General features: G+C 40.8%; 2 protein-coding genes across 3 annotated transcripts; both read left to right on the forward strand.

Annotated features, from left to right (window-relative positions):
* The first annotated feature begins 7650 nt into the window (after positions 1-7650).
* GUCY1A1 (guanylate cyclase 1 soluble subunit alpha 1) lies at positions 7651-25011 on the forward strand. Of its 2 annotated transcripts, none has more exons than XM_065405233.1 (8): positions 7651-7905; positions 12777-12838; positions 14735-14793; positions 16125-16834; positions 18532-19017; positions 19589-19732; positions 22077-22231; positions 24810-25011. In XM_065405233.1, exons 1-8 carry the CDS (start codon positions 7651-7653, stop codon positions 25009-25011), a joined length of 2073 nt encoding a protein of 690 aa, XP_065261305.1. The 2 variants fall into 2 exon arrangements, with proteins under 2 accessions (XP_065261305.1, XP_065261306.1); XM_065405234.1 differs by having other exon boundaries at positions 14735-14791; positions 16630-16834.
* A 17451-nt stretch (positions 25012-42462) lies between these two features.
* On the forward strand, positions 42463-99632 carry GUCY1B1 (guanylate cyclase 1 soluble subunit beta 1). The gene is made up of 13 exons (XM_065405302.1): positions 42463-42530; positions 64623-64723; positions 65989-66107; positions 71464-71661; positions 80780-81010; positions 82308-82424; positions 84003-84136; positions 85061-85258; positions 88725-88962; positions 89411-89551; positions 94029-94183; positions 95012-95138; positions 99609-99632. Exons 3-13 carry the CDS (start codon positions 66015-66017, stop codon positions 99630-99632), a joined length of 1656 nt encoding a protein of 551 aa, XP_065261374.1. The 5' UTR covers positions 42463-42530; positions 64623-64723; positions 65989-66014.
* Positions 99633-120453: the final 20821 nt, after the last annotated feature.

Below are 120453 nucleotides of genomic sequence, written 5' to 3' on the forward strand. Positions count from 1 at the left end.
TTACCATGTCATCAGTGATGTTAGCACAGCCCAAGAAGCAAGACTTCTCAGTAAAAAGTGAGCTGAAATGCCTGGTCAAATATATGAATCTGTTTAAGGTCCAAAATCGTTAAGGGGCTATCCTGTCCCTGCAGCTGCAGAGGCTCAGTGAACAGGCAAATGGTGAGATTTCACAGTGTACGAGGGCTCAGGGTTCCATTCTACACATAGCTCGGCTCTGTGGTAGCTGACTGCACTGAGGAATGGGGATTGGACAAGGGTAGGCAAGAGGATTTGCCACCATGAGGTGCTGTAGAGCCTGCTCCAGACATTGGATTGCAGTAACTTCACTGGAGTGGTTCCACAGCCATTTTGCCCTGGGAGAGAGAGGATTCTTCCCATGCCATCTTTCCAGTATGCAGTCCAACTACTTGGGCCAAGCTCTAGGCAGAGAATTTGCCCCTAAGAAAATACATGTGTAAACCTAAAATGACACGTCTATTTTATACCAAACATTTGACGATCAGTCCTTCCTTTTAGCTACATGCTAAGAGCTGGGTGTGGAATTTTGGGCTTATTCTGTGCTTTTAATTACATCTAGGGATGGGTGTGTGTTTGTAATGTTTAGAGCTAGAGTTTGGACCACCTCCACCCTCCCTAAAAGTTTAGCAGTGTTGGGATCCAGGGGTTTGTTTCAGCCCATTTTAGAGAGATGTGCCACTTATAAAATCAGAACTGACACCAATCACCCCCAAAGTTCTGTGGTGTTTTGAAACTTGGATTTGGGTTGGGTCCATCTCTGAGAACACTGACTGTTAAATCATGATATGCATCTTTCTCTTATATTAATAGTTAATCAACTATTCATGCAGCAGAAATGTAAGTCACATGTTAGGTACAAAGCCTTTCACTTTATCTTGAAAATGTACACATTTGTGATTTTTAAAGTCTACTCATGTATTTTATGGAGCCCTCATTTCCCATTGATTAGCTGTAGGGGGAGGGATAGCTCAGTGGTTTGAGCTTTGGCTTCCTAAACCCAGGGTTATGAGTTCAATCCTTGAGGGAGGTAATTAGGGATCTGGGGCTAAATCAGTACTTGGCCTTCATGAAGGCAGGGGGCTGGACTCAATGACCAAGGTCCCTTCCAGTTCTAGGAGATAGGATATCTCCATTAATTTACTTATTTTATTATTATTATTTTTTATTTTGATTGCAATGGAACCATTGAGGACTAAGGTGCTACTCAGCATGCGTAGCGTGGAAGAATCTGATTTAGGAAACTCCCTATCCCCAAACCCTCCCTCCGCCTCCAATGATTTTCTTCCCCTTATGGTCTATCTCTTGGCTGGACAGCTGGCTAATTTTGCAGTAGCAGAATTATTATTATTGGTCCTGTTTTCTCTGACAACACATTTTTAAAAAGAATAAAATATTAAGAATTAGGAGGAACTATCACACTAGACTGAGAGAAGGTCTTTCTTGTGGCTCAGGGTGAGATATCAAGCAGGGGAGTAACTGGGGTGATGTTTAGTATTTAATTTGGATTTCATAATATGGTTTCATTATTTCAGGAAGTCATTAAGACTTTTAAAGTAATGGTGATCCCGTGAATGTTAAATTTCACTAATGATGTTTTGAAATATTAGTTTGTAATCACTGCAATATTTCAGTAATTATTATGACTGCTTAGTACTGTGCCACACCAACCTCTTAAGGTATTCAGTAGCACCAGGTGTACCATGCCTTGGAGGACAGCCTTGAAAGTGCTCCAGCTGTTAGGTCCTATAGTCGCCAGACCTGGTGGATCTCAATAACTACTCAGACGTAACTAAAATGAAGGGATATTTTATTAGGCAAGAAATGCCAAGGGATATTTTACTAGGACTTGCAAGGTTACAAATACCTTGCAGACCAATAGAAGGTTTGGGAGGCTTGGGCTTAGTGCCTGGGATGCCATCTCCAGTCCAGTGCCCTGCTAACAGCAGGTAGCAAACTTGCAGGTTTCCTGGATAAAATCAGTCCATCAGTCTCATTGGGGGCCCCTTTACATTGTTCACAGCTACTATGGCAGCATTTTCTGCACAGCTTCTGATAAGGGAATGCTCCAACAACAATGGCAGCTACCCTATATACCTCCCATCCCCTCCCCCCACATACTCCGTGGCTGAATGTAATTGTACGGTCAGTAAGCCCTTCTTACGTATCCAACACCTGGTCACAAAACACTGTCCACTTCACAGACTAATCCCCAGTGTCTAAGGCATTTTGTCTGCAATAGTCTTTTTCGGGAGCCTGTCCATTTAAGAGCCTGAGCTAGCCACCAGGCCCCCTCCTTGCTCAGTCATCTGGCTGCAGGTCCCATACCTAGTCTCTGCTGTTACGCTGCAAATTCTGCAGAACCCTGAATCTGGTAGTAGAGTCTGCCCATCACAGTCTGCTCTGCACTTGGTTCTGCAGCTTCTGCTGCGGCCTGTTCCCTGCTTGCCATGTGGTTCCTCAGCAACTTCTTCCCTGTAGTCAGCGTCTTTATTTTGCTCTTGGCTCATCATGCAGCAAGTTCCTTCCTTGAGAGAGAGGTTATTTCTTGGGTCAGAGTCTTTTATAGAGTTTCTGTCCCTCCCCATATTGGTCAAGACAGGGGGCCTGCATCCATGTGTCCATCCTGGAGGGTCACAGGGCAGCAAGGAGGGAGATAGCAGTTTTCTGCTTAGCGGATTCATCACATTTCTTTACATTTAATAAAACAATACAGTCCCAGTTCTTGTGCAGTACAGTCAGGAGCGCCGCCAGCTTTTCTGCCGCCCTAGGCGGTGGAAGGTCCCGCCCCGAAATGCCGCCCCCCACAGAGGCGGCGGAAGGTCCTGCTGCCGAAATACTGCCGCGGTCGCCACTCTCCAAATTGTAGCGCCCTAGGCGGTTGCCTAATGGGTTGCGCCGGCCCTGAGTACAGTGCCAGTGTGGACGCTGGACAGAATCTAGCCCTCTGTGTATTCACTTGTATTGAGTACTACACATGGTATAGAATAGATGTTATGCTTTTTTAAAGGCTATATTCTGCCCTTCATCTATGAATCATGATTATGTTATATATACACATCAAATGCCTGTATGCCAAACTCTTCTTGATGCTAATGAGAGTTCTGTGCAAGGAATGAGGACACTCAAGGATAGATTCTCAACTCTGTCCAAGTTCTGCACAAACAAACTTAATTGTGGCATTTCCTAGCTTGTGAGTGCTTAACTGTGCAATCTTTTAATATTGTTTTCTTTTGTATCCTATAGACATATAAAATAGGGTTATATAGTGTTGCCAGTGTTAAATTAGATATCCATTTTATAGTGTGAGTATGAAGATGTATCTGGGCCAGATTCTTAGCTGATATAAACTTGTGTAGCTCCTTTGGGATCAATGGTTAATACCAGATTAGGATCTGATGTTTATGAAGTGTATTTTATTGGCCTATTTTTAAATTTTTTTATTGTTTTTCATGATTTCTAGGTACTAATGCAATTGCCTCCAGGCAGGTTGGCTGATGTGTTTGCTCTGCTAAAATTAGGACCAGATTATCAGCAGGAGGCAAGGTGTGGTGTCATCGAACACCTCAGTGGGAGAGTTAATCTCCGTACTGAAAAGATGCAAAAAGGTTTCACAAACATCTCATTGGGAGATGGGCAGGTTTGAGATCACATGGGTCACACTCTTCTCCAAGATCTGCAGTACCTAACACAGCAACTGGCAGCTGTCCACCTGAAACCACTCTTACTAACACTGAGAATCCTATATGCAGATGTGAATATATCCTCCAATTGTTGAGCTGCTGTGCACTCCAAAGCAGCCACCACACCAAAACGAATGAATGTTTTCCTGGCATGTGAAGTCTGCATCTGTTTCATAAGGTAACTTACCAATAAAGCAGATGAAGAAAGACAATTAACTTTTTTATACATATGTGATTTAATGAGATTAAATGAGACTAAACAAATACTTTAAAGTTCTTAAAAGATGAACATGTTTTTTGTTGTGAGTTTGGGGGATCTTCTCTCTGTGTATTTTAACAGAAGCCTTGTTAAGATGTTTGGGACTAGACAAAGTACTCTCACTTAATTTCAAATCACTGAGGATAAGAGATGATATAAATCCCCATACTTCACTATATGTCTGTACTCCATATAAGTATAAAATAAATCTTTTAGGTTTATAGACTAATTTGCTTATGATTTTTGTCCTATTTGCATGAAATAAAATTATTAAACAGTGCTTGTTAAATGCTAGTTAACAAGTAGTCATGCATCTGCTGTTCTTGGAAATTTTAATATTAGCCTGTTTTTGAAAGGTATGATCCATTGCACTGTACTTAAAATTATTGTCATGGACATTTATTACTAGAGTAAAGAATTCACAGGTAAATAATACAGGTGAGCATAGAGGAGGCACTTCACCTGGTATACAGGGAAGTATAGATGGAAGTATACTGAAAAGTATTAAAAACAAAAGATTTTGAGCAATGCAGTAAATATCCTGTATAATTCATCAGTGTTTTCCTCTGCATGGCATGGTATAATTTTGGACAGAGTCAAATGATCAACACATTTACTGTTCGTTGTTTGATCCTGGGAGCTGTGATTTTTTTTTAAACTTCCTTTCAAAGGTAAATATGATGAGAATTAATATGAGACAGAGGGAGAACATGAATTAAAAACTAGAAGTTGTCCTGGGGTGGACTTTGTAAGAGCATGATTTGGGCAGCAAGGACAGGGCTAGAAACTTTCCAAGTTTCCTCATATTTTTTTAAATTATAATTTGTTGTCAGTGGGTGTGTTCAAGTGTTGTGAGCAACCATCAATCTTCAAACAAGTACACCTCTACCTCGATATAACGCTGTCCTCGGGAGCCAAAAAATCTTACCGCGTTATAGGTTAAACCGCATTATATCGAACTTGCTTTGATCCACCCCCCTGGAGCACTGCTTTACTGCGTTATATCAGAATTCGTGTTATATCGGGCCATGTTATATCAGGGTAGAGGTGTATTGGGACTGTCTGATTCAGGCTGTGATGTACTCCATGTCCCATATTTCTCATACTTTTTTAAGGCCCGGTATAACTGATGGTATTTCCCCAGTAAACAGTAGCATGATAATGCATTGTCTTGCTACTGTCGATATGTTTCTGTACATGAGTCTGCCAAGACATTGTAGAATTATGTTTCCTACTTAGTTTTCATTAAAGGTTTGATTCTGTGTAAGGCCATGTAGAGGTTCATGGTTTGGCCCTACTTTGTTAGGCTAATTCAGTGCATTGTGGTTTTGAATGGAGATATCGTGTACCAAAGGGCCATCCAGTTTCTTTTTGTAAAAAAAAAATGTATTTAGCGATAGTAATAACAAATCAGTTCTTAGGAAAACCTTTGTTAGGAGTAAGCTTCAGCCTTTTCTTAAACTGTGTTGAAATTTAAATATTAGTACAGTAATAATATTTTTATTAATATTATTGGAATCATCAAGGCCCTAATTCTTCTCACTTGAAAATCTATGAAGGTTTTGACATATACTTCAATTGTAAGAAGATCAAGCTCATGTTTGGAATAACTAGACTTACTGGAGCCATAGGTTCAAATGCTACCAGGGTTAACGCAACCCTTCATTCTTCAAAAGCTGAGAATTTGAAATTTTCATACAGTTCATTTCTAATCAGAGGCAGTGTGTGTAAATGAAGAATTTCATTCATCGGGAGCCATTTTCCAATGGTCACTATATTTCAATGCTACATTGTTTTCCAAAAGTTCTTTTCAAAAAGAAACTTTTTTCTTAAATCCTAGTGTATTTGGTACAGTGTTTATACAAAGTGCTTCAGTAATTATATTAAACTGATTCAGCGTTGTTCTTAAAAAGTAAGGTCCCGATTCAGCAAAGCACTGAAGCATGTGCTTAAGCATAATCAAAGACCTAAAGAACATATTTAACAACATAGCATATACATTATTATCATGCTTGGAAGGATTAGATTTTTGTGGATCATAGAATATCAGTGTTAAAAGGGACCTCAGGAGATCATCTAGTCCAACCCCCTGCTCAGAGCAGGACCAATCCCCAGACAGATTTTTGCCCCAGATCCCTAAATGGCCCCCTCAAGGATTGAACTGACAACGCTGGATTTAGGAGGCCAATGCTCAAACCACCGAGCTATCCCTCCCCTCCAAGGGGAGGGATAAATGTCGGTAAATGTTGATTTCACCATACATAGAGAATCGGATGAAAAAATATTTCCATTGACGATAATCAGAGTTTACAGATAGGCAAAGAAAGAAGAATGCTGCTTGAGAACTTTTTAGATTCAAAATCATGTGATTTAGACTTTTGAATTAGGCTTATTATAAATAGACTAAAACAAATAGTAAAAACTGGCATGATTTGTTGATTTCTGGATATTTACTTTCTATATTTTGACACGTGATGTTGAAAATTTGTGTTTTAATGGTTTATAAAGCTTTTAACTTTTTGAATTTTGTCTATCCCATTCCATAATTGTCCCTGCCCCCAGTCTGGAGGTTAAGTCAAGATATCGCAATTTAGGAGGTAACAGGTGTGGCATATACTTGTTACAAAGAGGATATAGTTGACTGATAAACAGGAGTTGGAAGTAGTTTTAAGGAAGCTGGGAAAAGGAGGGTTGGGGCTTCTAAAATCTGGTTCCATGGGAGACAAATCCACCCTTTTCCCACCCACCTTTAATTCTCAGATGAGGGGAGGATGGTGGGGTCCCAGCAACAGGCTTGGACCAGACTGGAAATGGGGAGAACTGATGGCAGCCCTCCCAAATGATTAAGGAAAGAAAGATGACCAGCAATGTACAATTTATTGCTGCGTATTCCCAGATGTGTTAAGTGAATACAGTTGCAACCTAATTAAACCACATCTATTGCAGCTTGCCTTTCTACCTGCATGGCCAGGACAACAGCCCTGAACTGAGGGGCTGGATCTTGACATCCATGGTCTTACATTCCAGAAGTGCAAGTACATCCAACTCAGTCATACTTGCACCGACTATGAATGTGATACTGTGAGTATCAAGAGCACTGAGGCTTAAATTCCCACGTTAGTAAAAACAAATCCCATTGTTCCACTTCAGGTAGTTTTTTTTGAACAGGAATGAAATATGTTTTCTGACTGTTGTCAGTGTGTCTTTGTTTGTTTTTTTCAACAGAGACCTAATTCTTCAACATGATCACAGTTACAGTTCAGATAAAATATGTTTCTGCATTAGCTACCAGGGCCCCAATCCAACATGCACATAACTTTAAGTACATGAGTAGTTGAAGTCAATGAGATTATTCATGGGCTTAAAGTTAGGCATGTGCTTAAGTTCTTTCTTGGGTCAGAGCCTCCGGGTTATGGTAAGGCTGACCTTACCATAACTTGACATTTCCGTAGCCATAAGGCAAACTAAATTAGTGTACACTATTATTCTTTCATGTTTTGATTCTCTTTTTTTCTTTCCTCTTGTTTTGTAGGGTTATAAAGCTACATCTATTCCTGCAGTGATTTATAACGACAAATCTTCCACAGCAATTGCCTTCATCTACTGTTCTGGCTTCTACTGTTAGTCAGCAGAAGAGAATTAAACACAAAGCAAAGTACTCTTAATCTCAATAGACAGACTTTGTACAGTATGTTCTGTACCAAACTGAAAGACTTGAAGATCACTGGGGAATGTCCTTTCTCCTTACTGACCCAAAGTCATATATCTGATGAACATGAGGAGGAATGTGCAGAAGTGCCAAATAGTTCTAGAGCAGCTTTGCCCATCTGCAAAGAAGTCAGTGAAAAAGACACTCATGGGACCCTTCCAAAAAGGAAAACCAGTAGAAGCAGAGTGTATCTGCACACATTAGCTGAAAGCATCTGTAAACTGCTCTTTCCTGAGGTAAATCATTACAGTGTACTGATAATGATATTTTATTAGAGCATTAGGGATAAACATTCAAAGAATGCATTTTAAATAAGCATTAAAGTATATGTAAGTCTTTGAATCAAGTTCAAGCTCCTTGTTCTTCCTTCAGGGCCTTGCATAGCTCTGTCCTTGCCTACATCTCTGCTCTCATTTCTTCATTCTCCCACTACTGCTGGATATAATTGTGCCAAAATCCATTTTGAATCGTTGTGCCTCTTTCGCTTCATCCCTTCTTCCATGCTGCTCAATACTCTTCAAAGGCCTCCCTTCTCCGTTTACATTAATCATCCTCCATCACTTCATTTAAATCACTCCTTAAAAATACATTTCTTCAGCAAATCCTTACACATAATCCACTACAGATAGGTAAATCCTTTTAATAAAAATGCAAAATAGCTATTTCCATATTGCTTCTATACTGAAGGCCCTTCTGGCATATTGCTTGTTTAAACTGTATTGTTTGTGTTTGATTTAGGGCCCAAACCTGTAATGCTTATTCATACAAGTAGACCTTCTGAAGTCAACAGGACGCCTACGTGCAGTATTGAAGTCAATGGGCCTACTCGCCTCATTAAGGGTTACCTCACCTAGCTTCCAACTGCTTGAAGCATTTCCTACTGTATTGCACTGAACAGAATGTCTGTGCTAAATTAATAATACAAATAATAGTGACATGCAGAAATAGTAAAGACATATTTTCAGAGGTGCAACTTGAGGCCTAGTGCAAAAGGAAATAGAAGATTCACATGCCCTGCTCAAACTAGCTGAGCAGTCAGGTGCCACATTCTGCATGCACAGTATCGGTTTCAAAAAGTATTGATAGTAGTTGATTTAAATACTAAAAATAAATAATTAAACATTGCCCAAATAGTGAGGTCCATGCACAGGCAAACTCCATTGATTTCAATAGTAGTGAGAACTGAGGGTTTGACTCAGTGAAAGGAGCTATGTGAACCTGCACCAAACAGATTTTAGAAAGCATCTGCTTGACCTGCAAGGGTATATGTATACTGCAGATGGGAGGGAGACTGCCAGTCCATATAGACAGGCTTGTGCTAGCTTGCATAGGTGTTGCAGCATAAGTGTCAGCTTGGGCTAGTCACCCAAGATTGGACCCAGGGGGTTGGGTGGGCATGGACTCAAGTGGCTATCCTGAGCCACCACCCATGCCCTTGCATCCACACTTCTATTTTTAGCATGCTAGCTCGAGGAGAGCTAGAGCATGTCTGTCTACTCAGGCTGGGAGACGCACTGCCAGCTGCAGCATAAACATAGTCCAATTGTCTGGCTTAGGCTGAGTTCCATGATAGGTGTGATGTCATGTGTATAGCGCATGCTGGGACCTACTAGTGGATGGGGAGTTGGTGATCAGTGGTCAAGTTGGTTGTCATGAATTCTTAATGGGGGGAAATAAGTTTTCAACTGTTAATGTGCTGAGTGTCTATGTTAGCTTGGCTGGTGACATTCAGCACACATTTCTGCAAGCGATGGAATGTTGTTCATTCTATTTGCATGTCTGTTTTCACAACTCTTCCATTTCTTATACTCAGCCTATCAATTTTTAATAGACTCTCTCTCTCTTTTTTTTTTTTTTTTTTACTTTCTGCCTTGTGCAGTAACATGAAAGACAGCCATCACTTAAAACAGTCAGTTGTAAATTCAGAGAAAATTAAATTCTGTAGGCAAATGTATTGGCCACAGAGCCTTCTTGCAGTGGTCCCACCACACTCATTTGTTAAAATAGTGTCTGTGACCCAAGCATATTTTGTTTGGCTAATTTTATTTTTAATTTGCTGCTGCTAATTCTCTCTCTCTCTCTCTTATTTGCTATTTGGAGAATGATCTAAGTGTACACAGCTCTTCCATATAGAAAGACCATAGTCCAGATCCTCATCAGGTATAAAAGGATGCAACTCCACTGATGCTGTGACCATGTGCACCAGCAAAGGACCTAGCCCAAGGTCACTACAACAGGAGTTAACAGTCGTTGAAATCAGTGGAGCTCTGTGCAGTTACAGCAGTCTGTTTTCATCCTATCAGCTGCAGGATCAGGGCCTGTTTTCCCAATCATCCTCCCTTCAAGATGGATTTAAGGGTGACTTATGTCACCCTTTTTTCAATTTGAAAACTTCAAAGTGCCAGATTGTGTCCCTGATCAGAGCGTGTCGCTTCCATTGATATCAGTGAGACTTATGCGTAGGAATCAAGGGCACAATATGGCCCAAAATAACTTTTCATTAGGCTCAAGATACAAGAGAACACATGTGGGTTTTTTGCTTCCTTGCTTGTTTAGATTTTTTTTTTCTTTTTTTTTTGGAGTGATACAGTACAATACTTGGAGTTGAGTAAAGAGTTGGATGGCCCTCCACAATCTGTTCCTGTTGATATGTTCGTGTGAATTACATCTTGATTAAATGAGGTAGAACAGTTGTTCACTTTTGGGTTTATTTGAAAACCAAACTATTTGCCTTCCTTATGATATTTGTTTTTCTGGCAGAGTATCCTTCCTTCCTGGCCTGTCTTCTGGAAGCATACAAAGTAGAAATTACAGTGAAACTGATACATTTCCACTGGGGGTAGACAGGCCAGAACAAAGAGAGTCTGTACACAGGGACCCTGAAATGAGAGTATAGCATGCTCCCTGGCATTTTTCTGTGCTGGACTATGGAGGTGTGGGTTTTGAGTGGTGCTGGGGCATGGTCAATAGATCCAGGCACAGGGCAGATTCACTGGTCCAGAGCCATATATAAGGTGTGTGCAGAGAGCTGTGGCCTGTGTTCCAGATTGGTGGCTGGAGTAGGAACTGCAGAGTGGATGTGCAAGTGTGAGCTGGAGGGGGGGGGGTTGGATTATATCCTCCAGGCACCCTAGTTGGCCATTCTTACCAAGTCTTTTTACCTGGCTCTTTAAGTAACCAGAATTTCACCCTTAGGATGCCTTTTTTAGATGGGCAGAGTCACGTTGGGGTTATGGGAATTCCTATATTAAAAACTATTCTCTTTTCTCATGTATTTTAGCATCACAAAAATGGGTGTAGCGGTTACTTGAGGCACTGGTTGGTGCTTATTTTGGAAACTGTATTTTATGACTTTTCATCTTGACCCCTTCAACGTGACTTCCTAAAATTGCCAGGAAAAAATTGCAGCACTTAATGCCCGTAGAAATGTTATTGCTTAAGAGAAGCATTATCTGTTGTCCTTCAATGTGGGATGTATAAGAAATATAATTAGTTTTTTAGGAGAAAGTTAACTGCAATATGAAAACATTGCATTAGTAGGAGCATTGCCAGCAAATCAAGGGAAGTGATTATTCCCCCCTATTCGACACTGGTGAGGCCACATCTGGAGCATTGTGTCCAGTTTTGTCCCCCCCCCCCCCCCCCCAACTACAGAAAGGATGTGGACAAATTGGAGAGAGTCTAGCGGAGGGCAACAAAAATGATTAGGGGGCTGGGGCACATGACTTATGAGGAGAGGCTGAGGGAACAGGGCTTATGTAGTCAGCAGAAGAGAAGAGTGAGCGGGGATTTGATAGCAGCCTTCAACTACCTGAAGGGGGTTTCCAAAGAGGATGGAGCTCGGCTGTTCTCAGTGGTGGCAGATGACAGAACAAGGAGCAATGGTCTCAAGTTGCAGTGGGGGAGGTTTAGGTTGGATATTAGGAAACACTATTTCACTAGAAGGGTGATGAAGCACTGGAATGGGTTACCTAGGGAGGTGGTGGAATCTCCATCCTTAGAGGTTTTTAAGGCCCAGCTTGACAAAGCCCTGGCTGGGATGATTTAGTTGGGGTTTGGTCCTGCTTTGAGCAGAGGATTGGACTAGATGACCTCCGGAGGTCTCTTCCAACCCTAATCTTCTATGATTCTATGATTATTTTTCTTATTCTTACAGACACATTTCTTATGGCAGTTTGCTCTATGGTGTTTAGTCTTTTTCATTTTTAATTTATGGCAATAGAAAGTAGAGCTGATTATGTCAAAAGCTACATTTTAGAAACGGTGTTTTCCTTATCAGCATCTAGCAACAGGGAAGTAAAGCCACATCACCGTATTTAGAATACAGTACCATAGTGGCACATTGACACAGAGAACTTTATTAGACTGTTACTGGAACTCAAGATACCAACATAAACTAATCTCTAAAAATTGATATTTTATGCTTTTCTAATGACTTTCACTCTTTGAAAGGGGATATTAATTCTTAAAAAGCAAATAAAGCCATTTTATAATAATATAACTCTCTTTATTACATTTTTGTTGGATTCCTCTGAGACCTTTTCCACTCAGCTTACCCAGAACACTTCATCCAGTTCTCTGGGATCCAAAAAATTCAGTTCAACTCCAGATTTTGTCACTGAGGTGCCTTTATTTGGCATACAGCAACACTACGCTGAGTTGATCCAACTCAAACCTGGGGGTGGGGTGGGGGGGTGAATGCAGGGTAAATCAAAGCTCCAAAGTTATATAGAAACTCTCTCCCTTTACATACATTTACACATCTCACTGCATTTACTATACCTTACATCACACATTTTTGGATTGACTTGATTACTTTGCAGGAAAAATTCCCAGTGTAGCATGCTCTGTCCCTGAATTGTACATGCTCGACCTATTCCTTACCTCATGTCTACTTTCCTAGTGAATGGTTCTCTGAGTGTTCTCCCTCTTGTCTTAGCTGACTCAGACATTCTATGGTTTTCAATCTAATGGTCTGTTTACCTCCCATTCTGTCTTCCAAGAAATGAAACCTCCAGCCAAGTGTTAATTGCGCATGTCAGGCCAGGACTCAGCTACAATTTTAAGCAACTGACATTTTAATTAACTTATCTCTTCTCATTTCCAGTTTGAAAGGTTACATCTTGCACTTCAGAGAACATTAGCAAAGAACAAAATAAAAGAAAACAGGTACGTTTAATGTGTTTGTGAAAATAACACTTGGTAAAGGAGAACGGAAAGGAATGGTTACTGAAGGTGCCTGGGTATCAGGATTCCTGAGATCTGTTTTCAGTTCCACCACTGATTTGATGTGTGGCCTTGTTCATGTCACTTAATTTCTCTGTGCAACAGTTTATTTAAAAATACTTATAGAGGTGTTGTCTGACTTAAATAACTAATGGGCTAATGCAGGGATCGGCAACCTTTGGCACATGGCCTGTCAGAGAAATCCGCTGGTGGGCCAGGACGATTTGTTTACCTGCAGCGTCCGCAGGTTTGGCCGATCGCAGCTCCCACTGGCCGTGGTTCACCGTTCCAGGCCAATGGGGGCCGCGGCCAGTGGGAGCTGCGATCAGCCAAACCTGCAGACGCTGCAGGTAAACAAACCATCCCGGCCCGCCAGCGGATTTCTCTGACGGGCTGTGTGACAAAGGTTGCCAATCCCTGGGCTAATTCAACAACATTGGTGCAGGGACCACCCCTTGGGTAGGTAGGCAGGAGTGTTTATAGGAGCCCAACTAACAGAGGCTGCAGCAGATATGTGCAGTGTAGATGTTTGTTTGGGTTCTTGCTAGAGGCAGAGGGTACCAGAACCTGGGCTCTAGCATGAGCCTAAATGCCTACACTGCAATTAAGCAGCCCCTAGCCCAAGTCAGCTGACACGAGTCAGCTGCAGGGGTTTAACTGCAGTGTAGACATACCCTCAGTCAAAGTCAATGGAAGCTAACTGTGCTCAGCATCTCTAAAAGATGAGGCCCCTCAAGGTATCTCAAATTGGGCATTCAAAAAGCATCACCTCCTGAATTAGTGGATATTTTTGAAAATGTTGGCCTAAGTGTTTACTGTTTGTATCTGCAGGAGAAAACAATACTGAATTAGGGGGAAATGTTGCTACTAACAACAACAATATACAATTCCTATGTAGCACATAAATAATATTTTACATTTTAAAAGTACTTTACAAACACTGACTAATCCAAAATTAACTAATCGATAGTATATGTTAATTGCTGCTTCCTGAATGGTTCATCAATGGGGATTATTTTTTTTCTTGATCTTTAATTTTATATTCCTTTTAGAATGTTAGTCTGAAAGAGAAAAAAAATAAGCTATTGAAAATCCGGATGATAATGAAGAATGTAGACACTTACAGTACTATGGTGATATGTATTTTTCCAGGTATTTCAGATTCAGAATGTAGGGAACAGTATATGTACAATGTCTTCAAGATGTATTGGTTAAATCAAGGTAAGGATAATCCTTAGTTTAGCTCAGAATTTGTCAGTGAATCCTGATTACCTCAGGAGAATTCAGTGGGCCTAATTCTTGTCTTGTGCAAATCTGGAGCAACTCCACTGAACTAATTAATTTTGAGATCAATGGAGTTACCCCTGATATTTATCAGTAAAATAGAAATATTTTCTAACATGCATTTTTAATGTAAATTAATTCAGAGACATGCATAATTTCAATAAATGCCTGATTATATTATAGATTATAGAATACTAGTACAGGTAAATAGAAAATGTCACCATAAGCCAAATGCTGAAGTCAATGAGAATTTCAATCAATTAAGGTCCATAGCATTTGATCTATATTTCTTACCATTTAATTCAAGATCACAACACTTAAAACATTAATATATCACAAGTTTACAGGATAATGTAATATTGTACCAAGGCCCATTTCTGACTAAATGAAAATTTGCGTATTTATCAACAGAGCCAATCTTTACACAGCATGCATGGGGAAGATATTTTATGTTACTTTCCTAGTCTTTTTTTCATTGCAATGTGATCTTCATTAAGTTTTATTGTTGATTTTGCAGATAATTTTTTTAAACTTACATTTTTATTGTCTTGGCAGGAAATACGGGGAGAGAGAAGATTTTGAAAAAATAGTCACTGATCATGCAAATGCAGCAGGTAATATGACACCATTAAATAATATTAAGTAATCACTAATCTTGGCTGACACATCAGGGATTGAACTGGGGACTAAACGCTAAAAGAGCTAAAAGCATGAGTTGTACAACTTGAGATAAAGAGCCAAAGCTCTTTATGCAGGGCTGTAACAGACTCATATCAAAGTGGGACATGTTACACATACTCACCAGTGGGTTACAGATATGGCTGGTCAAACATTTTCAATTGAAATTGAAATCCAGATTTGTTTGAACCTGTACTACCCTCTAAATAACTAGCAGCCTACTGCAGACTGAGGAGAACAGATCAAGTTTGATCTAAAACATGAAACTCATAAGAACAGCTATATTGGGTCAGACTAATGGTCCATCTAGCCCAGTATCCTGTCTTTAGACTGTGGCCAGTGCCAGATGCTTCAGAGGGAATTAACAGAACAGGGTAATTTAATTCCTGTTATCCAGTCCCAGCCTTTAGCTGTCACAGGTTTAGGGACACTCAGAGCATTGGGTTGCTTCTCTAACCATCTTGACTAATAGCCATTGATGGACCTATCCACCATGAATTTATCTAATTCTTTTTTTAACCCAGTTATACTTTTGGCCTTCACAACATCCTTTGGCAATGAGTTCCACAGGTTGGCTATGGGTTGTGTGAAGAAGTACTTCTGTATATTTGCCAGCCTATTAATTTCATCAGGTGACCCCTGGTTCTTGTGTTATGTTAAAGGGTAAATAACACTCCCATATTCACTTTCTCCACACCATTCATGATTTTATAGACCTCTGTCATATCCCCTTCAGTCATCTCTTTTCTAACATGAACAGTCCCTGTCTTATTTTTAGCTGTGCTGTATATAGGACTAGCTTATTGACCTAGAGGTAAGTACTGTGCCAAAATATGCTTTAATTCCTGAAGCCAAGAGTGCTCCCATCAAGAGTGGCTCTTTCTGCATCTCTGGAGGCAAGGTGGAGTCTTGTGTCCTTCAATAGCAAGACCTACGAACTGATTAGGAATGACACTGGCAAAGTTTTGAGGAGTCCAATTCTGCATTCCCGGGCAGAAGATGTTTAGCTGAGACAAATCTTGTATTTGGTAAGGGAGATTATATAAGGAGAAAACAAGAGGTTAGGGTGCAAGTTCTACCCAGACTCTGTGTTTCCCAGTCACTGGATATTATGACTCAATTAAGTTACTTCTAACCCAGAGTCTCTTTTGAAGGCTGTGCTGGGATGGGGAAGTGTAGAGTGCTAGAAGGGTATGAGTTAGTGCTGGGGCGAAAAAAAGGATTGAAACTCAAAGTGATTGACTGAAATGTGGGTCTACATTTGTAGGTGTTCCAGTTGAAACTGTAAAGGAATCTCTTGGTGAAGAGCTATTCAAAATATGTTATGAAGAGGATGAACACATCTTAGGAGTTGTTGGAGGAACCCTTAAGGACTTCTTGAACAGTTTCAATACTCTTCTGAAGCAGAGTGGCCATTGCCAAGAAGCAGACAAAAAGAGCAAACTTGAGGAAGCCTCCATATTATGCCTGGAAAAAGATCAAGATTTCTTAAACGTGTACTGTTTCTTTCCTAAGAAAATAACTAGTCTCATTCTGCCTGGCATTATTAAGGCAGCAGCTCATATTTTGTATGAAACCGAAGTGGAAGTGATGCTGATGCCCCCCTGCTTTCGTAATGACTGCACAGCGTTTATTAACCAGCCATATTTGTTGTACTCTGTACTAGTCAAAAGCACAAGACCTTCCTTATCTCCATGTAAACCACAGTCCTCTCTTGTGATTTCCGCCTCTCTGTTCTGTAAAACTTTCCCATTTCATTTCATGTTTGACAAGGATATGGCTGTTCTACAAGTTGGCAATGGGATAAGGAGACTTTGGAACAGGAGAGAATTTCTAGCAAATCCTAACTTTGAGGAGTATTTTGAAATTCTTACCCCTAGAATAAACTGCACATTTAGTGGGATCATGACAATGCTCAATATGCAGTTTACCGTACGAGTGAAGAGATGGGACAATGCTGTTAAGAAGTCATCAAGGGTAAGAACCGATGCATAAGCATTATTTCTGTGAAGCATTTATTTGCTTTTCTTTTCTTTATTGGAGGTAGGGTTATAAATCAATAGCCACTATAAAGAAGGCACAGTCTGTAATCTTAGATTTTCTGCCTCCCAATAGCTAATACTACAAAATAATGATTATAATAACAATATTTTCAAAACTTGAGTATCTCCAGGAAACAGGAGACTAGACTTTCACCTCTAGTCAGATACAGAAGGTTGTGTAACAAAATGTAGGCCAAATCCTGAAGCTTTTACTCACTCAAAACTCTTTAATTTCCCTAGGAATTTAATCTGAATAAGAACTGGAAGATTTGGCCCTATATTTGTTTATGTTAAGAAAATGTAACAGTTGATTGTTGAGATGAAAAGTAAAGCCAAGGAAGCACTGTCCCTTTGGAGACAGTTGCATTCACTTAGTGACAGAGCAGCTGCAGAATAGAGGCAGAGAAAGTGGCAGTGAAAGCTTTACCACAGTGCCCTGCTAGTCTGCCTTATCCCTGATCTGGAGAGGGTGAGAGGATAGTTCACTCTTCAGGTTCATTCAGCCTTTGATACCTTTGCTGACAGTGTCATCATGGATGCCAATTAGAGATATATTTATTTATTTAGTGCTGTGGACACTGTATCACTGGCAAACAGGCTGAGACACTGTAGCTCAGACAGCAGCTTTTGGCCTGTGCTCAGTTCAAACTTATATGTGATGGGCTCCTAACCCCATTAATGAGTAGCTGAGCCATTCAGCCCCACCATCTCAAGAACCCTATGTATTAAAGGTTCTAGTAATTTTTACCTTAAAGTGGGGGGAAATGACAATGCTGCTTTAGTGAGTTTATCTAAGGTTCGTTTCTCTTACTGGTGGCTCAAATACAGTAATAGGCAGTATCTCAAAGACTCCCAAGAGATGACAGATTCCAAAAGTGTGTGTATTCGTTTGTGCCTTCAAAAGATACATTTGCCTTTGCAGGTACATACACATGCAAATGTCCATTTGCAAACAGCATAGGGAGTCTGCTCTTTGAAAATTTGCCTATAAAAGCAATGTTATTGAAAGCTATGCAATACCTTCACATACTATATGATTAGGTGTGAAAGGGAACAAAAGAAAATAGTTAATGCAAAACGTTTTGCTTTCTTTAGTGGATAATTAAAACATGATGCTTGTGTTACTTATGCCTATTTATTTTTAAATTGTGCTAGTTTGTAAAGTTCCTCTATTGAAATGGAAGTGGATTCCCTCCCCTCTTCCTTCAGACACACAGACAAACATTAATAAGTTGGTGAATGAAACAGATAATGTAATTGTTACCTCAAATCTATAGGTTTCTGATCAACAAATGCACACCAAAAATGCACAAAATTATGCTCTGGGCTATTGGTTTCTCCCCAGTATACACCGACACTTACTGATACGATATCAGAAATAGGCATTTATCAGTAAGTACTGCTTTACCCTGGCACCTAGGAGGCCAACAGTAGTTCTGATAATTGACAGGGTCCACTGGATGGCTTTAAGGGAGCTTTAGCACAGCACCATATGTTTCCCTTTAATTATTTTTTAAAAATACAAGGCCATAGGACCAAACTGTTCCTTGTGTGATACAGCCTAACTGTTTGCCCTGATTCTTCCCCTTCCTGAACTATTGTGGATGACTCTTCTTTCTTTTATTGTTTCAGGTAATGGATCTTAAAGGCCAAATGATCTATATTTTTGAATCCAGTGCCATCTTGTTCTTGGGATCTCCCTGTGTGGACAGATTAGAAGATTTTACAGGACGTGGATTATACCTTTCTGATATTCCAATTCATAATGCACTGAGGGATGTTGTTTTGATAGGAGAACAAGCCAGAGCTCAAGATGGACTAAAGAAGAGATTAGGAAAGCTTAAAGCTACTCTTGAGATGGCCCACCAAGCTCTGGAAGAGGAGAAGAAGAAGACAGTAGATCTTTTGTGCTCAATTTTTCCTGGTGAGGTTGCTCAGCAGCTGTGGCAGGGACAAGTTGTGCAAGCCAAGAAATTTAATAATGTCACAATGCTTTTCTCTGACATTGTAGGATTCACTGCCATCTGTGCCCAGTGCTCACCTATGCAGGTTATCACCATGCTTAATGAGCTCTATACTCGCTTTGATTACCAGTGCGGAGAGCTAGATGTCTACAAGGTAGAGAATTTATTGCATTTCTATGGCAATCTTGGGGGTCGGAGGAGGAGTAGGGGGAAGGAAGGAAAGGGAGACTAAGCTGGTATAGAGAATAATAGGATTTGAAAAATTATTTTGACACAGACCTTAACTATAATAGTGTGACAGGTCACAAAATGAAACAGAGATTGTCTACAAAGTCAGCTGATTGTGCAACCATGTGGGAAATTTGCTTAAAGTTAGAGGCCTTAGGTTAAAATTCTGCTCTCAGGTACACTGGTGTGTATCTGGGGTAAGCATTTGATCAAAGCAGGTGCAAGAGTCCCACAGCAGGGGGGGAAGTATTTTAGCATAATAAAAGCAATTGCCATCACCAGTGCAAAGCAGTCTTTGCAATTGCTCTTTGCAGGACTTGGTCCAATTATCTTTTAGGACTCAGTCTTTCCGCAGATAAAACTCCAATTGAATCCAGTGGCAGTTTTGTCTGAGTAAGAACTGCAGGGCATGGCCTATTGAGAGCATTTAAAACCATGCCATATGTTTTCTTCATCTCATACTGCATAGACAGTAAGAGACAAATGTATATGTTTAGGTGGAGACCATTGGAGATGCTTATTGCGTGGCTGGAGGTTTACACAAAGAAAGCGAGACACACGCTGTTCAAATAGCATTGATGGCACTGAAGATGATGGAGCTGTCAGATGAGGTGATGTCTCCCCATGGAGAGCCTATCAAGGTCAGGCAAATATATTAGAAACATATTCATGCATAGATATTTTTGCTGGGGTGGAAATGTTTATTATTTTGTCATCAATGAAATGTCACCTATGTAATGTTTAATAATTGTAACAAACAGGGAGAGTGTGGGAATGGTCTGACAAGAGGACCAGAGTTTTAATTCTTTTAGGGATTAGGGTTCTGTAAGGAAGGGAAAGATTAAACCAAAACTCTAAAAATCCACTAGGAGGACTGAAATTCTCTGAAATCATTCGCAGAACATTACTGTACTGTTGTTCAATGTTTCTGTAGCAATAAAGTTGCCTTGGATGTGCAATATTCTGCTATGGTACTTTAATTAGGAGACTAAGCCTCTCTCTCTCAAATGAAATCCTTGAGAAAATTACATTTGGAAGGGTCTGTTTTGAGGCAGTGGGTGAATATGAATCACCAAAAGGACAACAATAATCCTTATTGCAAGAGTGTATAAAACATGACAGTTTTTTCCATCCCAGTTTTGTGTTAAACCATTAATATCAACTTGGGCAAAACTTCAGTCAGCTATGGTGGGGTTACAATACAGTAAGGCCCCAGTTTAACAAAGCATGTGCTTAATTTTAGGCATGGGTTTACATCTCATTAAAAAAATGGGACTAGTATGAACGAATTTACTCCTGTGCATGTTTGAATTAAAGGGAATGGTCAACTAAACATTTTATCTGTTTCACCAGGAGGTACTAAATATGGCACTAATCCAAAATACATATGTCAAGGGAAGTCTTTCTATTGAATTCAATGGCCTTTGGATTGGGTCCTTTTTTTATTAAGTCTATAGGCCTCCGAGACCCTAGTCATTATTTTTTTTTTGTTTTTGAGTACATTTCCTTGGATCTTTATTCATGTGTTTTTAAATACATTCCCTCTTTTGGGGGTTAAAATAATTCTTGTGGCTCAGATAGAAGTCCAAGAAAATTTATTTTGAGATGGGTATGTACTCCACATTTTATCGGCAAGAACATCACCCTTCTGTTATAAACAGGTCCCATTATTTATTATAAGTCACAACAAATTTAAAAAATATAAAATGTAATTAGAAAGATGCTGGAAACATTTAACAATATTTAATGAAGAAGTTTACAATTTCCATCACAATTGCTGATATCATAGTTTTGAAAGACAGATACTATTAAACTTATAAAATTCATTTAAGGTTTGCAGAAAATAATGTGTACTGCATAAGAAGTTACAAGCATCAAATGGAAGCTTTTTATAAATGAAAGTGATGCTTCCTCCATTTTTGATCTCTTGATGGAAATATTGGCTGTTTTGTGCACTGTGTCTCAGCTTTGTTATTCTATTTTTTTAAATAAATTTTCTGAAAAAAAGATGCCTGACTGCAAATTTCTTATTTTAAGCTAGACTGCTATATTAGTGTCCATACCTCAGACATCTGTGGGCTCTGCTGTATGGTGGATGTTGTTTTGGTTTCAGGGTGCTCTGCTATTCTATTTAAAACTATACAGAACATCAGTTCAGCTCTTGTTAAAGGTGTGGAATTGAGAGTTGTAGAGATGCAAAAGAATGGGTATAGCACAGGTAGTAGCAGTGCAAGCTTCTCCAGTGTTCCACCACTGAGCCAAAACACTGTTCAGGAGAGACCCTCTCTAAGTGTGAGAGAATAGTTCACATAAGAGGTCCTTTAAAGGGAGAACAAATAAAACAGAAGGAACACAAAAAACAATATCAAATAAGCAAACTATGCAAACCCTAATACTAATTACAGAAAAAGAGACTCCTGCATACTCCAACCGACCTATGAATTCGATAGCCTGCTTGTTTGCTCAATTACTCAATTCCCATACCTTAGAACCAGGCTTTATTCTAGGTATGCCCACTTCTACCACTGGAACTATGGTGTATGTGTCATAATTTTCCTTCTTTAGAGCTCAGACTCTGACCTTAAGACAAAACCCAATGCTTCTTACATTTATTTAACCATGTCACCAGCCCATCTTTCCACTGTATAACTCCCCTTCCCTCTAAATACCCAGGAAGATAAACTGAGAGTTATTGTGTCTCCTGATGTCATTTCTAGATCAATTTATTGCTGTAGAGACCAACTTGATCACAGTTATGTAAGCAAATGAATGTCTGTTTAATATTTATGGGCAGTAAAATTAAGCAGTTTAGTCTCTCCCTGAGCAGGTTTACTTCCCGCTAATGAAAATGAAATACGTGCATCTAAAGGAGATGACCCCCACCTCATGATCATTCTAATTAAGGAGGAACCAATAAAATGAACTGATTTCAACAGATTAAACTGTTTTAGCTAACAAATATTGTTTTATATATTTTATTTAAAGATGCGTATTGGCCTCCATTCTGGGTCCGTCTTTGCTGGAGTTGTTGGGGTTAAAATGCCACGTTATTGTCTCTTTGGAAACAATGTAACCCTTGCCAACAAGTTTGAGTCTTGCAGTATACCTAGGAAAATAAATGTCAGTCCAACAACTTACAGGTACAGTAATTTACAGCGTATAGTTACCAAAAAAAAAAAAAAAAAAAAAAATTAAAACTAGCGATTGTTTCTTCAGTACTTTCACAAGTGTTTCCCTCATTTTCTTTTCAAAATATTGTTTGCTTTCCTATTTTATCCATTGACCTTACTGCTCATGATTGTATCTTGATTATTTTTAGTCAGGAGCTGGACAGCAGCAAGCAAAGTGTGGAATGAGGCTGAGTAGCTAATACATATTTTCTCCCCATCCTATTTAGAACAATAAAAAGTCTCAATAACTGAAATACATTTTGCTACTAACCTTGAAGCTTTGTATCTTTTGCTTTTTCTTCATCTCCTGGTATCTGGTCTTCATTAAGCTAAATGATTTTCAATGGGAGCTAGGAACCTAACTCACTTTGGCACCTTTGAAAATAACAACCTAACTGAACAGTTGGTAGGCTCCTCCTTAAGAAAACATCTCTAGACATTGACAAGCTTGGCAACTATGACCAGATCTTGAATTTTCCTTGTTTAAGGAAGATAACTGAGAAGATTGTAGTGAAGCAAGTCCAGTGACATCTGATTTATACAAATTTTGTTGACCCCAGTTCAATCTAGTTTTAGACAGTATGAAACCCAGACTATTCAGTTCACCCTAATTAATGATCTTCTAGTGATGGACAAATATGAGGGGCCCATACTGATTCTTTTAGATCTGTCGGTAGTCCTTGATGCTGTTGACCACAAGGCATTGTTGACAGTTCTGTGGACACTGCTGGAGAGACACAGAGTTGCAGTTAAGTTGCTCTGCTGTTTTCTCACAGGGAGGACCCAGAAGACAGGGTTAGGAGATTATTCAATCAGTCAGCTAGAGGGCTCTCCCTTGTGAGATACAGAGATACCTGTTCTGTCATGCCTCCTTTTGAATGTATATTTGAGGTCTCAAGGGGAAATAATGAGGTTTGTTTGAATTTGCTGATTATACACAGCTCTGAGTCTTTATTTCACATCCCCAGGTCGATATAATCTGTTGGGTTTTCCAGCATCTGGCCAAGATCACGGTTTGAATAAGAGTGGGCTGGTTGAAAAATGAATTCAGATAAAGTCTGAGGTGATGATGTTGGGTGGGGGAAGAAACCAGAGACAATGGGGAAGTGATATTTGTTCCTTCTATTAAGGAGGTACCCTGCCTTTTGTTCCTCTAGCTCACAGTGGAGGTCTATTAGATCCCTAGCTTCTTCAGAGTGTCAAGATAACCTTGGTGGCCAAGAATGCTTTTTTGTCTATATGCACATGGCAAAGAGGTTGGTGAGGATGTGGTCACATATCAGATGTAGTCCTCAACACCATTATTCATGTCTGTGACACTTCTAGATTGGATTATTGCAATATACTTTACATAGGGTTACACCTGAAGACCATTTGGAAACTTTGCTTGCTTTCTTAGCAGTGTTTTGCACATAGACCATATTTTACTTGTGTTTCAGAGACTGTGCTGGCTTCCACTTCATTTCTGGGTTCAATTCAAGGTGCCAGTTTTGATCTATAGAGTCCTTGTGAGTTGGACCCTAGGTATCCAAGTCCATCTCTTTTGTCATGTATTACCTGGCAGTTGAGATCAACTGGAATGTTTGAGCTGATAGTTCCTTGATTTATACTTCAAGGGGAAGTATGCAGTGTTGTTGTATCTGTGTTGGTCCCAGGATGTTAGAGAGCCAAAGTGGGTGAGGTAATATCTTTTATAGGATCAACTTCACAACTTGGTCGAATAAAAGATACTACCTCACCCACCAAGTCTCTCCAACTTCATTGGGAAGGACATTCTCAATGTGGGGCGCTTGATTATGGAATTTGCTACCTCCCTTGGTGTGAAGGAGCCCAAATCTGTTGACCTTCAATAAGACCTTCAGTCAGGCCTGTTGTGATGGCAGGGATTTGGCTGAGATGGAGAATTCCTTTCCCTATCAGTTCAGCACTATCGTAAGTTGATGATTGCATGTATTCTTGCAGCCTTTTAATAGTTTACGCACAAAGGTGTCTTAGAACTTCACATATGTAGTGTCAATAATTATCTCTAAAGTGTAGAAGTAAACTTTTTGTTTGTAATTCAGATGCCAGAGGAGATGACTGGCTTTAGTGGAAGTTTGTGTAAAATAGTATAAAGGTTATATTTAATATTAGGTCTAAATATTTTACTTGACAAATCCTTCAGCATCTCATTGGTTGAAAGATGAATTCTGGTGCCAGGTTTATATAATAATTTGATTTATTATTTAATGCTAAATAGTCTCTTGAAATGTTAACAACAAATCTATCATGTACATTTAGAGCAAGGGGAAATACAAACATGCCTTGTATGGACAAAAAAGGAGAGACTGTGTTCCTGTTTGAATATCTCATGTACCAGCATGTCAATCAATGAGCAAAGGTTATGCTAAATAAGCAAGACAATATATCCTCTTTTAAAATAACATATAGATACTAGAACAAATTCTGCTCCAATTTACAAGACATGTAAAAAGACGAATGTTGTCACTAGCAGTAGCAGTTAATGTTTGATTTCATATTTAATCAAGTCATTTTAATTGTCTCATAGGCTGCTAAAAGAATATCCAGATTTTGTGTTCACACCTCGCTCAAGAGAAGAACTTCCTCCAAACTTTCCCAGTGATATTCCTGGTATTTGTTACTTTCTGGATGCTTATCTTCAAGGAACAAATTCAAAGCCTTGGTTTCAAAAGAGAGATTTTGAAGATGGTAATGCAAATTTCTTGGGCAAGGCAACAGGGGTAGACTAAATTGTACATTCACACATTTACAAAAGAATTTTATAAATATTTTAATTTTGTATAAATTGAGAGTTTAAAAAAGTATGAAACATGAAAGCACTTTAGATTGTTAATACCTGAAAGCCAGTATTAAAATTTCAGGAAGTATGTCAGATACTACTTTTTATTTTTACTTGCCAGACATATATAGTCACTAAAATAATATTTCAACTTCACTATTTAAAACACTGTTTAAGAGTACTTTTTTTCCCTGTGGTAATCTGTGCTACATAACGACCATTTCAACTCTACCTGTACTGAAAATTCTAAACATGTTGTACATACAGTATATCAAAAAATGTTGTGTACAAGTGATGCAGTCATATGCAGTTTGGTATGCTGGTGCATACCAGTGACTATTAAAATGCAGTTTTCTTAGTTGCTCTGTAAGAAAAAGGAAACACCCATTACTGTAATAACTCCTTCCATTGCATCTTTGGGCCCTGTGAGGTGCTGCCCATCTCCTAGTGGGAGCTGAAGTCAACAGTAATTGAAGGCACTCAGCACCTTGATGGATCAGGTTGCTAATTATAACTAATACCAGTATATACAGCAGAGTATGGATGCTTACTGTTCCCTGAATTTGTTTTCTTTGTGCATAAAATAAATATTTATAGAATATTCAAATATTGTATAATCACACACGAAAGCCTCTGTAATCAAATAAGATTTTAGTTTTTGGAGTTTTTAAACCCTATTTTAAAAATTATTTCCCTCTGATACTATGTATCATAGCAATAAATGTTTTCTTTTTGTTGTCATTTCATTTGTAACTCTTCTGAAGGAAGTAATAGTACATAATGTAGAGTGTTTACATAGAAAGGAAATTCCAAGCGGACTGTATAGTGTGTAGGACACAAACATATTACTTTGAACATATGATCTTATACTTCAGCTAGAAATAATGTAGAGGTGCGATGGACTCTGAAATATGTACGGTTCACTCACTTTAACATTTGTCACTGAGAGCTAAAGGTGAAGACAAATGCTTTAAAATATATGAGTACACATCTGCAGTACACATCTAATACATACGTTTTACAAGAAAACAGAGGTTTCTTTAGCTATTGAGACTTGACTTCAGGATTCCATTTCTACTTCAAGTTAATAACCTTGCACAGTCACTGTCCTGAGACACACAACTTGGCCCCTATAGCAGATTGGGACTGGCATACCTTGCACTGATTTAGGCCTGGTCTACACTCGGGGGGGAGGGGATCGATCTAAGTTATGCAACTTCAGCTACGTGAATAACGTAGCTGAAGTCTACGTACTTAGATCTACTCACCACGGTGTCTTCACTGCGGTGAGTTGACTGCTGCCGCTCCCCCGTCGACTCTGCCTGCACCTCTCACGGCGGTGGAGTACAGGAGTCGACAGGAGAGTGTTCGGGGGTTGATTTATCGCGTCTAGACTAGACACGATAAATCGACCCCCACTGGATCGATCATTGCCCGCCAATCAGTTGGGTAGTATAGACATACCCTTAGGATATTTGTGATAACATCAGTTCCTTGCAAGAGAGACACTGATATCTGAACTCTTAAACATTCTTTTGTATTTACGTACTAATTTAAAAAGCATTTCTGTTGTCCTCTAGGGCTGATCCAACAGAAAATATCAGTGGGCTTCTAGTCTGCCCAGGTACTAGAAATCCTGCCCCAGAAAACAACTTGGTTAATCACTGCAGAGCTATCCAGGATGTTGACAGATATCATAAAGTGACTTCTTTACTGTCCAACTCCCCTCCTGATTTTTGGAAAAGAGTTGTGTGTGGGTATTTCTGGGACCATATGTGTATGCTAAGTGACACCACTAAGATTCTGCACCTGTATAGTCCTGCTGGTTTTAAAAGTGACACCAAGGACGTATCCACATGTAGGGGGGAGGGGAAGGTTAATCCACAGCTTTTCGAGTTAATCTGCTTTGAAAACACTTGCGTATACATGATGCAGTTCATTTTTAGCGCACTGACTCTACATTTATTGCAAACTCTGGAGTGCTCATTCAAAGTGAACTATTTTTGCTGCGAAGCAAGTTAGTCCACGTTATTGTTCATGTGCACGCAATGCTGCTGCAAACTACTTCCACAGTCTGCAAAGGCTATCCCACACTCTTCTGTGGGTGACCATTACTGATCTCTTTAAGACTAACAGATGTATTGGAGCATAAGCTTTCGTGGGTGAATGCCCACTTCGTCGGATGCATGTAATGGAAATTTCCAGGGGCAGGTATAAACTATATGCATGTAATGGAAATTTCCAGGGGCAGGTATAAATTATACCTGCCCCTGGAAATTTCCATTACATGCATCCGACGAAGTGGGCATTCACCCACGAAAGCTTATGCGCCAATACATCTGTTAGTCTTAAAGGTGCCACAGGACTCTCTGTTGCTTTTTACAGATCCAGACTAACACGGCTACCCCTCTGATACATTACTGATCTGTCTGTTTACCTTTGTGCCCTCCCCTGGTCTGGGGTCAAGTTGACCAGATGTCCCCGCCCTCATTTATAAACTGGCACACAGACAGATTTTGTCCATTCACCCCTGGATTCCAGTTTACTACCAAAGACCTACAACGTGCCTCGAGCAGCTTCACCAATATCCTGTCTCATCGCCATCTGGGGAGGTGTCAGTGCAGGGAGCTCTTGTGGCAGCCACTGGAATAAAGACCGTTTTGTGGCCATTGCTAGGCAGATGTCCTTGAGGGACCATGACCAGAATGCGAAACAGTGCTGGATAAAGAGCAAACCGCTCCGGAGCACCTCCATTGAAATGACGGAGAACTGAGAAACTCCAGCGGAGGACATGTAACCTGTCCATTTTTGAGGAACTGGACAGGATTTTATATAACTACAAGACCACCCAACCTAGGCAGCTTATGGAGTCTGCTGGCTGCCTTACCTCCCCCCCCCCCCCCCAGGATGACCAGCAAGACTCATCGAGGAATGAACATGAGGAGGCCAATGAAGAGATCTCCCCAGAAAGACAGGATCTGTGCAGGACTCAGGACCCTGATGATGGCCAAGTAGAATTGAGCTCAGTTTCTGCTCTGTAGCAACCATCCCTGATTGCCAGGCAGTAACCGAGATCAGGACTGAGGGGGCTGATCCCATAGAGGGAACCTCAGCATGTAAGTTTTTTATTTTAAAAAAATAATTTATTATTTACATTTGCATTTATTATTATGCTATCCTGCCATGCTATCTTCTGTTCTGGGTGTGCCATGGCCACAGCCATTGTAGGCAGACATGAGCTAGAAGCTTTTCTGAATCTGAGGTCCTGCTTCCCTCCCTGTGCCCACACTATCCATTCACTGCCCCCCACCCCTACCTCGTACATCTTTCCAAAACGGCAGCTGCTCTGGGGGCAATTAGCCTGTGTCTCATCCTAATGTCCTGGCTACCGACTGTTTTCAGAAGGCACATATACTATGCCCCCTATTTTCCTTTCCCTTTCCTTCAGCTGTCCTGCCTGGAGAATGCTGCCCCCACTTCTCAACCCTGTTAGCCACTTCCAGAAGCAGGGCAGGCAGCCTTCGTGTAAGGAAAACATTGTGTGAAATGCAAAAGTTTATTCAGACAGTGGTTACAGGAAGAGAAGTTTGGTTCATGGTCTCACTTTTCATGAGATAGACATGAGCAGTGCATGCCCATAAAGCCACAAAGAATGGCTACCCAGTAAATGCCCTGCAACACTCATTTTTACTGATGGGTAACAGTTCCTGAAGCATTCAGTCATTGCAGAAACCTATCTATTTTTCTTTATACTTTCAACTTGTCTGCAGGGGAGATAGAGCAAAAATCTCAAGCTGAGAAGTTGCTCAGTTTTTGTTCAGAGATTGAGAAATAATTACACGACCATTCCTACTAGCATAGCTTGTGACTCTCTTCCACTCCTGTAATACTTCTGGGGGGAGCATCTTGGTGAATAACTTCACTGTGTATCTCCCTGATCTACCCTTTGCCTTTTGAATAAGGCCATTATTTGCCTCTTAGTCACCTAGTATTAAAAAAAATGCTATCACAGCCTCCCTAGAACATGAACAATAATCATTTGGCATTTTTTAATACCCCCACAGCACTGGCCAGACCCAGACCCTCAAAAGACAGGCCTCTGTGAGGGGGGCCTGCTCCCCACAGATGCTGCCTAGTGACTAGGCAAGGATGTGACAGGACCTCTTCTGTCTTTGTGCCTCCTGTTGACAGCTGCTCTGGCCATGCTGCAATCTCTCCCTTTCTGGGCCATAAGTTGTGTCCAACCCTTCTGGGGTATGTAAAGAGTCCAACAAATGCTAGTTCTGCTGCCCAGCAAGGGGCTTTAGGGCTTCACCCAGTGAAAGTCCCAAAGTCGGGACTCTCAAGATATGGGCTCTTCCTAGTCCCAAGTCTCTAGTATCAGAGATAGTCTTTTTGCCTCCAGCCCCATGACGGGTTCGGTAGATGAACCCAGATGCACCCTTTCCACCAGCTTCCAATCCAGGACCCAAAGATAGGCAGTTGAGTCCTATGCCCTGGAATGCCATGTGGTTGCCACCCTGGTAACTTCCTACCAGCCTAGCCATACAAGAGGGAACAGCAGAGACATGTAAGTAAAATAAAGAAGAAGTCTCCAACCTTTCACACATCCAGCACCCTTTGCCCTCAGCAGGTCAGGCAGGCCATCCCTAGTCAGTGGGTCTGGCAGCTGAGCCTCCCACAGTGCAAGTCTGCTAACCTCTGCTGGCTGCCTGCAAGTGAGCTACTCTGTTCCCATTTAAAGCTCCTCTTCCAGCCTGTGCATGCATTGCAGGTGTGGCAGGGCAGAGCTGCCTGGGCCCAGAGTGGCTCTTAACCCTTCCTCTCCAGTGTGGCGTTTGTACACCCCATCCCAGGCCCTTATCAATGGCTGAACAGCCGGCAAACCTGAGGGGGAGCAAATGGAAAACTTGTGATGAAATGTTTGCAGCCATCACTACAGAAAGAACAAATAGAAAAATGTAGAGAGGTGGAGCCAGTATGTGAGGATTGAGAGAGGGAATCTGATAAGGAGCTTTCCACAGAGATCATTGCAGCGGCAAAGGACAGCATGGCAGTTGCTAGGGAAAATGTTGCCATGGCCAGAGACAGTATGGAAGAAGGGAGATGCAGAGGCGACTCCTGGAGGCCATATAAAGCCGAAATGCCCTGTTGCAGCACATGTTGCTGTTAGGGCGGCAGGCAATGCAGGACTGCAAACCTACACGCAGCCATGCTATGCAACCCTTGGACAATACAGGCTGCTGGAAACAACAGCATCTCCTCCTCGCTGTACCCCTGCAGCACTGCTCCTAGAGGCGATTCCCCTCACAGATCAGGGCAGCGAGAACAGTGGCACCTAGGATCCGAGCTCTTTTGAGCCCTCTGTCACCCTTGGTAAATTCAAGTCTCTGCACTCCATGCCAGAAGGCCATAAACCAGATGAGGTATACTTGCCTGTTATTTTAAGCCCTCCTGCATCTTGTGTTGTGCCTTGTACTGTACTTGTTGCACTTTACTGTTTTGTTTCCCTGCTGGTGTAATAAAAAGGTTCTTCATTGTTTTGTTTTGTTTCTTAATTAAAAGCTGTTTTTTCATTTTCATGTCAGTTGATGGTTCATTTCTGTTTGTCACATAATAGTTTAATAATAAAAACCTTTAAAATTGCATTCATAAGGAGTCGACAGTTCATTTTACATAGAACATAATTAAATTTGCACTATTTCATAAGGTTTTACAAACATGGGTAGGCAAAGAGACAAGGTACAATAGGGATCGCTGCAACATTGCTCTCCATTGCCAATAACCACTGAACTACACAAACAACTTCTACCACTCTCCAGGGTTAACAGTTGGATGTACAGCTACCAGTTTCAAGCCCGAGACTCAAAATAAGAACAATAGGAATACTGCCCCAGCTGTTTGCATTTTATATTAAACACATTGCTGGCTGCTTAAACCGCTGAGTGAGTTTCTGTACCTCAGCCTGCACCTGTCATTAAGGTTTTCTCCCTTAGTCTCACAAACGTTGTGCAAAATACAGCATGCTGCTATAATCTTTGGGAATTTTTTTTCTGCTGCTTCCAACCTATTTCACAAACAATGCCATCTCCCTTTCAAAAGGCCAAATGCACATTCTACTGTCATTCTGCAACTAGTGAGGCGGTAGTTCCTTCTGTCCAAGTGGCCCATGAATGGCTTCATTATCAAGGAAATGGAGGGTAAGCTGGGTCTCCCAGGATAACCAGGCAATGTTCACACAATTAATGTCCACAGTGATCCAGTCCTTTCTCCGTTAATTTAAAATAGAGCTGAATTCCAAAAGATCCTAGTATGAACACCACACAGTCTTTAATACATTTATTCTCAAAACACCCTGTGAGGTACACAAATGTTATTATCCCCATTTTACAGATGGGGAAATGAGGCACAGAGACTAGCCCAAGCTTACAGAGGAAGACTGTGGCAGATGAGGGACTCAAATCCAGGTCACCCAAGGCCTAGGCTAGTACACAAACCACTGGAACATCCTTTCCTTCTGAGTACAAACAGGAAGCAGATATGTTTGTGTAAAGTGCCATTTTTATATCGTCACTCTTCTGACCATAACTGTGTGTATGAACTTTTAAAGCATATTGCTTTTCATCCTTTAGTTTTGTGATGAGAACCAGTGGTTGAGGACAGCTGGACAGAGCAAGCACCTACAGAGCCTTGAAAAAAGTACTTGTAAAATGCATAAATTAAGAACTGAGTTTGAAAAAGTATATATTAATACAGATTTTCCATAAGCACCATCTTGAACAGCACTGCTCATGGTCAAAGTGTGACAGCTCCATTCAAGAGATTTAGAAATCATTCTGTTACAAAACAAGAAAGATAAGAGAATGAAAACAGCAGTGCTGCAGGAACCCAAGAATTTTGGACATCCTAGTGGCTAGTGAAGGTCACAACAGTATTGTTTTTATATACAGATTTTATCCTCTTGACCTAAAGTAATATCCAGCAAAGACTTAGGAGTCCTGTGAGGATATCTCTAAGTCTTGAGGATCAATAGTTCTGACTCTTTGGGAGGCCCACAACAGGCGACTGATCCATGAATATTGAAGTCAGTAGGAATCTGTCCATTCCTAGGATAGTGAATGGTAAAACATAATGTTGCTTTTTTTTTTTTAAGAAACTTTTTTTTTCCAAATCTGAGTTATTTTCCACAGTGTGGAAAGGACAGGAGTCAGCAGCAACTACAAATACCTTTACAGGGAATGCGTTCCTTTTTGGTCATGGAAGACAGGGCCGGCTCCAGGCACCAGCGCAGCAAGCAGGTGATTGGGACGGCCAAGGGGAAAGGCGGCACATCCGGCTCTTCGGCGGCATTTCGGAGGGAAGGACCTGCCGCCGAAGTGCCACTGAAGAAGAAAGCGGCGCGGTGGAACTGCCGCCGAAGTGCCGCCGATCGCGGCTTTTTTTTTTCTTTCCCCGCCGCTTGGGGCGGCAAAAACCCTGGAGCCGGCCCTGATGGAAGAAAAGAAATACTGTGTTTGGAGGATGGCCATTCTCAAGGCCAGATTTAGTACAAGTCTGTAACTCCATAGGATGTACAGCATGGAGTTTCCTGACTGCTCTCACCCCTTCCCAAGGGTATTATGGCAAGTGGGTATAATTTTGCCTTAAAACAAAGATGGTATATTAAATTAAATGAAAATAACTTTTTTTTTTTACTATTTCATCATTCATTTTAAACATTTTGAACCAGATCGTCAGCAGTGGTGTAAACCACTGACTTCAATGACCTTTCATCTCAAAATGCCAAAGCTTTCCTGTTCCCACTAATGCCCCAGTTCAGAGGAGTGTCCCTGTTCAGGAAAAATGCTTAAGCTTATGCTTCACTTTAAGCAGTATGTGTGAAGCTCACTGAAGTCAACTGCATTGCAACACATGCATAAAGTTATGTGCTTAAATGCTTTCCTGATTCAAAGTCATAAGCATGTGCTGAAGTCCCATTGAAATTAAGTACTTAAATTCTTCGTTGAATCAGCACCTAAGTACAAATGCAAAATTTTATATTTTAAAACTAATCTTTTTAGTTAAATTATATCTGACAGGAAAAAAACGGGAAAGCCAATAAGCACCTTCTTTGCATTTACAAAAGCAAGATACAGCTTAACTACCATAACATTTTTTGCAAGCAAATAAATGAAATGCAATTGTTTCCAGGCTGATGACTTCTGTGCCATTTATGTGCTCAGATACAATGACATGCTCAGATACACCTCTACCCCAATATAACGCTGTCCTTGGGAGCCAAAAAATCTTACTGCGTTTTAGGTGAAACTGCATTATATCGAACTTGCTTTGATCCGCAAGAGCGCACAGCTGCGCCCCCCTGGAGCGCTACTTTACCGCGTTATATCCGAATTCGTGTTATATTGGGTCGCGTTATATCGGGGTACAGGTGTACCATGTGATGACAGCAATATAAATACATAATAGATTAGAATGTTGTCAAGAACCTTTTACATTAGATAGATGAATTAACTTTTTATTAGATCCAGAAGATTTTATGGGATTGATTCTCATTTTAACTACGGCCCCTTTATATTGATCAGGTGTAATTTCACATTTATGCTCACTGTAAGGCCCTTTTGCTCTGCCAGAGCAGTATAAAGGGAAGTTAGTGTAAATGAGAATCAGACTCTAGGAATCTAACAATGCCATTTTAAATATGTAATGGAAAAGGTGAGTCAAAATAGTTCCATTAATAATTATTCATTCCATCAAGACCTGATACGATGTCAGTGAGATAGTTGGAGGAATTTTTCCTCACCATTTGTGCCAAAGGAAGTGCAATTAGTCTTTCTTTCTTTCTTTCTTTCTTTCTTTCTTTCTTTCTTTCTTTCTTTCTTTCTCAAACTATTGTGTAAAAACAAAATGAACAAAAAACGTGCGGAAACTGAGAAAACAATGAAATGCAGAGATAGTTCAACCCCTGAGCCAGATCTGCTTCCTCCTGTGTAAATCACACAGAAGGGGCATTCATACCTCTATAGAACCACCATCATTATTCACATCCCTTTCCACTGCATTATCTTAAATGGCAGCAGCAGCACAGAGGCCCTGATTCAGGACCAAGGCACAGCTTGCAAGGGCAGCATTTCCCACAGAAAGAAGAGATACATAGGAATGAAAGGGCACATTACTCTTGAATCTTGACCTGCGTGTACTTCTACTACCCCCCCCCCTCCACCCCATTGAATGGCTATTTATCATGTTGTGCTGTCATTTTTCATGCCTGCTCATTGTTGTGTAAAAGCTGTGGAAGGGGAGTTGTTAGTTCTGGGAGTAGCAGTAACTCCTGTGCGATTTGCCAGTCATAGTATGTAAGCATGCTAATCTGAAGCCCTGTTCTGTCAGGACACACCCTCTCAGCCACATAGTCAAGCTGCTTGAAATTATGTAGAGTTGGCCTTAGTATTAATAAGGTGTAATTGTCCAAATGACTGGCTAACCCTAGACCCAGCTACTTGGGCATTAGGTGTGCACTCTAGTGAATTTTCACACATTTAGCACTTTTACAGACATTAACTACCTGTCACAGTTCCCTTTTGATTAAGGTAAGTATTAGTTTTATAGCTAGGAATAATGAAGGAAGAAAGTTTAAGTGACTTGATGAGGCCATGAAGAGAGTTGGTATCAAAACCAAGTTTAGAGTCCTTGTTCTCAGCCCTACCGTGTCTGCTCATCCCTGCATCATATTATTGAGCTGCCTCTGCCTGAGGCTAAATGACTTGCTGATAGGGCAGCAAAGAAATTTGCTCAGCTGCTGAAGACACCTATTTGGGATGGAGCTCATGCTATCACTGGCACCTTGGGCAGCACTGCCTATCTCAGTCTCAGGTCCTTCCAAAAGATGGACATGTGATAGTAGAGTTCATTGGTAAGAATAAATGGTCAGTTTTCGCAGTGGAGAGAGGGAAAGAGTGAGATTCCCCCAAGGATTTGCACTGGGACCACTACTGTTCAATGTATTCATAAATGACCTGGGAAAAGAGGTGAACAGTGAGGTGACTAAATTTGCAGAGGATACAAAATTACTCAAGATAGGTAAATCCAAAGCTAACTGCAGATGAAATTCAATGTTGATAAGTGCAAAGTAATGCACAATTGGGGGAAAAGTCCCAACTATACATACACAATGATGGGGTCTCAATGAGTTGTTACCGCTCAGAAAGAGATCTTGGAGTCATTGTGGACAGTTCTCTGAAAACATCCACTCAATGTGCAGTGGCAGTAAAAAAAACAACAACAACAACAACAAAAAACTAACGGAATGTTAGAAACCAGAGCAGAAGGGAGAATATGACCCACTATTTTTAGTTACTCAGCAGTGCAGGAATGTTGAAGCTGAATATATGGGAGATAATCCGTTATTCTGAAACTCCTGCAATTCACAGACACAACAGTTTAAGATGTGTATTCTTCTGAGCACAAATTCCTGATCTGAATGTTACATATGCAGTTATGCGGGAACATGAGGCTAGACATCCACTCAAAGAAATAATAAACTATGAAGGAATCTAAACCAAAGTAAACGACCTTTTAAAGCTGTGAGTCCCATGTGCCTTAGAAGTTTTTGATGCTGACTGTAAAGCAGCTCTTCTAATTAAGACAGCAATTACCTATTCTAAGTGGAAATGACCTCATCATTTCGCTACTGTCTTCATTGTGCTGCTGTCTTTAGAAACTTCTACTGGAATTGTTTGGTCGTTTTCTGATTGTTGTGAGGTTACAAGTTTCCCAGTCAGTGTCACTACACAAGCAAACAAACATTTGTTCAGTAGCTTTTTTCAAACTTAAGTATTCCAGTTATTTTACAAACACTTAAGTCAAAATGGAGCATGGGATAGAAAATGCCCCTTAGCCCTGGGGAATATCCTCAATAAAATTCAGCCTCTGCAGGGGAGGAGGTGGCAGGTTAAATGCAGGGGACTAGCCACTGGCTACCAAATTCTCTCTGCCCAACCAAAGTGTGCAAGGGAATGCAGCGCAAGTTCATGGAGGATAGATCCATCAGTGGCTATTAGCCAAGATTGCTAAGCCTCCAATTGCCAGACAGTGGAACTGGACAATGGGGTGGATCACTCAGTAATTGTCCTGTTCTGTCCATTCCTTCTGAAGTATTTGGCAGTGGCCACTGTCGGAAGACAGGATTCTGGGCTAGATAGACCATTGGTCTGACCCAGTATGGCCATTCTTATGTTCCTAAGTTAGTGCCCACTGAGAGCTTGATCCAAAGCCCATAGAAGTCAATAGGAGTCTTTCCATTGACTTCAGTGGGCTGTGGATTGTACTCTGAGTTATCACTGCTCTTCTTTGGGCTGTCAAAATAACACTGGACAAATCCTCAAAAGTATTTAAGTGCATAACTCCCATGGATTTCACTGGGAGTTAGGCACCTAAATACAGTTGCAGATATGCGACACTCCCCCTTGAGGGAAGATTTAAAATAAAGCTCACAGTTTCCCATCTTTTGGATAACCGGGTTATTCCAGTACAAGGAAGCATGGGATCTTGAACTTTTCTTAATCATCAAATTCATCTTTGGCTGCAGCTTGTCAATAACAGTATTAAAAACAGAATTTAAATGGCATCTTGCTGCAGTTCAAATGCTGAGCCTTTCTAAGCCAATCTTAACAAAAGTAATGTATATTTGCATGCCCTTAGAAATATGGTATGACAATCCAAATGTCAAGGCTCAGACCATTGTGATTTGGAAACAGCCAAAAGCAGGTTTGCTGTTGGTAAAGTAACACAACCCTCAACAAACTAACTCCAACAGTACCATATAAGGCTGAATTTTTATTGAAGTTTTAGTAACAATATAAACCATAAGAGCAAAGTCCAGAATAAGCATGTAGCTTATTAAAATTCGCTGTATTTTATAATGCTTTTTGTAGCAACAAAAACACATTGAAATGCATGTAAATATTATGGGCCAGCTAGTGTTTTCCATTCATATCCCCTCACACCACTGCACAGAGGCCATACATTATTTCTTGCACTCCATAAATTCAAGGACTACTCCCAAAGGGGTATGCAAAGTGTGGGAAAGAGCTCACGCTGTACCGTTTCATGAGGTATAGTGGCAGCGGCTGTGCTCCCTCTGCATTCCCATGCTGTATGGCTGGTCCTTGAAAACTCAACCTAGTTTTTAGCCTGGAAGTCTGGCAATACCAAAGGTCTGGGGGAAGGGGATGACAATAATTCAGAGACACTTCCCACTTCAACTAACTCTTAGCCAGGAGTTTGAGCTCCTCCCACTGTGATGTGAAGGTGAAGGGAATAGTCCTACCTCATGTTTGTTGATATTCCAGTATATAAACATTTTGTGTCTCCTTTACATTGCCCACAGGTATATTTTATTTCTTTATTAGCCATGTGCATTATCCATTGCCTGACTGGCATGAAAAAGTTATATAAAGAAGATGATTTATTTGACCATGGATTTTTGTCTGTTTCTAGTGATGTGCATTTTACAAGTTATATATGTCTGGAATTAGACATTTGTATGGCTAGTGTGAACATCCAAAGAAGAATAAACATTTATTTTAGAAAACAGATAAACTCTCATGTTTTTGTCCATAAACCAACTTCAAACTCCCTGGGTTTAAGAAGAAGCTTCCCCTAGGGGCAGATCATTCCATAACTATCTACTACAGGGTATCTTGCACTTTTTCTGAGGCACCTGCTCCTGGGGACTGACAGCAACAAGATACTGGGCTAGACAGGCCACTGATCTGATCCTATATGCCCATCCTCATATTCCAGTGGGCCAAATTTTCAAAAAGGCCTCAACCTAGCCTTCAATAATTTTCTTGGTTTTAGCTTTTTTTATATACACTTTGCCTATATATTACAACAGCTCCCTGTGGGTCTAATCTTGCAAACACTTGCATACATAATAAACATGGGTGACTTCAGAAGGCATTCTCTCATGAATAAAGTTACTAATATATATGTCTGCAGGACTGCATCCTTTATATACTCACCTAAATCTAGTATTTAAGGACAAACACCCTAATTTGTGTGTAGAAATGTGATTTGCTCTCCTATGTCTGTTTCTGTGTACACAGCAATTTAGAGGTAAAAAAAAATCGTGCAAAAATGTTTTTGATCCAGAAAATTAAGATTTCAGTTTTAAAGATTGCTTTTCAAAAACTGACCCTGTGAGCTAAGTTCACTACTAGGAGTGGCAAAACTTCATTTACATAAGTGGAGTTGTTCCCACTTAAGGAAGCAACGAATTTGACCCTATGTGTTCAAGACAATATTATTTTCAAATAAAAATAGCATATTATAAAATACTTGAACTTTTTAAAAATCACCAAATGATTTCAGTAGTATGATAACACACAGTGTTCCAGTGATGGCAAAGACATATTATTTACAAAATAATAACCTATAATTTGTCACAACAGCACTGCTTCACCAGTCACAATAATGGAATAGAGTCGTCTAGTATCAGATCTGTTCTTCTAATGTCCAAAGAAAAATGGCAACTAAAAAGTGATGCTTTACAATTTGTGAATTCCTCTCAGAAATGGAAACCTGTCTTGAGCAATAACATTTTGTTAGCATCTTATATTGGTTTTGATGCACTGGATCCATTAAATAGAATGTAAAATTGCCTTGATAATTTAAATATTTTGTATTTCAAGCACAAATTTTGAGTACTACACCAAGTTTGGTGTTATAACAAGCAAAGATCCCATGCTGTTTTGCTCTTTCTTTAATCTTCAGATCAATAAACCAGTCATTTGTATTATTCATTATACTATACATTTGATTCCAAAACTTAAAGCACACATATGTCTCTGGGTGTAAATGTCATTGTGTTTTGCCCTTATTTAATTTTACTGACTTTGAACTTTGACCATATTACTTACATAGAAAAAGACAAGGGGTGAAATCTTGGCTCCACTGAAGTTAATGGCAAAACTCCTATAGACTTCAATGGGCCAGGATTTCACCCAAGAAGTTCAACCTGAGGGCTCTGTGTTGGAGTGGGTCAGCATGTATACAGTATAATACTGGAATAGTATAACACCTACGATAAGCCTGCTATATCTTAGATGTATTTATACTGCATTATTTAAAAAAAAAAAAAACCAGAAGCAAACTCCCCAGATTCTCTGTTTCGAGCAGAAAGGGCCAGATCTTTAGCTGATGTAGGACACTTGAAGTTAACAGAACTACAAAGAATTACATTATCTTATGATTTGTCCCCAGAGTTCTTTTATTAGCCTAGTGATGGCAGAAATGAGGAAGGAATAGATTTGTAAATTTCATCTTTGATTTTTTTCCCCTTCTCTTCCATATCAACCATCAGAGATTTTACTCCGTTAGCTTTTCAGTCTGGGTCTCTATGATTGTTTTTAGCAATCTTGCTCCCATGACTGGTTGTTTGGATCCTCTCCCAACTGGTATCCTTCTGCCAAGAGGAGAGTCTATTTAACCTTAATTTGACTGTAATCATAAAAGCCTCCAGGGCTTGTGGGTAAGTAGTATAAGAAAACAGCAATTATTCCTTTTGCTGAAGAAGCATTCCTTGATTAAGGAGCATCCTGTTTTTCATTGTCCCATTTCCATTATTTTAACTTCCTTGAGATAGATGGTTTAAAAAGTCTTTTCAAAGCATAAGTTATTTTATATTTCTATAAATCACATTTATAAGAAGTCTCATTTTGGAATTTGGTCTGGCTATTGTCCCAAAACTTCACAGGTCTTTAATTATCTTCTTTGTCAGATAGACTCTGGCATTGCATTAATGTCTCTTCTAGACCTTCCTGTACTTTTTTGTTTCATGCTGCTGTTTAATTTTGTACCTTACAGTAAAGGTTAAAGATATAAGAAGTGTTTAAATCTAAGTGAGCCTTTTAACCTAGTTTGAAATTTTCTGACTTTTCCAAGTGCTGCATTATCTTAGCTTTTTTGTTCTGTATTTGTACAGTGCCTACCCACAATGGGGTCCTAATCCATGACTGGGCTTCTGGGCTCTACAATCAGTCATCACCATCAATTCTGCCTGCATGTTGTCCTCCGTCATGTATCCAAAACTCCATTTGGAGAGGCATGCTTCACTTGGTTGTCCCTCTATGAATAACATTTATTCAGTAGGCTACATTACTGCTATTCTATAACTTTTCCTTTCCATATGGCAATTAAAGAGAAATGTCAACTTATTAAATCATGTATTGTTGAATCATGTGATTATTAAAAGAGAAAGACATGCAACCTGCTTGTCACTGATGCTATCTATTTATCTCTTGCATTTCACGTGGCTTGGAATAGGAAAATCAGTGGAGGCATAATAAGTTGTATTTATAGTCAATTTCTCCTTTAGGTTCTTAGTGCTGCAATATTTGGTTTTCAAACACAGAAGAGTTTTTTGTGTTTTCACTGGAATTTAAAACAATTGCAGAAACATTTCTATTGGTCTATAGTTTTTAAGACATCAGTTTGGCAAAATTTACACTTTTTGGTTAAATTTAAGTCAACTTTGCCCTTTCAAAATTACCTCTTGACCATTACAAAAGGCATTAAAACCAACATGCACATTTGTCTCACTTGGTATCTTTACTTATTATAATGTGTCAGCTGTTAGGACACTGAACACAAATGCAGAACTATTCTTCTGACTCACCCAGCAGTCAGGCCAGGTCAGTCCTACTGTCTCCAATCTAGAAATATAAGAGGTTAAAAGATCTTTCTGATACAATGGGAACTATGTGACAGATGGTTCCCTGCCGAGAAGAACATTGGGAAACATTTAGGATGAGGGTTCTGTTTCTTGGTGTTTATATTAACAATATACTTTTTTTTCTATAACATGTGGCATACACAGAATACATCAGTATGTGAGCTGGCATGAAAGATGTATGGGCATTAACTCATACATGGCACTCCTGCCATGGAAATTTTTAGTAAATTTCACAGCAGAAGTGTGGGGAGAAAAAACAGCTCCATGCTCAGGGTGTTTGCAACCTGGTGCAGCTGTGCCCCATGTGCCAGGCTGCAACACCACTTGGTTTGGGGGCCTAATCAAATGTGTTTGTACAGCCCTTTCCAAGACTTCACTGACCTTATTCAAATTCACGATTTCTGTTACCCCACTTCCGTGGCAAAACTGTAGCCTTACTCCTGAGTAATGCAGCCATTCATCCCAAACACATGTCCTTAACCTCTTTAAATCCAGCCAGGCCATTATGCATTCTGTTTCTCATCTTTCTCTGTCTCTCTCATGCACACATATGATGGCATTAATAATGTATTCTGTGGGGAGGACTGAAGCAAGAGAAACCACACTTGTTAAATATTTACCATTCATGAGCTGGAGAAGCCAATCAGTAGAAGGGCCTATTATTAATACAAGTCAAGCAACCAGGTAACCCGAGCTACCCAGAACAATAACCAAAAATACCAGCAGGTTACAGCCATTGCTACCCATCCACAGCCATTTAGCTGTTTACATTGCTGCAGCATTTGAAACCCATTGCAAAGGGTTTCGCTGAGGCTGCTGCCCCCCCTCCCCAACTCCGAACAACACTGCTCCCCCCGCCTCCGCCCCCCGCGCTTCGCTTCACATTGTCTCCCCCCTCGGGGGCTCGAGCCGAGCAGCATCCTCGAAGCATCTGAATTCCCTCCTCTGGCTGTGATTGGAAGCCAGCCCTGGGCCGAGCTGAGGATTGGCTGTCGGGAGGTGGCAGTCAGCGCGCCGCGGGGGTGGCGGTGGCTAGCGCTCCGGCTCTCCGTGAGCTCTGCTGGAGCGGCGGCTACGGTCGCTGAGTGCAGCCGGGGAGGGGGCGTCAGCAAGCGGAGGGAGCGAGTGGCGGCGCAATGGTGAGCGCCGCGGGGGCTGCGGCTGTGGGCACTTTCCTCTCTCCCCAGGGTTGCCCTGTCCCCCGCGCCTGCTCGGATTACGGCCCTTGCTATAGCGAAGGGGAGGGAGGCTGAACCAAGAGATGGGCTGGGCGCGGGGCAGCGGCGGTGGAGGGGAGGGGGAGGGCAGGGGGCTGACGGGCAGGGCAGGCCGGGGTGATGACGGGGGAGGGTGCAGAGGAGCGTGCAACCCCCTTGGAAGGCAGATGCCCGAGGGGTGCTGCGCTGGGGGAGGCGGCTCAGGCTGGGGCTGGCGCCCCGCTGTGAGGGCGATGCTCGGTAGGGGATTTTCTCCCACGCGGGATGATCGGCCCCATAACGCACCAGGGGATGCAGGCCGGGAGTGGGGGGTGCTGGTCTCCTTCCCCCGGCCCGCCCGCAGCAAATGACTGAGCCCCCGCACTGCTCCTGTAAGCGACCCCTGCCCCCACCTTCGCTGCTCGCACGCCCGTGACTGACCCACCCCTTCGCCCCTTGTCCGCAGTACGGATTCGTCAATCACGCCCTGGAGCTGCTGGTGATCCGGAATTACGGCCCGGAGGTTTGGGAGGACATCAAGTAAGTGCCGCCCCCGAAGCGCTGCGAGGGGCCCCGGCTCGCTCGCTCTCTCTGTCCGGGAGCCGCCTCCCCTCGGGGCAAGATGCCCTCCCCCCGCCCCCCGCTGTTCGCCCCGATCCGCCCCTGGCCTGCCCCCGTGCGGATCGTGGCTCCCTTTCCCCGTAGGGATCCCCCCGCCCGGGCACTCTCCGCGGCAGCCGCAGCTGGTTCCCACGCTCCTGTCAGGGCGGGAGGGAGCGGAGGCAGCCGCAGCAGCCCGGGGGACACGGGTCAGGGCCGCGGGGCGAGAGGCAGCTCCCGGCTCGCTGGCACTTGGTGAGCAGCATCGCTCAGGTTCGTGGGAAGGAAGGAGCAAGGTCGGTTCCACACACTCAGCAGCCTCCTGAATGGGCCGATCCGAGCTCAGTTGCTCGTGGGAATGTTGCAAACGCGCCAGCAACCTCCAGCGCTGATCCCAGGCTGAGCTCCCGGGTGAGAGTCCAGGGGCTCCAGCGCATCCCCGCTCGCAGCCCGATCCCTGCTGTCACACAGCGGCAGCTGAGCTAGGCCGAGTGCAGTGAGGGACACGATATATGTACCGTGTAAGGAAAAAGTGTTTGTTTTTACTCTTTTCAGAATTTAGCAATTTGTTTGTAAACAAAGTGTTAAGTGTTTTTAACCCCCATTGTGTACAGTAGTTAACATGGTCCCACAAGGCAGCCTTACATTTTTCAATGTCCATCCACAAAAGTGTGCAGCAGGAATTGCATAAACCAAGCACCTGATGTGTATGTTCAAGTAAGGATATACAAGGGGCAAACTTCTTCACAAGCACTGGGTGTTTTGCACACAGCCTTTTTGACTGCACACTTTTGCTTCTGGGCTTGTGGTAGATATTGCATACATAACTTGTTAATTATACAGAGTTGTATACCTCTGTCTGTAGCTGTCTTGAGTTGTCTTCAGAAAGTAACCTCTTACTCTGACATGGTTAGCACAGCATTTTCAAATTCATTCAGGCTAAGCTCAATTTTAGCTTAATTGGGGCTTGACTCATTCTCCCTCCCTTGATTTCAATGGAATTATCCCAGGATGAAATTGACCTCAGCTGCTCATGGATCCTGAATGTAGTCCCATTTTGACTCTTGGGTAAGGTAACAGACATTGGGTATGTAGGGGGTTCAGACACCACATGGGAAGACTCCACTAACATTCTGGTGTCAGATCACTCTATTTGGTAGACACAACAATTAAATCTCTTGCAAATTCCTGAAGGAGTTCAAGTGGAATTTGTAGTTTATACGTTCTTAATTCAAAACACAAAATACTATATAAAACTGACATTAACGGGTTACTTTCACCCTGAATTTGAAATAAGAAAAAATATTTATACAAAAAGAAATACTGTGTAAAATGGCTAGTATTTTCCTGTATATTCATATTATCAAAGATAATATTATAGCTTTCTTGAGCCCAACTCCTTCTGCTTGATCCTCCAAGGAAGGCTAAAGTTAGTTTGAATGACATTAGTCTGTTTCCAAGGAAATAATTATTGTGTCAAAATATTGAATGATGATTTCACTGCTGGATTGGACAGAAGTATGGTTTGGGTTGTGAGGAACAACACTCTGTTTAACACAAATACAGTTACTTTGATACTTAACCAAAATCATAAGAAAAATAGGTAAAAGACATGATATATGCTGCATTCATAAATGCATGATATAGTTTTAAGTTTGCCCTGTAAGACATTTCTTCTTTAACTCTGGGCTTAATGATAATGCTGGATCTTAGAAAAGCAGATGAAAACCAGAATGTAATACTTGGGCACAATGTGTTATTTTAAATGAGGAGTAGGATTTTTTAGGTTTACCTCAGTTACTTAGGGGAATAGTTCTCCTTTCAACTGGCACTCTAATTTCCTTAGTGTTATTTTAATTTTTGTGTGTGAAGAGTTTTAAGTAGTAAATTGAAAATATTTGTGTTCATCTCAGAGCATGCAGAAAATTGTTTTCTTTAGAGCCATCAAGATCAAATGTGCCATTGAATGAAGCTTTGCCCTATAGAAATGGAAGAGAAAATCATTGATGAGTTTTTGATGCTGCTGTAAGAGTGACATTTTGCTGACACCATTATCATCAAAACATAGACACAATTACAATTTAAGTCTCCACTCCTGGCCTTCAAACAGCTCTTCAACATTTCTTTGCAACCACCATCAGCCTCATAATTTGGGTTATTGAAAAACGAGGCGTGCAGATGACACACAGTGTAACTCTCAGGAAGATTAGGTCTGTACTTTTGCATCCACCTATAAAACAGAATACACTGAAAACATAGCATGCTTTGTACAGAACAAGGGATTCTACAAAGAGACAGATTACAAACTGATGATATTACTGTGGAAATCTGCTTGATTTTTAATACATAACTGGAATTACAAAAGAATAATATTATTAATAATAAAAAAAACAAATTCAGAGAACTCTGGAACCTTGCTTTACTGAACTAACATGACAGGTCCCAAATAAAAAGATCATAGGTTGAACCCAGAAAAAAGACGGCAAGGCTGAAATCTGGCTTATGGAATGTAATCCTGAGTTATAGAGCCTCCATTGGTTTTCCCACCTTAGTATTTACAGTAGCTAATTCTACTTCTATTTTATAAATGTTCTCTTCCTGGCACTCATAAAACTCAGAATGTGCGTTTTTTCAATAGTTTCCTGGCACGGGTCATGCCACCTGAGTACTCACTCAGCTGAGTACGTTGAGATAGAGTAATGTGCACATGGGGGAAAGTCTCCATGAGGCTAATGGACATTGCTACAGCAGATTGTCCTTAAAATACAGTAAGCATGTTCCTAGATAATATTTTCCTTTGCTTACTAAAAGTTACATGGTCTGTGTCATGCTTGCCATTTTAATCCACTTTTTCAGTTCATTTCTTCTGAAGAAGTTGACTCTGGATATGGGACAAATTATTAACTGTATGCAGACCAATGTTGTATTATTCTGCATACAGGGGGTTTCATGCTAAATAAACTGATATTTAGGGCTATAGTTCCTTTTTATATTTAGAGGCTTTTGGTGTTTTCTTCCCCTTCTCAGAAGAAGAATAGATTTCAGACTCCTTATTTTTGTCATTGTTACATGTAGAAGGCCATTTCAGATCTGGTTTGGCCATTTATACCTTTCTCTAGTTACCTGCTGCTAGAAACAAATGAGCTCATTGGGATTTACCCCTCTGCTGTCATGGGGTTATCTTCATATTCAGGTATGTGTTTTCAGCTTGGTATACAGGAATTTAGTACTATGACTTCCATTATGTTGATGAGAATTGCTACGTTTTGCACTGAATATTTAACCCATAATGTCTGTAGACAGTACCAGCCTGTTATTATTGACACTTTCATATGTTTCTTGTGTGCACTGCAACTCTAACTGCCAAACAGACAACCACCAATGCCCAAGACTCTTTATTGTCCTTTATTTTACATTAAAGAGAATTTAATGTCAACACATTAAACATATTAAAAAGACAGGCACATGCACATATTAAAAAGACATGGATACACTTTGAGATTTCCCGCAGAACAGATGTCACATACAGCTGGGCCACATTGCCAGCACACCTGAAAACCTCCTGGCACCTCTCTCCAATGCTAAGTGTGTAACCACTTAGAAGCCTTAATCAATGAGCAGGGATGTACTCTTTAAACAGGTGCACATGAGTTTCAGAAGCCCTAAGACCATATGGGATTGTTGGAGGCAATGTTTCCAATAGAGAATATGTAAATTATTGTCTATCCTGAGCTTCCACCACTGTGGTTAGGCCTTGAGCTGGATTATCTTTAAACAAATCAAAGGTGCCTCTGTGGCCTCTTTTATCTGGTTTTTGGCCAGGCTTGACCCTCAATTTGTGACACTTTCAGTGAGTGAGATTTCCAAAAAAAATATGAGTGAGATTTTAAATGTCTTATTAAAACACACAGCAAAGCTCTTCATCACAACAACAAGATCATTTACAGTCTCCTTTAAAATGAATGCAGAATAAGTGATCCTCTTCCCAAATACCAGGTCTTGAAATACCTGGCTCTGTGAAATTAAGTGTGTTACCTGGAGATAAAGAAAATTATTCAAATGAAATCTTTGTCTTCTTTCTGTTTCTATGCTAAAGGCGCCCATAAAACAAGGTTACATGACCTGGTGAGTATAGAAAAAGTAGACCAGATGTTGAAGCCTATCCTGACTGCAAAAGGCTGCTGCTAAACATCTGGTAATACCATACTAGACCCCCTAGAAAAAAAAATCTAAGAACAAGCATGTGTCACAATATGTACATAGCAAGTGGTGGCATGTTACTGTGACCCCAGGAGCCACAGTTCCCTCCTTGCTCCCCACCTTGATCCCGGGGGGGGGGGGGGAGGGGAATGGAGTAATTTGCTTTCCCAATGCTCAGCATTTGCAATGGAGCCAAGGCTCCAGACATTTCATGCCCCTCTTTGCCCACCTGTTGTGTGGTGGGGAAATAAATGGATGTATGGCATCTGCTTACCCAGACTCAAGGTTTGGGTTGCCTGCTAATTAGTGGTTCTTCCTCATCTAATAGTCGTTTGCATGGTAGTCCAAGTTATGAGTAGCCCCAAATTAAGACTTAAACCAATCTGCTCCTCCCCAGAAATGTTTAAAACTTCCCAGTGTGAACTGATGTGATCTTACCTGAGGTGTTTTGGGTGATGTTACAATTCTGCCATTGATCCATGAGAAAGGTACTATCTCACATTTTCAGTGCTGTCTCTCAGCCAACTTCAAAAGCCGCCATATCACCCAATAGCTAATATTTTTGCCTGAAATTCCATCATAAAAACTGCTATATTATTATTTAACTGAAGTTTGAGTTGAAAATTAGATGGACTATTAGTTATTACAGATTCCACCAAAAGGGGTCTAATCTGATGCCAGTCAGAATGGAGAATTCTTAGTAACGTTGATAGGAGTCCTATGCACACAGCAGCAAAGAAGAAAAGAAAAACTTTCAAAGTGAATTTATTATTAATATTAGCAGTAATAGCAGCACCTAGGATCCCTAGTCATGTCCCAGGACTCCATTGTGCTAGGCGCTGTACAAACCCAGAACAAAAAGTCAGTCCCACTTCAAATCGCTTAGTGAGCATTTGAACTATAGATTGATCTTGCAAGTTTTCTCTTTGTTCACTGGAAGGGCTTCAGAGGATCTGTGCTGTCGCTGGAGCCCTTGAGAAATTCCATTCCTCCTAGAGTGTGAATACTAGTGAAAAGTGCACTGTATCTGGCTAGCACTGATGGATTGTGTGGAGGTAGGTGTGGGTTGGCGATAGGGCACCCTCATGTCACAACAGTCAATACTCACAATTGATATGATGATTATCTCAACAACAAACAGTTGTGAACACTTCAGAGAAATGACTTCAGGTAAGGAATAAGCTGTAAAACCCAACCATTTTTAAAATATATATATACCAATGCATAAGCAATAAAGAGTAAGGCAAAATGCAGTATTTATTACACACACAAAACTATGCTACAAGAACATTATTAAGGTTGCAAAGTCAAGAAGTCAAAAGTTAGGAAATGCCAGTGTTAAGGTTGCCCATGTAACCTCCCTTGTGCATTATGATAGTCTTTAATTACATAATCTCATAATATTTTTTCCACAGGACCTCTGCCTCATTCCGTGCCCATGAGAGATGGTGCTCACTTAATGAGCAGCTATTTAATATTTTGTTTTCTCCTCATTGTTCAATGTGTGGCCCAAGCCTGATTTACTGCACCTTATTCAAATCCTGCCCTGAAGATGGAATTATTGATTTCCTCATAGGCTTTTCTGTGGTGCTTACCACTATATTAACTGAGTTCCTCACAAACATTAATTAATTTATTTTCACAAAACCCTTGGGAAGTGAGGGAGTTTTATTATCTCAATTTTACAGATAGGGAGTTGAGACAGAGATTGAAGTCTAAAGTTTCTGCTAATTTTGGGTGCCAAATTTGAGACCCCGTAGGATCAGATTTTTCAGTATACTTAACATTATGTGGGTTTTTATATGTTCAAGTTCAGCTCCCATTGACTTCGATTACAGCTATGAGTATTCAGCGCTTAGGCAAATCTCAAATTGGGCATCCAGAAAATTAGGATTATACAATTAATAACCACCTGTAAAAAGTTTCATTTTACTCACTTGCTAGTATCACATTCTGTGACACAGGCAGGGATAGAATATCATTCCCAAGGGCAGCATTCAACTGCTTTAACCATGACACTGTCTGTTCTCTCACTGTAATCTCTTGCCTCGTTCACTGGACTTCCAACTTCTGCAAAAAATAGAGGCAATAAAACCTTATAATATTGCAACCTTAATAATATTCTTTTAATATATTTTGTGTGTGTAATTTCCTAGGTTTTTAAAAAGCAAACTGAAAAAAACAGAAATTCTATCATGTGGTATCATATTGACGCCTCATGGGTCAACAGCAGGATTGGCACTGAACAAACCTCTGCCACTTGAGTTAATGGAGTAACTGATAGCAGTAGTAGGTTATCATCCTCTAGAATCTAGATGGGGATGATGCCTGTGGGTTTCACAGCTATTTGCTGACATCTGAGAGATGGTGAGACTCAGGAATCTTAAGTTCCATTCCAGTTTCTGGAAAAGAGTGTGCTTCTTGTGCAGCAGTTCTCAACCGGGGGTCTGCGGCCCAGTGCAGGTCCATGAGCCGTTTCAGGGAGTCTGCCAGGCAGGGCCGTTTGGAGCCCCGAGCCCTGGTGCCTGGTGGCTGATGCTCAGAGTCCTGAGCTCTGGCACCCTATGGGGCAGAAGCCTTGAACCCAGGTGCCCCATGGGGTGGAAGCCCTGAGCCCCCTGCAGGGCAGGAGCCTCCTTGTGGTTGAAGCCTGGAGTCCCCCCATTCCCCTGCTAGGCCATGGAATTTTTATAGCATGTTGAGGGCTTCTGAAAGGAAAGGTGCTCTAGTGGATTCATACTCCTCTACCCATTCTCCCTCAGGTTGGACCTCTTTTGCTTCATCCCTTCCAACCTGTTCCTGTTCCAGGCCTGTCTCTATCCCACTCTGGCTCCTTGTCACATCCCATTTTTACCTAGCAAGTCCTAGATTGCACCACTTAGGTTTCTGATCCTACTCCCTGTCTCCTTGCACAGCAAGTCTCATGCCCTCTGGGCCACGCCCCTTGCACTCCCATCACCCACCAACTTTTCCCCCAATTTCCTTGCCCACACAATCCCAGTTCCTCCACCCCCCCCAGACCCTCATTCGGTCTACCCCCTCCTTTCCTCTGGTTCCTAGGTTCTTATAAAGAGAAGTGTCAGAGTGCCATAACTATTGGGGAACATTTTCAAAGGCACAACTGGCAGTTAGGTACCTAACTCCCATTAAAAGTTAGGCATTGAAACTCAATGGGAGTTAGGTGTCTAACTGCCACTGGTGCTTTTGAAAATGTCCTCCATTGCCTTAGGCACTTTTCAAAATCAGAGAATCTGATCTGTTTTCTATGTTTGAAGTTGCTGTAGCACAGAATTGTATAAAATAATTGTCACAACTTTTAACAAGCTTTCTACTTAATATTTTATTGTAATTTTTGTAATTAAATGTGGCACCTATTGGATTTTCGAAAGTCACATAATTTCTTGAGAATTTTTAGTGTAGTAAAAAGTGCTTTGTTTTTATGCTCCAATAAACAGAACAAATCATAAAATAATTCTGCAATGTTTGAGATGTGACAACCTACAAAATGAATATACTAGTCTGTCTTTTTATCGGTGTGGGTGTTCATGTTAGACTATCAACTTATTGACCACAGGTGTATTTGCTGACCTTTGTGGAAAAAAAACCCCACACTTTTCTGTGTTGGCAAATCCTGTGAGAATCAAGCCCCAGCCCAACATTCAGGAGGCGGGGCGGGGCGGGGTGCGGGGTGTGTGGGGGGGAAGCTGTGTAGTTTAAAGACTTAGGGTACGAGCCTGCACTTTGCTTTCAGTTTGTTTTTTTAGCAACCTAGAAAATTACACACAAAAAGGGTGTTAAAATAAACAACATTATTAAGGTTTCAAAGTCAAGCATTCAAAAGTCAGGAAATATCAGAATTAAGGTTGCCTGTCAGTCTGATTGCAGAAGTGCAGAGCATTCAGGGCTGCAACTGAAGTCAACAGGAGCTGGGCTTTGAACATATAAAGTGCTATATAATGCCAAGTACTCTGAAAAATCAGGTCCTAGACATCTCAAATCAGGCATCCAAAATTAGTGGAAACTTTTGACCATAATCTCTTTATGCTTGAGTTCCCCATTTGTAAAATGGGGATAGTACTATCTACTGCAGGGGTCGGCAACCTTTCAGAAGTGATGTGCCGAGTCTACACTTATTCACTTTAACTTAAGGTTTCGTGTGCCGGTAATACATTTTAACGTTTTTTTAGAAGGTCTCTCTCTATAAGTCTATAATATATAACTAAACTATTGTTGTATGTAAAGTAAACAAGGTTTTCAAAATGTTTAAGAAGCTTATTTTAAAATTAAATTAAAATGCTGATCTTACGCCGCTGGCCCACTCAGCCCGCTGCCGGCCTGGGGTTCCGTTCACCTAGTTCAGCAGCGGGCTGAGCGGGGCTTGTGGGACCCCGGCTGGCAAGGGGCCGGCAGCCGGGACCCCAGACCGGGTGTGCAGGTGGGAATGTGTGTGTGTGTGTGTGTGCAGGAGCTCCCGTTTTGTGCTCAGTGTGGGGGTGGGAATGTGGGGGGGTGCAAGAGTCAGGGCATGGGGTGTGGGGGGGCTGGGTATGTGTGGGGGTGCAGGAGTCAAAATGGGGGCTGGAGGTGTGTGAGGAGGTGCAGGGGTCAGGGCAGAGGGCTGTGTGTGTGTGAGGGGATGCAGTGGTCAGGGCAGAGGGCTGGGGGTGTGTGTGTGGGTTCAGGGGTCAGGGCAGAGGGCTGGGTGTGTGTGGAGGGGTTCAGGGGTCAGGGCAGAGGGCTGGGTGTGTGGAGGAGGTGCAGGGGTCAGGGCAGAGGGCTGGGTGTGTGTGAGGGGATGCAGTGGTCAGGGCAGAGGGCTGTGTGTGTGTGTGGGGAGGTGCAGGGGTCAGGGCAGAAGGCTGGGTGTGGGGGGGGGGCTCAGGGGTCAGGGCAGAGGGCTGGGTGTGTGGGGGGGTTCAGGGGTCAGGGCAGAGGGCTGGGTGTGTGTGTGTGGGTTCAGGGGTCAGGGCAGAGGTCTGGGTGTGTGTGGAGGGGTTCAGGGGTCAGGGCAGAGGGCTGGGTGTGTGTGTGTGTGGGGAGGTTCAGGGGTCAGGGCAGAGGGCTGGGTGTGTGGAGGGGGTCCAGGGGTCAGGGCAGAAGGCTGGGTGTGTGTGGGGGGGGGGGTTCAGGGGTCAGGGCAGGGACCCCAGACTGGGGGTGCAGGTGGGAATATGGGGGGGTGGGTGCAGGAGCTCCCGTTTGGTGCTCAGGGTGGGGGTGGGGATGTGGGGAGGGGTGCAAGAGTCAGGGCATGGGGTGTGGGGGGGCTCTGTGTGTGTGAGGGGGTGCAGGGGTCAGGGCAGAAGGCTGTGTGGGGGGGGGGAGTGCAGGGGTCAGGGCAGAAGGCTGGTGTGTGTGGGGGGTTCATGGGTCAGAGCATGGGACTGGGTGTGTGTGGGGGTTCAGGGGTCAGGGCAGAGGGCTGGGTGTGTGGGGGGGTTTAGGGGTCAGAGCAGAGGGCTGGGGTGCTCGGCTTGTGGGGGTGCTCACGGCAGGGGGCTGGAGGGGATATGCCCCATCCCCACCACTTTCCCCAGGGCCCCGTCCCCACCTCTTCTCTGCCTCCTCCCTGGAGCAGTGAGCATGCTGCGGCTCCGCTCCCCCTCCCGCTCGCAAGGGCGATCAGCTGATCGGCGGCAGGGAGAGGGAGTGGGAGTGAGAGGGGCAGGAATGCACCACGCTGGGGGAAGAAGCGGGGAAGGGGGGAGCTTGGCTGCCAGGACCCAGGCAGGCAGCAGCGTGCCATCAAAAATTGGCTCGCGTGCCGTCTTTGGCACGTGTGCCGCAGGTTGCCGACCCCTGATCTACTGCCTTTCTTAAGTGCAGTGTTGTGATGATAAATTCATTAATGTTTGTGAAGCACTCCTATATTATAGTGATGACCCCATAGAAAGACCCATGAGGAAATTACTAAGTCTTTTCAGAGCAGAGTTTGAATACTATGAAAAAAGTAAGGCTTGAACCACTCATTGAACAATGTGGAGAAAACAAAATATCGAATAGCTACTCAATAATTGAGCACCATCTGTCCTGTGCACTGAATGAACCAGGGGCCCTTTGGAAAAAATAGTATGTGATCATGTAATTAAAGACAGCATCATAATGCATATGCCGAATTGCACAGGCAACCTTAATTCTAGTATTTCCTAACTTTTTAGTTTTTGACTTTGCAACCTTATTAATAATCTTATAACATAGGTTTTTACATATATATGGTTTCAACAAGGTAGAAGGGTGTGTGTGTGTGTCTCTCTCTCTCTCTATATATACACACACACACCCTTCTGCCTTGTTGAAACCACGCTTGGTATACGTCTGAGTGGAGTATTAGCATCAAGATGGCTCAGGGAGACTTGAAGGAATGTGCTTTGGAGCAGACCTTACTGATGCTCCAGCGAACAGAATGTGTTCCCCTTTAGTGCGTGCTTGCAGCCAAAGCTCATCATGCTTGTCGGTGTTTGAAATTAGCCATTTTGTGGCAGTATGGCAAACTGGCAAATGTTCCCTTGTAGATCATAGAATATCAGGGTTGGAAGGGACCTCAGGAGGTCATCTAGTCCAACCCCCGACTAGATGCCTCTTGTCCCCTAAAATCTAAGACTTAATTTTAAAAAACTTGTCTCCAAGAGTGAAGAAAACCTTAAAAATGAACCAGATGTAGAACAATGCAATGATGTTTGCCTGAGGCTGCAAGAAGTGATGTGGAAAGAAAGCTGTAACAAAGGCATGAACAGCCCCAGTTCATTTACAGAGGGTCATCCACTCTGAAGCCTAATGACAACAGTTTATATAATTACATTGTGAACAGTTTCACTGCTGATTAAAGCACATAAGAAGAGATGAACAGTCATATTACCTAGACTATAAACCCTTTGGGGCAGGGACCATCCTTTTACTATATGTTTGTACAATGTTTAGCACAATGGGGCCTAAGTAATAATAATAATTAATAATAAATAAATATGAAGCTCTGCACAATCTGTTGTGAGTGGGTGGAGCTTGGCAAGTCCCACCACTGATTTTTTGAGCCCGGGCCAATGTGTTATCTTGTCTCCTAGTTAGTATTCTCTTACACTCTAGGGAAGAGGTTCTCTACTTCCAGCCTTGTATGCCCATACACCCATGTAGCTGAAGGAAGAATATTTGCCTGTAGAACATAAGAACAGCCATACTGGGTCAGACCAATGGTCCATCTAACCCAGTATCCTGTCTCTGACAATGGCTAGTCCCAGCTTCTGGCAGTTGGAGGCTTTGGGACACCCAGAGAATGGGGTTGCATTCCTGACCATTTTGGCTAATAACCATTGATGGACCTATCCTTCATGAACTTATCTAATTCTTTTTGGAACCCAGTTATACTTTTGGCTTTTGCAACATCTCCTAGTAATGAGTTCCACAGGTTGACTGTGTGTTGTATGAAGAGGTACTTTCTTATGTTTGTTTTCAAACCTGCTGTCTATACATTTTATTGGGTGATCCCTGGGTCTTGTGTTATGTGAAGGGGTAAATAACACTCCCTTATTCACTTTCTCCACACCATTCATGATTGTATAGCTCTCCATCATATCCCCCCTTAGTTGTCTTTTTTTAAGCTGAACAGTCCCAGTATTTTTTAATCTCTCTTCTTATGAAAGCTATTCCACACCCCTAATCATTTTGGTTGTCATTCTCTGTACCTTTTCCAATTCAAATATATCTTTTTTTGAGATGGGGACCAGAACTGCACACAGTATTCAAGGTTTGTAAATAGCTTTGTAAAGATCAAAGGCATTGCATACATACAATGTTAATTATTCTTAATTGTCTGCTATCAGTGCACATTGATGAAAGAATAAACTCTATCTATAGATTAGGCTGAAAGTCCATATTTATTTTGGATCATGTAGGACCTAATTAAAAAAAACAAAATATGTCCAGGCTTAATATAATTAATATAATTAACTGCAGTGGTCTGCAAAAAGTTGTGGGAAATTGATTTTTCATGGCACCCTTACAATTGTATGGGCTTCCATAGTGCAGAAGACAGACATAATAATTATTCAGTTGAGCTCATAATGGTTTTGGAAAAGCCATAGGTGTGTAAAAAAGATGCTACTGAACTGACTTCCTTTGTGTTTGAAAGATAATTCAGGATGAAGTCTTCATTAGTGAAAGGCCAATAGAGGAATTCATTTTTTTCCATTATCCCTTTTAACATTTAATGAGTTTTCTTTCAAATAGTGGTTTAAGTGGCACTAATGGATAGCCAGTTACATTCCTAAATGAAACTCTTTCATTCATATTATTCCAAAGATTAATTAACAATAACCTGAATATTAAGAGTAAAGTGATTCTTTTCATATACAAACCTGTAACATTAAGGGGTTGACTCTCCATCGAAGGAAACTCCATTAGGGGAACCTTGTGGAGGGCAGATCTGATTTTTAACAGGCACTTCCTGTTCATTTCTGCTAAAAAAAAAAAAAGATGGCATAATATGAGCCTGAGATTTTTGCATCATCTCGCTCCATCTCCTGGGTTTCACTGTGTAGGGGGCTATTTTAGCCCACAGTTTGTGCAGTGCTTTGAGATCTATTGGGATAAAAAGTGCTAGAAATACATCAGTTATTACAAATGAAATGCTTATAAAAGCCTTTTCTAAATAGCATTCCTTTCAGTCAGCTTGTGTAAAGGAAGCAAAATAATACTGGCTTTGTATTCTTTATCATATTTTTAGTATTTGGCGTAGTAACATGCAGCTTGTAAATTTGTTACAGTTGACTGTATCTCCTAGGATTATCTTATTTTGAAAGCCTACATTAAACATTCTCATCTCCAGTCCATAGACCTGGGAAGCAACTCTGAGTTCTGAAATCTATAAATACACCTATTTACTTTACACAGAAAGTCAGTTTCCTGGATAGATTCCCATTTTATTTAATCTTGTGGCTCATGGTAATTTATGTTTTTTTCCCAACTGAATGTTTAAAATATCTTCAGACCATCTAGAATACATACAGATCTTTTGTTTTTTTAGGTAGATCAATACTTTTGATATGGCTTAACAATGTGCCCCAGTGAACCATCTGAAAGGAAGATGATTAGTGTAAAAAAGGTACAGATAATCTCTAAGGCAGTGTTTCCCAAACTTGGGATGCTGCTTGTGTAGGGAAAGCCCCTGGCGGGCCGGGCCGGTTTGTTTACCTGCCCCGTCCACAGGTTCGGCCGATCGCGGCTCCCACTGGCCGCGGTTTGCTGCTCCAGGCCAATGGGAGCTGCTGGAAGCGGCGGCCAGTATGTCCCTCGGCCTGCGCCGCTTCCAGCAGCTCCCATTGGCCTGGAGCAGCGAACCGCGGCCAGTGGGAGCCGCGATCGGCCGAACCTGCAGACGGGGCAGGTAAACAAACCGGCCCGGCCCGCCAGGGGCTTTCCCTACACAAGTGGCGTCCCAAGTTTGGGAAACACTGTTCTAAGGTAATACATCAGTCAGTAATTTTATCATTTAAATGTTAAAGAATGCATTTGGTATGAAGCAAAGGTCCTGATTCCAGTTATTCCAGTTTTAGTTTTACACCTCTGTAATTCCATTGATTTTAGTGCAGTTACTTGTTACTCACTCTTGATTTATTCCATTGTCAGTGAAATCAGAATCATGCCCAATGTCTAAGTGCATTATTATATCATTAAGGTTATTTTGTCTAGTGTGGTCAGCTTGATGAGCATTTTTTCCATCCTTGGAAATTACTTCCCAGCATCCATGGAAAACCAGGAATAGTAAAGTACAATGGTGGCAAAAATCCCAACAGAAACAATACCTACTGTGCAAAAACTTCTAGGAGTGATTTTGGAAATGTTGTTCTATGTGAGGTGTTTAAGGTGATATACACAGTGTATGCTCTCAGGACCACAGTCTAGATAGGAAGAGAGACAGCTGGGCTTTCAGTTTACGAGATGATCTGTAAAGGGGAGGTCAGAGGCTTCTAAACAATAATTTAATTGTTCAAGGTTGTATAGTACATGTCATGTCACGGAGAAGCCTGCACAGCTTCGGAAAACAAAATATTTATTTCTAGCAGATTTGTACCACCATTTTTTCTAAATATATCGATAATATTTTATAATTATTTAGCTGAAAGCAAAATATAAGTAACTATTCTATAAAGAAGGTTTTTTGATTAAAGAAAGGTTTTATTTTTATTTTCAACTTCATGATAGGACACAATTGGATGGCAAGTACAGAAATCAAAGGGATAAAGGGTATCCAACAGAAGCAACTCTTCACTTGACTATAATTTACTCTAATTACCTTTGAATTCAGCAGATCCACAGCAAAAAATACATTAAATATCCACCTTGCGTATGAAATACCGAATGTGTAAGAGACACATATATAAAAACAATGTAGGATGAGATCTTGGCAGACTAAGCTACTTCTAAGGTATCTCATGGATGGCAAACTGCTCCTTTCCCCCAGCCAAAAGAAAACAAATAATACCTTTATGTTTTCAGGATCCTACAGCTTCATGCTAATAGCAAGTCTCTTGCCATGCATGCTAATTAAGATCTCTGTACTAAGCAAAAATGAATTTGTTCTAGGTCATGTCTCATTGTGCTTTGCAGTGTAAACCTATTATGCTCTACAAGTGAAATAAAAATACATGAAATCAGTAATTTAATATTTTTTTTTAAATCCATAATGGAAATTCTCATTTTTTAAAGACAGTTTTTGTCCAAATGTTAAGTCTTCATCCCTCTTTGTAAATCTATTAACATTGACAATGAATCTAATAATGGGAATATGTTTTCAAACACAAAACTACAAACTTTCAAAGGATTCATGGAGCATGTTCAGAGGCACCTGGAGACATTCATTTTTCTGTGCTGCTAGAATGACAGCACTTTCCAAAAGGCATGAAGGACCCTTAATTTTCTTCTCTCTTTCCCCCTAGATCAATTTGCGGCAAGGCTCATTTAGGGCTTGATACTGCATCATTCTAAGCACTGGAAACTTTTCCATTGACTTGAATGGGATCACTGTTAAGCCTTATATGAGTCCCCTGCCAGCTCTGCTATCTTCTACAGTACAGTAGGCAAGTTATTTTTTCTCCCTATTGCATACTGGGCTGACCTTTCCCTGTTCAGATTGACCTGGATGATTTATGGGGGGTGGGGGGAAGGGGTTGTTGGGGAAGGCACTAATGAACCTCAGAAGACCGTAAGTCTGAGTCTCTGTTTCCCCACAATTTGTTTAGCCTTTTACACGAGTGCAAAATGAGTGTAAAGTAGGTATAAACTGCTGGTTATCTGATCTGGTAACATTTTGTAATTGTGTAAATTGCTATTCAAGTTCAGAGCAATAATAAATCAGGCCTGATGTGCCTGTCTTGGGGGTCAGTTTGGGCAAGAAGTGAGAGCGTCTGTCTACTGGAGTTTTTGAAGTTTAGTATGTTCCCCTAGTTAGGAATGAAGTACACCCTTCTTTTGTTTTTAGAAATGTAAAGGTGACATAAATCGTAAATCACATTGCTGTTCTTTTTCTGTTTGGCTTGGAAGCTGTTTTCAAAGAAAAGCTCATATAAAAGTTAAAAGTTTGCTACTATAATGCCGCTAACTTGCTAAGAAATCAACCACAGCTGCACTTGTGAGTTCGCCAGATATTGTTGCTACTGGCTGGTTTCCAGCCAGTCTCTTAAGAAATCATTACATGTTTACCACTGCTAATACCTCTGTGGTCAGATCCTACAATTTGCATAAAATTTCCAAGTTATCACTGTTATACTAACTATTGTTCACAATTAGAGCTGGTCAAAAATGGGGATAAATATTTCAGCAAAATTATTGAAGGAAAGTGTTGCCCATTTTTCATTAAATCTTGAATCTTCCAAATTTTCTATCCAGCTCTTCCCATGATCTTTGCATAAAACTTCAGTAGAGGTCAATTGAAAGCTCATGGGTGGAACTAGTGTACCACATAGAACCTTAAACTGCTTTGAATTTCCTGGCTGACTATACAACATTCTATGAAGGTGGTCTGACGTGAACATGCCCTTTAACAGAATCCTTTTGAGATTTTGCTATTTGTCTGCTTAGTTTGAAATCAAATTATTATTTATTATTCCATAGCACCTAGTGGCTTCAGCTGGGATCAGGTCCCCATTGTACTAGGCACTGGACAAACACAGTGAAAGACAGTCCCTAGTCTGAATAGCATGCAATCTAAATAGACAAGATAGACAAAGGGTAAGATAGTGGTACCCAACCTATTTACCATTGTGGGCCGCATATGCAGAGCTCTCTACGTGTTATGTGGGCCACATCCACACAATGTATATATACCACCTGTATGGCCCTGAGGATGTCAAATGGGATGCAGCTGTGTGCTGATTGGGCCACAAGCGGGCTGCGGATTGAGAACCACTGGGATAAGAGGAGAACCAGAGACAGGAGGTAAAGTGACTTGCATAAGGTCACACAGCAGGTCAGTGGCAAAGGTGGAAATAGAACCCAGGCCTCCAGGCTCCTCATTCAGGGTTTGTACAGTATATCATATTGCCCTGTATCCTAGACCATATTGCCTGACTTCAAGTATTATGTACCCTGGTTTCCAAACAATATTTCTCAATGTTACACTTGAATAAGGTGTGACTTTTCAATTGGTAATATTAAAAATGTGGGTGATTTGGTGGCTCAGGGGACGGGTAATTGGATGAGGAAGGTGTGGCCTTTAGGTAATGGTTTGTCCTGGTCAATTAGGATAGACAGTCTTTACTATCTTGTTGCTGTTCACTGGCTCATGTGCATATGCTAGTGGTTTCATCCCAATCCTAGTGGACTGAGGTTCATGTGAAAATTGGCATTGCTTGCACTGTACTTGTTATACTATTAGAGCCATTAATCTACCCATTTTTGCAATCATTAAATTATGATTGTTTTAAAACACATTGATGTACTTAAAAGTGAAGGAAAGCTGTAATACTGAGGTCATGTTTTAAAGTGTATGGCATAGTTTTGATTAGTAAAGGGTAAGCTTAAAGTATTGCAGTATGTGAATATTGAAATAGTAGCCAAATATGTTGCAGCATTATTGAAACTATGTACCCCCAAGCAAACTTATTATCAGATAACCTACATTGCTATGAATTTGTAGGCAAAAAGGCCTCCACAAATATACAAGCGGCACCATTACACTGTTTGCCATTTGAAAATAGTTACTAATTCTAGCGGCATTTTCCCATGACATGTACAGGGAATATCCCTTAAACTAATAAAACATTACAAAACAGGAACAACTATTAAGCGTTCACACTGTATAATCACTACAAAGAGTTGCTGTCCCAGAAGTTTATCCCAGAAGTTCCTTCTTGCCTGGCGCATTGTTAGAAATAGTCCTTTGAAGCTCATATCATTTCCGAGGGTTTACACTGGCCATCATCTCCCTAGAGAAGTTACAGACTATCCCATAATAATACATAAACTTTGTATTTATAATACAGTGGACTCCAAAGCTATTTAAATTTAATTCAGTGAGATCTCCCAAAGATTGCAGGAAATTACCACTTCTGTCACAGGCTCCTTCTACCTCTCCATTTGCTTGAATACACCAGCAATTGTCTGTCTGTAAATGTCTGAGTCCAACTTTCGAAGCCAGGAATTTCAAATAAGTAGGAACTATAGGGCAGCCATTTAACATCTGAGAGTGCCTCATTTAGCCTAGTTACTAGAGACTTTTGTGGGGAAAGCTTTGGGAATATATTTATGAAGCAAGGAAATATACAATATCCTAAAGTATGTGGAGTGTGGTGGTATCAATCCTTATCAGACACAGATACTAAAACTGTTTATAGATGGCTTTTACCACTTTTCCACAGCACAGTGTTCTCCCAGATTACAGTGACATTTTCAACGCATGGAAGAATTAAGTTTTTACCAGCTTGTGTGAGAGTGTAATATTTTTAAGGATGTCTGTTTCATTTCCAAATGCATGTGTGTTCTACTTTATGCTTTGGCACACAAAGGACTAGAGGGCCTAAGGGAAAGCTTCAGAGTGTGTTGGAGATTTCATTTTCTGCTTCTCAGCTTGGATCAGGAGTCATTGAAACTTGCTATCCTGTGGACTGGCTGATCTGGCCTCACCTAGGGAATGAATGAGGGGACTGGGCAGCAGGCATTATTTTGCGGTACAAGAGGAAGATGTTAAATGGACACTGCCAATTTAAACATGATACTTCTGCCTGCTTTTTAAAAAACCTCCTATTTGTTCAAATAACCCCTAAGGCTAGTACAACCGATAGATGACGGAGAAAATATATTTTTCTTTTTATCACTTTGTTTTGTTTTTTTGCATTTGGCAGTCAGTATTCCCTGTTTATGTATGGCTCTTTGTCAGCCCTTATGGGAATGTCCTGTAGAGCTCAATAGAAAATGATAGCCTTTCAGCAGTTTAACTGAACCATCCTATGGTATCCCTTCCATATAGAATACCATATAGGATGGTTTTAACTTCAGGTCTTCCACTGACTTATTGCATTGCTCTGAGCAAACCACTCAACTTGTTTGTGTCGTCCACAAAATGGACATAATAATATTTATCACACATAGCAGTTGAGACAAAGCAGTCATTAATTAAAGTTTGTACAGATCCTTGGATTGTATACTGTAGCTGTTGCCCTGGGATAGGAAAATAAGGTTGAAGAAGAGTAGAGGAAGGCAAGGATGAAAAAGAGGAAGATGGCTCAAAGACTTCCAGTGAATACTAACTTCAGATTGGCAGAGATTTTTGATGACTAACCAGAGTGTAAATTCAGAGTAACTTCTTTGAAGGCAACAGAAATACACAATTTGAGATCAGAATCAGGCCCCACACACTGAAGCACCATATATGTCATCTAAGAATTTGGCCCCAAGGTTTTCACAGGAGTGCTAGTTCCTTAATAGATGAATATTTTAAAAATATTACAGTGTGGTTTCTGAACAAGAATACATACTTCTCAGAGCTTTCTTCCCTTTAATAGAAATATTTCCATTCTCTTATGGCTGTCTAATGCAACTGTAATTTGTGATTGCTTGTTTAATTCCTATCTCTCATGTAAAGAATTAGCATTTTACATAATTTCATTTTTAAATAGATGAATGCCAATTCGAGGAACTTAGAGTCTAAGATGCAATCTAACATAATTTTGTTTTGATCAGAGGACCATCACTTTATGATGTTTGTTAGAGAGATGCTTTATTCTATTGCTGGGAAGGGAATTGGAGGATTTTATACAGTAGATCTATACCATGCTTTATACTTTTTTGCCCATTGGCCAATGGAAACTAAGAGCACGTAAAATAATTGGCTGATAAACAGTAAACTTGTCTCGGCTTACCTATGGTGCTGCTATCACCCCGCTATAACAAAAGCCTTTCATTCTTACTAGGAATACTAGTAATTCATTCTTACTAGTGGCTCCTTTTTGTTTGTAAACTAGAAAGATGATGGCTCCAAACTTGAGAAGATAAATGTCTCTCTCCTTACCTTAATCCATGGGACTCACATGACCTTTGCTGAGTCACTATTAGGATCTACCTCATCATTTTCTTCCTTATGCTTTCTTCTAATTCTGTGTTTTTTCCTGAACAATTCTTTCCCTGGATTTTTTTTTCATCACTTGAAAAAGTGTAATACACCAGTTCTCTTCTAAACTTGCCTGCCCCTTTTGTTTTCCTTTGTTTTTCTGAAGTGCTATACTTAGATGTGTATAGACAGAAGAATATTTTTTCTTTTTAATAAAGTATGTGTGACCCTCCACACTGTAAGGTATTATTTTAATGCCTTGAGAGATCACATTAGTTTTCTGAATTGAAATATAATCTAGTGTATAAATTAAAGCACACGAAGACTTATAAATACCCCTTCTTTTATCACCATTCCTACAAGCAACACTGTGTCTCTCTCAATAATCACCACAGGCAAGCCCACACAAGGAGAATTAATCACTGTAAAAATAACTGTATTCAAAAAAGAAGGGGGGGATATATGCAAAACATGAGAAATACCAAACCAAAGCCATCTGATGAAACACACTAGAACTTCAATAGCTGAAAACAGTTTGTGCCCAATTACATGTCCACCTCATAAGAAAGCAGTGCCCAGTAATGATGAGCTAATATGGGGCCAGATTATGTCTGGCCCTTTTCACAGGTGCATAGGGGGAAAAGTGCAAGAAGTCCTTCCCATAGTTTCCACACCCCATGTCAGGGCCAGAGACTGTAATTGTTCCTGCACTTAGGGAGCACAAGGACTGCTCCTTCTTTGTTCTCATGAAGGTGCTTGTTGCCCAAAGGTGGTGGGACCGGGACCATTTCACCCCTCTGCACCAACGTGAGGATAGTGCAACCGTGCATATTGCTCAGGCATACTGGGGAGCTCAGGGAGGGCAGAACACCGAGAAGCATGGGAGTCCGCTATAGCTCTACTGCCCTTAAGACAGGGTTGTGCCTAAAAGGCACAATTGACCCCACAGGGAGAACAACATTGATTGTAGTGAAAAATCCTATTATCTTTCAGCCCAGAGAAAAGAAGCAGTCAGGCTAGACAGCTGGCTGCTTATCAGGCAAGCTGCTGACTCAGTGTTCAAACTGAAAGAAACAATTGATGTTATATTTGTGGAAATAAAGTGAGGGTCTGTTGTTCTCTCTCCTACTTTCCTTTTCATTTTATTTTCACCTTTTTTAACCTGGCAGCAGTATGAAATGTGCATCTGGCATGGGCATCAACAACAGCCCTGCTTGAAAGGTTAGCAATTGCCTAGGGCCTTGTCTTCACTAGAAAAAAAAAAAGATGCGTTTTTACCACGCTTTAGGTAACACACTTGGTAAAACCCCAGTGAGGACAAGGCAGTTTGTAGTTCTCACACCTGTTAACAGGTTGAAGTAAACCTTAGACTCCCTCCAGTGTTTAGCTTGACCTGCACATGTGAAAAGAATAAACTGCCTTGTCTTCAATGGGATTTTACCATATGTTAGCTAGAACACATTTTTTTCTAGTGTGGATACACTGTTAGAGAGGGAGGGGCTTAATGGGGGCTGAGATTTTTGTATAATAACAGGATGTCTTGATGTATTTATTAAGAGTGTGTTGCTGGAGGTTGTGTGTCTTATTTATTGAAGGTTGTTAGGGATATGCAGACATGCTGGATTTAATTGCTGGTTTGCTTTGTTTGGGTTGCCTACAGTTTTCAGATAAATGTTTTTTTCCCTTATAAATAGCAATAAATAATTACAATAAATGTTACCTAAGTTTTTGTGGCATTGTCCCAGGAGCACTCTCAGAATGAAACAGCAGCACAGATTTGTTGTTGTTATTTCTTTATTATTTGTATTGTGTTAGTGCCTAGAAGCCAGTTGTGCTAGGCACTATACAAACTATGAAATAATGTGTCTATTAAAAAAGTCTTCAGAACAAACCTATATCTAAGTATATTCTCTTTATCTTATTTCTTGCAGTTTTCCAGTCTATTGGATATTAAGAATAACCCATTCTAAAATGTTACACTCTGTCTTTATTATCTGAATAACTCCTTCTGTGGGATTGTTTATTGTTAAAGGAGATTTTTTTCTCCCAATGATTTATGGTTTTCAGGATAAGAGTGGGAGTAGAAGTTTTGTACTAAGCCTTAATTACAGTGAAATATGGAACAGATCTCTTCTTAGTGTAATTTAAATGTTGAACATTAACCAACTTCTAAAAGGTGGAGCCAACAAACTTATTTCATTTAAAAGACATATTCCAGATTATAAGTAATTGACTTATATAGTCAGTGCATAAGTCTTAATTCTTGATGACAGTATTTTTCTTCTGTTTTCTTTTAGGAAAGAGGCACAATTGGATGAAGAAGGACAGTTTCTAGTCAGAATAATTTATGATGATTCCAAAACATATGATCTGGTTGCAGCCGCAAGCAAAGTCCTTAGTGAGTAATATGGCTATCTTTTAGAAATTATACCTGCTTTTAATGGGTCAGGCCTCCTGTAGTGAGGTCACTACTTTCTCTGTAACTTTAATGCATTAGTTTGCTAGTAAATTATATATGTAAGATTAATAAAGACACAAATATGTGCAACAGGGGGATTTAACACAGAGGAAGTGAAAGTGTGGTTATGATTAGAAAAAAGACTGGCTCAGAAAACGAGTTATTGCTCTTCATGTTTATTTAAAATCAGTTTCTTCTTTCTATATTTTTAGAATGAATGTAATGCTTATGATATATGTAAGAGTGCTAGCTCATGAAAGTGAAAACCTTTTTTTATGCACAAGACATATATAATATTACATGCAATGGCAGTGCACTACAGTATGCCACCACGTCCCCCCTCCTTCCTTCCCTCCCTCCAATGTACTGTACCTCAACCACCTGATGACCTCTAGATAGTATAGTTCAGTCTCCATGTCCTTTTAATCATTGGCTTCTCTGCTGAGATTACTAACAAGGGTGACCAATGTGACAATGTTTTTGTGAAGGGCACACTCATTCCACCTAGGTCATCAATCTGGATAGCATTGACTTTCAGCAACTGCAGCTCTGAGCTGGAATTAGAAAGGTACACCTCCACCCCAATATAACGCGACCCGATATAACACGAATTCGGATATAACGTGGTAAAGCAGTGCTCCGGGGGGGGGGGGGGGGGCGCACTCGGGTGGATCAAAGCAAGTTCGATATAACACAGTTTCACCTATAACGCGGTAAGATTTTTTGGCTCCTGAGGACAGCGTTATATCGAGGTAGAGGTGTAGTATTATCCCTATCCCTATTATCTTATTTGCACTCTATCTCTGCAGTGAGAGTGAATCAGCAACCAGCCACTGAACCCATAAGACCATGGCTTCTGGGGAAGAATGCACTGTTTTTGCATAGATAGATCTGGCTTGCATTGATCTTTGGGGTTCTGTGGGGTTAGAGGTGAAACCACTGCTTATTACTGAGTAGAGGAATAGTTGTTGGGAGGGAGGAAAAGTGGATGGAAAAATTACCTGGATTTTTTTTTTTCTGTGGTGGGGTTGATCTGGTCTACTGCTTTTGGAGCATGTTCTCTGGACTGCAGATAGAAAATACAATATGCAAAATAACTCATTTTACATTATAATTATTGTATCATAAAATGGAGTCTAAAATTACTAGCAAAGTACAAACAAATGCATGCCTTAAATGAATCAAGTTTTCTGTATTTTAAATAGATCTTAATGCTGGGGAAATCCTTCAAATGTTTGGGAAGATGTTTTTTGTGTTCTGTCAAGAATCTGGTTATGACACAATCCTACGTGTCTTGGGCTCAAATGTCAGAGAATTTTTGCAGGTAAGAATTTTGTGCCAAGCAACTTAAAGTAGGTAGCACTGGACAGGCAGAATTGGGCCTTGTGGGTAGGAGCACTGGCTTGGGAGTCAGGAAGCTTGGGTTTTGTTCGGATCTCTATCACTGGCCTGGTGGGTGACCTTAGTAAATTGCTTCCTTTCTCTTTCCCTGATGTAGAGTTTCATTCCTCAGGACAATTTTAGCAGTACACCCCCTATTGCATATGCTTTTTGATACAGTCTTTAGTTACATGATCACATACAATATTTTGCACAGGACCCCTTGGTTCTTCAATGCACAGAATGGAGATAGCAGGGGGCAGAACTAAGGTTGCACAGGCAACAATAAATCTGGCATTTCCTAATTTTCAACTGCTTGACTTTGCAACCTAAGTAACAGTCTTTTAACATAGTTTTTCTTTATGCAATATGATACACTGTTCCTTTCCCAATAGATGTGTAATGACATGTTGGACCACATTTGCTTCTGGTGTCAATGGGTGCAGCTTACCAACTGACACTAGCAGAAAATTTGGTCTAGTGACTGATGGGCTCTTCCTCCTCCAGAGGCCTGTCTGACTAAATACTGCAGATACTGATTAGGCTTCTTTGAGAAGTACAAGCTGTTACTTCTGTCTCATAGCTCATCTGCAAGCCAAGGGAGTCAGTCCTTGTCCACGTGTTGAGGAATGGGGTAGAGCAAAGGTGATTTTATACTACTTTTGTGCTGCCCCAATCTCTCAGGACAGTGTGAATTTATGTTGCTGTTTCTGTTGAAAAATGAAAATCCATTTTGCATCATTAGTGTGGAGGAAATCTAGTCAGTTCTAGAGGAGCTGATCTAGGTGAGGGGTAAAATTGTGATTTTTTTTTGGTTCCAAGGAAATTGTTCGCGTGAAAACAGTTTGGATTTTGAATTTCAAATTCAGAATGTACAGAGCTCTCAGTGAGAAACATATACTCTAATAAGTTTAAAGCACATGGACTGATTCAGACATTGGGAAGATTTTCAAATGCATAAATTATTATTGCAATTGACTTCCAGTGTGAGTTGGGCACCTAACTGCCATCTGTGCCTTTGGAAATCTCGTCCATAATAAAGAAGTGAAAAGAGTGTAATGCATAGTTTGTTGTTTGTTTTTCTTCCTGATTTAAGGGCTCTCTGAATACAGTTATTCAGTTGCTTTTGCATATATCTGGATGCCTTCACTGAGACCTAGATCACACCAGGACCTCCCCAGACCCTGGCATACCAACCATTACTTGCAATACCTCTTTAATCTGACCACTCGGGAGCCTGACTAGATCTCTGTATATTCCCAGCATAGGGCACCACATACAATTAACAACAAGGAGAGATGCTATCAAAACCTCTTTTTCAAACAGTTAATTATTCTAACTTGCAGAACAACCTCCATCAATAATCTTGTACTCTAGTTGAGTACACAAGCTGCACCCAGCACAGGCCTATAGGAATATGCAGCCTTCAGCAGAACATAATATACTGCCAGTCTGCATTCCCTGGGTGAGCAAGATTTGGTAGGGTAGAAACAGACCAAATTAAAATCCATAGCTGACTTGTTCCTTCCTCATCTTGGGAACAGACTAATGGGCAAGCTCTCCTTCCCCTTTCCATTCTTCACCAGATGAGAAAATTGAAGGTAAGATTGTAATGCAGGAAAACCTCAGTAGTCACATTACATTTGTATTCTTGTAACTTTAACATTTGAGACTGCCATTTGTTGGAATTCCAGTCTGAACAGATGACATTGGCCGTTTGCACTTCTGTAAATATAAACAGGAAGAATATAATGAGTATTTGCACTGACAACATTAGGTTGGTTTTTGTAGCTGCAATTATGAAGCTCAGTTCCAGTTATCCATGATTTATTGTTACTGCTCTTAGAAGTCATGCTAGTAGATGATCCTAATTATTATTTGTATAACAAAAGTGCTCATAAGCCACAATACAGATGGGGGTCCATTGTGCTGAGCTCTGTAGAAACACATAATAAAAGACAGTCCCAATACTTGGACCTAAATGACAATCTATACTGAGCCCACAATATAACAAACAATCAAAAGTTTTTGGTTTTTAAACCCTGTGAAAATAATCTTGACTATTATATTTCCTGTTCCTTGGAATCAGTCTTAAAGGAGATTGTTTATAGGAAAGCCACAGACATATAAAGACATATAAGGAAAGGCACATTTAAAGAAACTACAAAAGGGCAATACTTAGACTTAAATTAAAGTATTTTTCCCTCACTGTACAACATGGTCCTGAAAAAATTGCTAGTCATGTTAAATTAAAAGGGAATATGGCACAGAGAGGCAGCATGAAGAGAGATGCAACCTAAGAACTCCCAAATGTGCTTTTATGTTAAAAACTACCTAAAGAAAATCAATCAGACTGATAAGTAGTGGTTAATACCAGATCCTTCAGGGAATTGTTTAGTTGTCTGTTGAATTAATTGTAAAAGCAGTGCAGTACAGTAAATCTATAATTTATTTCTCTTCACTAAAAGTATCCACATACATAATATAGCACATAAATACCTGAGCAGCATTACTGTGAGTTTGGAAGGCAATCACACTCAAATAGTTTCTATTAGTTTCCAATTTGGTTTATGATTATTGGTCCAGATTCTCTCCTGCACTGAGATCCATTTGTCAGAGAAGAAAGGCATCATCAGAGACCTGATTACAGTTCTGTGATCTGAAAGTTGTAGCCCTTCCCCAGCCCTGACATAAATTACAGCAGCCTGGTAGTCAGAAACTGGCCTATTACTGTAAGTGTTTTGGTAGTTCTTAGAAACCCCAGTGGGGATCAAGGCCCCATTGTGCCAAGCACCGTACACACACACATAAAGATGTCCCATCTCCTATAGAATTTACAATCTTAACGTATGCTGAGAGACACTATGTAGTATGTACTATGTACAGCAAACAAGGCTATGGTGTTGGAGGAGAGGATGACAAGATAATAGTGAAATTATTGTTTAGCATAATAAGCAGTAGTCACAGAATACCAACTGCCTAGCCCATAGGAATTGATCTCCATGCAAACAGTATATTGATATGTGCAAGGCTGACCAAATATAACATAACTTTACAAAATATATGTGAAATAGTCACAAGAAGAACTGCAAAGTTTAAATAAAAAATGTAAGACTACCTGCTAAAGATCTCTAAGGGACAGATTCTGATGCTCTTACTCATGTTGTGTAAGACCATCAGGAAAAGGAATTACATTGATTTCAACAGGACTAGTGGCTGAGTGAATTGTGAGTAAGGGTATTGGAATTTGGTGCTAATATTTTATAGAAAAACAGTACTTGGCATACATCTTATGCCCTTTTCCATAATATTGGACTCAAACTCCTTTTGAGACTGTTCAAGTGAGGATGACTCTGTGTATAGGAAGATGACTCTTCTTTTCTGAGTCTCTTCTCAATAGACATCTTCCAAAAGGTCTACATACCCAAGCTGCTCCTGGGGAGCACATACTGGAACAGCAGCTCACCACTCTTTCAGGCAGTCCACAGTGTACTTCCCCTCTGTGCACCTGGCTAGCTCTCTAGCTCTGCTCTCACCCATACTCTTTCAAGCTACTACAGACCTGGTCTCCACCTCCCAAGAGGAATGTTCCTGGTCTCTGCAAAGATCTGCAAGGGGTTGGATCCATGTATCTTCTTCTCCCTTGTATTCCCACTAATGGCTGGACTCTGAGCTCACAGATTTTTGCCTCTTAAGTTTTAATTTGATGTAGTGATATATCAATACAATAAAAATACAAATTTATAACAAACTAAAAAAAGTGAAGGAGGATGTTCCAGGATGCATGCATCCCAAGGAATTCATTTATAAGAGACTCATTTCCTTTGGCGGCCTCCCAAGAAAAGTAGCAGCTGTTCACACCACCTTCACAACTTTGAAGATCTACAGATGTTAAGAAAAGGGATATGATCCAACCTGCACATTTAAAACATCTTCATTGTACCTCTCCCTGACCTGGCAAAAATCACAAACAATCCCCAGTGCTAGAAAGTCTTAAGGGGGGGGGAGGAGGAATGTGGGGTCATGCTAAGGACCTGGTAAGTGAAGAGGGTGCATAATCTTGACAAATTTATTGGTAGATGATTACCTGGGTTGTGACGCTATTCAGCCAGTCTGATTGTCCTTTCTATCTAAGCCATTACACCGTGAATAGTAAAATGGAGTCATGATAATGATTCCATAGTTAAGGTTGAAGCTGGCATAATATTCTAAGTCTGATTTTGATCCTACTTTCCCCTCTAACCTCCTTATAAAATCTGCTTTCCAATTTCTCAAGCAGGTTTCCTATCCAGAGAAGAATTTACTTTTGCCAAAGTTTGAGATTAATCAGACAACATGTCTGGGACATATGGAGAGTTTGAAAAAGTGGAGTTTTTTTTTTTTTTAACAGGTCTCACTTTTTAAAAATGCTTTGTTTCAGCTATAACCTGATCTAGAAACTCCATTTTGGGTTCATTCACTTGTTCTCAATGAGATCATGTGACTGAGCATTTTTAGGAAATGTGGTAGGTTGATTTTAAAGATGTTAGCTATACAATTGGAAACTTTGAAAAACTCGTCAGGTTCTGGCAGAGCTTATAAACGTTTGTTAATGCTTGAAACGGCATTACTAGCTTAATATTTCATTTAAAACAGTAAGACAGGCTGTTGTTTTTTCACATGCAAGTGCCTAAAGTTAGACTCCTAAGTCCATATATAAACACCTGGCTTACCAGCTGTAGGATATTTGGTTGCAGCTGCTCTTTAAAAGATAGACTACAAGCAGCAGAGTTCTTGGAGGGAGGGAAGAAATAAAGATGGATAAGTAAGAGAGGGAAAGGGATATCCTAGCCATTCTCACATCCATTTGGAAAACTAACCCTGCCATGAAAATAAAAATGTTTTCATCTATTGTGCAAACATAGTACAGTCCAGGAATTCACTCTTTCTCTTTCAAACAACTTTTAATGGTGTTATTTTCAGTGCCAGTCATAGGTCAGACTCATTGTCAGGTGTCTGGGCCCCCAGCAGTGGTCCCCCTCTCCACCCCCGGAGTGGCAAGACAGCAGTGCAACGTGCCTGGAAGCCCTGCAATGGGGGTCTGGAACTGGCTGACACAAACCCACAAGTGATTGTGGCAGTTGTGGACAGGGTGGGGCCAGACTACCCAGGAAATGTACTGAATCAATAATTTATATATACAATATGTAGTTTAGGTCTTTAAAACTGCTACTTAAATTACTTGTATTCTCAAATAGACAATTTGCCACATGCATGAACTCTATTCTGATGTGTTTGTGTGTTTTTAATTATCCCTGTAGAACTTGGATGCTCTGCATGACCATCTTGCTACTATTTATCCGGGTATGCGTGCCCCTTCCTTTAGGTGCACTGATGCAGAAAAAGGGAAAGGACTCATTCTGCATTATTATTCAGAGAGAGAAGGACTCCAGGATATTGTCATTGGAATCATCAAAACAGTAGCTCAGCAGATCCATGGTACAGAAATAGACATGAAGGTAATGTTTCCTTGTATGTTCTGACTGAAAGTTGATGTCATTCATAAAATTGAAAGAGCTGTATGATATAATGGAAGACAGTATTTTTTTTATACATTCATACTTTCCACAGAGGTTTTGCGTACTGAAAAATCTCTCCATTACCCCCCATGTTAGCCCAATACCTTCAAGGTCATACACTGCCCTCACCTGCCTTTGCCCTGGCCACACCCCTGTACTGGCCACAGAGAAGGAGAATGGCATAGGATCCACTGTACCAACTCACATCTCCCTAGACTGGTAGGATTCTCCAATGGCTATCTCTGACAATTTTAGGGCTGTTTTGCACCACCAGAACACCACAAACTGGTCACAGCACAACCCAGGCTCTGGGCCAAGAAATGAAGAAGATTAGCATGTCCAGTTGAAACTGCAGAGATAATTTTGCATTGGTAGACTGTAAATTTTGCATTGGTAGAATGTAAATCCAGCTTGCCATTTGGCCAGGATACCAGAGGAAACACCCCTATCCTTTCACAAAGTGCCATGGAATCTTTAATGGCAATAAGTGTTCAAGACCTTTCTCTCTTTCTTTTTTTTAATCTTCCTTATGGGAAAGATTGCAACTATAACAGCAGGCAGCCCTTTATTACCACATTGGAACATTGATTCAGTACTGACTCAGGAGTGCCACCTACTGACTCACGAACACCATTCAAGTTTTCCCTGGAAATACGTCATCCTGGTGCTGAGTATCAGAGGGGTAGCCGTGTTAGTCTGAATCTGTAAAAAGCAACAGAGGGTCCTGTGGCACCTTAAGACTAACAGACTGTTAGTCTTATAGGTGCCACAGGACCCTCTGTTGCTTTTATCCTGGTGCTGATCAGCCCAGTGTTAATTTGCATATAGTCTAGATGGCTAATGGCTCAGGACAACATCCAGTAATCCAAAGAAAGAGAAAAGGGGTACAAAGATTATGTTCCGTATTATTTTTCCATTTTCGTTTATTTTCTTTTTGCCTAGTTCATGTTCTCTGAGCACTTATGCACCTTACCTGAGGCATTTTTATATATGTTCTAGATTATGTCACTTCACCAAATTTGGTGTCATACTCTAAGCAGCCTATGAGAAAGGGGGCAAGTTCTTTTACTTCCTGTCTTTGAATGGACAGGGGTAAAAGTTTCAGAAGTGCCTAAGTGACTTAGGAGCCTGTCTCAATTTTAAAAATGACTTAGACACTTAGAAGCCTAAGTCCTATTGACTTTGATGATGAGACTTAGGCCAGGTCTACATGAAAAAGTTAGGTAAACTCAGCCATGTCACTCAGGGATATGGAAAGTCTACACCCCTGAGCAATGTAATTAAACTGACCTACCCCCTGGTGGAAACAGCGCTAGGTCGATGGAAGGATTCTTCCATTGATCTAGCTGTCATCTCTCAGAGAGGTGGGTTAACTACAGTGACAGGAGAACCCCTCCCATCTCTGTAGTAAGTAAGTAAGTACAGATAAGAAGCCAATGCAAATAACGTGGCACAGGTGTAATGTGTTCACTGCAAGATGCATTGCTAAGCAAATAAGTATTTACATTCTGCCCACACCGTGCATGTTACAGTAATTCAATCTTGAGGTGACAAATGCATGGTCACTGTATAGTAATCCACATACAAAAGGAAAATTCAGTGTTGTCCAAAATGAGTCACAGACAGCTAACTAAGAAAAACCCCAGTCTTCATTGTCCTGCTTCTATGAAATGCGGGCGTAGAGTTGAGCTCCATCTGCATACTCATGGCACCAGGGCCTGACCACTAAATGTCTCAATTACACATGGAACAGGAAAGGTGATGGAAGAGAGAGCCCAATGCAACCCTCTGACTTCTCAGAATGAAAGGATTGAAACTACTCCAGTTCACTGGGTTGTCTACAACACATGGTAGTCAGTGGTATTTAAGGCAACTAATAGATCTAAAACCATCCACATGGGTGTCTGATCATCTTCCATCATCAGAAGATCATGAACCAATGTCTCCAGTCCCAGTAACTGTTACGGTACTGTAGTGCATTTTTCATTACATAACCTTTAGCAACAACAGGAATTTAGGGACAGAGTCTGCAGTTCATTTCACAACCAGATAGTCATAGCAGTGAACTAAGGAGCATTTTCAGAAGTGTCCTTAATATTAAGTACATATACACCTGTTTAAACTGCCTCACCTAAAATTTTGAGTGAGAGCTGCCACTTTAGAAAGATCTCCATGCAGGAATAATATCCCGCTCCAAAAGCGATGCCCCAAATCCTTCAAACAGCACAAAACAATGCAGCCCATGACTCCTATCGTATTCCTTGACTGAGACTACTCCCCAAGGAAGAGCTGCATTGGCCACAATGTTCACAAATCTCTGCAGAATAAGATGGGTCTCTTATGTGATTGGGCAGGCAGGGAGGGGAGGTCTTAGATTTTCTTTGCAACCAGAAGGCTTAGAATCTTGAATCTTTTTTTAAATAAATGAAAGCTTAGATTCTCAATCACTATTTGTGGTGAAGGATGGATTTTCCTCAAATTCCATAGCTGTGGACCCTCAGAAAACATAGAACTCTGGACAAAGTAAACAACCAGACAGAATCTAATCACTTAGTCAAACAAAAACATTTATATTGAAGATCACCTAAAGTTTGCTATGGATCTCATAGAAACTGTTAATGTGTGTGTGACCTGGATAAGCTTCTGATATAAGCAGAACTCTCTGCATGGAAAATCTCATGGAAAAACAGACTGAATACTATGCATTATATTTTATTCTTTCAACCAACAGATTTGTTTAAGCATGAATGTAATACTATTGAAATATAAGGCAAACCCTTCATCTGCTGGGCTAAACAGACTTTGGGTTTCAGTCTTGTCCTTGCAAATGAATGGCAAATACCCGAGAACACCAGAAACATCAGGCGCAATAATGAAGCCCCTATTGAATTCTTATACAGTCCTTACTCAAGAAAAAATCTAACTGAAGTCTATAGGGGAAAGCCTATACAGCATAAGGGGTGACAGAATGGGAAAATGACAGCAATACCCTCACTGATCCATTGAAAAGAGAATGTATAGTTATCAAGTAAAGCTCAACGGTGAAAATCTGCCCAGTATAAGTGGAAACTTGAACGTGACTTTTCATTTAGCTAAGCAGGGACATATTCTGAAGATACATTTTGTTGCAAAGCTCAGGAGGGAGAACCAGCTAGATATTTTCTTTGAAACCTGAAGAGTGATTTGTCTTGATTTTAACTGCAGTTACCATAGTGATTGAGCTCTTATACATGTCAGGTTGATGTCACTCACCAATTAAGACCACACAGGGAAACAAGAAGAATTAAACTTGACTCCTGGCTTTGTCACTGCTGATGCTGCTCTTTCATTTACCAAGTTTAGACAGCATCTTCTTTGGAAAGAAGATTTGGCCCAGTTTGTTTTGCCTAAATTTACCTGGGTGAAACTGAATGGAGAATTTACATGAATGTTTAAATACCCAGAAATTTAATTTTAAACGGGCACACATGTAAGAGGTCATGGTACTCGCAGAAAAGGTTAATAGAATTTAACTGGTATGAAATCAATAGAGTTGTATAGAAATTACTATAAATACTTGTACAATTTAACAGAGAATATGATCCCTTCTATGTGTTTTGCATCATCCTATAGAATTCTGTTGTGGTAATATAATATTTCATTAAATTCTTTAGGATGGTTTAAAATCAACATAAAGGATATAATTTTCTATTAAATTCTATAGGGGGGTTTCATAATTCCTAACCTGGTCACCAGTTTTAACAGGCAGCTGAGTACACTCTCATCTAGAATGTGGTCCAGAGTGCATTGAAATTAGAGGAAAGACTCTTGGTGACTTCAGTGGGCTTTGGCTCAGGCATTTAATTACCTTGTTTGTTTCTCACATTTCTTATGTATTCAATGATGGAGTTGTTCCCTCTTTCCATACATGTTTTCTGTATTGGAATTATTAGAAGAGTTGCAGTTGCCTTTCACGGTGCTGCCTGTTAAGTGCTCACATCAAAGCCCGTATTCTGCATTGTGTTTCTGACTGCATCTTTGTGCTGCTGTTGATATATTTGCATTCTGTAAAGGTTAGGAGAGTAGCACAGCACTCACATACAATAGCAGGCTGCCTTTCATAGATTCATAGATTCATAGATTCTAGGACTGGAAGGGACCTCGAGAGGTCATCGAGTCCAGTCCCCTGCCAGCTTGCTGTGTCTGTGTAGGGTCACATCTCACCCTGGCTAGATGGTTTGTGATATATGAGATATATAGTAGTTCTGGCACCTCCTTCTATATGATAGGACTTTGGAAGTTAGCATTTGCTCTCACCCACACTCTTTAATTCCTATGCTGATGCAGAGACTGGGGTGGATGGTGAAATTGCTTCATTGAGATGTTTAGTGTGAAAAGCTAAAAATAGATTGCCAATTGCTAGTATTTTATGGTTGTTTTTTTATGTGGAACCCTAACCTTTATTGGTTGATTAGTTTTCTGTGGCTCTCTTGTTATCAATAAGAAAAGATGAGAACTTGTAAAGAGGTTCAGCATGACAGCAGAGAACTAGGGAGACTATCAAGTACAGTACTATCAAGACCGCAAGTACTCCTGTTCTTTTTGCGGATACAGACTAACACGGCTGTTACTCTGAAACCTATCGTGAGGTGATATTAATGGAGTTGGAAGATATAATGTTTGACATGGAAATTTCCTTAGAATATGAGATTTTTAAAATAATTTCTAAAACTTTTTTTTTCAAATGGAAAAGCTTTTAATCCAAGCTGTACATTTTTTTCCAGTTATGGTAAATGAGATTTCTTAGAAGTGGGATCCAAACTCTGGTCTTTAATCCCACAAAAGTCACTGATGGAAATGATAATCTGGAAGGCCTGGTTTAATAATGGTGATACATCCATAGATTTTGGAAGAGGTTAATCTGTTAAATTCTAGAGGCCCAGTTGTCCCTATCGACAAAAAACAAAACAAAACATTTTATTGGCGAGAGAGAGAGAGAGAGAGAGAGATCCTCCCTTCCCTTCAGAACCACCAGTATTAACTAACTACAGTATGACTACAGCCTCATTCGTTCTCTCAGATATAGGGTAATGGTCTCTTGGAAGTTGAAGGGATGGGGGTCACTTAAGCTTTGTATTCACAAGAAATACAGGTCTAAGCCACACTGGTGCGTGGACAAACCCACAGATTTTTTTTTTCCTTCATGTGTCCACAAGTAATTTCCGACCCCACATATATACTCTTGGCTCTCCAACTGCGACTACTCGCTGCAACACCTTCCACTGTGGAGCTGGAGTTCCACTTTGATAATGCACATAGAGAACAGCATCAGGCTTTAGGAAACCAAGGGGAGTTAATAGCATATTTTACTGGACTGCAAAGAGGAAGGATGGGCCTGTGTTTAATGCACAAGACTGGGAGTCCAAAGGACTGCCACACTCGGTCACTGTGACACTCAGCTTTCCTCTGTGTAAAATGGAGACTGTAATTATATCAGTGCTTTCAAAGATATTTTGGAGCTTAATTATTTGATGTCTGTAAAGCATTTTGAGATCCCGACCTCCCGATGCCATAGAAGCACAAAGTATTGTTATATTGTTTCCCCTCGCAAAAATGGGAACCAAATTTTGGTAACATCCCTCCCTGTGTGCATATTACTGCTAACACATGAGTTATGACCATTCACAGACCGAAAAAGACCTCTTAATATCCACATATTTTAGTGATTACATTTCTTTGTGCATAATAATTTGTGCCAATATATTTTTTGGAAACGTTTTAGAACAACTCTAGCATATATCTTCCCACCTCTGTGTTTTGATCTTGTCTGTTGTGAGACTTTTGGTCTGGAATAAAAAAAAAAAAAAAGGATATTCAAGACATTCTTGAATCCATGTTTTTGGATGGTTAACTGGATTTTCTGAACACTTGAATAGGAATGCCTTCTCTGCCCTGATTTACACCCCATTGAAATCTATAGGATTCCTCAGGGTATCAGGGCCTGAAACAGAGTTCACTGAAGTCTACGGAAAGTCTCAATGATGTCAATAAACCTTGGATTAGGCCTGAAGTGAGGACAGAATTGAGCCTAATATGTTCCAATATGTTGCTGCTAAACAATACTGCCTAACTAGAATTATTGTGTTCTACCCATTAAATCTGATTAGGTTTGGCAAGAGATAAATTTGTCCACACTTGATAAAGTATGATATTTCATTATGCATCAACTTTAATTATACCATGATATATGGCTTTCCTAGTAAACAAAATTAGCCCTATTAATTTCATTATTTCAAGGAACTTTGAGTAGGATTGTTAGAGTAAAATAAAATGATATGTTCAAGATATTAATATGAGATTAAACCAATAGAACCAGGGCCTTAGCAACAAAGAACGTGGCCCCCTCCGAACGGTGGCCCCCTCCGAACATATGTCCGGGCGGGGCCCCTTACAATGCAGAAACTGGAATGCGGTATTTATTTTGCCACTTTTAGGGGCCCCCTTCCTTGCGGGGCCCCCTCCGGTCGGAGGGTACGGAGGGCGCTCGCTACGCCTCTGAATAGAACATATGAAATGATGCTGGTTTTTAAATATTACACATTGACAGCTGTGGTTTGGAGAAGATGCTTTTAGTTTTAACTATAGGGCCTGATCCTGTAACCCTTATTGCTTTCATGAGTAATGATTGCAAATTCAGGGTCCTTAGTTTGCACACAGTCATGCCCATTGAAACAGATAGAAGATTGCCTTATTTTTTCCCTTTGTTGTGATCAGTAACACACCAGATATTTGCCCAGCTCTGAGCAGACATGCAAAAGTTAAAGACTAGTCTTAATAATCAATGGAGCAATCTGGATGTGTGAAAAATGCCACTCCCCTGCCACAACGGGTGGGGAGCTTGATGGGCTTGGCAGTGAAGGGGGACAGTCCCAGCAACAGAGGAGGGAGACACTCACTAAGGGGCAGTATGTGCGTCTCACCCCAGGAGTCTCTAGGCCAGCTGATTGGGCAAAGAGAGGTGTCGGAGAGAGGTGCTGATTGGACAGCATTCCCCATCTCCCAGGATTTAACCCAGTGTGGAAGCCATGTGAAACCTCTTTTAACTCAGTTCCAGCAGTCGAACTCAATTCACCAGAACTAAGAATGGGAATCCAGCCTGACAGATGCTGTGGGTATAGCCCAGGGGTCGGCAACCTCTGGCACGCGGCTCACCAGGGTAAGCACCCTGGCGGGCCAGACCAGTTTGTTTACCTGACGCGTGCGGCCGATCGCGGCTCCCACTGGGGCGGCGGGAAGCGGCGCGGGCCGAGGATGTGCTGGCCGTGGCTTCCCGCCGCCCCCATTGGCCCGGAGCGGCGAACCGCGGCCAGTGGGAGCCGCGATCGGCCAAACCTGTGGACGCGGCAGGTAAACAAACTGTCCCGGCCCGCCAGGGTGCTTACCCTGGCGAGCCAAGTGCCAGAGGTTGCCGACCCCTGGTATAGCCAATCGCCTGTTTGGGGGTCATGAAGGAATTTTTCTCCCATGGGCCAATTGGTAGAGGACCAGGGAAGGATTTTTGTTTGTTTGTTTGGGGTTTTTTTTGCCTTCCTTGCCGCACCTTCAAGCCACAGTAGGTTAAATAGGAATGCACATAGTACCTACCTGAGGTACTGGGAAGGAGTTATTTATTCGTTGCAACTTGTGGCCACATTTCCAGTGCAGTTAGGAGAATGTACAGTTCCCAGAGGTAAAAGACTTGGCAATGGGCCTAGCGATCATGGGATAGGGTGAGACCTTGTGGCTTTCCCAAGCTGAAGTCCCCACCCTGCTGCACCTTCTGTGGCCCTCAGTGGGGAGAGAATACTAGGACTCAGAGAGAGCTGAGTCCCAAGGGTAAGCTAGGGAGAGCTACCCTCTGTTATGGGTTGTATGGTAAGGAGCCCTGTAACTTCTGCACTGGAACCAGTTAAATGTCTAGTATTAAAGAGTATGGATGATGGGCAGGAAGCGCCCCTTCCCTATGTTATAGTTTAATAAAAGTTGTGGCCGGCCGCTTAATTCCATGCATCTGTCTGTCCTCATTTCACTTCTGTGTCTGCATCAATAAACACATTCTAACACGTCATAACAATTTGTTAAAAAAGAAAACAGTGTATAGTTTGTTAAACGCTCACACTTGTGTATACTTTGGTTTGCTAAAGCCTCACTCTTTAGTAACAGATATTGAGTTACAAATGGGAATAGCCTTGTGCTTTTCTTTAGTTTATTTCTACAAAGTGAGGAGTAATGAGGAATTATTTCTTTGTTATAAGCCAGCTATTTACTATTGTATTTATGTTCTGCAGACATTATAGACTTGATCCACCTTCACTGGTGCAAGTAGGTGCTAATTGCCCCTCCTTGAGCTAGCAGGGGCTGCTCCAACAAGAAGGAATTCTTTCACCCTCGGGGAGGGGAGGTGGCTGGTTGCATTGCTGCTTTTTCTTGGAAGTTCACCAGGGTACGGCAGTTTCATACTGTATAAGAGCCCCAGGAATGAAGTCTCCTGAAGCCAAGTGCTGCATGAGCCCATCCTTAGACTAGCCATGCCATGGTCTCTCCCAGCCAGCACTGCCTACTTTTGGGGATCCATTGACCAGGTGCAGGCTCCCCATAGAAATAAAGATGCAGGTGGCTTGGGCAATGCAAAAGCTTCCAGGGGCACTTTCCCTCACAAGAGGTCCTGTGTTCTGGGCTATACCAGCAGAACCAAGCATAATCCAAGGCTGAATGTAGCTCCATATTTCCAGGATCTGGAGATGGTGTAAACATATCCATTTAATTTAGAATTTATAGTTCATATTTGAGTGGTCTTCAATTAGTGCCAAGAGCAACTGTGCTTGAATAAAGAAATGCTTTTCCTCCCTTGATTTGTAGAGACTTTTTAAAACTGGAGATTTCTATGGGAATACTGTATTTTTGCAAGAACTGGAACTCATTATTTTGATATTTATGTATCTATTTTCTCTAAATGTGTTCTTGTCTTTGCAATAGAATTCCAATTTTAACATGTGATAGAGGTTATTGCTACATGCAGTCTCTCTCTTCTTTTGTCCAGGTTATTCAACAGAGAAATGAAGAGTGTGACCACACTCAATTTTTAATTGAAGAGAAAGAGTCTAAGGAAGAGGACTTTTATGAAGACCTTGACAGATTTGAAGAGAACGGGACCCAAGAGTCCCGCATCAGTCCTTACACTTTCTGCAAGGCTTTTCCTTTCCATATAATATTTGACAGAGATCTGGTGGTAACGCAATGTGGCAATGCTATATACAGAGTCCTTCCGCAGGTCAGACTATTGTCTTATGTGAACAGCTGCAACAAGTGTTTTAGATATTATTTTAATAACACTCAAGTGCTGTTATAATTTCTTATTTATTTATGGTATATTGTGATATGATATATTCTGCAAGGGTTAATTGTGAAGACATTAAATAGATTTGCAATTGTCTCTCTACATTACAGTGCAGTGTTTAATTCTCACCTTAAAATGCAGTTGTACTTTGAAAATGGACTATGTAAAAATAGCACCTTCTTCTGGAACACCTCTGGCCTCCATGTATTCAGGGGGTCTTACTTTGACAACAAAAAATATTTTATTATTTTTCAGGCTTATTAACATTGTAGAGCTAACATCGCTGCAGTATGATGGGGTGCTGAATGCTCTTTTACATCAGCAACATCAGTGTTAACTAAGTTCTAATTACCAATTTTTAAGGGCCGATTTCTGACCTCAGTATATGCCTGTGAAACCCCACTGAACACAGTTGTTCTCACTTAGGATTGGGGGCCCTGTTATACTATGTACTGTGTAAACTCATAGGATAATGTGGTCCCTTCCCTGAAAAACGGACAATCTAATTTAAGACAAGATGGAGCTAGGGAGTGTAGTAAACAATCTAAGGGAAGGGGGAGAGGTCTTATGGGGATAGTGTTAATCAGATCATGCAGTGACATAGGCACTGTGCATATTTTGCTGGTTCTGAATTATTTATATATTTTTACAATATAGTTAATTTTACTGACCTTTTACCTCACCATTGTGATTTGGAGATTTCCTAGAAATGGCTCTTGAGGAGGAATTGGAAAGAAGAGAGGGCAGTGGCTTTTCAGATGAGTTCAAGGTGGTTCACTGAACACATGTAACTAGTGACCTACTGAATATGGCCAGCAGAATCTTTATTACAGGAGATAATAGGTGAGAGAACACAACTAGACTTTTTGACCCTAAGGTGAGTTTGTAGGGAGGGCAGTTAGAAAAAACAGCTTTTTTACTTGTAAAGTGAAGGAATGTTGAGAGACCCCAAATACGATATGGTGCAGTGCTATTTTTGCAGAGTCACTTTCCAGAATAGAATTGCACTTTAAAATACATAGGTACCACAGCCATGACTTGAAAACCATAGTTTAGTCTCATATTTTATATAAAGAATGTACATCTGCATTCTCTATGTCTCTATTCTCTTCCACCTTGCATTGTATCTGAAGTGAAAGAAATACAATCACCATGTGAATATTTTCTGGTTGTAGAAAAATCCTTTATTTCCTTAGAAAATGAGCTTCTGTTTGTCTTGTTTATGTTTTAGCTTCAGCCAGGAAACTGCAATCTATTGTCAGTTTTTTCCTTGGTTCGACCTCATATTGATATTAGCTTCCATGGGATCCTCTCACATATCAACACTGTCTTTGTATTGAGGAGCAAGGTAACCAAATAACGTTCCTCTGGCTTTTGAATAAGTAAGTACATTTTACAAAGATAAGAGAAAATTCAGAGGCTCTCAGCAAAAATCTTTTGCACAGTAGTAAGCCCTGAACCCATTCTGTGTCTTGGGCCAAGAAAAAGCCAGATGCATGAATTCATATGTGGTTATTAGGATGGGCTATAGATTCAGATACAGGGAGGTGCATACTTTTGCACCTATGATGCCTTCTTTACAAACAATGATCCTGTACAATAAATGACATTATAGAACTGCAGCCTTCCACTAGGAGTTACTGTATAACAACAAAAACAACAAGGAGTCCTTGTGGCACCTTAGAGACTAACAAATTTATTTGGGCATAAGCTTTCGTGGGCTAGAACCCACTTCATCAGATGCATGAAGTGGAAAATACAGGAGCAGGTATGAATACATGAAAAGATGGGAGTTGCCTTAGCAAGTGTGAGGTCAGTCTAACGAGACGATTCAATTAACAGTAGAATACCAAGGGAGGAAAAATAAATTTTGTAGTGGTAATGAGAGTGGCACATTTCAAACAGTAGACAAGAAGGTGTTAGTAATAGTAGGGGGAAATTAGTATGGGGGAAATTAGGTTTAGGTTTTGTAATGACCCAACCACTCCCAGTCTTTATTCAGGCCTAATTTGATGGTGTCCAGTTTGCAAATTAATTCTAGTTCTGAAGTTTCACATTGGAGTCTGTTTTTGTCAGTCTACTGTTTGAAATGCTTATGCCTAAATAAATTTGTTAGTCTCTAAGGTGCCACAAGGACTCCTCATTGTTTTTGCTGATACAGACTAACACGGCTACCACTCTGAAACCTGCATAACAGCAGTTGCTCCTGGTTTTGGGGGAGAAGCAACTACATAATAGTTTGGGAGTCCAGCATGTAGCATATCACTGCTTGGGCCCTTCCACACACACACACACACTCTTCAACCGCAACATGTTCCCGCTTCCTCTTCTATAGACGAGCAAAAGAGCCAGGCAAACTCATGTAAATGAGTGCAGCACATGAAGTAGCAACTGCTACACCAGGTAACTTGCTTATTTACTCAAAGTAATTTCCCAGAAGATTGAAGGAGATGTCTTGCATATGCACTGACAGGATCAGACCCTCAGTTTGAGAAATGACATCTAACAGAGGAAAAGGAGGACAAAACCAGCAAAGTGCATGCACGCAGTCTCAGTGTCAACATGAGGCAATTAACAAAAACATAATGCAGACAAAAGAAAGTCAGCGCAAGCTAAATATCAAACTGTTTTGAAGAAATCAGAAGAAACTGGGAAGTAGTGGTTGTGTAGGCAAAGAAAGACACTAACGTAATGGAGATAGGAAACCTTAGAAAAGTTAAAAATACTATAGTTTGACATGTTCAAGAAACCAGTTCATTTGGTCTTCAGTGTAGTCTATGCTTCATGTATAGATTCCAGACATCCTGATCTTTCCTCTAGTGAAGGTTTACGTGTGTCTGTTTGCATGTGCACATGCACATGTGCCTGGTGAAGTAACACAGGAATCATTATTGTTATTTAATTATTATCACTTTTTCATTACAAGGAAGGATTGTTGGATGTAGAAAAGTTGGAATGTGAAGATGAACTAACTGGCACAGAAATCAGCTGCTTACGCCTCAAAGGTCAAATGATCTACTTACCTGAAGCAGACAGTATTCTCTTTCTTTGTTCTCCAAGGTATTTTAAGCAATAAAAGTACTCTATTTGACAATGCGGAATAGCCACCAAATTGCAAGAGTGTCTCTAAATGCGTGTATGATTACAGAACCTCACTGGACCAGATTCTGTTCTAAGTTATAGTGGTGAAAGGCCAGTGATATAAGGGAATTGCATGTAGAGAACAGAATGTGGTGCATTCATAAAATCATTTATTACAAACATTGGGACATATTATCCCACCTTTTTCTAAGCAGAACACCTCATTAACTGAGTGGTTTTTAATAAGTCATGACATTTGGTTTATGAATTTCATAACCCTAAGAACTAGGAATCAGTTTCTCATCTGGCAACACGCTCGAATAGTAGTTTCAATGCAATTTTCACAGTGAGATGCAGTGTTATTTAAGAATCAGCTGGAAAATTAATTTGGAAAATAAATTATGTATTGGACTCACATCATAGCATGACAACTGTCATCTTGATTGTGACGAGGGATTGAACTGAGGACTTTCAGTGCTAAAAGCATAAACCTTTATAGTTTTGCTAAAGGATCAGTCTTGTAGCAGTGAGATAACACATTCATATCCTTTGTGGAGCAGGCACAGGTGGGAGACTGGTAGCACACACTGACCAGTAGATTATAATAGCATTGCTATTATTTGTGTGTGGGGGGGTTATTTTAGACATTTATAAAATGCATCAATCAGGGCTCTGTATGCACCTGTACAATAAAGACATGCATTAATGTGTACAATTACAAGATAGTTGATGGAAGCTACTTGTTTTACCGTACTCCCAATCGTTTAATTAAAAGTATTACCTCACTATTTACCCATTTAACCCCAACCCCTGCTACTAATCAATATTTTAAAGGATCCCTTAGGCGAGTTTACTTTAATGTGCATTTCATTTTATAATGAAATACATTTCTCTATATAACAGTGTGATGAACTTGGATGATTTAACTAGAAGAGGGTTATATCTGAGTGACATTCCATTGCATGATGCTACCCGTGACCTAGTCCTTTTGGGAGAGCAGTTCAGAGAGGAATACAAGCTGACTCAAGAACTGGAGATCCTCACAGACAGACTTCAGCACACACTAAGAGCACTGGAAGATGAGAAGAAAAAGACAGACACGTAAGAATTAATTCCCAGTTTTAAACTGGAACAAAAATGGCTGGTAATTGTGGAGCCAAGAAAGCACAAACTTTATTGTCTTTATAATGTTGTATAGTCTGAAGGTTCTCAAACATTAGCTGCAATATAGAATACTACATGCATAGAAAACTGAAGGATTCCTTCCCTTCTTTGCTGTAAAGAGCTAAAAACTAAAGTGAACCAACAGTCCCCATAGCTTTAGAAATGACCTAAGAGAGCAGTGTTCCAGGAAAACATCTTACTGAGGCTGCGTTAGGCAGAGCTAGTGACAAAGTGCCAATGATGCAGAAATCATTCTATAATTTACTGTGTGCCCTGTAAATAAAGAAGATAATTCATAGGGGTCAGGCCATTTGAAATAACATTGAGAGAAATAATAAAATATTAAGTAATTCTTGATCTACCATATGTAACATTTAATTATGAAAATTTAAATTTGAAAATGACAGAAAACACAATCAGACTACAAGGAATTTGATTTTCTTATTTGAAAATTGTATTACAGTCTATAGGCAGCCAAAAATAAGAGACTATTTAAAGTCCTGCTATGGTATGATGCTATGAATTGGCTTTTCTATGCCTTGTGAGAGTAGAACTAGTGCACAATACATTGAACATGCAAATTATTACTATTACATAATGATCTCTAGACAGGACTCAGAGAGAAGACTAGTTACTGGTAAATTAAGTAACTGGCTCTGAGACAAGCAGGATTTGACTAGCAGTCAAATGTCCTATTTGAAAAATACTCACCAGTGTTGTAGTAGCAAAGTTTCTCCAGGTCTGTCAGTACCTAATAGGGATGTTGACAATGTCCTGCCGTCAAGTCTGTTGTCCTATTGCTTATCCTGTAGAGTGGTGGCTGTCACTGTAAATGAGTGGCAAGGAAATGATGAGTTGAGGAACTGAAAAACAAAGGAAGCTTAAAAAAACCCTACTTTTTATTTATGTTTGTTTGACTTGTAGAAACACTTTTACCATCAGTGAACAGTAACCTGTTTGGCACCTAATAGGAAAGGCAGCATCAATTATTGCTCTAACACATGCCAGAAAATAGTCCATAACTATATTTAATGCAACAGAAAGGTTGCACAAAAAAAATCAGAAAATCTAAAAGTTAGGATTCCGGTGACAGTATTCATTGAGACATGTTGCAAATTCTATGTTTTTTGGCAGCCGTATACAATATTAGATTAAAGACATACATAGCAATAATAGTTTCAAGGTGCACATTAAAATAGGAAACTAGGGATTGAAAATGCTGTATTTGTGTAATGCACAACTTCTGCTGTTAGAAGTGTAGCTTTTGCATTTCTAATTTTTAACTTTGTCTGAACCATTTTTGCATGCAATTTGAGTCTTTTTTTTTTTTTTAACAAAGAAAACATGTATCTCTTTTAAAATGTTAGCATTTAAATTGTCTCAGTTAGGCTTTGAATTTCACACCTCATTGAGGTGAATAGAGTGTGAGAGTGGTATGTTCCTACCTTTGCTGCTTCTCTTCTTTAGCTGGAGACATTTTTCTACAAGACTTGGTTAGCAGGGGCTGCAGCACATCAGTATAAGATCACCTTTTTTTAAATGAAAGTTTAAAATTTCCAGTATATTGTGGAATCCGTTAAAAACTTCAAAATTTTCTTCATGCCAGGGATTGTTTCCTCTCTAAAGTATCAATACAGTTTTGTGGAGGCTTATGCGATTTGAGTTTGTGAGGCTTTTAAAATCTCCCTGACCCAAACTTGGCTCGGATCCTGCGATCCGATCTATATGGGCAACCCCCCATCCTCACACAGTGTCCCATTGTGGCTAGTGGGACTTCATGCAGGAAGAGGAGGCCACCTGCACAGGGCTGATTGCAGGAGTGGGATCTCTCTGAGCAGCAGTCTGAGAGCATCAGCCCCAATACTCAAAAATGTAATGAGAGAAAACGTACAGTGATATCACAAAAGGCTTTAATAATATTTAAGTGGATGCATTTTGGACATGCTCAGAGGTGATTTTTCTGTTGCTGCTAATGTGTATTTATAAATAATTCCCTTCCTCACCAAAACCTAGAAAAGCATATACTCTTCAGTAGGGATTTTGGGTCCAATCCTGCCACCTTTGCTTACTTGTAAACTCACTTAAGCCTGATAGATGTTAGTACCATCAGATGGCAAAACAATTCTGCCCATGGTTTTCAGAACAGACTTACAGCAAAAATGACAGAAGTTTGAATCTTAGCATAGAAATAGGACTCAGCCATCCAACCTTTACTTATGAAAGTAGCCCTTGCTCATGTAAGTAGCTCCAGTGAAATCTCTTGAATTTGCTGTCCCTGACACCAGAACTCTACCTCATTCCTTGTACTTGGTGATGACAAGGACCAAGACACATGATTTCTTGTGTGACATTGCATAAAGGGAGGAAAAACTCCTTGCACACTCTTTCCCTCCCTTTTCCCACACATGCAGAAGGTACCACAATTATACCCATCAGCTGCTAGAGAGTTTAGAATTGTGTAGGGAGATCAGGGATGTGTAAAACCAGTTTAAGTAATTCCAGTAATTGAGACTGAACACTTTGATGTATTTAAAATAAAGTAATTTTAGAAAATTCCATCTATTATTCTTTGGGGAGATGCATCTATCTATTATTCTTATCTCTCTTCCTCATCTTTCTCATCCTGTTTATTCCTTTCTTCTTAGCTTTCATGTCTCTCTTAGCCTGTAATGTTTATTGCAGGCTGTATAACCAATGAGATCTGCCAGAACTTTAAAATGCATAATTTTAGATTGCAAAGTAGTATCATTTTTTCTGAGTTACCATCAGATTTTTTTTGCTAAGTCCTGAATTGTTACCGCTTTGGCAAATTGCTGAGTTTGAGTTCTGTACAGTGGCAGATGAAAAGCTGAAAAGGGGTGAACATGAGGGTAGAATATGGGCCTATGTGTATGATTTAGTTTTTAATTTGCATTGTGATTTACAATATACACTGTTTTCTTTTTGTCATATGGACTGTTCGATTTGTTGAAAAAAATGTAAAAAACCCTAAGGGTGAGGTACTACACTTGTGTAAATTGGTGTAGATCCATTGAAATCAGTGGAGCAAAACCAAGTTACACCAGCTGAGGATCTGACCCACATACTTTAGGAATAAGAAAAAAGTAGTACCAGGTATCTTTAACAGATTATGTCAAAGGAATTATCAATATATTTCTTAGTAGTTAAGTGGTGGCTTTGACCTACTAGCACGTGTGTTTGTAATGTAATTGCTTTAACCATATGAACCACACTGATGTATATGAGAGCCTGGTGTTTAAGGAATAGACTCCAGTATAAGCCTCGTACATCACTTAACTGTTGGAAATCATTAATGTATAATAACCCCTCCGGGTCATATTTAAATAATACATTTATTTTTTCTCTCTCTCTCTCATATCCCTGACTTATTTTACCTGTCTAGATTGCTGTATTCTGTCCTTCCACCATCTGTTGCAAATGAACTAAGACACAAGCGACCTGTGCCAGCTAAGCGGTATGATAATGTGACCATTCTCTTCAGTGGCATAGTTGGATTCAATGCATTCTGCAGTAAACATGCCTCTGGAGAGGGAGCCATGAAAATTGTTAATCTTTTAAATGACCTTTACACAAGATTTGATATTCTGACTGATTCACGAAGGAATCCGTTCGTTTATAAGGTAAACATGAGATTTTAGGGCATTGCTACTGTGTTGCTATAAGGTAGTGTCATAAAATAAATATAATCTCAGTTCAGTCCATTGACTTTACATGTTTTTACAACTTTAGTGTGGATTTAGTCTGCAGTGAAGAAAAGAACACGTCCACTGCTAGTTTTAACAATATACAGAGTGAAGAACTCTTATTTGGAACTTTGCATATTGAAATAAATGCATGCAATCATTAAAATAAGTACTTTTTGGTAAATAAAGGTAGAATAAGCTGCTAATCAATCAGTAGTGAGCTCTCCAACTAATTTTAAGAAGTTGTATACATGAATCTCCAAGAATGTGTTAGGAATATGGAAAAAGATGAAGGGAAAAGTATTTGAAGTGTCTAGCATTCTTGAAAGAAACATCACAGTAGCTCTAGCTTTCTGAAGTATAATTGCCAAATATGTTTTGATAGGTGGAGACAGTTGGAGACAAGTATATGACAGTGAGTGGTCTACCAGAGCCATGCATTCATCATGCACGATCTATCTGCCACCTGGCATTGGATATGATGGAAATAGCAGGACAGGTTCAAGTAGATGGAGAGCCTGTACAGGTTAGTATTTGTCCAGGATTCAGTAAAGACCTGTTGAATTTTTAAAAAACCCACCATTGAGATACAATAAAACTCAAAGTCCAGTCTTCACAAGTTTTATTATTGCTAGAAGATGAGCGATCTTTTCAGCGATATGAAGAAACAGAAATGTGTGATATGTATAGTCTATCCCCCCCAAACCCCAAAACATAGTTACTGTGTTTACCAATCTTAAGGACCAAATCCTGCCCATAGCCATGTATGTTTGGCTGCCATTGATTTCAGTGCAAGCTGCAACTGCCCATCTGAGTGCAATATGTATTTGCTTGAAGCACAGAGAACAGAATGATAGTGTTCTCTCAACAACCCATTTTGATTCTGGTTCAGAGTCACCAGCCGGCATGGGAAAATCTTTCATTCTAGAGCCATGTATGTTTCCTTAGGCATTTGTTGAAGTGGAGAATGGCAGTACTGTGACTCCTAGAAGTTACATTTTGAATTAACACAGAATTAGACATCTTGTAATAATCTCTCATTTTCAGAAAAATAACTGCTGGATAAACGGGCACATTCTCATGTACATGAATGGAGTTGCCCCTGCTTCTGCCAGTAGCTTATTAGGTCCTGGGTGTTTCACTGTATTTGTGAGTATAGAAGTGGAGAAGGCCTGATTTGATGCTCTGCAATAACTGAGAAGTCTTTTAAAGGACTTAGCCAATTCTTCAAAGTGAGAAGCTTCTTTGCTAATAAGCATCATGTCTGTATGAAACTGAGCCACAAAAACCCCACTGAACAAATACTATCTTTGTAGGGTTCTTTAAGTGGATGTACCATGATTCACTTGTGACCTTTTTATCACTGAATAAAATCATTATATATTAAATGGTTGGGATCCTCCATAGGTAAGAAATCCTGCTGGCTCATAGAATATCAGGGTTGGAAGGGACCTCAAGAGGTCATCTAGTCCAACCCCCTGCTCAAAGCAGGACCAAATCCCAACTAAATCATCCCAGCCAGGGCTTTGTCAAGCCTGACCTTAAAAACCTCTAAGGAAGGAGATTCCACCACCTCCCTAGGTAACCCATTCCAGTGCTTCACCACCCTCCTAGTGAAAAAGTTTTTCCTAATATCCAACCTAAACCTCCCCCACTGCAACTTGAGACCATTACTCCTTGTTCTGTCATCAGGTACCACTGAGAACAGTCTAGATCCATCCTCTTTGGAACCCCCTTTCAGGTAGTTGAAAGCAGCTATAAAATCCCCCCTCATTCTTCTCTTCTGCAGACTAAACAATCCCAGTTCCCTCAGCCTCTCCTCATAAGTCATGTGCTCCAGCCCCCTAAGCATTTTTGTTGCCCTCTGCTGGACTCTTTCCAATTTTTCTACATCCTTCTTGTAGTGTGGGGCCCAAAACTGGACACAGTAGTCCAGATGAGGCCTCACCAATGTCGAATAGAGGGGAATGATCACATCCCTCGATCTGCTGGCAATGCCCCTACTTATACAGCCCAAAATGCCATTAGCCTTCTTGGCAACAAGGGCACACAGTTGACTCATATCCAGCTTCTTGTCCACTGTAACCCCTAGGTCCTTTTCTGCAGAACTGCTTCCTAGCCATTCGGTCCCTAGTCTGTAACAGTGAATGGGATTCTTCCGTCCTAAGTACAGGACTCTGCACTTGTCCTTGTTGAACCTCATCAGGTTTCTTTTGGCCCAATCCTCTAATTTGTCTAGGTCCCTCTGTATCCTATCCCTACCCTCCAGCGTATCTACCACTCCTCCCAGTTTAGTGTCATCTGAAAACTTGCTGAGAGTGCAGTCCACGCCATCCTCCAGATCATTGAAGTTATTGAACAAAACCGGCCCCAGGACTGACCCTTGGGGCAGTCCGCTTGAAATGGGCTGCCAACTAGACATGGAGCCGTTGATCAATACCCGTTGAGTCCGACGATCTAGCCAGCTTTCTATCCACCTTATAGTCCATTCATCCAGCCCATACTTCTTTAACTTGCTGGCAAGAATACTGTGGGAGACCGTATCAAAAGCTTTGCTAAAGTCAAGGAATAACAGATCCACTGCTTTCCCCTCATCCACAGACCCAGTTATCTCCTCATAGAAGGCAATTAGGTTAGTCAGGCATGACTTGCCCTTGGTGAATCCATGCTCACTGTTCCTGATCACTTTCCTCTCCTCTAAGTGCTACAATGTTCTTGTAGAATTATAAATTTGGAGCCAGTTGTTACAGTATATGAATTGGGCTTTGTTAAAAATGTAGTGAAATAATTGCAAGATTTTCCCAGTTCCAAATTAGTTTGTATATGTACAGGGTTTCATGGAAAGGGACAAGTTCTTAATTCTGAGTCAGTGTACCTCATAATTTGTATGGAAAAATGTATGATGGTGCCTTCCACTTAATTCAATAACTGCTTAATTTAATCAAAACAGGAACCAAACTATTTGTTTTTAAAATAATTACTCCCACCCATTTTTTGATTACTTTAGGCATGAATTATGAATAATTCAATCATCATTTATAGAAAGAGGCCATTTTTCAAGGCTCCATTGGAAGTACTCATGATTTACACGAGTTTTCCTAAGAGTGGAATCATGCCGCTCATTAGCAAAAATAGAAATTATTCTGAATGCAGCAGAAATAAAACAATTTCACAGAAGACCTATTTTAACAAGAGGTGGGCTCTCACTCTGGAGAAGCTCTATTGGATATATGCTCCTGTAATAGAGAATTTGGCCTGATGATTTTACCAAAAAGCTGTGTAATTCAGACATTATTAATATTATAAGTACTGCCCTGTGCTATCCAAGATGTGCTGTGCACCTTGGTGATCAGATGGGGTTAGTCATTAATTTCAGGCAATGGACTTGGTGAAAGGAAAAGGAAGACATTCTATCACCCTTGCAGATGTGTTCACACCTGAGATTTTTGAGTTATGTATCTGTGTGCTCAGTTCAGATTAGAAGCTAACATTTATAAAGACAGTATGCCATATGTTAGACTTAAAAGTTGCTCATTACTCTAAGTTTTAACTTCAAAAGCCTTATGTTCCTTTTTTAAACAGGAATATATGTATATATATAAAAGTCACCTTGTGTCCTGTGCACCTAATATGTAAACCTCTGTGTTTGAAGTCTCCAGGTGGCTTAGGTAACATGAACAGTAGCCAAATTCTGCTCTGAGTTACACTGACAACTCATTAAAATCAACGAGTGTATTCTTATGCTCTTCCTTTGTGGGGTGCAACACAAAACTCACACCCTGGGCATGGGACTATGGTGATGTGAAGCCACCTTTGTATCCTTCCAGTTGTGGGCTGCTACAGAGGTTGAAACGACACCCTGGAGGGTTCCTACAGGTGGCAGTGCCACACAGAATCATCCTAACAGCTTCCGCTGTGGCCCTTAGTCTCTATTCCCCACCACCAGCACATTTCTGCTCCAGGATTTGTGGAGTGGGCCTCAGAAGAGAGCCTGCAGTCATCAGTATCCTGTGTCAAGATAATTCTTCTCCAGCCGAATCTGCCGTTATGCTTTGAAAAAGTGGGCCTGATTTTCCACTGCCATGCACTTTGTGTAGTCATGTACAGCTGTGCAAAGTGGGTGTAGAATGCTACCATTCTGAATGAATAGTATTTTAGACTCAGTCTGCACAGCAGTAAATGACTACATATGGTATAAGGCGATAAAGAATCAAGACTGGTGTCTTATAAAAGATGAACTCCAGCATTTAAAAAATGCATATTATATATATTTAGTTGGTGTGACAAAGTTCCTCCTCTATCTTGGTGGGTCCTGCGCTTATTGGCGGATTTTCCTGCCTCAGAGATTCACCATGTGGGTTGGGGAACAGCCCAGAGACCTTCCCCTCTGGAAGAACCCACAGTCCAGGTCAATTGGGAGGTTTGGGGGGGAACCCAGGCCCGCCCTCTACTCCGGGTTCCAGCCCAGGGCCCTGTGGACTGTCTATAGTGCCTCCTGTAACAGCTGCATGACAGCTACAACTCCCTGGGCTACTTCCCCATGGCCTCCTCCAAACACCTTCCTTATTCTCACCACAGGACCTTCCTCCTCGTGTCTGATAACGCTTGTGCGCCTCAGTCCTCCAGCAGCTCACTCTCAGCTCCTTGCGCCTCTTGCTCCCAGCTCCTCACACTCGCACCACAAACTGAAGTGAGCTCCTTTTAAAACCCAGGTGCCCTGATTAGCCTGCCTTAATTGATTCTAGCAGCTTCTTCTTAATTGGCTCCAGGTGTCCTAATTATCCTGCCTGCCTTAACTGGTTCTAGCAGGTTCCTGATTACTCTAATGCAGCCCCTGCTCTGGTCACTCAGGGAACAGAAAACTACTCATCCAGTGACCAGTATATTTGCCCTCTACCAGACTCCTGTACCCCACTGGTCTGGGTCTGTCACATTGGAAACATCAAGTTAGTAAAATTGATCTTGAACTATAAAACATTCAAACTTGCTTTTTCTTGTTAAAGATAACAATAGGTATCCACACTGGGGAGGTGGTTACAGGTGTCATAGGCCAAAGGATGCCGCGCTACTGTCTCTTTGGAAACACTGTTAATCTAACAAGCAGAACAGAAACCACTGGAGAAAAAGGAAAAATCAATGTTTCTGAGTACACCTACAGGTGAGAGATGCAAAACCCCTTCTTGATAAGAATTTCAAAAGAAACAACTTTATCAATGTACCTTTAAAGTAACTTTAGAGGTGATAGTGACAATCCCACTCAGTATATTACAGCACATGTATTTTCATGAAATGTTGTGTCAAGTCACATTACTGTGAATCACTATTTCCAAAGGAAACAATTATATTCAGCCACAGGAATTTGTGGTGAGACATGATAACCACCTTAAGATATTTGTTGGGGTTCCCCTCAGACATCTTCCACTCAGGTTACCCAAGAATTCAATCCACTCCAAGCTTGTCACTCAGGTTCCTTTATTTGGTATAAAGCAAAGCTACACTGAGTTGACCAGACTCAAGTGTAGGGGGTTGGTATAGAGGGTACCACACATCCAAAGTTACTCAGCAAACTTCTTCCTTCATATACATTTACACATTTCATTGCATTCACTATACATTTCATTACATGTTTTGGGATTGGCTTGGTTACTTTGTAGGAACCAACCCCTGTACAGAATGCTCTGTACACTTACTGTCCATGTATTATTTATTCTTTTCCTCATCTTATGTTCCAGACTTATCTTATCCAGTGTTACCTTGTCCATTGTAAATGGTTCCCTGGGTGTTTTCCCTTATCTTAGCTAATACCAATATTCTTTTTCCAGACTACTGATCGATTTATCATCCATGTCCAATTATTCATGTTAAGCCCAGCCTACAATATTGCCTGACAATGTAATTAATGTGCCCTCAGATGTAGCATGTTTAATGTTTTCTCTGTATGTGTATGTGTGTGGAGGGGTAATCTAATGTTTGTTTTTAATTTCAGGTGTCTTATGTCTCCAGAAAATTCAGATCCTCAATTCCACCTAGAACACAGAGGCCCTGTTTCCATGAAGGGTAAAAAAGAACCAATGCAAGTTTGGTTTTTGTCCAGAAAGAGTACAGAGACAGAGGTATGACTAACCAAAGAGTAATTCTTTTTTAAAACAAGGCATAAATACAAGAAGTTTAATCTAAACCACTGAGAACCATTTTCACTTGCAAAACTAAATGTTCCCTACAAGAAATGAACCATTTTGTAAAATGTTGTTCCATTAATGTGTTTACTGTCTTGACAGCAGATTAAAAGTCTTGATTATTTATCTTTGCTGTTTATGCATTCTCTAAAAAAAAAACACTTTTGTATTTTAAAAAGTCCTTGAGGGAGTGCCAAGTGTTTAAATATTTATCTGTTCTTACAGATTTCTCTATTATATTAGACTTTGTAATATACAGTACATCTCTATTTAGCTGACATCTATAGTTAGTGCCATTTGAAAACTCTCCATTTGCCTGCCTGCAGTGAGTGAAATACTGCAGTCTCTCCTATTTTTAGATGCAAGTCCAGCAACTACCTCTGTGTGGGCTCCCTATTGAAGTCAGTGGGGCCCTGTGTGGACACAGGGTTCTGCCTGGACAGAGGCTTTTGCATGTTTAATTTAGGAAGATACAGAGTCGAACTTTGTAAAAGCACTGAAGTGACTTCAGAGCCTGAATCCCATTTTCAGAAGTGACTTAAGGAGCAACATCTAAATACCTTTAAAAATCTGGGCCTTAGCAGCCCAAGTCTCATTTAGAGTCCCAAGTGCCCAAATAGTCACTTTTGCAAATTTTACCCACAGTTCTTACTGCAAGTATTTGAACAAGCAAATGCTGACTTTTTAATGGTACCTACTAAATGTTGATATTTCTTATTCCAGGGCAATATACTTCAGGGAACAGTCTATATTTTCTCTAGAAAACTTATCTGTAGTCTTTAGCACAGACTCCATAACCTTTCATTAATATTCTGTATGTCACCTTTTGATGATACTTTCCTAGTTGTGTTTTATACCCATTGCAGAATATACCATAGTTTCATATGACTGACATTTCCCTTTGAGATCCATAGTCAGAGGTAAAAGAGGTTTTATCAAAACATTTTTCACTTTTCCCTACATTATAAGCAATATAAGTAATAAGACATGTTATTTTTAAATGTAACATTAGAGAGGAATGCACAGCCAGGTAGGTACTATCTGCTTTAGCCTAGACATGTATTTAAAATAGATTTTAAAAGGGTTCATATATCAAGGCTGCTTCTGGTATTACTAATATTTAGTATTTTCATTATGTAGCAATTATCTTAAAAGCTTTTTATTAACACTAACTTATTCATTCTCTCAATCCCCTTAGGAGGTAGGTAGGTAAAGGCAACATGTTAATACTCTTTTACAGAGGAGGAAACTGAGGCAAAGGAACCCAGCTAGAGACACCTGGGGCTTGATTTCCAAAAGCACTAAGTACCTGCACCTCCCATTGATTTCAGATGGAATTACAGGTGGTCAGCACTTCTGAAAACCAAGTCTAAGGTGTTTCAAATTGAACTCCTAAACATTGAGAAACCCATGATTAATGGCAACTTTTGACAATTTGATTGCAAGTAACTTGTGTCACAGAGTTCCCGGGCAATGCTCTGGAACTGCTCCCCACAAAGCCAGTCAGAACTTTGGGGAGCCTCCTCTCCCTTGGAGCAGACTGTTTTCAGGGCAAGAAGCTCATACGGCTTCACCTTCCTGGGTCTGACCTTGGAGCATTCCACATATGCCCCTCCGTGCACTTCCCACAGTGAGTCCGCCCAGGCAGGGTCCTGGGGAAGCCAGAGGGTCCTGCACGCACCCCCACTTCGCAGTCAGACGTGACTCTTAGCCAGCCAGTAAAACAGAGGTTTATTAGATAACAGGAACATGGTCTAAAACAGAGCTTGTAGGTAGGGAGAACGGGATCCCTCAGCCGGGTCCATTCTGGGGCCCAGCGAGCCAGACAACCCTGTCTGCACTCACTTCCTGTCCCCAGTCAGCCCCAAACTGAAAACCCCCTCCAGCCCCTCCTTTCTGGCCTTTGTCTCTTTCCCAGGCCAGGAGGTCACCTGATCTCTTTGTTTACCTTTAGCTAGTCCCTTGCAGGGGGGAAGGGCCCCAGCCATTTGTTGCCAGGATACAGAGTGTTGGCCATTTATGCACACTGGAGACTTAAGAAATGCATAGGGGAAACTGAGGCACCCACACAGTATTCAGAGGAACCATTAAGAACAGTCCCACTCCATCACAACTTGCTTATAGCCAAAGTCGGAGATGTCATTAGAACTCAGGAGTTGCTGGTTCCCAGGTTTTTGCTCAGAAGGCTAGATGCTACTGTAAGATAAATGATTAACAATAGACAACTGTTTAAATTGTTCATATTAATGAGTCGCTCTGCTGACTCATTTTCATTTACCCTTTCACAAATCATTAGCTATTTCTAAAACACTTATAGAAAGTACAGCACAGTACCTTTAGAATACCATTTGGTATATTTTAACTAAAAGACTTGTGCAATTTTTTGATAGGGCTATCCATTGTATGAGTTACACACAGGATTATTTCACTCTAGTGTTAAGAGTTATAACTAAGTTATTTGTTTTACAAAGCATTGTAGCGCTCCTTATCACAGTACAACAACACAAGCTTTTTGGTTCTACTCAATCTCTTTCTGGATAGCTGACCTAACAGTTTCTGTAGATGTGGCCTAAGCAGAGACCTCCCCCAAAAGAATAAGTCCCTGATGTGCGGTGGAGAATAGACCTTTACCTTTCCTCCCAGAAGTAGGAAAGCTCAATTGTGTTCTGGATAAAGCAATTCTTCTAGCTTTGCCTCAGACCATGTGCTACATAAAGGCCTTCTGCCTCTTAGGGCGCCAAGGGGAAGGGGCGGCACGTCAGGCTCTTTGGTGGCAATTTGGCAGCGGGTCCCTCGGTCCCTCTTGGAGGGAACGACCTACCGCCGAATTGCCGCCGAAGAAGAAAGCAGCACAGTGGAGCTACCGCCGATCACGATTGCGGCTTTTTTTTTTTCCCCCGCTGCTTGGGGCGGCAAAAGCCCTGGAGCCAGCCCTGGGTGGACCAATAGAATAATTTCCTTGTCTGATAAAAGCCAGGGATCTCTTTGTTTTAGCTCCTTCCTAAATTCAGATGCACACACAAATAAAATATTCCTGTACAGTAGGACTCCTCCCATCACAGAAGAAGAGCTTGGTGTAAGCTCAAAAGCATGCCTCTCTCACCAACAGAAATTGGTCCAGTAAACGATATTATCTCACCCACTTTGTCTCTCATATGCAGTAAGAACATTCCTTCATATTGCAAGGAGTGAATCATAGAATCAGTTAGAGATTAAAAAGATTTCTTAAATTAACCGGACCATCTTCCTGCTAGTTCTCTCCAATACACCAGTGAACTTCTTTTTTACCTCCATTATCTCTTGATTCTGATTGTTGGTAATATGCCACTTCCGTCCCCTTCATCCCAGAAGGCAGTGATGAAATCACCTTCTGCTAATTAGATCACAATAATTAACAGGAGAGGTAAATGTTTTCAGCAAATGGATAGAGATTTTATGCCAAACCTTAAAAAGCCCTGAGCCTCTGCAGTGTCAATAGATAGCAATGGAAGTTGTAGAGGCTCAGGACCTCTTACCTGTGTCATCCAGTAACATAGTGCAACATAATTACCTCCTAGGAGGCTCTGCTTTCCAAGCACCCTATTTGCTTGCATTTTGTGTTCTTTTTCTGTTCTCCACTTAAGCACTCAACAATTTTAGGACTGCGTTTGAACTGAGCATTGGCCACAGTAGCTCTGGCTCTATCTCTTGTTTTGCAGTTCCTGATGCCCTTGTTTACATATTTTTAGAACAAAGAGCAGCTGCAACTTCACTCCTGACAGGCAGGTTTGTTTTAAAAAACACAGAACTAGGACGGCCCAGTTAGTAGAAAAGCTCAGGGTTTTTTTTTTGTTTTTTTTACCTTTTTATGGTTTACAGCATTCCAAAAATGGTGAAAATTGCAGCCAAAATAAAGGGAATAGGGAATAAAAATATTGGTTACTTAATATAGCATCCACCATGTTGGAGGCAGCTGATGTAAGTATTGCTAAGGTCCCTCCAGATGCCTCATACCCCGTGTTTCCCATTTTCAGAGACTCTTCACTTCTCACACTGCTGGTTCCCCAATCTTATCCCAAACATATTCCTTCCTGCAACAGCAATCTCTCTGACTTCACATGCTGCAGCATAAATGGCTGGAGGGACTCTGTGCCTGGGGTAGTCCTGTGCCTTCCAAGGAGCCTTGGACAGTCAGGGACAAATTAGGGTACCTTGTCACCTAACAGGTGGAATTGTCATAATTCTACTAATAAGGCACCCAAAGCCTGTGATCCTGGCACAACAATATTCCTGCTTTACTACGCACTGTCTTCTTTATTTATAATAAAGCCGCAATGAAAAGTATCAAACTTATTTTGTCACTGCATGTCACGTTGCTGTTTCAAAGAAAATCCCTTATTTCTCAAACTTCCCTTACATGCACTCAAGGAAATAAAGCAAGATGTTTACTGAGCTGGGGGAAGAGGAAGAGGACGCTGGATAGGGTGCAATGCTGTGTCCCAAACAACTTACTGGTCTGGCAGTAATGATGATTTGTGGGTATTACTTCGCTTTGCTTTTCTCATTTGCTTATCCGCCCTACCATGAAAGTATCATATTCACTGCTTTCCTCCAGACTCTTTTGCTGGTATTTGCCTCAGCTTTTGATATTGTATTTTTGCTGTGGGTGTGTGTATTCCAAGCCCTTTTTGTGGATCACGTAACCTTTCTTGTGTTCTGATAGTACCTAATAACATTATGCAATGTGTGTGCCATAACTAACCCTTTTAATCTGGTGCTTTTCACATGTGCTCTTTGTCTTCATCATCATTATAAAACTATTCTATTAATGCTGTCCATTTTCCTTCAGTATGTCGTCATGCGGTATTCCAGTTCCTTCAGGGAATTACACTTGACATACTGTGCTAATTAGTGATGAGAAAACAACAGCTCTTTTGATGTTATTGTACAATTTTCACCTGTATATATTACATATACATTTTTTATATTGAAAAGAGGGGGTTGGTTGTCTGATACTGCAATTTGAATTGTGTGTAAATGTAATTCTATCCAAATGCTGCTCTCTTGCTGGGTAGTTTTCATTGGTTTATATTAACTGACTGCAACTGACTTGTGCATAATAGATTGCTGGACAATTTTGTGCCACTCACAGTGCTTTTGTTCTTTTCCAATAGACCATAGACACTGAAAGGCACACTGGTGGGACAAGGTTGTCAGGCAAAGCCTTTTGTTTTGGTCTCTTTAGTTTTCAGAAGTGATTTTGTTTCAGGCCTTGGAAGAATATGATAATATTCTGGACAACAAGTCAGGAATAATTAAATTAGTTTCAACATATAGGGCATTCCTCTTGGAATAATATGTTCATTCTTAGCTCAATGATATTTTCTGAATATCTGCTTTATACAATTATATGTTAGTACAGTGCAATTACTTATGTGTACAAAATGAAAGTTTGTCTATAGTATATCTATCTTAGCACAAAAATATATGTATAAATGTTTCATGCTTCTGTGTAAAAGGAACTGCGATAAATTATTTTTTCCATTGGTCTTTGGAAACTTTATTTCTTCAAGAAAAATAAACATCTGAATATTACACTTGCTAGAACATATGTATCTTCTCCTTAATTCTATTATATGAAGTCTGAATCGGAATCTTTCCTGTGCTGTCAGATGTCACTTAGGGCATGAACAAGGCTCTGCCATCCTTGTCTATCATGCTGTGTTTCTAAAGCTTAACTTTTTTTATGAGGATAGGTTATTGGTCTATCATTCAACCCCCAATTTCGAGGATCAGAGGACTGCTTTTCATCTATCCCTTGACATGTCCAGCTGAAGTGCCCTTAGCAGGAGTTAAAACTCCTGCCAGCATAGTTCATAGGGTCACTGGAGCACACAAGCCTCCCCACCAGGTCAAGATGCAGTCCCCAGGGAAGGATTATGCAGAGTGCATTCTTCAGTTATTTGCCAAACTATGGCTCCAATCCTGCAGTCAGTGCTTGTATGGGCGCAGAAGCCTGTTCCTGTGGAACTGGTTACAGGATCAGGGCCTTAGATTAAAGTAGTGCTCAAAATGTGCAGGTTCTCTCCTCGCAAAAAAGTAAATGAGGACATAAAATTGCATGTACAATCATTACTTTTGATACATTTAAACAATAATTAGCAACATAAAATTACATCTAATGACAGTGAAGGTTGTGTGAGGACTCAGCTCATTTACCCGAAAGTTTAAAAGCAAGGAAATTGGAAGTTAAGTGGCAATCCTTGTACATTCTTTTCCACCTTCAGATTGTCTGCAACTGTTGATAACATACTCCAACATTCCATAAGTCTGTCACTTCCATCCCCCACAGATACTCAAAAGCAATATGCACCCTGACTTCATCAAACATGCACTCTAACACAAAGCCTTAACATTGATCTCAGCAGTGTTCAGGTAGAATAATTTCCCAAATGCATGTTGTGAGATGTGCTCAGCTGTTGATAAACTGATATAAAAGCACAAGAGGTCACTGTTAAGTTTTCCCATTACACTGCAAGTTCAGTGAAGTTGGGGTACTATGAAAAATTCAAATAGTGCTCAAAGTTTGTTTTCTCTCTATGTTTTTTTGGCCATTTCAATGAGCGAAATATATGTATACCAATCTACTGCAGCACCATAATAATAGCTCCTATGTAGAGAATGTTTTTTATCCCAAAGGAACCTGTGCAGTTTAGATACTGAACCACTTTGGTTATTAAAATTGGTCTTGAGTTAAATGTTCCTCTCAGATTACACTAAAAACTTTTACAGTTATTTTATTTCTTTACATATATTGGTTTAATTTCCCCCCCCCCCCAATTTAAAATGATATAGTGGCATCCAATCTAAATAATATGAGGCAAAGCTACCAGTGTTTGTGTCACGGTGCCTGGAGTGGCTCACAGCTAAAAGTGCCAAACTCAGGTCAGACTGTCAGAAACAGACACCCCAGACTGGTAGTATATTCTATCATTAGATTTCACCAAGCCAGTAACAAAAGTGTACTCTTGGATCACTATATTAGTTTTGCCATGGAGTCACAGACAATCCCCTTACTCTCTCTAGCTTCTCTTTACCACCCAGGCAAACAGGCCTTTGTGATAAAAGGTTATTAAAACTAAAAATCACATATATTAGGTTCTTCCAACCCCAAAGGATCAGTCACTCACCCCAGGTCACTGGATGCATCTTGACTCGATCTCACACTAAAGACACAGGGTAGCCAATTTCTTTAGTAAACTAAACTAAAGATTTATTAACTTAAAAATGAAATGAGAGTTATTAAAAGGTTAAAGCAAATAAAATACATTACAGTTGGATCAGAGTTTATAGTCCAAATGATCGCAGAGGTGTAGTAGTCGGCCACCCTCTTAAAGTCTTTTCATAAATTCCTCAGGTCTTCCCAAAAAAATGTTTTGGAGCCCTCTGTCTGTTTTCTGGAATGCCCCCAATAGCATTCAGATGAATCAGAGAGGCAGAATTGCCCCCAGTGTGCCTTTTTATAGATGAAAACAATCTAGCAAGCATTTTCATCATCCCATGGGTCTTGCTTTGTTGACCAAAAGCAAAGTCTGTGGATTTTCTATTATCTATTATCACATAATGACCCATGCTTTGAAGTCAATAACCTTCTCATTCAAAGTTCTAAGGTTTCAATGCCAGTTGATGGGTCATTTAGAGATAATGTAAACACAATGTGATGGCCAGGAACAGTTCTTCATTAGATTTTACACATCAAGTCACTTCACTTCACTTCACTTCTAAACCTTTAAATACAGGCATTTTGACATAATGTTAATTAAGCAGAATTGCATACAGTGTTAAAGTAATTACAGAGTTACAGGACATGAAAAAGAATATACTTAGCAGCAACAGGTTAATTGAGTTACAGTAATATACATTAAACAGGATGTAGGTAGATGAAGACAAATACAATTAACATCTAATCTAACAAATGAATTATCTAGATATACAATAGTATCTTTAAATACGTCTTTGAAGTTCACCCATCCATGAATTGGTACACTTAACACTTGTCCCAGTGCCACGTGTAAGAGGCCATTTCATTCCAAGAACACATGTTTTAGAAATTGTGGAAATGCTGAGAGGAAACATGGACTCCTTCATCACCCCCGTGAGAACTTCGGACTTTGTTTTAGCTCTGAGGGCCTTAGACCACCCACGGAGGAAGTGGTGCGTCAGCGACAGTGCTGAGGAGGAGGAGGTAGTGGCCATGGGGAGCCCTTTGGCCCAGGCGTTGATGGATATGCTAGAACCCAAGCACTTGTGAGGCAGCCTGACAAACGTGATGGCCTCTCGTTGTCCACCTGTATGGAGGAAGGTGACCACTGTCATGGGAGTCACCGGTGGTGTGGCGGGATGACGACTCAACAGCGCGGCGCCTCCTGCTGGTCGTCCTGGGAATTAGCTCTTCCAGCCCGGAGCACCCTCTGCAGGCCGGTGTCTTGCCTGCCGCTGGCTCCCCATGTCCCTCCCAGACCCGATGCCCTTTGCCCTGGGGTTCTGCCCCAGCAGTAACCCCCAATATGGGTCTCCTCTCCCTGGGGAACCCCCAACGCTCTAAACCCACCTTGCCTCAGTGGCTACTGCCAGTCATCATCTAGCCCCCGCTCCCTGAGGCAGGCTGCAGTCTGTAAACCACTCATCATCGGCAAAGGGGGTTGGACCAGCTGCCTCTGCCTATTCCTGGGCTGCCTGCCCCTCTGCAGCCCTAGTACCCTTTTGTGGGCCCTTAACTCGGCCTGTAGCCTGGGGCTTTGCTAGGCTGGAGCTCCCCAGCTCCCTCTGCCCTTCCCCAGCACTGCTTCACCTTAGGTACCCTCCTCAGCTTCCCAGGCATCCAGGTCCTTCTCTCTCTAGGGAGCTAGAGAGAGTGTGTGTCTGTCAGTCTCTGGCCCTCAGCCCTCTTATAGGGCCAGCTGTGGCCTGATTGTGGCGTGGTCCCACCTGTGGCTGCTTTCCCCAATCAGCCTAGTATTTCTCCACCATAGCCCTCTCCAGGACTGCTTTAACCCCCTCAGGGCAGGAGCAGGGTGACCACCCCTCTACAGTGGACAAGGTGAATGGAAAAGATGTTGCTCAGGTAAATGAACGAAGGTCGAGGATGGGGTGTAATGGAGTTAGGAACCGACCTGGGGTTGCATAAATCTAAAAACGAGTGGGGGTGGGGTGGGGGCTTACACTGTTTCTTTTCTGAAAATCTCTCGACAGCTCGATGATGCCTTTCTAGAGGCCTTTGAGAACTTACACATTGGTAGCCCTGTGGGAGTAAATCTATCATGCATTGACCGTTTTTGCTCGTGTCTGAGACACAGATCTCAAGAGGAAAATCTTGAAAAGGACAAAATGAAAGAATGAAGCAGCTCAGACTCCCTAATGGTAGGGATCATGGCGTCCATTTTCACAGGTAGCTGTAAAAGCCCTGTTAAACCAGGTGATTAATAAACTTGTTTAAATTTGTCAATATGAATGTGTCCCCTCCATACTCGAGTTAGTAAAAGACAGTACAAGTAACAGTCATTTCTACGCAGATGGCTCTGTTAAAGAAAATATATTATACCCTCAGGGAATTTGGGAGCTTTGGTGGGGTGAAGCCTCTTTTTCAAGTGGCCAAAAAGCATAGTGAAACTTTGAATAGAAGACAGGTAATAGCTTGTCTTTCAGACCAGGATGCTTACACTTTACACAAATCGGCTCGCATATTTTTTAAAAGAAACGACCATTGTTTTAGATATGGATGCACAATGGCAGGCAGATCTGGCAGATATGCACCAGTTCTCCAAACACAACAGTGGTTTTAAGTTCATCTTAACAGTGATAGACATTCTATCCAAATATGCCTGGGCCTTAGGCCTAAAAGACAAGACGGGTGATGAGGTATTCCAGGCCTTTAAAGCTATTTTCAGTAAACATCACGTGCCTCAAAAATTAAAAACCAATCAGGGGAAAGAATTTTTAAACAAACCTTTAAGCAGATTGTTAAAGCGTCTTGGCGTTCACCATTTTGTTACTAATAATGAAGTCAAAGCAGGGGTTGTGGAGTGATTTAACAGAACTTTAAAAATTAGGATGTGGAGATATTTTATAGCCCATAATACCTTTTGCTACATTGATGTATTACCTGACTTTATAAGGAGTTACAAACAGAACTTTCACAGAACTATACATACCAGATTCGCTGATGTTAACCCTTCAAATTTTCTGAAGGTATGCAAAATGGTTTACGGAGACGGTTTTAAAGTAAAACTGGTTGTTGCCCCTTTTAGAAAAGGTGACCACGTGAGACTATGTAAAACAGTGGTGTGCAACCAGTGGCCCTGGGGGCGCACATGGCCTATCAGGATAATCCGCTGGCGGGCCACCAGACCGTTTCTTTACATTTGCATGACCATCCGCAGCTCCCAGTGGCTGCGGTTCACCATTCCCAGCCAATGGGAGCTGCAGGAAGTGGCGCGGGCCTGGCCAATCCATCCTGCAGCTAGCACTTAAATGCCATTAAAGGTTATTTATTCAGAAAAAACCATCGCTTGTTTTAGTAGTATCTGATATCTCTGAATCCTTCTTCAGTACATAGACAATCAAAAGACCAGTTTGTTTTAAAGTTTACATTAGATGAATAATATTGGAAACTTGACCACTTCTCAACTCAGCTTTACTTTCATTTACTACATAGGACTTTTCTTCTAGTAAGCCCTTGACCTTTCCTTGAATGTACACCAGTTACAAGCCCATTTTCTTTACTCATAATGACAAAAATGTGCCCCAATCCTGCAAACATTTCAACATGTGCTTAACTGTGCTCATTGAAGTCAACAACAAACATCCTTTTATTTCAAGTTCAGGAGCTTAGCCAAGAACCAAGTACAGTGACAGTAATAAATCCAAAATTGCCCCCCTTATAGCTACAATCTCCAGATATCTTCCTACCGCAACTGTCTTTGTAGAGAAGAAGATAGGACTAATTGAGATGGAAGAGCTGGTGGTGGGCTGGGAACAAGGAAGGCTGGCTTGGAAGAAGGACTTCCCACCTGTGTAAACAACCTGAGCTGAATGTTCATGAGTACAGTTTCAGGGTCATGAATGTACATAATACTCTAGCTCAAGACTCATATTAAGTATCTTTAAGGTCTGATATAAATATATTGTATAGTTCAAGCTTAAATCTCAGCATTCGTTGTTTTTAGCTAGACACAGTTGGTGTTTTGCTATAGTGGTTGCCATTAAGTAGTTGACATTTGCCCACAAATATTGTGCAGTAGTGTCAGAGGTAACATCCTTTTTTTCTATTGTAAGCGTGGGGTTGACTGCTGTACTTCAGATACCGTAGTGTGGCAACTCTGCACAAATGCTCACTATAGAAAGCTCTCCTTGCATGTTCATTTGGAAAATATGGCATTAGAACATCTACTTACAATTCTGTATGTAAAATCTTGACTGTAATTCTTCCTGCACAAAAGTAATTATTTTTTACTAGCATATACAGAGCTGAAAAGAGCAGTAACTTTCTGTCTCTGACTGAGTATCAGTGCCTACAGATAGGACGGAGCCAAAATGAAACCTGGCATTTTAAAATGCTAAGAATTCCTAGTATGATTCATTTCTAACCTCCCTTCGTTCAAAAAAATACTCCAGCAGATTGTCTTAAATGGCGCTTCACACTGAAGAAGTGATGTCACATTGAGATCAGGCATAGTGAATCAATAAACTTGACTGACAGGCTTCTCACTTGCACAGCTGCCATTCCTCAGATTTTAATGTTCCTACTGCGGTGGATGTAGACTCCCAATTCAATGGGTGCACTATACTAAACTGCTGATGGGGCACCGACCACCTGCAGCAGCACCCTCTTCCCGAGCACTACAATCCTGATCCTGGCCTACCGCAGATAGGAGGCCTCATGGTATGTGTGGGTTGGGGCGTGTTAGAGAGTGAACCCACCCACATTCACCCCACACAAGTGGCTCCTGTCCCACGGGGCTGGATTGTGACAGATTTTCATTACCAATCTGCCTGAGGCTACAGTTGATTAGGCTGGGGCCACAGGATCTATTTTTTGTGGAGGAGATGATGAGGCACATCAAGTGTAAATTTTAAAGCTTTATTGATAAAATAATAAAATAACAGCAGAGTGCTGGGAATGCTTCCACGTCACTCAAGGAAAAAAAAACGTTAATGCTCCAAGCCCTAGCCCACTTTCATACACACGCACGACCCAGTCATTAGGACCACCTGCCTCCCGTAATGGCAGCTAACCGGGCAGCCGGACTACCGTGTCCACGCTCCCTAATGCCCATATGTCCAGCCTTGAACCCATCGTTGATGCCATCGCCCATGACTGCGGGACTCCGAGTCCGCAGCTACGCCCTTCTGTTTCCTGAACATGTTGTTACAGTCCGTTAGTACAACTCTTAAGATCTTTCAATTACTTGAGATTTCACATTGCTCACAACGGCACCGGGGCTTACAAAGTTCACCCACCCTGGGCCGGAGGGAGAGACGCTAAGTCTCCCTCCGTATTACTTGGTCCAATATCACCGAGGGTCCATACACCAAAACCCTTCCCGGGCAGAGCGAGACACCGTCCGTTCTTCTTTTATGCCCAGTCCTACTACGACTGGGGGTGTATGCACCGAAGATTATATGCATGGAGCGAGACTCCCTGAGTCCTCCCCTCCTATTACCCGGACTTCTACAACCTGGAGTATACCCACCTGCACCCTATCCCCGCCAACCGGGGTGGAGTAGCTCTTCATGGCATAGCATGTCAGTCTAGAAGAAAAATAAACTCAATTTCACATTAGACTGTCATGCTCAATTCTGTTAGCTCTAATGCCTGCTAATAACCAAGAGCTATAGGTAGTGCTCCACTTATGCTTTTGTCTGTGCCTTTCAGTGCATGCTCAGATTCTGATCTCACATAACCCTGTGAAAATCAAGAGTAACACCATTGAAATAGTGAAACTGCACTGCATTGAAATAGTGAAACTGCAGTGTGAGCTCAGACTTGGATGAGATATATGTCCATTGATGTCCTTTACTGTAAAACAGAGGAATTCTTTCTTAAAATACTGTCGTTGATGGCAATGTGTTTTGCCCATACCGTTTGAAATAGAAAGAAAAGACATCTACCCGAGCCCTTATGTAATATTACATGTTTAAAACATCCTCCATTTGGAAAGAATCTCAATTTGCTTTGCAAAGTTATGTATAAACTACATAGAGGGGTAAGTTCATCCACCAGGGAAATGCAGCCGCCTTTGACATGAAACATGGCTTAATACTGTACACCCAGTTTGGGGCAGGAAATGAGACATAACTTTTCCAGGGGAAACTTCAGGGAGGAAATTAGGTTGCATGGGAATTTGGACAGCTCACTGAGTTTGCTGGGATGAAGAATGCCATGGTTTTATTGTCTCCTTCAATAAAGCCTGCTCCCCAGCAACATGATGGTCCTAATGCTATGGTGGCTGTTGGTTCAATGTTGAGGCAGAGCAAAGAGTGCCATCTACTAGATCCCCTCAGCATTGTTATGTAGCTGTTAATAATAATAATTCAGCCTTGTGTGTATAAAACTGTAAAATTGGGCTGATAATAGTGATTTAAGAACAGTTAAAAGGGCAGGCTTATAGGTCTGTAGTGTGTGAAAGAGCCCTCTAGCAGTAGGGAGGGAGCCTATCCTAGTGGACCAAGTCCTGGACTGGTATTTGGGCAACATGGGTTCTAGTCCTGGGTCAGCAGAGTCATGGGCTAAAGAAATTTGTAAGCTATTGGAATAAGCCCCTATTGTGATGTTTGCTAAATGTTATCAGTTTTCTTTACATTTAATATACACGAAGTGCCTGCCCAGCCCCCTAGGAAACGAAGAGTTAATAGCAATTAAGGCTCATGCAGGTGCTGTAGGGAGGGGTTTTAGAAGCAGCTGCTTCAGGAAAGGAAGGGAGACATGGGAGAAAGCTGTTCTCTGAGCTTGCATCTGTGGGTAAGAAATGCTGACCTGAAGGCAATTTTCATGTTTGCAACCTGTCTATGTATATTATGAGATAAAGCTCTCCCTGGAAAGGGGGAGTTAACTGATAGGGCCTGTGTTTTTTTTCAGGGGGGGCTGAACTACTTCACCATTTTTACAGTATTACACCCAAATGTTACTCTATGCTCCTCTTATGAGCAAGGAAGAAAAGAGGCAGAATTTGGTGTATACATGTATGGCTTGCTCACTCTTCATACAAAGTGTATAAAATATGTGTGGCTTTACAAGTAAGAAATGTGATACGAGTCAACTTCCACACTCAATATACTCCTTTCCAAAAGTAAAGGAGAAGTGAGCAAACAGATTCAAATCACACCAGTTTCTCATAACATGTGAGAATATAGGTATTATTGGTGCCTACTTGAAGTCACTGCTGCAGTCTGGACTTGCCCACCTCTGGGTTAGACCTTTAATGAGGATTTAGTTTGTTTAGGGATCCAGCACAGCACGTAACCAGTATGTAAGTCTATTACTAGTATCGAATTCTGCATTTGGATATGCTAGTACAAATGAGTGCACAGCTTGGCCCTTTGAGTTTAATGGAGTGTTATTCATCTTAATTTTAGTAGTCTGTGTGGGGTTGCCTTCTGCAAGAATAATATTAAGAAACAGGGTAATGAAACCATCTGCAGCCAAACACCTGAGGTGATGTTTATGCACCTTACACTGGTGTGGCTGTGCCACTGCAGCCGCAAGGTGCGCTGTGTAGCTGCTGTTTATCGTCGGGAGAGAGCTCTACTGACGACAAAAGAAAACCACCTCCGATGAGATGCGGTAGCTTCATCGCCAGGACAGCAGCTCCCGCCGACGAAGCGATGTCCACACTGGCCCTTTTTGTTGTTAAAACTGTTGTTGTTCAGGGGTGTGTTTTTTCACACCTTTGAGCGACAAAAGTGTTAACAATGAAAGTGCCAGTGTAGACATAGCCTAATACCAAGATTCCATCCCAGCTAGGCTTTGAGGTAATGGGGCTGCACAACTGATGGGATGATTGTGTCTGATATGTTCTGTTCTCACCATACGTCAGCCTCCCTTCAGTAGCAATACTTTGTGTTTTAACAAATTTCTTTTTAATGTGTAGATTTTCCTTTGCAAAAAGGAGAGGAAATAGTATTTTAAAAAAACCCAAATAATACCCTCCCCCAATCCAACTATACTGTGATGTAACATTGCACCACTTCAGTCTGATTGCCTCTTCTTAGAATCATATCCCAGTCTTGTTAAACAGCTCTCTCCTGAATTCCCTCCTTGGGCAAAATTACTACTTAAGTCCCTGGGATATGCAGTTCCTCAACAGAATTTGGCCCCCAGAGTGAAACTAACAGATAGTGTGGAATGCTCCTAGGAGGCCATTTACACCACAAGTCATGCTCCATGGTGTGCTGCATGTGAGGGGGGCAGCAGCCTGGCTGAGTCCAACTTAAAACTATTCAATAAAATAAACTATGTGAACAATTAACTTACATCAGAAATCACTGCCACCCCTGAGGGGCAGGCAGCGTTCATCACAGTAGGCTGCCAGGCCCAGGCTCTCTCAGGTGTAGCGGGGGAGGTAAAGGAGCATCCTGTTGCTTCTGTCATTAATCCCACTTACTATAGCATGAAAATGTAGCTCCTTGGGACACATGCAGTCTCAGTCACGTCAAACCCCATTATCGGAACACACCACCAGGAACCAAGCATGCTAAAAAATGTTAAGACTTCTTCCCCAACTCATATAATCTTCTATCTGCCATGGATATAGTGTTTTTATTTATAATAAAAGAAATTACTTATTTTAGTAAGCCAAATATGCACCTGCTGCTATACCATACATTATAAAATATGCTCTGGAGAACTGTGTTGGGAATCTCTCTGTGCATTGCTGCTCCAGTGGGTGGGGAGAATACTGTTTGTAGGTGGAGCATAAGTGTCTTTCAAATGCTTGGTGGTAGCATAGACAGGGGTGCTGGAACAATTTTTACAGTGGGGGTGCTGAGAGCCATTGAACCAAACTGTAAACCCTGTATATCAGGGATCGGCAAACCTTTGGCACTCGGCCAGCCAGGGTAAGCACCCTGGCGGGCCGGTTTGTTTACCTGCTGAGTTCGCAACTTCGGTTGATTGCGGCTCCCACTGGCCGCAGTTCGCTGCTCCAAGACAAACATTGTCTTGTGGCCTGATTTATCTCCATGCCCAGTCACAATCATGCAGACAAACTCCCCTCCCATTGGTGATCAAATAATGTCACTCAGGTAGCCACAGCAATTGTAAGCCAAAGTAATACTAGGAAAGTAATGTATTTTTAGCCAACTGTTAAGTTAAAGCGCTCTGACCACTGGCAGTCCCTGACTGCATTTTGGGAGCCTCTGTATTTTTTTCATTTAGAAACCTGATCAGTTTTTCTCTGTAACAGCTTATTTTGCCACAATCCATTCTTCTAGGGCTAGATTCTGACTTTTCAAGCTGGGGAGGGACCCAAGCAGAATTCCTCCTGGGGATTCCTGTGGAGTACATAGGTGAGAGTAATTTCTGCCATCCTTGGAGAAGATGCAGTGTGCACTCCCCATTAGACCCAGTTAGCGCTGCTCTGTCTATCCCTTCTCTTTCAGACAGATAGCACCTTCAGAGGCACAGGCAGTCTGTGCTTCCTAGTCGTGTGGATGTTCTGGCTACAGGGCACGTTACGTTATGCTTTACTAATTGCAGCTTGATATTTAGAAATTGAAACAGTCATTCCCAGCAATGAATGTTGAACAGTGAAGACAGGTTGAAGATGTCTCTGAAATAAGGGTCGAGGCAGAAATGCTTACGAACAATAAGAAACACATCCGCTTTATTACTGTTAGTTCCAGATTACTGTAATCATGGGGAATATGCCAAAGGCCTGTGAGTCTGATTCTAATGTGCTGTAATTTTCAAAGAACTGTACAAACTTAATTACTAAACTTTTAGATGAAACAGATGGGCTTGGATTCATGTTAGAGAGAGTGTTTACTGCAAGTCCTCATCTATTTCTATTGCAATTCCCTCCTCCCCCCTCCCTTTATATATCCTGAATAAATGAGCTGCAGTGTTTTGGCAGCATGCATCAGAATTGTTTTGCTTGCTCGTAGCATTTGGAAACATCAATAAGTCGTCTGTGTTACTAACCACAGTAGCAGGGCCAGAGTTTGGAACATCTTTTGCTCCTAAATTAAGAGCCTGTGTTGACACAAAGTTTGCTTCAGAAAAACAAAAAGCTAAACTTTGGCCAAACAGCTTATAGTTTGTTAAAATGCTGCAGCTCTATCAGTTTGCAACTTGGTGTAATGTAACAGCAGTCAGGATGATAAAGCATTGAGCAAGGGAATAGGTGATGAAAGGAATAACCCCTCCAGCACACAGATGATGAAAAACGATTTAAAGGATATTTTGGAAAACTTGTTGACACCCACAGTGCACTGCAAAGAAGAAAGGCAAACAAGTAACAGTATTTGGTTGTGGTAGCAAAAGGGTAAAATACAAAGCAAACAATTAGACATGTTCCTTTATGAGCATTAAATCTCATCAGCAATAGCCAGTGTAATACTGGTACCTGGACATCAAGAAAGATGTTGCCATAGGCCCCGATTGTCCCCTGTGCTTCTGCAAGCAGCAGGGACCATGAAAGGAGGAAGTGCTGACTCTGTAGAATTATTCCCTCCTCCCTGGAACCTGGCCACTCCTCAGAGATTTCATTCTGCAGGGGTGGGATAGGTGAATTTGTGAGGCAGCATGCAGGAGGAGCTGTTCCCTGCTGTACTCTTCCCTCTTTACATAATAGTTATGCAAAGCTCAATATCTAAGTGAATGCAGCCTGAAGCACATTGACTCGGGTTTTGTGCCTGCAACCTCCACAGGCAGGGGTTTTGTGCAGAAACAGGATGTCTAACCAATGCTATAAAAGGAACCAGAGGGACCAACCTACAGTGGGTTTGGAAGAGCCCAGAAAGCCATACAGTTAAAATCTTGCAACCACAGCCTCTTCTAATGTCCCTTACAATTTAAGGTTATGTACTAATGGTCAGAGTGGCAAGCCTGGAAAAGATAGATCTGATGACCTGAACCCAGCTAGCTGAGAAGGGGAAGTTATTCAAATGGTCAACTACTCCTTCTATTGCTGAAATTAAAATAGTATTTTGGAAAACACTGCATACAAAAACAAGTACAATAATTAGTGGAATAATAATGCAAATCCTAACTGAACCCATGCATCTGTGTTGTAGAAGGTGTGTTCCAAAGTTCCTCAATCTTACAGTTCTGATCACAGTATGGTTTTCATTCAAACTTTCAGTCATATGGTTCATTGCTGAAAAGTTAGCTTATGTAACCCTTCATTAGGGAGACCAGACAGCAAATGTGAAAAATCGGGATGGGGGTGGGGGGTAATAGGAGCCTATATAAGAAAAAGACCCAAAAATCAGGACTGTCCTTATAAAATTGGGACCTCTGGTCACCCTACCTTTCATTTTTTCTCAGCTGGCTCTTTGAAGGTTAAAACTCTTTAAATTATTGATGTCTCCTGTTTGTTCCTCTGGCAGGGTTTTATATCAGTGGGATAAATTTATCTCTAGTGTAATTCCACTCCATTTGGCCCATTGTGTCCCTGAAAAAATTGAGGAATGAATAATTCAGATCAAACTAGTAGAAGTAACAGACTTGGAGGTTTTGGGGTTTGCTTTTTTTTTTTTTTGCCTTCGTCTGCTGGAGGTGGGTGTAGGTCACTTGGCAGGGTTGTTTGGGTATTGCAGGGGTCTGTTGTATTAATTTAGGTGGATATGTGGGCCAAAGGTGTTAATATAACTCAGGCATTGCTGAATATTAAACAGTGTTTTAAGCGAGGTTTGGGTTTGATATACAGGGACTTTACCCTATTTAATACCATGATGCAAACACTAATAATTTATTAAAGATAAAGAAAAGAAGGAAAGCAGTTAAAACATTTGAAATGTAAAGTATTAAATAAGGCTTTCATTTTAACATCTCTTTTCTCCCTCTTCCTTTAGCTTGACAGAGTTTTTAGAAGGAAAATCCCCCTCATATGAGAGTCTTCTGATGATATCAAAGATGCTAATAACGGTCTTTTTTGGGGGGTGGGAAAGAAGTAGGTAGCTAAGATGGGGTGGAGCTGTTGTTATTGAAGTCTGATCTTGTTTCATCCAGATGGTGTTTGGGATTCTGTTGGACTTGGTAGAGGTGGCAGTGTCATCTGGGACCCTCTCTCTGGCCTGGTCTAGTCAGGATATCTGTAAGGATCAGGAGGACTAAGTCCCAGGGTCCCAGGAGATGGTGGGGATGGCAGCCATAATGGTGAAATTCTCCAGTAGCCAATTTTTCTCCCAAAGTTTCTTTCTTTAAGGACTCACAAAGGGGAATGATGGCGTGGAATCATCTATGCCCTCATTATTTTGCCCCCGTCTCTTAAGATGTTAATGTGACTAGATACTAAACATAAATATCAAACAGCTGTTGAAAACATTGGTCTGTGTTTGCTGTAAACATGTGGAAAAAGACACCTACAAGAATCTATGAAAATGCCTTTGTATCTGAGTTGCTCTGGCTTGTAAAATCCCTCTTTCAGCTGAGCAGATTTGGCATTGAGAAAGGTCTTCATATTCTCAGGGAATCTATAAATCTGTCCAAGAAACTGAACCTTGGCTTGGCAAGGTAGATTAAATGTTATTTTAGTGATTTCTTAACTTCCCAGGAATGTTTACATCTTTTCACAAAAGTGGGTGAGTAGTTAGGGGTAGAGAGGAATACAGGAAATTGAGTTGCTCCATTTTCTGAACTCTTCCGACTTTGTTGTGAACAGTATTTCCCATCAAAGAGTTTCAAAAGTTACAAGGATAATTCTGGTAGCTAAGTTGTTTTGGTACTGGGAGACTTTTTTTTTTGTTCCAAACAGATTGATTCTTCCCTTGCTCACCTTGGAGGTGCATTAATTAGGCAGTTTGTAAAGTTTGATATCCCCAGTTTTCAGATTGCCTATTTCTGGAACCTCAGCTGAATGAAGGTTCCAGATCTCAGCCTTCAAACTGCCCTTCTTCCCCAGCTCATCTTCTTTGAGGAGTAGCTCTGAAAATCTCAGGCTGGGCATCCAGAAACTGGGGCACTCAAAATCAGTGGACATGTCAGAAAATATGGGCATATGTCAGAAACAACAACATCCAAAGCCTGAATCTTAATAGAATAGAATACTCTCAGATTAATGACCCAATCCTTCAAGTTGCCCCATTGAAGTCAATGAGACAGCTCTGATGAGTTAAGGATTGCATGATTGGGCTTTGACTGTACTCTAAGAAGTGGTCGGAATAGTTGAGCCAGCATAAGGAGGTGTACGCTCATTACCTTGGTAGAACAAGTGCTATCATTAGCTGTTGACCATGGCCACTTCATTTTGCGTTAAGGGCAAGTTGACTGTGAAGTAGTGGTAGTAACTGGGCCTGCTGTAGGAAATGGAGTAACTAGAAATAGTTTAAATTATCATAATAACATTGAATCAACTAAGGGTGCTGAACACCTCTCCAGATCAGTGTCCAAGTAATTAATGAAAACAGATATATTTTATGTTTTTCTCAGGTCTTTGGAGTAGGATCATATCTTTGTATGTGCTTGTACAGAATGTAGCACAATGGATCCCCATTGCATAAATAATTAGTCTCTGGAACAAGGACTTGAACTTGGATCTTCCCTAATCTAGGTGAATGCCCTGACCATCAGACTATAAAGTCATTTTCATGTTTTCCCTGGCCCAATGACTATTCATTGTCATTGTGAATAACCTATGAATGACTATTTCCAGTGTTTTTCAACCTTTTTTTGGGCAAAGGCACACTTGTTTCATTAAAAAAATCACGAGGCACACCACCATTAGAAAATGTTAAAAAATTTAACTCTGTGCCTATATTGACTATATATAAAGTAATTCTCTTGAATAGGAATCAAATAAACACAAAGAAAGTATTTTATAATTACTTTATTATGAAATAGTAAGTAAACAGAAATATGAAAAATTATAAAATACTTTATTCAGTGCGCAACCTGGGCCTGTTTGGCTGAACACAAAGCTGATATTCTGAGCTATTTATAGTCCTTAACATCAGTGGTGGGATTCAAAAATTTTAGTAACCAGTTCCGACATTCAAGCATGGTTTAATATTTTTTTCCCACGGCACACCAGGCAACATCTCGCGGCACACTAGTGTGCCGCGGAACAGTGGTTGAAAAACACTGCATTTCAACCACAGGTCTCTTTCTGACCATTTAGTCTTTTAGCTATTTGTTATTGTTTGCTGAATTTTCTTATTTCAACAGTAAACAAAATCTCTTAAAATGTCTGAAGACTAACTCTTATAGAGTTACACTAGTTAAACAAAGTCTCTCCTTATATGTCTGGTTTGTATCATGCTGGGCATTGTTTGCCATTTGTATTCATATAGTTCTTTCTAACAGGCTGCTTGGGTTATTACAGTTCAAATTCCATTTATTAAAACTACAAGAAGGGTCAAGATATGGTGTAACATTTACAGACTGAATAATTATAAGAACTTGCAACTATATAAGAGGGATAATCTTGGTTTATGAAGATCTTGATCCAAAGCTTGTTTAAGGAAATGGAAAGACTCCCATTTAGTTTGAGATTTAGATCAGCCCCTAATGAATATATTTGACCCTGTAAATTGGGACAGAGATGTCAAGGGTATTTCCAACTGAGGGGTGGGGGCAGTATACCCAGTGTAACAGTCTGTCTGGTCAGGTCATCTGCAATCTTTGGATCTAAAATGAACCAGTACTGCCTGAGAAAGGACCAGCTTCATTACGTTAGAGGTAGTACAGGCTTATAAACTTATTTCCATGCTATAGCTGCTAATGAGGGACAGAGACTCACTGTGTTAGAGTGGGTTACCCCAGGAATGAGGCAGGTACCTACAAGGACACATCTATGCACTTAACAGAAATTACTGCAGGTACCAGCTATGAAAATTGCTACTGGAATGAAGTCATTTTGCAATGGCTATATGGCTTAAGATGTAGGGATGCTCAAAAATGATGAAAACTTTTAAATAAAAAAACCAACAATTTTTACTTTGTATGTACTATGAGACCTCATAACTTTGTGTCCGACATAATTTTGAGGACCCCAAAACTCTTTCACAACTTGACATGTAAAATTCATATCCAGTTTGAAATGTTGTTGTCTTTCACATGCAATAAATAGTGCCGAGTTATCATGGCAGCCATATCTGTCAATTTTTGGCTTACGGAGACAACACAGGGTGGATATAGCAACACAGAGGACATCATATATTCATTTGCAATACACTCACAGCCACATATGCACAGCAAGTTAACTGTAGATGGAAATGGACAAGGATGTATGTACTTTGGCTGAATGAACATAGGATTCTATACTGGGTACATCACATATTAGTTAAGGGGACAGTGACTTTAAACCAGAATATTGATTAGTTAAAATGAGAGATGCTGAAGATATAATTGTTGGTATTCCTGTTTGTGTTGTGACAGCACATATTATAAGCCCCCTTTTCCATTAGAACCCCGTGATGTCCTGAAAGCATTACTGATTCTTATGGCAAGGCTAATTAGTTAAAAAGGAGAAAGTAAACCCTAGCACTAACACAGCTAAATTACCCAACCTCAGCATAGCCAAATGACATATTTCTCTAGTGATAGGAAAGCCTCAAAGGACTCAGCAGTTGGTTGCTTATCTGAGCTATCACTTTTGAACAGTTCTGCCAGTATCACAGTTCTACCATGCACTCTTGTGCAACCACTCCTGATCTCTGCTAACACCAAGATTAGAAAACCCTACCCCAGTCCCTTCCTTACTGCCTCCCTTTGTGTTCCCAAGATTGAGCAGTTATCAAGAGTGTTTGACCCCAAATTCTTTTAAAACAAAACAATCCCGCCTCCAAATATTAATCTCTTAAAAACTGAATTAAAAAATATCTTCCCACAGTCTTGCCAGCCTGCAGGTTTTTGGAAGAGACGGCTTGTGAGGGTGGGGGCTGTGCCTGTACTCAAACCAATTTGGGTGGGGGAATTTCTCCCCCATGCATAGAGTAATTTTTTTGGGGGGGGGATAATGGGAAATGGGAACCAGTTTTTAGGGGATGTGTCCTTTCAGAAGAAGCTGCCACTAGTGTCCTAGAGACTCATGGTAACTCTCCTCCTGTTAGAGCAGTGAGAAGAGAGAGGAGGAGAGCTTATCGTGGACATATTCTCCAATTGCCAGGTTAACAATGTTCAGGGCCAGGATAGTCATGTAAGGTTCATATATAGCAGGACTCATAGACTTTAAAGTCAGAAGTGACCGTCATGATCATCTAATGGAGGGCTCTGAGTTGCTACAGAGAATTCTTTCCCAGATGTCTGGCTGGTGGGTCTTGCCCACATGGTCAGGGTCTAACTGATTGCCATATTTGGGGTCGGGAAGGAATTTCTCCCTGTGTCAGATTGGCAGAGACCCTGGGGTTTTTCCGCCTTCCTCTGCAGCATAGAGCAAGGATCACTTGGATGTTTAAATTAGAGTAAATGGTGAATTCTCTGTAACTTGAAGACTTTTATAAACCATGATTTGAGGACTTCAGTAACTCAGCCAGATGTTAGGGGTCTATTACAGGAGAGGGTGGGTGAGGTTCTGTGGCCTGCAATGGGACTGTGGTACTAGTACTGAAATCTACAGTAACATCATGCTCCTATTACATTCACAAGCCATTTATAATTACATTTGACAGAATTTGGGGGTTTTATAGTTCTGATAATATCAATATTTATTTAAAAGCAGTTTTTATATTTTAAATTTTCACTGCTGTGGGAAATTATGGGGCAAGGCAGACAATAAATTAAATGACAGACATTGAGATTCAAAAAGTTAAAGGTTTATAACAGTTAAAATACATTGTCAACATCACATGTTAAAATATACAAAGTAAATATCCTTAAATCAAACTCTGATAAGTTCTCAAGTAGGCAAAGGTAAGAAAAATGCTATCTGTAACTTTTAATTATCAGTGGAAATGTTTTTCATTTTGTGTCTGTACTGCAAAATTGATGTTGACCAACATTTACTGATAAAAATCTAATCCTTCCAAGCCTATTTATAACCCTGTCATGTTTCAACAATGAAATAACTAATCATTATAATACTAACTTTAAGATAGTTCCTGTATCCTGAGTTTAATAGTTGCATCTGCTGGTCAACCTGAGCATGTATTTAACTTGGGATACAGTTATATTAACTTGATACATTATAAACATTAGTGCATCATCTACATAATTTTAAAACTGTGTATACTTTTGCTCTAACAGCTGGAATGAGTGCACTGCTATAACCTAACATGCTCTGGGATTTCAAATGCACACATGCTTTCTGGGCAAGCCCCTGGGAATTACTGAACTGTGAAAGAACCATAGCAGAGACCAAAGGAGTCTGCTGGGTCCTGCCACTGAACTACTGGTGCCAGTGAAGTGGAACAAATCACCTTGCTGTCCCTAAAGTTTACCTGAATGAAAGCCAAGTGTGGTAGCATATGTCGCAGAAGAGCAAGAGGGCTAATGTATGACACTTTCCCCAAAACTTGAGCCTATATATGTAAACAGCTCTGATCATTGACAAAATTCAATGGATGGGTGAAGATTCGGGCTGGTTCTTGTTTTATGTTCAGCAATTTACTGATCCCAGTGATTAAGTTCATAGTAGTTTTGCATTGATGCTTCTATAGGATGATTTCCTCCCACCTCCCTACTGTCTGAGTTTAGCTAGGACTGGTATAATTTTGGAAGTAGTATATGGTGTTGTAAACACACTTCTTCTTCCCTAACAGTAAGTGAAAATGTAAAAGAAAGGAATAAAGAAATCTGACTGGTTTTGAAGTTAAAAAATATGAATAGTGCAATCCATACTGGGTTTACAAGCAATTCTTTAGAGGCATTTCCAAAGCTCATGAAGGATTTTTAAATATCACAAGAGTTTGATAGTACAATGCTGAGAAAGTTGGCTCTGAATATGAAATCTTCCCTTATAGACTGGGCAATAGAACAAGTCAAGAGTAAGTAGGACATCTGCTGGCGATTAACAGCAATTAAGTGATGAGTGAAACTTAAGTAGAAGTCTGTTGTGTAAATTTGGAGGAACTTCAGTGGAATTTAATTGGATTTAAGTGAGAGCCAAATTTCACT

Source organism: Emys orbicularis, chromosome 5, assembly GCF_028017835.1.
Source record: "Emys orbicularis isolate rEmyOrb1 chromosome 5, rEmyOrb1.hap1, whole genome shotgun sequence".
Classification (NCBI taxonomy): Eukaryota; Metazoa; Chordata; order Testudines; family Emydidae; genus Emys; species Emys orbicularis.

Coding starts and splice junctions, on each gene's coding strand:
- GUCY1A1 (XM_065405233.1), top strand. CDS start 7,651: ATGTTCTGTACCAAACTGAAAGACTTGAAGATCACTGGGGAATGTCCT. Junction 19,018..19,588: donor GAGAGCTAGATGTCTACAAG/GTAGAGAATTTA, acceptor GTATATGTTTAG/GTGGAGACCATTGGAGATGC. Junction 22,232..24,809: donor GTCAGTCCAACAACTTACAG/GTACAGTAATTT, acceptor ATTGTCTCATAG/GCTGCTAAAAGAATATCCAG.
- GUCY1B1 (XM_065405302.1), top strand. CDS start 66,015: ATGTTTGGGAAGATGTTTTTTGTGTTCTGTCAAGAATCTGGTTATGAC. Junction 88,963..89,410: donor GGAATCCGTTCGTTTATAAG/GTAAACATGAGA, acceptor ATGTTTTGATAG/GTGGAGACAGTTGGAGACAA. Junction 95,139..99,608: donor GAAAGAGTACAGAGACAGAG/GTATGACTAACC, acceptor CATGCACTCAAG/GAAATAAAGCAAGATGTTTA.